The sequence below is a fragment of the Macaca thibetana genome, chromosome 1 (genome assembly GCF_024542745.1).
Source record: "Macaca thibetana thibetana isolate TM-01 chromosome 1, ASM2454274v1, whole genome shotgun sequence".
NCBI lineage: Eukaryota > Metazoa > Chordata > Mammalia > Primates > Cercopithecidae > Macaca > Macaca thibetana.
The window spans coordinates 207019630-207129616 of NC_065578.1; the positions used below are offsets into that span (position 1 = coordinate 207019630).

General features: G+C 47.8%; 1 protein-coding gene across 1 annotated transcript; it reads right to left on the reverse strand.

The window, feature by feature from the left end:
* Positions 1–15074: 15074 nt before the first annotated feature.
* Positions 15075–109696, reverse strand: GNG4 (G protein subunit gamma 4). The gene is made up of 4 exons (XM_050770434.1): positions 109537–109696; positions 58426–58537; positions 47685–47793; positions 15075–19611 (listed from the first exon to the last, which is right to left on the reverse strand). Exons 3-4 carry the CDS (start codon positions 47769–47771, stop codon positions 19483–19485), a joined length of 216 nt encoding a protein of 71 aa, XP_050626391.1. The 5' UTR covers positions 47772–47793; positions 58426–58537; positions 109537–109696; the 3' UTR covers positions 15075–19482.
* Positions 109697–109987: the final 291 nt, after the last annotated feature.

Consider the following 109987-nt stretch of genomic DNA (forward strand, 5'->3'; position numbering starts at 1 on the left):
CGTGGTGAAACCCCATATCTACTAAAAATACAAAAATTAGTTGGGCATGGTGGCTTGCACCTGTAATTCCAGCTATTCAGGAGGCTGAGGAAGAGAATCACTTAAACCTGGGAGGCAGAGAATCACTTAAACCTGGGAGGCAGAGGTTGCAGTGAGCCAAGATCGTGCCACTGAGCTCCATCCTGGGCAACAGAGTGAGACTCCGTCTCAAAAAAAAAAAAAAAAAAAAAAAATGCTACTCAGTCTATGGCATTTGTTTTTTATAGCAGTGTATACCGGCTAAGACCATGCCCTTTTGACTGTCCATGGCTGGCCCCGCGATGGCTGTCTAGAGTGATTTCTCTCCAGCATTAGCCTGGGACAGCAACTGGACATCCTTCACCAGCCCCGCCAGAGTGACAGCAGTCGGCTCTCCCCCTCTTTCCCTTCTAGGTCCCTGCGTGACCTGGCCTTGTAGAGGAGGGGCCCAGCCTTTGGTATCTTGGTCCAGTGCTTACTCATTTAAAATTGGCAGAAGTGAAAACTGGAATATAGCAGAGAAATCAGCTCACCACAAAAAGACAGCACTACTTGTTACTATAGTTGAGGTTTAAACACAGGCTTGAACTGCATGGGTCCACTTACATGTGGATTTTTCTCCACTTCTGCCGCCCCGGAGACAGCAAAGCCAACCCCTCCTCTTCCTCCTCCTCCTCAGCCTACACAACATGAAGATGAAGATGAGGATGAAGACTTTTATGATGAGCCATTTTCACTTAATCAATAGTAAATATATTTTATCTTCTTTATGACCCACCTTCCTTCCTTCCTTCCTTCCTTCCTTCCTTCCTTCCTTCCTTCCTTCCTTCCTTCCCTCCCTCCCTCCCTCCCTCCCTCCCTCCTTCCTTCCTTCCTTCCTTCCTTCCTTCCTTCCCTCCCTGTTTCCCTCCCTCCCTCCCTCCCTCCCTCCCTCCCTCCCTCCCTCCCTCCTCCCTCCCTCCTCTCTCTCCCTCCCTTCCTCCTTCCTTCCTTCCTTCCTTTCCTTTCCCTTCCTTTCGTTTCTCTCTCCTTCCTTCCTTCCTTCCTTTCCTTCTCCTCTTCCTCCTCCTCTTCTTTCTTTCCCTCCCTCCCTCCCTCCCTCTCTCCCTCCCTCCCTCCCTTCCTCCTTCCTTCCTTCCTTCCTTCCTTTCCTTTCCCTTCCTTTCGTTTCTCTCTGCTTCCTTCCTTCCTTTCCTTCTCCTCTTCCTCCTCCTCTTCTTTCTTTCTTTCTTTCCCTCCCTCCCTCCCTCCCTCCCTCCCTTCCTTCCTTCCTTCCTTCCTTCCTTCCTTCCTTCCTTCCTTCCTTCCTTTCATTCTTTCTTCCTTTCCTCTGTCACCCAGACTGGAGTGCAGTGGTGCAACCTAGCTCACTGCAGCCTCCAACTCCTGAGCTCAAGCTATCCTCCCATCTCAACCTCCCAAAGTCCTAGGATTACAGGCATGAGCCACCATGCCTGGCTCTCTTTCTTACAGTTTTCTTAATAAAATTTTATTTTCTCTAGTTTATTTTATTTTAAGAATACAGTATATGATACACAGGACATAAAAAATTTGTGTTAATTGACTGTTTATATTCTTGGCGAGACGTCTGGTCAACACTAGGCTATCCATAGTTAAGTTTTTGGAGAGTCAAAAGTTATATGTGGCCGGGCGCGGTGGCTCATGCCTGTAATCCCAGGACTGTGAGGCCAAGGCAGGCGGATCACCTGATATCAGGAATTTGAGACCAGCCTGACCAACATGGCAAAACTCTGCCTCTACTAAAAATACAAAAATTAGCTGGGCATGGTGGTGTGTGCCTGTAATCCCAGCTGCTCGGGAGGCTGAGACAGGAGAATTGCTTGAGCCCAAGAGGCGGAGGTTGCAGTGAGCTGAGATTGAACCACTGCACTCCAGCCTGGGTGACAGAGCAAGACTCCATCTTGAAAAGAAAAAAAAAAGAAAGTTATAAGTGAATTTTTGACTGCTGGGAGGAGGGAAAGGGGCTGGTACTCCTAATCCCTGCATTGTTCAAGGGTCAATTGTGGTTAGAAACAAAGTCAAGTCCCAGCCACCAGAGAGATATTTAATGGTTAATACTGGATTAATACTGTGGCCCCTTCCTAGACCTTGAATGTTTTACCAAATAAGTGTTTCAACCTTCAAAATGACTTTTGCCCAGGCTGGAGTGCAGTGGCACGTTCTTGGCTCACTGCAACCTCTGCCTCCTGGTTCAAGTGATTCTCCTGCCTCAGCCTCCTGAGTAGCTGGGATCATAGGTGCACACCACCACGTCCAGCTAATTTTTGTATTTTTAGTAGAGAGTTTTGTCATGTTCGCCAGGCTGGTCTTGAACTCCTGACCTCCTCCTGCCTCAACTTCCCAAAGTGCTGGGATTACAGGTGTGCGTCATCATGCCCCGCCCTTCGAATGGCTTTTATCATCACCTCTTGAAATGGCAATTTTGAAGTTTGAGAGCTTTCATTACAGACTTGACCTGCTCTTCTGGTGCTGATTATGGGAAGGTGCTGTCTTCCCGGCATATCATGAGTTATCTTCATAATTCAGTTTCTGCAGCGAGGGGGTCTTAGCTTGTATTCCTGTATAAAAAGACTGTGATGTTGATGTGTTATGAAACTGAAGTGTGATGGGCACCCAGTTACTAGCTGGTAAGCGTTGCTATCTCTCCTTCCCTCCATGCATCTTTGGTAAATGACCAAGTCTTATCTGAAATTCTGAGTCTTTGTGTGGTCTCATTCCCACAATAATTACTATTTACTATTAATTAATATTTACCTACTTACTGAGCATGTGTTATGTCCCAGGCATATGTTAAATACTTATGTTATTTCATGAATCATCAAGAGCTGGCTGTGAAATAGGTGTTATTATCCTCATTTTACTAGATGAAGAAATGAAAGCTTTGGACAGTGGCAAAGCCAGTAGACGTCAGAGCCAGGATTTCAACCCAAGCATCTCTGATTCCAAAGCCCAGGCTCCTTGCCATACTGATTTTTGGTTTTTGGCCTTGTAAATGCCTCCTGGCTCAATTTCTATTTATCTATCAAGCAAGGTGTCTTCTTTCCTCTTGGATTTTCTTCTTCCTATGTAATTTTTTTTTTTTTTTTGAGACAAAGTCTCACTCTGTATCTTAGGCTGGAGTGCAGTGGCATGATCTTGGCTCACTGCAACCTCCGCCTCTGACGTTCAAGTGATTCTCCTGCCTCAGCCTCCCAAGTAGCTGGGACTACAAGTGTGCACCACCATGCACAGCTAATGTTTGTATTTTTAGTAGAGACAGGGTTTCACCATGTTGTCCAGGTTGGTCTCGAACTCCAGACCTCAGGTGATCCGCCTGCCTTGGCCTCCCAAAGTGCTGGGACTACAGGTGTGAGCCACTGCGCCAGGCCGTAATTTTTAACTAAAGGAAGCTGTGCCAGTGTGGATCTGCACTTCCAAATGTTACCTGTCAGTAAGGGCTAAGATGAAACAACTGATTATTTGATCAGGAGAAAGGTATTAGAAAAGCAGCATCAAAGGCCAGGCACAGTGTTTCATGCCTATAATCTTAGCACTTTGGGAGGCCAAGGCAGGAGGATCGCTTGAGCCCAGAAGTTTGAGACCAGGCTGGGCAACATCACGAGACCTTGTCTCTACAAAAAATAAAAAACTTAGCCATGGTGGCGTGTGCCTGTAGTCCCAGCTATTCGAGAAGCTGAGGTGGGAGGATTGCCTGAGACTAGGAGGTACAGGCCGCAGTGAGCCACGATCCTGCCACTGCATTCCAGCCTGGGTGACACAGCAAGACCCCATCTCAAAAACACAAAACAAAGCAAAAAGAAATAAATAAAGAAGAGTGACATCAGCTGCATAGCACTGGATTTATCCAAACCAATGAATTCCTTTATTTTGCCCCAGGGATTGGTTTATATGTAAAATCAAATTGAACGAAGTCTAATTTAACTGAAAAAGAAAAAATGAAATAAAACGCACTAAATGATAAGAATTTTACCAAATGATTTGGAAAGAACAGCTAGAGAGAGAATGAATACTTGTATGCACACCTGGCCATGGTAATAATAGGTCTCTTTTCTCATGGAAACACTTCAGATACTCCCTACTCTTAATAACAGGCCTTATGCGTGAACTAAACAGACCGCGTTACCTTCGTGTTTCATGGGACAATGTTTCTTTCCTCTTCAAGTTGTTCTTTCACTTCTTAGCAGCAGTGGCCCTCCCCTGGCCTCAATTACCACAATTAAACCAGTACACAGCTACACCGTGTGAAGGTGCACTTATAGAATGCAGGTGCTTTTTGATTTTTAAATGGCAAGAAAATATAACAATATTACGAAGTCAACAGTGTGCACATTCTAGCCTGGGAGACAGAGCAAGACCCTATCTCAAAAAAAAAAAATAGTGTGCTTTCATGGTTTACTAGTAGCTGCTTTTTTTCCCCCCTTTTCTTGAGACAGAGTCTCACTCTGTTGCCCAGGCTGGAGTGCACACTATGAGTAATTAGTGAGTAATTAATAATTTTTATTAACAAGTGTGTTTTGCGGGTATTGACCATTAGTGTTCTTCTAGTTGAAGTACAACGATGTTTTTTCATGTTATTTGTCATAGTCCGTGTGGGAATAGTGGCATATTCTATATTTCTGTTAAGTGTCCTTTTGGTTATAGGGTTTGTAGGTTTCTCTTCGAAACCTTCTCCTATTTATGGGGGCCTAGGGCTGATTGTTAGTGGTGCTGTAGGTTGTGGTATTGTGTTGACTTTTGGTGGGGCTTTTGTGGGGTAGATAGTCTTTTTGATTCACTTGGGTGGCTTGATGGTTGTTTTTGGCTATACCATGGCGATGGCTGCTGAGGAATATCCTGAAACGTGAGGGTCAAGTATTGACATCTGACGGGCTTTACTATTAGAACTATTAATGGGGTTGGTGTCGGTTTGGTGACTAGTTGAGCATGATAGGGTGGGGGTCATGATGAATTTTAATAGCGTAGAGAGTTGGATGATTTTGAGGGGGAGGGGGTGGGGTTGTTGTGTGAAGATTCTGTGGGTGTGGCTGCCTTATATAGTTACAGGTGTTGAATAGTGGTAGTTGCTGGTGGATCACTATTTGTTAGTATTTATGTTGCGATTGAAATTATTTGGGGTAATGTATTAGATAATTAGGAGTAGGGTTAAAAGGGATGGGATAAAAAAAGCAAGAAAGTAGAGTTTAATTAGGCCTTTTTGAGTAGAGATGGAACAGAGGCTGAAATTTGGGTTTGTGAAATGGTCTTTGTTATACACCTTTCTAGTCAAATTAGGTCTAATAGTAGTGAAGCCAGATTTTGGCTTGTGGATAGGTTTGAGCTGGGGGTTGTATGGTGAATTGTGACTGAATAAAATCCTAGTATATTGGAGAAGTTGAATGTCTGCAGTGGATATTTTAGTTTAAGGTTATTAGTTATGAGATTAAGCTCCATTGCTAGTAAGAAGCCTAAGGTGGTCACACCTAGGGCTGTGAGCTTCAAGTGGAGTGATATGGTTGTTTTGGGGCGATGAAGCAGGAATAATACTGTTGGTGATGAGGAATCCTGCGAAGATGCTGCTAATTGTTAGGTGTTTAATTGAGTTAATTAGGAAGGGGTTATTTTTGTTAATAATAACCAGAGTCATGAAGCAAGCTTGCCCTATTAGAGCGAAGAAAATAATACGGGTGCTGTAGACAGCTGTCAAGGACGTGGCAATAAGCATAACAGAAAGGGCTCAGGCATTGGTGTATGATGTATTTGTGGTTTCGATGATGAGGTCTTTGGAGTAAAAGCCTGTGAGGAAAGGCATACCTGTAAGTGCGAGGCTGCTGATAATAAGGGAGGAGGAAGTGAGGGGTAGAGCCTTGAATAGCCCTCCTATTTTTCGGATGTCTTGTTCATTACTGAGGTTATGGATGAGGGACCCTGAACATATAAATAATATAGGTTTGGAAAAGGCGTGGGTGCAGATGTGGAGGAATGCTAGATGCGGCTGATTAGTGCCAATCGTGACTATTATAAGTCCTAACTGGCTCGAGGTGGAGAATGCTATGATTTTTTTTGATGTCATTCTGTGTTACAGCACAGATTGCTGTGAATAAGGTAGCAATACCCCCCAGACATAATGTAAAGGCTTGGATTGATATGTTGTTTTCTACTAAAGGGTAGAAGCAGATGAGCAGGAATACTCCTGCTACAACTGCAGTGCTAGAGTGGAGTAGGGCTGGAACTGGGGCTGGGTCTTCTATGGCAGATGGGAGTCAGGGATGGAGGCTGAATTGAGCTAACTTTCCCGCTACTGCCAAGAGAAGGCTAATTAATGGAAGGGAGTTGGGGGTAGGGTGTAGAATAAATGTTTGTTGAAATTCTCATGTGTTGGAGGACAAGAGGAATCATGCTATAGCGGAAATAAAGCCAATATTGCCGACGCGGTTGTACAGAACTGCTTGGCTGCTGTATTAGCATCTGCTTGGCCGTACCATCGGCCGATTAGTAAGAAAGACATGATTCCTACGCCTTCTCATTCAATAAAGAGCTGAAAGAGGTTGTTGGCGGTAGCCAGAATTAATATTGTGATAAGGAAAATAAGTAAGTATTTGAATAATTGATTTAATGTTAGGGTCTGAGTTTATATGTCATATTGAGAATTCTATAATAGATCAGGTAACGAATAGTGTTACTGGGACAAATATTGTGGAGAATTAGTCTAGCCTGAAGCTTAGTGAGAGTTTGAGAGTTTGGATTATCATTCAGTGTCAGTCTGAGATAATGACTTCTTGGTCTGTGCATATCAACATTGTTGTAGGGATGAGGCTAACAATGAAGGCGCATGCGATAGATGTTTTTACGTAATTTGGGTATGAACCTTTTTGGCGGGGGGTTGGGTAAGGTAATGGGAATCCGTAAGATTAAGGGGATTAGGGATGTTATAGCAGTGGAAGAACACATGTTTGTTGCTTTTATTTGGAGTTGCACCAGTGTTTTGGGCTCCGAGGACCAACGGATGACTCGAATCCTTTAAAAGTTGAGAAGTCATGTTGTTAGGCATGGGGGCATGAGTCAGCAGTTCTTGCATCCTTTCTCGGTAGGTAAGAAGTTGCAGGCTTCTATTATTAGATCTACAATCTAATGTTTTGGTTGAACTATAGCTATAGCATGCAAACCCCATAATAATTTTAGGGTTTAAGGATAATAGGAAGATAGACACAAGATGTATAAGTATTAATGTATTTTCTCATGTAAAGGAAGGTTTAATACCGTTAATATAATATGCAAGTGTCCCTCGTTGTGTTGTGATTAGCATATTTAGGGAGTAAGGGGCTGTAACTAGTATATTAAGTCCTATAAGCATAATAGTGATATTAGATCAGGAGAATGAGGCCATAGTCACAAAGAGTTCTACTAGATTAATGGTACGGGGTAAGGTAAGGTTAGTAAGATTTGCTAGAAGTCATCAAAAGGCTATTAGTGGAAGCAGTGTTTGAAGGCCTTTGGTAAGTAATAGGGTTTGCCTATGGACCCACTCGCAGTTTGAATTTGCTAGGCAGAATGGTAAGGCTGAAGCGAGTCCATGAGCAATTAGGAGGGTGACTGCACCTGTTAAGCTTCAAGAGCTCTGAATGAGGATAGCCATGATAACAAGTGCTATGTGGCTTACAGAGAAGTAAGCAAAAAGTGATTTTAGATTAGTTTGTCATAGACAAATAGAGTTTGTCAACTATCCCTCATAGGGACAGTATGAGGAAAGGGTATGCTATATGTTCTGTTAGGGAATTGAGGATAAGAGTAAGTCATATTATACTGTAGCCACCTAGCTTTAGGAGTACTGCTCCAGGTACTATTGAGCCCGCAATAGGGGCTTCTATGTGGGCTTTGGGGAGTCATAGGTGAAATCTGTATAAAGGTATTTTTACTATAAAACCTATGATACAGGCTAGTCATATAGGATTGTCAGATCAGGAGGCTAAGAGCTCTTGGGTAGTAAGTATTATTACTAGCATGTTTAGTGAACCTGAGTTATTTTGAGTATAAACAAGTGTTACAAGTAGAGGAAGGGATCCTACTAGTGTGTAAAATAAGAACTATGAGCTTGCATTGAAGCGTTCTGGTTGGTTGCCTCAGTGGGTGATGATAATTAGGGTAGGAACTAGTGTGGCTTCAAAGGGGATATAAAATATAATTAGTTCTGTGGCTGTGAATGCTCTGATTAAAAAAGTCAGTAGGGAAATCAATATAGAAATATAGAGCTTTTTTCCTGGGGGTGATTCGTTGGACAGGTGATAGTGGCTTGCTAGAACTGTAAGAGGCGGTAGACAGGCTATTAAGATCAGAAGGGGTGACATCAGTGGGTCAGAAGAGAAAATTAATGAGAGGTTGTACAGGTTATCGTTGAATTGGTTAAAAAAAATAGTAGGCTGGGCTGGGCGCAGTGGCTCATGCCTGTAATCCCAGCACTTTGGGAGGCCAAGACGGGTGGATCACGAGGTCAGGAGATTGAGATGATCTTGGCTAACACGGTGAAACCCCGTCTCTACTAAAAATACAAAAAAATTAGCCGGGCGTGGTGGCGAACGCCTGTAGTCCCAGCTACTCAGGAGGCTGAGGCAGGAGAATGGCACTAACCTGGGAGGCTGAGCTTGCAGTGAGCCGAGATCACACCACTGCACTCCAGCCTGGGCAACTGAGCAAGACTCTGTCTCAAAAAAAAAAAAAAAAAATAGTAGGCTGATGAGGCTGATGAGCAGGCAGTGAATAACCATGTTGATTCAGATTACAGAATTTTTAGAGAATCATGTCATTGGTAACAGTATAATTGTTGGAATAATAATTTTTAGCATTGAAGTAAATTTAGATTTTGTATGTAATCCAGGCCCTATGTGTTGGAGATTGAAACTAGTAAGGCAAAGCCCACTGTGGCTTCGCAGGGAGCAAATACTAGGAGGACGACTGGTTTTATGGGTGCTAGAGTGAAATGTATGTTTAAAGCTATGAGAGTATTTATGATAACTATCGATAGCATTATGCCTTCTAGGCATAGCAGGGATGATACTAGGTGGGATCAATAGACTAATATCTCTGGCAGTGATATGGTGTATGCTAATAAGGGCATTTGGTAAATATGGTCTATCACAATCTAATGAGTAAAAATCATTTATTTTGACTTAAACTGTTTACTGATTCATCTCGGTCTAATCCTTTTTGGGCTCATTCGTAAGTCAAGCCTAGGATTAAAATGGTAACTAGTATAGGGACCGTGCTGATTATTAGTGTCAGGTTGGTTGTTTGAAGGGCTCATGACAGGGGTAGTAGGAGAGCGATCTGTGAGTCAAAAAGGAGGAATGCAATGGCTACTAGGAAGAATTTTACAGAAAAGAGGAGGCAGGCGGAGGCTACTGTGTCAAATCTGCATTCATAGGGACTGGATTTTTCTATATAAGTATTACGTTGTGGGAGCCAAAATGCGATTATTATTAGTAGTAGGGCCAGTAAGGTGTTGGTTGCTAGGGCTAGTGTCAGGTTGATTACTCTCTTTTGGATATTATTGAAACTAATTGATTGGAAGTCAATGGTACTGTTTACACTAAAAGAGTAGGATCCTCATCAGTAGACAGAGATGTGTAAGAATAGTTATTCTACGTCTACAAATCAGTCAATATCAGACGGCGGCTTCAAAGCCAAAGTGGTGGCTGGATGGAAAGTGGAATTTTAATTGACTGAGGGGGCGGATAGTGAGAAATGTTGATCCAATGATAACGTGAAGTCCATGAAAGCCTGCGGCTGTAAAGAACGTTGAGCCGTAGATTCTACTGGAACAGTAAAGAGGTTGTGCAGTGGTTCAATCTCAGCTCACTACAACCTCCGCCTCCCGGGTTCAGGCAATTCTCCTGCCTCAGCCTCCCAAGTAGCTGGGATTACAAGCACGCGCCACCATGCTGGCTAATTTTTGTATTTTTCTTAGAGACAGGGTTTCACCATATTGGCCAGGATGGTCTTGAACTCCTGAACTCAAGTGATCTGCCTGCCTTGGCCTCCCAAAGTGCTGGGATTACAGGCATGAGCCACTGTGCCTGACTTTGTATTTTTTCTTTAAATGAGATATGGAGGAGATGAGAGCCTTTTGGTTCTATTTTTTTTTTTCTTTTTTGAGACTTTTTTGAATTTCACTCTTGTTGCCCAGGCTGGAGGGCAATGGCGCGATCTCGGCTTACCGCAACCTCCGCCTTCTGGGTTCAAGCGATTCTCGTGCCTCAGTCTCCTGAGTAGCTGGGATTACAGGCACACGCCACCATGCCTAGGTAATTTCGTATTTTTAGTAGAAACGGGGTTTCTCCATGTTGGCCAGGCTGGTCTTGAATTCCCGACCTCAGGTAATCTGCCTTCCTCTGCCTCCCAAAGTGCTGGGATTACAGACGTGAGCCACTGTGCCTGGCCGAGACAACAGGCAGGGTAGTGGTGTTGTCAGGTGGACTGATTCAAATTCAAATTCAGTCACTTAGTAGTTGTCTAACATCTGGCAAGTTACTTAATTTGAATTCAGTTTCTTTTCTTTTCTCTGTTTCTCTTTCTTTGAGACAGCATCTCTCTCTGCTGCCCAGGCTGGAGTGCAGTGGCATGATCTCAGCTTACTGCAGCCTTGACCTCCTGATCCCATGTGATCCTCCTGCCTCAGCCTCCTGAGTTGCTATAACTACAGACATGCATTACCATGCCTGGCTAATTTTTAAATTTCTTGTAGAGATGGGGGTCTTGCTGTGTTGACCAGGCTGGTCTTGAACTTCTGAGCTCCAGCAATCTGCCCACCTCGGCTTTCCAGAGCACTGAGATTACAGGTGTGAGACACTGCACCCAGCCTAAACTCAGCTTCCTCATATTTATATGAGGAACATACATCTACCAAATGGGATAAAGAATATCATAATTCAATTTTGTAAGGATTAAAAAACTTAACTCCTGGCTGGGCACAGTGGCTCACGCCTGTAACCCTAGCACTTTGGGAGGCCGAGACAGGCAGATCATCTGAGGTCAGGAGTTCAAGACTGGCTTGGCCAACATGGTGAAACCCCATCTCTACTAAAAATACAAAAATTAGCCGGACATGGTGGTGCGCGCCTGTAATCCCAGCTACTTGAGAGGCTGAGGCAGGAGAATTGCTTGAACCTGGGGTGTGGAGGTTGCAATGAGCCGAGATTGTGCCACTGCACTCCAGCCTGGGTGACAGAGCGAGACTCCATCTCAGGGGGGAAAAAATAAGTTAACTCCTTTGCTCAAGACTTGGCACATGTTTGCCCTCAACAAATATTGGTTCCCCTGCCCCCTTTCCTTGGTTACTATTTCAGTCTTCTAAGGGTTCATTCACACCCCTAAGGAGAAGCACTTAGTGTCAAGAAAGGACTAGTAGTAACTTTCATGCCTTTATTCAGATAATACTTTCTGATTGCTATCATGTGCCAGATGATATGTTTGGTGCTGGGAATGAGTAAAACCTATAAACCAAATGGTATCCAAGACAGGTCTCAACCAATTTAGAAAGTTTATTTTGCCAGGGTTAAGAACACACCCATGACACAGCCTCAGGAGGTCCTGATGACATATGCCCAAGGTGGTCGGGGCACAGCTTGATTTTATACGTTTTAGGGAGACATGAGACATCAGTCAATATATGTAAGATATACATTGGTTCAGTCCAGAAAGGCAGGACAACTCAAAGTGGGGAGGGGGCTTCCAGCTCCTAGGTAGATAAGAGACAGACTGTTGCATGCTTTTGAGTTTCTGATTAGCCTTTCGCCGAATAAACAGTTTACAGCAGGGGTCTCCAACTCCCAGGCCACAGACCTGTATGGATCTGTGGCCTGTTAGGAAGCAGGAGGTGAGCGGCCAGTGAGCATTGCTGCCTGAGCTCTGCCTCCTGCCAGACCTGTGGCAGCATTAGATTCTAATAGGAGGGTGAACCCTATGTGAACAGTGCATGGGAGGGACCTAGGTTGCTCCTTATGAGACTCGAACGCCTGATGATCCAAGGTGGAACAGTTTCATCTGAAACCATGCCCCTCACCCCACATGCATGGAAGAATTGTCTTCCACAAAACCAGCCCCTGGTGCCAAAAAGGTTGGGGACTGCTGATTTACAGGAATAGTCACTTATGCCTACTCTGGCTTAGTGAAACAATAGGGCAGAGCAAGCAGATCGGATGTGCATTTGTCTCACACGAGTAAAGGGATGACTTTGACTTCTGCCTGTCCTTTGTCCGCAAGGAATTTCCTTGTGGGCAAATTGTGAGGGAGTGCGTGGGGGTTGGGGGACTGGTGGTGGGGGTGGTGGTGTGTATGTAACTATCTTATTTAGGAATAGAGTGGGAGACAGGTTTGCCCGAGGCAGTTCCCAGCTTGACCCTTCCCTCTGACTTAGTGATTTTGGGGAGATTTCTTTTCCTTTCACAGCCAGAACCCCGGGCCTCAGAGGGTTTATGGCATCGTGGGGGAGACAGATCTTCTTTGAGTCATCACTTACACAGATGTCAAACTGCAACCGTGACAAGGGCCTCAAAGGAGAGCCTCACAGTGAATAAGAACCTAGAGATAGATTGGACCTCGTCAGAGAGGTCAGAGAAGGCTTGAGTCTTCAGTGATGCTTGAGTCAAGATCTACCAAATCAGTCCATCTGGCAAAGAGAGGAGGGAAGAGTGTGCCAGGCAGAGGAAGCTGCAGGTGCAAAGGCCTTGTCCAGCAGGGAGCATGGCTAGTAGGTGGGCTTGAATCATGGCCGGTGGGGATGGAGCACAGGGTTCTCGGGGGAGTGAGGTGTGAAAGGGATGCTGGAGAGTAAGTAGGAGTCAGGGCAGGCAGGGCCTTGGAGGCCACCCTGGGTCACTAGGGAATCTTTGAAGTAAGTGGTTACAATACCAGCATGCGGTTAATGATCGTATGTGGGTTTGAACATTTACAAGTTAGTACATTATGTATAGCTGAAACGGAATCAAGTTGTGAGGGTTTGCCTAGAAACCAGATGGAGTGCAGGATGGTACTAATGTGTCGCTGGCTTGTCCACACATCAACAAAAGCATTAAAACTGGGCAGACGCCCAGCTCATCCTCTACCTTTGCTGCTCTGGGCCTACATCCTGAGGATGGCAGAGCACATCCTGTGCCACCCAGGAGATGCGGCTGGAAGCTGGGGGTTAGAGGGCATCCTCTGATCTTTCATGAAAACAGCCCATGGCAGGGCATGGTGGCTCCCACCTGTAATCCCAGTGCTTAGGAGGCAGAGGTGGGCCAGGAGTTCAAGACTAACCCAGGCAATATAGTGAGACCCTGTCTCTACAAAAAAATAAAAATAAAAATAAATTAGCCTGGCATGGTGGCGTGCACCTGTAGTCCCAGCTACTCAGGAGGCTGAGGCCGGAGGATCGCTTGAGCCCAGGGACTCGAGGCTGCAGTGAGCTGTGATGGCGTCACTGTACTCTGGCCTGCACAACAGAATGAGATCCCGTCTCAAGAAAAAAACAACAAAACAAAAAACCTCGCCCATGACCTGGTGTCTTACCCCCTGAAGAGCTGAGGAGAAGTAAGTGTGAATAATTCTGTCTAATGGATTGCTATCATCCATGTTCTTCTCAGTGTTACAGAACAGGGATCCTGATCCAGGCCTCGGGAGAGGGTTCTTGGATCTCACGCAAGAGAGAATTCAGGGCGAGTCTGCAGTGCAAAGAGAAAGCAAGTTTATTAAGAAAGTAAAGGAATAAGAGAATGGCTACTCCGTAGACAGAGCAGCCCCGCGGGCTGCTGGTTGCCCATTTTTATGGTTATTTCTTGATGATATGCCAAATAAGGGGTGGATTATTCATGCCTCCTCTTTTTAGGCCATATAGGGTAACTTCCTGATGTTGCCATGGCATTTGTAAACTGTCGTGGCGCTGATGGGAGTGTAGCAAGGAGGACAACCAGAGAGGTCACTCTTGTGGCCGTCTTGGTTTTGCTAGGATTTAGCCAGCTTCTTTACTGCAACCTGTTTTATCAGTAAGGTCTTTATGACCTGTATTTTGAGCCGACCTCCTATCTCATCCTGTGACTTAGAGTGCCTTAACCATCTGGGAATGCAGCCCAGTAGGGTTCAGCCTCATTTTACCCAGCTCCTGTTCAAGATGGAGTTGCTTTGGTTCACACACCTCTGACATCAGATCAGTGTTGCTTGTTATTACTCTTATTATTTTCATCTCAAATCTGAAGAGTCACCAGAACAAACTTCCTTCTGCCCTTTGGTTTGCTCGCTCCCCTGGCTCCCAGCAGCAGGGGGGCTGCTGACAATGGGCAGATTTGTGGTTGAGTTCCATGGGGGCTGGAGCTGAGGATCAGAGGCAAGCCCTTTTGACTCATGTCGTGGGGTCCCAGCGTGAAACTGCTCTGTGATTGCCCTGGAACTCAACACGCCAGAGCTGCCACAGGGAGATGGCAGAGGCTGCTTGGTAGCTGAGAACAAGAGAGATGCCCTAGGAGATGCTCAGAAACAATCCGAGGTTCAGAAACAGGGCCAGAGCCCCCAGGGATGTGAGCAGAGTGGCCATCGGTGTTCCAGCCCCAGTGTATTAACACCTATGGGCTGGGTGACCTGGGCATCTGAGCTTGCATTCAGAGGTGTCATAGATGAGCCCCCTGGGGCCTGTGCTGCAGCTCCCTCCTCAACGGTGGTGTCTGATGACAGGGTTTTGCAGCAGGCCATCTCCTCCATCCATTCCTGATGGTCAGAAGGCAGGAGAGCCTGAGAGGACAGCATCTCCATCATCACATGGGAACTCCCAGGGGGATCCCTCACTGTCTTCCCGAAAGACACAAATTCCACAGAGTTTGCGCATCTTGTTCACAGGGCCCCACCTGCGTGGTGCTGATGGCCTATTCTCCATCCAGATAGCTGAGGATCATAGTTTGTACTTTAAAATGATGTCAAGCATGCTCTTAAAATGCCCCACTAGCGATGCTAGTTATCATTAATGTAATGTTAATGGTATCTAAAGAGGAGTAAAAATTTGAGCAAAGTGCCAAAAAAAAAAAAGGTAGGATTCCTGATTGCAAGTCACAAAACCCAACTTTTTATTAAAGTATAACATACACACAGAAAAATGCCCAAATTAAAAGTGTACAGCTCCAAGAATGTTCACAAACGGAACGCACCCAGGTAACCGGCAACCAGATCAAGAAACAGAACATCCCAGAAGCACCCAGCACCTCATGTCCCTCTTCTGGTTACTCTCTTCTTAGGACTGATCTCTACTTGCAACCACAAGGATGAGTTTTGGGTTTTATACTTTATATAAATGGAATCCTATGGTGCATTTTTGCCTTATCTTGTTCACCACTAGGTTGGTGAATACACTCCAAGCTGGGGGTGGAGTTGCAGCTCATTCTCATTGCAGTCTGGGATTCCATTGTGTGAATATACCCTAATGTGCTTATCCAACCAACATGGGCATTTGGGTGCTTTCCCGTTTGGGGTTATTATGGAGAGAGTTTTTGTGAAGATTTAGGGCGTTTCTCTGGATGAACACATGTACGCACTTCTGTTGGGTATACACCTAGGGGTGGGATTGTTAGGTCATATATATTTACATCCAACTCAGGCTATTTCATGAAAGAATAAGGAATGTACTGGAAGGAGTTTGCTGGCTTAAAGAATTGACAGAAAACTAGAAGGGAGATCTGTAGGAAGATAGGTGGAGGCGGAGACAGCTCAGCAAGTCCAGTGAGTGGAGCAGAAATGACATTCCCAGGACCCTGCCATCCCTGGACATTGCTACCAGTGGACACACCATCCCTTCAGCCTGCCAGCCCTAGACACCTGCCTTACTGGATGACTACCAACCCCGGACCACGGTGACTTCCTTGAAATGAGTCTCAGCATCCCTTCATTTCTGTGTCACATTCTCCAGGCTCATAGCCCCAAGCAAGGGTCCAGGTAGTCCACCCCAGGTCAATGACCACTTCCCGACTGGTATGGGGCTGGAAGCAGGGTGTGCCTGAGAGACAGGGAATACCTCCCTTCTTCAGCTTCCACGGTGGGTACTACACACCACTAAGGTTATATCTAAGGCATGATGTCCCTGTTATAGGAAGGGAGGGGAGATGCTGGACGGTTAAGCTGAAAACACAAAAATGACAACTGTCCTCACAGCTACACTCCATAATGCAAGCAGGCTTTATTCCATTCATCTTCCACTGACAGAGTGGGGGAGCTCAGTGACATGTCTGTGGATCTCATAGCTCATGTGCAGAAATCTGCATCTAAGAAGAGGGAGCTAGGCCAGGTGCGGTGGCTCACGCCTGTAATCCCAGCACTTCGGGAGGCCAAGGCGGGCGGACCACTTGAGGTCAAGGGTTTGAGACGAGCGTGGCCAACATGGTGAAACTCTGTCTCTACTAAAAATACAAAAATTAGCCAGGTGTGGTGGTGGGTGCCTGTAATCCCAGCTCCTCGGGAGGCTGAGACACGAGAATCGCTTGAACCCAGGAGGTGGAGGTTGCAGTGAGCCGAGATGGCGCCACTGCACTCCAGCCTGGACGACAGAGCAAGACTGTCTCAAAAACAAAAAAAAGAAGTGGAAGCTGGGTTCACGACCACTCTAGGAAGGGTGACCCATCTCAAAATGACATAGGTCTGGAAGAGGTGCAATAAAAGGACAGAAAAGCATCTCATAGGGGGAGGTAAGGAAGAGAGGAGGAAAAGGAAAAGGAGAGAGAACAAAAGGGAGCCTGAATCTGGAGGGACGGGACATGTAAAAACAACGCAGAGAAAGTTTGGTGGAAGAGGAAAGCAGCAATTTTTTGACCTGATTTTGATGCTCTCTGTGCTGTCCCACTTTCTCAGCTTCTCTGATGTGCTTTTGTGACTTGTGCTTTGCTTCATCGGGTTAATGATGTTGGCGTGAACCACAGAATAAAGAGATCCTGGTCAGAAACTGCACTATCAAAGGATCTGAGGTCTTAGCGTCACATCCAGCATACAATTCTGCTCTAGTTTGAGCATCTTAACAACACTGATATTATCAGTGAGCTGATAATGAAACTCAGAATGGGTTTTAACAAAAGAAGCAAGGAATAAAAATGTCCTAAATCCATTTACGAGGGCAGCAAGTCATTAATTGATCTGAAAATTATATGTGCCTCTTTGCAGGCAATTTTATTCATCCAGCAGAACCATGGTCTCTTTGAAGTCATCCATTCTTCCCTATATTATACCATGGCATTTAGTACATTTATTTGTTTTAAATGATAATCAGAGCTTTCATCTATGTCGCATCTCTGTTTCCTCTCAGACAGAAAGGCAGGATAATTACCATTAAGCCCAATTTGCAGGTTAGAACATTTCAGGCACACAATGGCCTGCTCTGTATCACACAGCAAGTCTTGGTCAGAACTAGGGAGACAGGCAGTTTCCAAATAAACAGAATAGAACAAACTTAGGCAAAGAGCTCTGCTCCCACAGTGTATTCTCCTCTTTCATCGGGGTCATATGAGTTTGGTTTAGGTAGGGCCTTCAGGTTGATCTTAGACAATCCAAGAGCTAATTCATCAATGTCTAGCCTTTCCTTGGGGCATCCATGAATCACCTTCCTTAAACTGCCAGAATTCGGCCTCCTCCTGGTGAACGTGGGAAGTGAAGTGTGCCATGGGTTGGTGCAAAAAAGGTGTTTGCTTCACGGTGTGCAGTTAAGATAGTTTGCGGGTCTCCCTACCTGCAAACAGGTAGACCTGGAAGGTAGCACAGTTCAGGGGGCTAAGGGAACTCTGGGGCCGGACTGCCTGCCCTCAAACCCCAGTTTTTCTGCTTACCATGGGTAACCTTGGGCAAACTACATAAACTTTTTGTGCCTCAGTTTCCCCTCACTCTAAAACAGACATATGGCCGGGTGCACTGACTCACACCTATAATCCCAGCACTTTGGGAGGCCGAGGTGGGCAGATCACTTGAGGCCAGGAGTTGGAGACCAGCCTGGCCAACATGGTGAAAGCCCGTCTCTACTAAAAATACAAAAATGAGCCAGATGTGCTGGCCTGCGCTTGTCATCCCAGCTACTAGGGAGGCTGAGACATGAGGATCATTTGAACCTGGGAGTGGAGGTTGCAGTGAGCTGAGATTGTGCCATTGCATTCTAGCCTGGGCAACAGAGCAAGACTCTGTCTCAAAAAGATCAATAAAATAAAACAAAACAGACATGCACTTATGGTATTTATTGTTGGAAGATTAAGTACCTTAATGCACACCAATGCTCAGATGACTAGGGGGCACACAGGGGGCTGCTGTCACCATGACTCACTCCTGCAGAGGAGGGACTGCCCTAGTAAAACCCCAGCGGGACCAGCGCTGTGTCCAGAACAGGTGCTTATATTACTGCAGCCCACAATGGAACTACTAAGTAGGAGCCAAAAGAGGAGGGAGCAGGAAGAGGTGGCATTTGGAGAGGGGAGACCGCACCCACAGGTCTGCTACAGATATCAACGGCATGGGGTACTTTTACAGTCAAGTTAACTTCAGTGTCTGCCCACCATCTATCTTTGCAGGACCACTGAAACAAGGGACATCCACCATGGCCCCGGGAGGATACGTTAAGAAAACCATTCCACGGCTGGGCGCGGTGGCTCACGCCTGTAACCCCAGCGCTTTGGGAGGCTGAGGCGGGTGGATCACAAAGTCAGGCATTTGAGACCAGCCTGACCAACATGGTGAAACCCTGTCTCTATTAAAAATACAAAAAATTAGCTGGGCATGGTGGTGCATGCCTGTAATCCCAGCTACTCAGGAGGCTGAGGCAGGAGAATCGCTTGAACCCAGGAGGCGGAGGTCGCAGTGAGCTGAGGTCGCACCACTGCACTCCAGCCTGGGCAACGGAGCAAGACTCTGTCTCAACACCACCACCACCACCACCACCACAACAACAACAAACAAAAGAAAACCATTCCAATCCTGTGGGTTGTCTTTTCACTAGGATGATGGAAATGCAGGAACTAGAGAACCTCTGCAGCTGCTTTCTCCAGGAAAGGAGATGAGAACGTTATATGTTTCAGTTGGCCAAAATGCTCTAATTTGATACTGAATATTGCAAATAAAAGATATTTAGGCATGTTTTTTTTTTTTAAAATAAGTTATCCCCTGAAATGTATTCATATGATATAAACTTGGAAATTGATGTTTAAAAATTTTAAACTCTTAACTCCAGACTTATTTTTACATGGCACATTTGTTATTTGGCTATAAAAATTTTGATTTTCTTTGCCAATAATGAAAATAACATGAAAATGAAAAGGAAAAAAATGAAATTGAATGCCACGAAGTAAACAGGTGAAAACATAAGACAAGCCCCGGCCACCATTGGCTGGGCAGGGATGGGTGCTGGTCTCACTCCCTAAGGCTTAGAGCATGCATGGTCTCTACAGGGGACTTCGAAGGTCAGAAAAGGAGGCGTTTTCATCACACATGAAGTTAGAGAATGGTACAAAAGAACTTCTTCTCGCGAAAGGGGTTTTCTGACGCAGGCACTGGAATGATGAGAGGGTCTTCCCGCACGTGAGCTTCACAGTAGGCCAGGAGGTCCGCAGCTGCCTGGGAGACCTATGAGGGCACAGAGCACAGGCATTTGGTTAAAGGCCCCTTCGCAGAGTGGGTCCAGGGAAGAGGTGTCCACGTAGAGTGAGGATAAGCCCTAGGATAGGCCTTATAGTGCGCACAGCCTATGACAAGGTCATGCCCAGGCTGGAGGGAGGGTTTGTGCAAACCCAGGAGACTGGTTCGAAGTGTGCCTCCAAGAAAGGGAGGCTGCCCTTGCAAGGCAGGTCAGCATGGAGACAGGAATAAGGGATGGCAGGAGGCTCAAACAGCCTTGCTATACTTTTGAGTAGGTGAGGAGTGGAGGCTCCAGGACAGTAGTCTCACAATGACTTTGCTAAACCGTTTCTGGAAGAAGAAAGCAGAAGGCAGCCCCTGGCCAAGCCAGTGTGATCATATTTATTATCATTATTAGTGGTTTTATTGCAATCCACTCTTGTGACCAACACAGAGAGACACTTCATCCTCCTCAACAGAACTCATATTTAGCTATGTTTTAGAAGCATACATGTTTTATTTTTATTTATTTTTAATTTTTATTTATTTATTTTTTGAGGCAGAGTCTCACTCTGTTGCCCAGGCTAGAGTGCGGTGGCACGACCCCCGCTCACTGCAACCTCCATCTCCCAAGTTCAAGTGATTCTCCTGCCTCAGCCTCCCAAGTAGCTGAGATTACAGGCACCCACCATGCCCAGCTAATTTTTGTATTTTTTGTAGAGATGGGGTTTCACTATGTTGGCCAGGCTAGTCTCAAACTCCTGACCTCAGGTGATCTGCCCTCCTCAGCCTCCCAAAGTGCTGGGATTACAGGCGTGAACCACCGTGCCCGGCCAGCACACATGTTTTCACTTGGGGTGGCCGCTCCCCTGCGGCGAGAGGTTCTCCTGACCAGAAAGTTCTTTCCCCTGCATTTCTTTCCAGGCTCATCTGAAGCCTGCTGGTGCATGGCAGTTGTACATCAAACTGTCCCCAAGCTCAAGCCCAGAGGAAGAGCAGGTTGCGAGAGGGCGGAGTGCAGACAAGCATTTGCTAACAGGGAGAGGCAGTTACGAGCTTATTTTGTTCATGGTCTGTGTCATGTGCTTGGCAAATAAATGGCCTGTGCATTAACTCATCCTGCCAATTAGGCTGTTCTGCCTGCGAGTGTTTATTAGAGGATTACAGGCAGGGGTAAGTACATAGCAGTCAAATGAAATCCTTTTAGTACATTCGATGTCTACATCTTCCCTAGAATGATAAAAATGTTCCACAGATGAAGAAAAAAAATGTTTAGAAAACTCCAGCTACACAGGCCATACACATTCCCTTCTGGGTTTTAAAAAATTGGCTCATCTTTCAACATTTTACAGAGATTCTTCTGATTTTCAGCCCAGACCTAACCACTTTAGCAATGGCTAGGAATAATTTCAGAAGAGATATACAATGAATCAACTAAACACATCACTCAAATAAATCAACTTGAAATTTAGCAGATGAGTCAATGTAAATCCTTACAAAGCCTACATTTGTTAAGAATGTGGCATGGAGAAATGAGTTCCTATAAACATCAGGCTTCTAGTTCTACCCCCTCCCCTGAGCCAGCTGTGTGTCCTTGGGTAAGTAGCTCAACCTTTCTGAGCTTCACTTCCTTCATTTGTAAAATTCAGGAGCGTTGGAGAGCTCTAAGGTCCCAATTTACTCTAAAATGTCTATGATTCTACCTTTAATAGCATGGTCAGTATTTAAGATCCTAAAAATGTGTATGTTGGGTTTAATAGGAGTGTTTGAAGTTTGCAGTGGTTTATAGGACGCCCATATAGGAATTTCCCAGATGGGTGAGGCCCAGGGGAAAACTGAATCTGTGGGGGGGTCTGTGAAGCCATCACAAGGAGCTAGAGCACAGGCTTAGGGAAACAGACTCTGAGGCCCACAGGGCTGTGATGGACACAAGAGAATGGAATCACATGGTGAGTGTGCAAACTCAGAGCCGTTGGGCTTGGGAGATTGAGCCCTCCCTTGCTGCCACCTTCTAAGGAAAACCGAGTGCCCTCCCCAGCTGCTGGAGTCATGACCTTCTTAGTTTCCACTCCTGGCTTCTCACCATGCCCAGAGATGCAGAAGCTGCTGAGGTCTGGGGTCTCCCTCATGGCCACCATGTTAGGACAGCGACTAAATTCATCCAGTGGCCCTTCTGGCAACCCCTGGGCAGCACATACAAGGGCTGCAGTGTTGGAACAACCACATTGCTCCTCTAGGAGCCACTGTCCTCTTGGGTTTGCTAGGTCTGGACCCCTGACTCCAGTGAGCTCTTCTGGGAGCTCCATTTATGAATGGCTCGGCTGGACACAGTGGCTCACCTGTAATCCCGGCACTTTGGGAGGCCAAGGCGGGTGCATCGCCTGAAGTCAGGAGTTCAAGACCAGCCTGGCCAACATGGTGCAACCCCGTCTCTACTAAAAATACAAAAAATTAACTGGGCATGGTGGTGGGCACCTGTAATCCCAGCTACTCAGGAGGCTGAGGCAGGAGAATTGCTTGAACCTGGGAGTTGGAAGTTGCAATGAGCTGAGATTGCACCACTGCACTCCTGTCTGGGCAATAAGAATGAAACTCCATCTCAAAAAAAGAAAAAAATAAATAATGTCTTGCCTGACCATCATGCCCTCTCCAGTTTTCTAGTTTTCACTCTTCCCATTTACTTCATTTTTTCTGGGCATGCTCCAGTTTCATCTGAATTCTCTATAATCCTCTTTATGTCATTCAGGAAGGAAGTATTCACTATCTACCCTTTAGCTAATTGAAAGGATGCAAGGGAAAGCACAAGGTCCTCTAGAAGATCTCACTGTGATCTCAAACATGATGTAGTCACTATAATAATCCATGTGTGCTGAAATGTCACAAAAGAACACTTGCACGCCACTGTGGATCCATGATGAGAGGCCAGGAGACGGGCATCTGATAACCTGTCCAGTCCCACACAGTAGCGGACACCTTGGTGAATCTGCCCCCATTCTCCAGAGGGCAATCACTGGACTTCTGGGCCCAGAAACATGATTTCCTGGCACACTTAGAATGGATCATCTCTTGTGGCTGGCTCATATTAAACAAGCTCAGGAGGCAGCTGGATAAAACCATAATACAAATAGAAGCTAACATTTACATTTACTGATCGCTTCTCAGGTGCCAGCACTGTGTTACATGCAACAGATGTACTATGCCATTTAATTCTTCTGATAAGTACGATTCTAGCCTGGGCAACATAACAAGACTCTACCACAAAATGAAAAAAATAGCCAGCCACTCCAGCCTGGGTGGCAGAGCAAGATCCTGTCTCTAAAAAAAAAAAAAAAAAAAAAAAAAAGCACAATTCTTTATTTATAATTGACAAATAAAAATGGAATATATTTATGGTATACAACATGATGTTTTGATACATGTATACATTATAGAATGGTTAAATCAAGCTAACTGACACATCCATTACCTCATATACTTTTCTTTGTGGTTAAAAACATGTAAAATTTACTCTTTTAGCAATTTTCTTTTTTCTTTTGAGATGGAGTCTCTCTGTGTCATCCAGACTGGAGTGCAGTAAGGCTATCTCAGCTCACTGTAACCTCCACCTCCTGGGTTCAAAGAGTTTTCCTGCCTCAGCCTTCTGAGTAGCTGGGATTACAGGCTCCTGCTACCATGCCTGGCTAATTTTTTATTTTTGGTAGAGATGGGAGTTTCACCATGTTGCTCAGGCTGGTCTCAAACTCCTGACCTCAGGTGATCTGCCCGCCTCGGCCTCTCTATAATCTGTGCTGGGATTACAGGCATGAGCCACTGAGTCTGGCAAGCCATTTCAAGTATACATTAAGATAAGTATACTTAAAGTATACTTTAAGATAAGTACTATTCTTAAAGCCACTTTACAGATGAGGAGACTGAGGCACAAAGGTTAAGAAGGTCACCCATCTATTAAGAGAGGAAACCAGGGCCGGGCATGGTGGCTCATGACTGTAATCCCAGCAGTTTGGGAGGCCGAAGCGGGCAGATCACGAGGTCAGGAGCTTGAGATCATCCTGGCCAACATGGTGAAACCCCATCTCTACTAAAAATACAAAAATTAGCTGGGCGTAGTGGCCCATGCCTGTAATCCCAGCTACTCGGGAAGCTGAGGCAGGAGAATCGCTTGAACCAGGGAGTCAGAGGTTGCCGTGAGCCGAGATCACGCCACTGCACTCCAGCCTGGTGACAGAGAGAGACTCCATCTCAAAAAAAAAAAAAAAAAAAAAAAAAAAAAGAGACCGAGAGGGAGAAAGCAGCAGAATTTGAAGCTAAGCTATACTATACTACAGCCGTCCCCAACCTTTTTGGCACCAGGGAGTGGTTTCATGGAAGACAGTTTTTCCACTAACTGGGGATGGGGGGATGGTCTCAGGATGATTCAAGCGCATTACATTTATTGTACACTTTATTTCTATCACTATTACATTGTTATACATGATGAAATAATTATATACAATTCACCATAATGTAGAATCAATGGGAAACCTGAGCTTGTCTTCCTGCAACTAGATGGTCCCATTTGGAGGTGATGGGAGACAGTGACAGGTAGTCAGACACAGGATTCTCATAAGGAGCTTGCAACCTAGATCCCTCACACACACAGTTCACAATTGGGTTTGTGCTCCTGTAAGAATCTAATGCGGCTGCTGATCTGACAGGAGGCAGAGCTCAAGCGGTAATGCAAGCAATGGGAGCACCTGTAAATACAGATGAAGCTTTGCTTGCTCACCTGCTGCTCACCTGCTGCTGTGCGGCCCGGTTCCTAACAGGCCACAGACTAGTACTGGTCCATGGCCTGGGGGTTGGGGACCCCTTTTCTACTCCACAGAATCTACACTTGATACGGAATCTATAATCTACACTGTATGCAGAATCTATACTCAGCCGCCATACTACAGCGGTTGCTTTGTTAATTGACAATGAGACCCGTAATTCTCAAGTGGCCTGGAACGTTCTCACCTGCCCAGCCAGCGCACAAGAGGAGAGATCCTTGTGGAACAACTACCTGGGAGCTCACAGGACCAGAAGAAGGAGCGTCTTCCACCTAGAGTGTCTTAGGTCGTTTCATTTAACTTAGAGACAGGAAGTGTCTTCAGCTGGGACTCACCCACTGTCCCCGCACCCTGAGAAGTGCAGGATGGACACGGTCACTGTGGTCTCCAAGACACCCCTTCCTCTAGGCTGTGACCTGCCAATCCCCTTCTGTCTACACATACAATCCAGCTAATCAGAAGTTGGCTGGTTAAACTGTCACGACAGCTTTCTTCCCCTTGATCAGTTTACCTGTCCAGGTGGTTATCAACATCCAACATGGGCCAATTCGACTCTTTCAATTCTCTGGGAGCAACCTCAAGGGGGCGCCTCACTGTGGAAGCTGCATTATCAACCAGTACATCAAGTGCATCATGACCAAACATTAAAGGAGTGGGCTCAAAAAATGTTGGGGCTTTGGGGAACAGCTCAGTCAAGGGGAGGTCAGCTTGGGCCCACGTTCCACTCCACAGCGGAGTAACTTCTTCCCTTACAGCCCAGTGTCTGCAACACCCTAACAATTATGCTGTTAATAGTCTGGCCTTGCCAGGTCTAAGCAGGTCTAATCTAGGAATTTTTCTGTCACCTCCCAAAGGTGATGCTGTACTTGATGCCGCAATTTTTCTTGCAAGAAAATGAGTTGTTCTTAGGTTGCTTCCTTTTGTTGCTTTAAGATCACAGTTGCGTTTGCTGAGTTATAGCTACACTCCTCTGGCTTGCTGAATCCTGTCTGTGCATCCATGCAACAGAAATGCACACATGATGAAGCCAGTATTAGTGCTGATCAAGAAGTGCTCAGTTTAAGCCCGAATGTGTGGATCTGGGTTGGTTCCATGCAACATTAATTTCCTAGGTGCACACAGAATTACTGAAATGTAACACTATGAAGAATGGCCCACTTACGCACAGCTGCATCTAATAGAGCATAAGTCATCTTACAGCAAAATAGTCAAGGGAGTTTTCTGCCTTCATCACCCCCTCTTTTCACATAGTGTCCAGAGTCCTATATAACCTGTATAACCAAAGTATCTTGGGTAACCCCTGAAGTTTATTGTTAATGTGATCTGAAAAGATAAATATAGGTAATGACCATCTTAATGAGCCTGATACATGAAAGGTGGCGTCCCAACAAATAGCTCAGCATCCAGGTATTAATTAACCTAAGCCTGCTCCTTCCGCTGAGAGGGAGATTTTCTTAATCAGCCCTAGATTGATGTTTATGGTTGGAGGTTTCCTTCAACACGCACCAAATAGGGGTTGCAGACACCGCCAGATCCCATTAAACATCTGCCATCTTTGGAACATAAAGTAGACAATTTTCTTTCAAGGAGAAAATCTTATTCTGGTAGAAAATTGAAAATTCCTTTACTGTGTATGCTTTCTCATCAAGCCTGAATTCGGCTTTCCCTCAAGTTTGCTGTGATGAAATGCCTGGAGCATCTCCGTGCCTCCCCGTCTTAGTATTGAACTGTTAGAGTTACAAGACAACAGATGTTGAAAAGAATCGGTAGCTTGGGAACAACTGTGGAATTTTACCATCACATTTCAGAGTAAAAGAGGTGATTAAAGCAGCCCAAGTTAGCACATAATCCTGTTAGTTGCACTATAATTACAAGCTTCAATGGTGGGAGAAAATGCCGCAATTACCATAGTCACATTCCGTGACAAGACAGATGACATAATTATTATTCTGGCTGTGACACCCACTGCATTTATCCTTTGCATCTGAAGTAGACAGACCCACACCTATTTCTAAGCTGGTCTAGTTAACAGCACTACTGGGGATCAGTTAAAAGCACCTAGGTTGGCTTTGCCTGTTTCTCCTTCTACTCCAAAAAACAAAGCAGGATTACAGTTAATGGCACAGCCAGGTTGCAGCCAGCATGGTGTAATGGTATATTTTACAAGGTCAAATTTGGTGCACACACTACTAGAAGATATCATATACTGCTTATCCTCAGTGGGATCCTCGGGACATTACAGGTATATACCCCACCTCTAAATTCTCAGCAAGCACTGCCGGGTGAATTCTTGTGCTTTTTTTTTTTCCTCCTAACATTGGGAAATATTTGAGACCCACACACCAGTTCCTAAGGGCAATCTCTAGATACTTTCATATTATAGCTTTCAGTGGATCCCAGTAACTACTTCATACTATTCCTGCTCAACGTGGGCAATTCTTACTTGTTGGTGGATGCCTGTCTGGGGAGAGGCTTCCGCCCAGTGGTTGGGTCCTAGGCCACAGGCAACATCTAGTTGAGAGTGGGTTAGGTTATATCTGAAGGTGGAAACCAGAGAGGGGAGAGTGGGTGATATGTATGAATAAAAGAATAATTCAACAGAGTCCGTCTCTGAATCCTTAAGTCAAATGTCCGTAACAGTGGACTAGCCACTGTTAACTACTTTCAGCATAGGCTTTTTTTTCCACATCAAAAGTTGATTGCACATTGGGAGCTAAATCTAAGATGCTTGAAAGAGAGTTGTAATATTACCAAATTAACTTAAGTAAGAGTTGTTCTCACATGGCCTTCAGCACAGGAATATTAGAGTCAGAGGTTGCAGTGAGCTGAGATCACGCCATTGCACTCCAGCCTGGGCAATAGAGCAAGACTCTGTCTCAAAAAAAAAAAAAAAAAAAAAAAAAAAAAGAAAGAGAATTTGCTGGGATTTTGACTGGGATCACATTGAATCTATAGATCAAGTTGGGAAAAATTGCTGTTTTAACTATATTGAGTCTTCTTATCCATGAACATGGACTATCTCTCCATTTTATTTAGATGTTCGATTTTTTTCCCTCAGAGTTTTGTAGTTTTCCTCATACAGATCTTGTGCATATTGAATATATCTGGTATATTTTTGCTCATCTTTTTACATTCAACCTGAGTCACTTTATTTTAGGTCTATGTGTAATGTGAAATATATTATTTTTAAAGGTTAAATCTGATAATCTAAATTAGTTTTCCCACTTAACACTTATTATTAAGATAGACATATTTGGTGTTGTTTCTGCTGTCTTATTTTGTTTTTTGAAACTTTTACGTTCTCTTTTGTTTTCTAGTTTATGTGCCATGGTCTTTATTTCTTGTTCTCCAGTAATTAAGAAGTGTAGGCTGGGCACGATGGCTCACACCTGTAATCCCAGCACTTTGGGAGGCCGAGGTGGGCGGATCACTTGAGGTTGGGAGTTTGAGACCAGCCTGGCCAACATAGTGAAACCCCATCTCTACTAAAATTACAAAAAATAGCCGGGCATAGTGGTGCGCACCTGTAGTCCCAGCTACTTGGGATTGCTTGAACCCTGGAGGCAGAGGTTGCAGTGAGCAGAGATTGCTCCATGGCATTCCAGCCTGGGCGACAGAGTGAAACTCTATCTCAAAAAAAAAAAAAAAAAAGCATTTAATCTTTATAGCCTTAATATGTTTATAATGTTAATCAATTTCAGAAATGAAGTTATATTGATTGATTCACATCTATGAAATATGAAGAAATTGGCTATACTGGACAGTTATCATGCATGTTTTCCCCTAGCAACTGAACCCCTTCACTGGTTGGAGGAGTTATCTACTTTATGAGTCCTTGTGTGGGGAAACAATTCTTTCTCTTAATAGATCTGAAAATGTCAAATGCTCACCTTCCCAGAATCTCTTGCATCTTCGCACATATGACTCTGTTTCTATCTGACACACATGTGCCAGACTTCGACTTATGATCTGAGGGGGAAGACATTAGGAGCTTTTGTTCTGGTGGCAGTGGCACTGGCTAGAAGGTTGAGTTCCTGGCTCAGAGTGACAGTGGTACAAACTGTAGCATGTAGTGCTGGGTGGTGATTGCCGCAGTTCCCTCCTCAGACTGTTCTGCAGTGTGTTTTTGAGTGCTGTTCCCAGAAGATGAATCTTAAGCCCACTTCTCTAGACTTCCTAACAATTTTATAAGCTCTTCAAAATCCCTTTAATAAATTCCTTTTATAATCAACTTAGATGCTTATCAACAGTGGACTGGATAAAGAAAATGTAGCATATATACACCATGAAATACAATGCAGCTATAAAAATTAGTGGAATTGTGTCCTTACCAGCAATATGAATATAGCTGGCAGCCATTATCCTAATTGAATTAATGCAGGCACAGAAAACCAAATACCACATGTTCTCATTTATAATCGGGAGCTAAACATTGAGTACACATGGTCACAAAGATGGGAATGAGAGACACCAGGACCTACTTGAGGGGTGATTGAGGAGGAAGGTAAGGGCTGAGAAACTACCTATTGGGTACTATGCTCACTGCCTGGGGGATGAAATCACTTCTACACCAAACCCTACTGACATGCAATTTACCCACATAACAAACTTGCACATGTACCCCTTGAACCTAAAGTTAAAGTTGAAACTAACCAACTAACTAAATTCCTTTTATATTTACTCAGCCAGGGTAACCTTCTGTTATTTGTAATAAAGACCCTTGGACTGACAGGTGGCCATATTTACACTCTCCTCTCTTCTCCCTCCCCCATTTTAATGTAAGTATTTTCTAGGATTGTCATAGTCTACTGCCGACAAATGTTTATTTTTACATCGTATGGATTTCTGAGAAGAATGATAAAAATTACATTTTGTAAGAGCGGTCACCATAGTTATTATTATTTTTTTAAAACACAGTCTCGCTCTGTTGCCAGGCTGGAGTGTAGTGGCGCAATCTCAGCTCACTGTAACCTCTGCCTCCCGGGTTCAAGCGATTCTCCTGCTCAGCCCCCCGAGTAGCTGGGACCACAGGCGTGCACCACCATGCTCAGCTTATTTTTGTATTTTTAGTAGAGACCAGGTTTCACCGTGTTGGCCAGGATGGTCTTGATCTCTTGACCTATGATCTGCCTGCGTCGACCTCCCAAAGTGCTGGGATTACAGGCATGAGCCACCACGCCCGGCCAGTTATTCTTAATTCTAAGTTTACATTGATTGAATAACCCTGCAACTTCTTTCCTACCATGCCATCCCTGTGTGGAAGTTATTTCGATTCAGTCAGCTGGCTGGATCCCATGTTACACACATGTATGTGCAGAGTCCAGAGGAGGCAGGAGACCACCCGGGCCATGGTGCTGGCAAGAAACCTGAACAGAAGGTCATCTCTGAGCAAGTCAGAGTCTAAAGAAACAGTGTGGCAGTTGGCCCGGCACAGTGGTGTGCCTGTAATCCCAGCACTTTGGGAGGCCGAGGTGGGCAGATCACCTGAGGTCAGAAGTTCGAAACCAGCCTGGCCAATACGGTGAAACCCCATCTCTACTAAAAATACAAAAATTAGCCGGGCATGGTGGTGGCAGGCGCCTGTAATCCCAACTACTCAGGAGGTTGAGGCAGGAGAATCACTTGAACCCGGGAGGTGGAGGTTTCAGTGAGCTGAGATCGTGCCACTGCACTCCAGCCTGGGCTTGTGACAGAGTGAGACTCTGTTTCAAAAACAAACAAACAAGCAACAACAACAAAAAAACACTGTGGCAGTGACTAGAAGAACCCCAAAGGTCCTGGGAATAAAGAACAACCACAATGGGCTGGTGCAAGCTCTTCGTCAGGCTCCCAAGGTGAGAGAATTGATTGAGCTCAGGAGTTTGAGACCAGTCTGGGAAACATAGCGAGACCCCCATCTCTACTAAATTTTTTTTTAATTAGCTGGACATGGTGGTATATGCCTACTTAGGTTCGCTTAGGTTTGACAGCCTCTCAGGGTGGAACTTTTGAAATACGAGGCAGTACACTGCCTAGTCGTTCCTATGGAGTTCGACATCAGCCTCACTGGTGACCTAGTGTTCTTTTTGCTGCTGCTACTGATGTTTGTGCATTCCATAAGCTGACACAGATGGACAGAGGTCCCTTATTTGGTACCTTCAGTCCATGGAGTAAGAAAGTTGTCTGATACCCAGATCTGAAGGCTATTAAGAGTAAGAATTGAGAAGACTGACTCTATCACACTGATAAAGAATTAAACAGAATTCTGACCCAGAAACTATAACTTGGCAAAGACCATTTGGATCCCAGTGATGGATATTGGAGGCAGATCACCTTTGGGAGGTAGAGGCAGGTGGATCACTTGAGGTCAGGAGGTATCAGACTGATGTCTCCATGATGAGTGAAATCATGAGTGTTCTATCTTTCAACAGTGCTCTAAAACAGGGGTCCCTAACCCCCTGCCAGGGACCAGTACCAGTCCATGGCCTGTTAGGAAACGGGCTGCACAGCAGGAGGTGAGCGGCGAGCGAGCAAGTGAGCATTACCGCACGATCTCCGCCTCCTGTCAGATCAGCGGAGTCCTTAGATTCCCATAGGAGCGTGAACCCTATTGTCAACGGTGCATGCAAGGAATCTAGCTTGCATGCTCCTTATGAGAATCTAATGCCTGATGATCTGTCACTGTCTCCCAATACCTGTCCTGTCTAGTTGCAGGAAAACAAGCTTAGGGCTTCCACTGATTCTACATTATGGTGAGTATGTAATAATAATAGCAATAAAGTGCACAATAAATGTAATGCTTGAGTCATCCCCAAACCGTCCCCCACTGCCTGTGGAAAAACTGTCTCTGATGAAACCAGTTCCCAGTGCCGAAAAGATTGGGAACCGCTGCTCTAAAAGATAGGAGAGACTGGGGAAAATGGCTGTGCTATCTAACGAGAACGGGGATGCTACCAGTGCTGAAGATCTGGGCGTGAGTGGTGCCTTGACAATGCTATGAAGGATGCCTCAAGCCCAATCTCATACAGACTCAGAGGGAATGCTAATATTTATCTGATGGACATGAAGCCCTCCAGCACAGCAGGTCCAACAGCACGAAGACTTGTTGATTCTGAATGCTCTATAGTGATGGAAGCTGGATTTGGAGATAACTTTGTCTTGAAAGCGTTTTCTTAAAAGTATTATTATTATTATTATTACTGAAATAAAGTCTTGCTCTGTTGCCCTGGCTAGAGTGCAGTGGTGAGATCATAACTCAAAGCAGCCTCTGTCTTCTGGGCTCAAATGATCCTCCCGCCTCAGCCTCCTGAGTAGGCACATACCACCACGTCCAGTTAATTAACAAAAAAAAAAATTTGGTAGAGATGTGGTCTCGCTTTGTTTCCCAGACTTGTCTCAAACTCCTGAGTTCAAGCAATTCTCCCACCTTGGCCTCCCAAAGTGCCAGGATTACAGACGTGAGCCACTGCACCCAGCATAAAAAAATGTTTAATTGGCTGGGCGCGGTGGCTCAAGTCTGTAATCCCGGCACTTTGGGAGGCCGAGACGGGCGGATCACGAGGTCAGGAGATAGAGACCATCCTGGCTAACACGGTGAAACCCCGTCTCTACTAAAAAATACAAAAAACTAGCTGGGCGAGGTGGTGGGCGCCGCAGTCCCAGCTACTCGGGAGGCTGAGGCAGGAGAATGGCGTAAACCCGGGAGGCGGAGCTTGCAGTGAGCTGAGATCCGGCCACTGCACTCCAGCCTGGGCCACAGAGTGAGGCTCCGTCTCAAAAAAAAAAAAAAAAGTTTAATTATAGGACTATATGTTTATACAAATATATGTGTACATATATATACATATAGGTGTATTTCTATAAAACATATATGACATAAAATGCATCGTCTTAACTATTTTTAAGTATACAGTTCAGTAGTATTAAGTATATGCACATTCTTGTGCAACTATCAGTACCATCCCTCTCCAGAACTTGCAAAACTGAAACTCTGCTTCCATTAAACAACTCTCCATTCTCTCCTTCCCCCAGCCCCTGAGACCACCATTCTCCTATCTGTTTCTATGAATTTGACTACTCTAGGTACCTCTTATAGGTGGAATACAATATTTTGTCTTTTTGTGCCTGGCTTACTTCTGTTAGCACAGTGTCCTCAAGGTTCATTCATGTTGTCACATGTGTCTGAGTTTCCTTCCTGTTTAAGGCTGAACCATATTCTGTTTTAAGTATATACTACATTTTGTTTATCTATTCATCTATTGATAGACATTTAGGTAGCTTCTATGCCTTGGCTATCGTGAGTAAGCTGCTATTAATATGGATGTACAGATTTCTCTTCAAGACCCTACTTCCAATTCTTTTGAGTCTATTCGTAGGTGATACATGGATTGTCTCACCTGATCCCATTTCTATAACATTGATTTGGGCCCAGAAATCTTCATAAGTAGGCAACAATGAGGAAGGGGTCCCAGGTTGGGGAGAACAATTGTTCTGAGAGACGGCTAACCACAAACAGCCCCTTGCACAACATCCTGTTCCCTCACTTTGCACGTAGCCCCAGCAGCAGGACTGTAACTGCACGAAACCCCTCCAGCATGACCCTGTAAAGCCTCCTTCCAGCCCTTGCCTTTTTGAAGACAGTCCCTTTTCTGCTGTGCTGCCCGTTGATTCCTTGCAATGTACTTTCCCTCTAATAAATCTGCTATTTTTTTTTTTAAATCTATGACTGCCTTGGCAAATTCCTTTAGCACTCATGATCCTGACTGTAGTCATCACACCTGCAACAGGCCCTGCATCAAAACAGGTGACTGAGCTGTTCCAAGTACATCAAGCCCATCCTTCAGTGCCTCCTATGACTCAGATCGTGTGTGGATCCAGCCACGTGCAAGACCCTCAGCCCCTGCTCGGGAGGACCTTTTGACTGAGCAGGAATTTTCTCAGAAGCTTTCTTATGGTCTTAATGTATATTATCATGTGTAAATTAACATACTTATGCACATCTGTAATGTGCATAATTATCTCCTATAATGAAATATAGGAGATAGAAATATAGAAATAAAAATCTCCTATAATGAAATTCAATTGAATAAAATGAAATAAGTTTGCTAAAGAAAAGCAGCACGTATTTGCATTACATTTAAACTTCTGCATAATTGAGAATATATATATGTTGCCATGGACATAAATGGCCACTTGGTTGGGTAGAGAATTCACTGTAGATGCTGTTTCTCCTTGGGCTGACATCTTCAGAACTGTGGTGAAGTGTTGTCCAGACTGAGATTTTCCTCCTTTGTGGGTGAGGCACTGTAGTGTAGTGATAGCACCCAAGGTTCTGGGTTTGTATCCTTCCTTCATCAAATGGCAACTCTGGACCTCTTTTCTTTTCTTTTCTCTTTTCTCTTTTGTCTTTTCTCTTTTCTCTTCTCTTCTCTCTTCTTTTCTTTTCTTTTTTTCATTTCTCTTTTTTGAGATAGAGTCTTGCTCTGTTGTCCAGGCTGGAGTACAGTGACATGATCCTGGCTCACTGAAACCTTCTCCTCCTAAGTTCAAGCAATTCTCCTGCCTCAGACTCCCAAGTAGCTGGGACTACAGGTGCTCGCCATGACACCTGGCTAATTTTTGTATTTTTAGTAGAGATGGAGTTTCACCATGTTGGCCAGGCTGGTCTTAAACTTCTGACCTCAAGTGATCCTCCCTCCTTGGCTTTCCAAAGTGCTGGGACAACAGGCGTGAGCCACTGCACCTGGCCTGGGCCTGTTTTCTTGTCTGTGAAATGGGTATTCATAGCACCAACATCTCAGGGCTGGTGTGAAAATTCAAGCTCCTAACACATATTAAGAATGTACCCAGGTTGGGTGTGGTGGCTCACGCCTGTAATCCCAGCACTCTGGGAGGCCAAGGTGGGAGGATTGTTTGAGCTCAGGAGTTAGAGACCAGCCTGGGCAACATGGCAAAACCTAGTTCCAGCTACTTGGGAGGCTGAAGTGGGAGGATTGCTCGAGCTGGGGAGGCGGAGGCTGCAGTGAGCCAAGATCACGACACTGCACTCCAGCCTGGGTGACAGAGCGAGACCCTGTCTCAAAAAAAAAAAAAAAAAAAAAAAAAAAAAAAGAATGTAATCAAGGTTAGGGGTATTTGTCCTAACTGACTGCTTCTTCTGCCTATATTCTTTTCTTTTTTTTCTTTTTTTTAGATGGAGTTTTGCTCTTGTTGCCCAGGCTGGAGTGCAATGGCACGATCTTGGCTCATTAGATTCCTCATGACCTCCTTCCTTGTTTACTGAAGCAGTGTTTGAACGCCTCCCAGGTTCAAGCGATTCTCCCACCTCAGCCTCCCGAGTAGCTGGGATTACAGGCACCCGCCACTACGCCCAGCTTATTTTTGTATTTTCAGTAGAGACGGGGTTTCACCATGTTGGCCAGGCTGGTCTCGAACTCCTGACCTCCGGTGATCCGCCTCCCCCTCGGCCTCCCAAAGTGCTGGGATTACAGGTGTGAGCCACTGCGCCCTGGCCTCTTCTGCCTATATTCTTAACGGGCTCTTTATTAGTAGTATTGTTTTTGTTTTGCTTTTTGCTGTTGACTTATTTGTTGATGGGGAGATCACTCTTTCCTTTTGAGATTAAGACCCTCAGCAGTATTTGTGTCTCAGTGTCGATCATTTCTCTCACACTCTTTTCTGGAATATGGCAAGCAGTTCGGACCTGCAGATTCAGGTCTTCCTTTATTTAATGAAGTCGTTTCATGTTATATCCTTAAGAGTATTTTCTATTCCATTTACTCTCTCTGCCAGGAACATTCGCATACAAATGTGGGAATGCTGTTGTCAGTCTGGATTTCTATCAGCTTCTAATTGCTTCGATCTGACATTCCATCTGTTTCTTTTGTTTCCTGTGCACCTTTCTGAAGCCTGTCTCCAGGTCATCACTGCGGTTTTCCACAGTATGTGTGACACGCTCCGCTCTTTCCAGCGGTCCTCCTACCTCCCTCCAATTCTTTCCTTAGCTTTTCCACCTTCCTTTCCAACTCATTAGTTTCATCTCTTCTGTTTCTTTTTTTTTCTTTTTGAGATGGAGTTTTACTCTGTCACTTAGGCTGGAGTGCAATGGCGCAATCTTGGCTCACTGCAACCTCTGCCTCCTAGGTTCAAGCAATTCTCCTGCCTCAGCCTCCCGAGTAGCTGGGATTACAGGTGCCCGCCATCATGCCCAGCTAATTTTTGTATTTTTAGTAGAGACGGGGTTTCACCATGTTGGTCAGGCTGGTCTCGAACTCCTGACCTCAGGTGATCCGCCCGCCTCAGCCTCCCAAAGTGCTGGGATTACAAGTGTGAGCACCGTTCCCGGGCTAAATAAATTTTTAAAAGACAGGGTCTCACTCTGTGACCCAGGTTGGAGTGCAGTGGTGCAATCTTGGCTCTCTGCAACCTCGACCTCCCAGGTTTAGGTGATCCTACCACATTAGCCTCTAGCTAGGACTACAGGTACATGCCACCACACCCGGCTAATTTTATCTATATCTATATCTTTTATTTTTTTGTAGAGATGGGTTTTTGCCATGTTGCCTAGGCTGGTTTTGAGCTCCTGTGCTCAGGCAAACCTGCCTTGGCCTCCCGAAGTGCTGGAATTACAGGCGTGAGCCACTGTGCCAGCCTTAAAATACTATATAATACTACAATAGAAAATTGGGTAAAGGGTAGGAATAGCCAATTAGCAAAAGAAGAATTTAACATACAAAATTAGTTTAATTCCAGTAACAGTCAATGAAATGTATGTTAAAATAACGAGGCGTCAGCAATCAAGAGATGGTATGACATAAAGGTTAAGAGCGAAGGCTCTGGAGACGCACTCCCTAGTTTCCTATTCCTGGGCTCTCACCACTTGCCAGCTGCTGAATTTTAGGCTAGTTAATTAATCTTTATAGACCTCAGTTTCCTCCTTTATATAATGGAGTACCCACTTCATTGGACTGCTATGAGAATTGAGTGAATTTAATGTGACTTGTTCAGAACAGCACACAGTAAGCACTCAGTAAGTGTTGGCTACTATTATTATTATCTTTTAAATTGGTATGGCATAATGAATGGCGTTTTGGGCGAGAATGTGGGAAAACAGCCATACATGACTGATAAAAATATAAATTGGTATCCCTTTCCATAGGGAAATTTGATATTGATTCAAACACTTTCTTGTGTATACAGTCATGTGTTGCTTAATGACGGGGCTATGTTCTGAGAAACGCCTTGTTAGGTGATTTCATCATTGTAAGAACACCACAGAGTGTACTTCCGCAAACCTAGATGGTCTATCCGATTACACACTAGGGTATAGCCTATAGATTACAGGGTATAGCCTACTGCTCCTAAGCTACAAACTTTGGAAATGTTAATTAATTAATTATTTTGAGACAGGGTCTCACTCTCATCCAGGCTGGAGTGCAGTGGCATGATCAGGGCTCACTGCAGCCTCAAACTCCTGGGCTCAAGCGATCCTCCCGCCTCAGCCTCCCAAGCAGCTGGGACTACAGGTATGCACCACATCCAGCTTACTTTTTTGAATTTTTAGTAGAGACAGGGCCTCACTCTGTTGCCCACCCTGGTCTCAAACTCCTGAACTCAAGTGATCCTCCTGCCTTGGTCTCCCAAAGTGCTGGGATTACAGGAATGTGACTATACTGAATACTGTAGGCAACTGTCACACAATGGTAAGTATCTGTGTATCTAAACATATCTAAACATAGAAAAGGTACGGTAAAAATACAGTACTAGAATATCTTTTTTGTTTGTTTCTTTTGTTTTGAGACGGAGTCTTGCTCTGTCGCCCAGGCTGGAGTGCAGTGGCGCCATCTCGGCTCACTGTAACCTCTGCCTCCCTGGTTCAAGCAATTCTCCTGCCTCAGCCTCCCGAGTAGCTGGAATTACAAGCCTATGCCACCACGCCCGGCCAATTTTTGTATTTCTAGTAGAGACAGGGTTTCACCATGTTGTCCAGGCTAGCCTTGAACTCCTGACCTCAGGTGATCCTCCCATCTTGGCCTCTCAAAGTGTTAAGATTAGGTCCTTGCTTATTTTTTAAATTTTTGAAAAATGCTGACAAATATAAAGAGGATAATTGGAATGATCTATAACCACTACCTTTTGATGTTTTTCCATCTATATTTGTTTTACATTTATTATAAAACTGGGGCCATAATGTACATTTATTTTTTTTTATAACCTGGTTTATCACTGAACAGTATATTGTGATCATATATCCAGGCCAGGAAATATTCTCCTAAAATGTCATTTTTAATATCTATTTTCCCCCGATGTACAGTAATTTATTTAACCTGTCTCCTATCCTTAGACATTTCAGTTATTTCCAAGTGTGAGTCTTTTTTTATTTTTCCTTTTTTTTTTTTTGAGACGGAGTCTCAACCTGTGGGCGTGGGAGATCGCACCACTGCACTCTGGCCTGGGCAACAGAGAGAGAGAGAGACTCCATCTCAAAAAACAGCAAGAACAACAACAACAACAAAAACAAGTGCCATTGTAATGAACAGAGAAGTAGTAGTATTTTCAAAACAAGCATTAAAGGCCCCTGAAAAGGATATGACTTTTTTACATTCTCACTTCAACCCACCAGATGTCCTGCTTCTTTGTTGGAAGCGCTTTAAGTAAGCTGCATGCTTAGAGATGTGCTCAGCTCACTCTCGTTAATTTATGGTTTGAAAGAAATTATCAACAGAATAAGGAGAGTATATACAAGAAATATCTTGAAGACTTGTAAATTCAACTTTTGTGTCCTTGCATTTCCTGACGATTTTTTTGATTATTTGTTCTCCTTTCTTTTAAGCATCAGATGATACCCTTTTTAAAAATAGCTCTTTCTCTTCTTCTGTTTTCTCCAAATTTCTCTTAGTTTTTATGAAGGAAGATTGTTAATAACTGCCAGTATCTGTCACGACACAATCCTTTCTTTCTTTTCTTTTTTGAGATGGAGTCTCACGCTGTTGCCCAGGCTGGAGTGCAGTGGTGCGATCTCAGCTTACTGCAACCTCCACCTCCTGGGTTCCAGTGATTCTCCTGCCTCAGCTTCCCGAGTAGCTGGGATTACAGGTGCCCACCACCATACTTGGCTAATTTTTGTATTTTTAGTAGAGATGGGATTTCACCACGTTGACCAAGCTGGTCTCAGACTCCCAAAGTGGTGGAATTACAGGCTTGAGCCACTGCGCCCCGCCACAATCTCTTTTCTTTGATGTCAGTATCTTTCTGCACTATTTCACTCTAAATGCAGAGGGTCCCTGACGTCCGATGGTCTGGCTGAATGATTTTTTCAAATTGACAGTGGCAGAAAGCAATATGCATTCAGTACGCTCCTCCACTTACCAGGGGAGATCACATCCACATAAACCCATCGCTAAGTTGAAAATATCATAAGTTGAACTTTCAATTTATAATAGGTTTATTGAGAGGTAGCCCCATTGTAAGTCAAGGGCCATCTGTAGCCAGTTCTCCTGCATTTCTTGGGCTTCAACTTTGAGTGCATCCATCGCCTGAAATTCCTCTCTTCTTGCACTCATGTTTTCACTAGTCTATAGAACACAGGCCCAACAATATACTGATCTGTCAACACTCAGCAAATAAAGCTTGCGCTTGCAAAGTTAATCTCAGCTTAAGGGCAGCCCTTGTAGGAATTGTGAGCACACCCACCCCATGGATGTTGAAATTATCTGCCAGGGCAAACGAGACTGGGTAGAATGTTCCTTGGCCAGTTTTCCTTGGCCATTCCATCAGTTCCTCCCAGTCCCTGGCTGAGAGTTGGGCTTGCTCGAGGGTGTCTGTCCACCCCAGAGCCGCTTGAGTCACAGACGTAGGATTGACCCAATGTCAGCAACTTCCCTTTCCTCTGGGGCAGGAGAATCAGGGCACCCTGAGGGATGGCACGTGGAAGGCAGCGTGGAAGCCCGCCTGGGAGCCTGTGTCCCGGCTCTGCCTGGGAGCGCTGCGCTTCACCCTTGGGAGAACGACTTCTCAGTGGCTGAACTCTGCATTGTGGCTGTGCAGGCTGGCTTCAGGAACTGTTTTCTCCAGCGAGGCCTCTTACACTCTGCTCAGCTCTGACCTGCCACAATCACTCGTCAGATTTTCCCTATTTAGTGATCACTGTCATATATGTACTTTTTTTTTTTTTTGAGACGGAGTCTCACTCTGTTGCCAGGCTGGGGTGCAGTGGCATGATCTGGGCTCACTGAAACCTGTGCCTCCCGGGTTCAAGCGATTCCCCTGCCTCAGCCTCCCAAGTAGCTGGGACTACAGACGTGTGCCACCAAGCCTGGCTAATGTTTTTTTGTATTTTAGTAGAGAGAGGTTTCACCATGTTGGCCAGGCTGGTCTCGATCTCCTGACCTCATGATCTGCCCGCCTCGGCCTCCCAAAGTGCTGGGATTACAGGCGTGAGCCACTGTGCCCGACCATATACGTACTTTTCTAATAGAGTTTTAGATTGTTTGAACTTCTGATGGGTGAGAAAAAGAATAAGGCTCTGATGGTATTCTTTCCCTGGGAACCCATATAGTTTCCAAAATTCATCTTTCATGTGCTCTTTCTTTTTTAGAAACCTGGGTATTATTTTCCAAGCTTTGTGCTTTTTGTGAGGCAATACAGGTTCCATGGTGAATCCTCCTCATGCTGGTGACAACCTGGAGAACATTACTTGTTTTTAGCTGCTGCTAAGAGTTTGCAAAGAACACACATGTTTGTTGAGAAATGCTTTGATGTGCTTCTAGGCAAGATGGAGAAGAGTCCCACGGATTGGGGGTGGTAATTTGGGAGAAGGGCCAAGCAGCAGGGGGTTCTCGATAAACATTAAATGAATGGAGGCAGGGAGGAGGTCTCTGAACCACACTGTGTGTGGGTTTAAGGTCTTGCTATGGGCTTTGTGGTGTAAAGCCTCAATCTATATCCCCTACTAAAAAAAAAGTCTATATTTGCACTTGAGCTTTTGTGCAAATGGGGACAAAGAGAACTTCAAGACGATAATGAATATTTCAGCTACGTTTTTCCTCCACGAATCGTGCAGACCTCTCTGAATTGGCACTATTACTCTTTCTTTCTTTTGCAACCCCAGAACTGCTTAATGCAGTTATATTTTCCTTTCTCTTCCCAATGACAGATCTCCCCTTTATTTTCCTAGGCGGCAAATGCCTTCTTTTCCTTCCTTCCTCCTTAGAAACTCTTCTGAGCACAGTAAGCTACAGAGCCTGGCGATGGGCCCTACGGTTGGCTACACACTGTGCCATCCCGGGGGCTCACTTTTGGTTTCCTGCTGGTACCTGCCCTTGCCTGGGATGTCCTCTCTGGGTTCCCATCTGCCGTGCTCTCACCTGGGAGCCAGCTCTGTGGGCCTAGGCGTTGCCATGATTCCTCCCATGGACCCTCCAGCTGGTTCCCATGCAGCCTGCCCCCCCATCGTGTGCACATTCACCCACTCCGCATTCTCACCGTGCGGTCAGTATGGGCCTAGCCTTCTCTTCTTCCCTGGAAAATCCATCTCAGTGTTTTCTTTCTTTTTTTTTTTTTTAGATGCAGTCTTGCTGTCTTGCCCAGGCTGGAGTGCAGTGGTGCAATCTCGGCTCACTGCAACGTCCGCCTCCCGGATTCGAGCAATTCTCCTGCCTCAGCCTCCCGAGTAGCTGGGGCTACAGGCGCGTGCCAGCACGCCCGGTTAAGTTTTGTATTTTCAGTAGAGATGGGGTTTCCCTATGTTGGTCAGGCTGGTCTCAAACACCAGCTGGGTGTGGTGGCTCACGCCTGTAATCCAGCACTTTGGGATGCCAGGGCGGGTGGATCATGAGGTCAGGAGTTTGAGACCAGCCTGACCAACATAGTGAAACCCCATCTCAGTGTTGTCATCTGTCCCTGGTATTTCTGACATGTGTGTGCAAATTCAGTGGATTCTAAAAACTGCTCCTCTCCTCCTTCCCCAGGGTTGCCTTCTGTCATTTCCTGTCCAGGCTCCCTCTTTCCTTCCTCCTCTCTGGCAGTTAACCTTGCACCCATCCCAGAAAGGCCACTGCCTTTCCCTGGTGACTTCCTCTTTCTTCCCTCCTCAAGGCCCTTGACAGCTCCCCTTTCTTTCCATATTCTTATAGTCTGGCTGATACCAAGATGCACCTTTTTTTTTTTTTTTTTTTTTTTTTGTCAAGCGTTGCATCACATAGATTTTTCTGCAAAGTCACACTGTGCCCGGAAACCAGGGATGTCTAGGGCTGAAAACCATGTGTGAGCTTCACACTCATTAGGGTGACTATTAATAAAAAAACAGACATCACTAGATCATCAGGGAAATACAAATTAAAGCTACAGCAAGATATCATGTCAAACCTGTTAGGATGGCCATTATCAAAAATACACAAGATAACAAGTGTTGCTGAGTTTGGAGAAAAGGGAACGCTGGTATGCCATTGGTGGGAATTAAATTAGTACAGCCATTTTGGAAAACAGTGTGGATGTTTTTCAAAAATTAAAAATAGAACTACCATACGATCCAGCAATCCCACTAGTAGGTATATAACCCGAGGATATGAAATCAGTATGTCAAAGAAAGATCTGTGCTTCTGTGTTCATTGCAGCATTAGTCAAAACAACCAAGTTATGGAATCAGCCTGTCTAACAACGAGTGAATGGATAAAGAAAATGTGGTATATTTACACAATGGAATACTACTGAGCCCCAAAAAAGGAGGAAATCTTGTTATTTGAGAAAATATGGGTAACCCTGAAGGATATTATATTAAATGAAATAAGCCATGCACAGGACAAATCCTGCATGATTTCACTTATATGTGGAGTGTAAAAGAGTCAACCTTATAGAAATAGAGAGTACAATGGTGGCTACCTGAGGCTGTGGAGCAGTGAGATTAGAGAGACGTTGGTCAAAGGACACAAAGTTTCAGGGCTGGCTGCTGTGGCTTAGGCCTGTAATCCCAGCACTTTGGGAGGCTGAGGCGGGAGGATCACCCGAGAGGAGGAGTTTGAGACCAGCCTGGCCAACATGGCGAAACCCCGTCTCTACTAATAATACAACAATTAGCTGGATGTGGTGGTGCACACTTGTAATCCCAGCTACTCAGGAGGCTGAGGCAGGAGAATTGCTTGAACCCGGGATGCAGGGCTTGCAGTGAGCCGAGATTGCGCCATTGCACTCCAGCCTGGGTGACAGAGCAAGACTCCATCACAAAAAAAAAAAAAAAAAAAAAAAAAGGAAAATTCAGCCAGAAGAAATAAATTAAAGAGATTTATTGCACATCGTGGTGACTACAATTAATAACAAGGTATTGTACACTTGAAAATTGCTAAGAGAATAGGTTTGAAGGGTCCTCACCACAAAAAACTAAGTATGTGAGAGAATACATATGTTAAATGGCTTGACTTAGCCATTCCACAATGTATGCCTATGTCAAAAACTTCATGTTGTACACCATAAATATCCACCATCCCCCTTGGTACTGTCGTTGTGATAGTGAGTGACTTTAATTTTTACTTGTCAATTAAAGTAAATACATTAATTTAAAAAAAAAACAAAAAACAAGTACTGGTCAGGACGTGGAGAAGCTGGAATTCCTATGCATTGCTGGTAATGATGTGAAGTGATGAAGCCTCTGTGCAAACAGTGTGACAGTTCCTCCAAAGGTTGAACATAAGGCCGGGCGCAGTTGCTCACGCCTGTAATCCCAGCACTTTGGAAGGCCAAGGCAGGCGGATCACCTGAGGTCAGGAGTTCGAGACCAGCCTGGCCAACATTTGGTAAAACCCTGTCTCTACTAAAAACAAAAATTAGCTGGGTGTAGTGGTGCACGCCTGTAATCCCAGCTACTCGGGAGGCTGAGGGAGGAGAACCGCTTGAACTCAGGAGGCAAAGGTTGCAGTGAGCTGAAATCATGCCGCTGCACTCCAGCCTAGGCGACGGAGTGAGACTCTGTCTCTCAAAAAAAAAAAAAAAAAAAAAAAAGTAAAAAGGTTGAACATAGAGTTACCATATGATCCAGCAATTCCACTTATGGGTACCCACAAGAACCAAAGTAAAGACTCCAGGCCGGGAGTGGTGGCTCACGCCTGTAATCCCAGCATTTTGGGAGGCCGAGGTGGGTGGATCACAAGGTGAGGAGATCGAGACCACCATCCTGGCTAACACGGGGAAACTTCGTCTCTACTAAAAATACAAAAACAAAATTAGTCAGGTGTGGTGGCGGGTGCCTGTAGTCCCAGCTACTGGGAAGGCTGAGGCAGGAGAATGGTGTGAACCTGGGAGGCGGAGCTTGCAGTGAACCGAGATCACGCCACTGCACTCCAGCCTGGGTGAAAGAGTGAGACTCCATCTCAAACAACAACAACAACAACAACAACAATAAACAAAGACTCCAACAGATACTTGCATACCCATGTTCATAACAGCATTATTTACAATAGTCCAAAGGTGGAGATAACCCAAGTGTCCATCAATGGATGAATGGATAAACAAAATGTGGTCTATCCATGCAGTGGAATACAACTCAGCCCTGAAAAGGAATGATGTTCTGATACAGGCTACAACATAGATGGATCTTGAGGACAATAAGTTGAGTGAAATAAGACAGGAACAAAAGGACAAATGATCCCACTTATATGAGATACCTAGCGCAGTCAAATTCATAGAGGAAAAAAGTAGAATGGTGGTCACCAGGGATGGGCAGGGCAAATGGGGAGTTGGCACTGAATGGGTACAGAGTTTCTGTGTGGGAACATGAGAAGGTGCTGGAGATGGATGGTGGTGATGGTTGCACAATATTGTGAATGCACCTAATACTGCTGAATTGAATTGTACATTTAAAAATGGTTAAAATGATAAATTGTATGTTATATATTATTGTTCAAGGTTGTCCAAGCAAGAAAAACAACAACAACAACAAAAACCACCCATATGTGCTCATGCATCTCTGGCACAGATGCAGTTCCTAGGTTCAGCTCTCTCCTCAGGTGGCCATGGCATTCTCTCTTCAATGACAACATTCTGTTTCCACCAACTCTGCTTCTGAACCGAATCTGACACAGCTGTCATTGGCCTACTCCCTGGAATTACCACAGGATCTGAATTAGCCTCTGGCAGGCCCTCTGAGGAATCTTGCATCCATGCTTCCATTACAGTCAGCACAGCAATACGGTGACCTATCCCGTTTTTTTTTTTTTTTTTTTTTTTTTTTTTTGAGATGGGGTCTTGCTCTGTTGCCCAGGCTGAAGTGCAGTGGCACAATCTTGGCTCACTTCAACCTCCACCTCCTGGGTTTAAGTGATTCTTCTGCCTCAGCCTCCTGAGTAGCTGGGATTATAGGTACGTGCCACCACACCTGGCTAATTTTTGTATTTTTTAGTAGAGATGTGGTTTCACCATGTTGGCTAGGCTAGTCTCGAATTTCTGACCTCAGGTGATTCGCCTGCCTCGACCTTCCAAAGTGCTGGGATTACAGGCGTGAGCCACCGTGTCTGGGCTGCCTATCCCTTTGATTGAATACCACCTGAGTAACTGATACGGTTTGGATCGTGTCCCTGCCCAAATCTTAAGTCGAATTGTAATCCCCAGTGTTGAAGGTAGGGCGTGGTGGGAAGTGATTGGACACGGGGGTGGTTCCTCATGAAGGGTTTAAAACCATCCCCCTTGGTACTGTTGTCATAATAGTGAGTGAGTTCTCAAGAGATCTGGTTGTTTAAAAGTGTGTAGCACTTTGGGAGGCCGAGGCGGGCGGATCACGAGGACAGGAGATCAAGACCATCCTGGCTAACATGGTGAAACCCCGTCTCTACCAAAAATACAAAAAATTGGCCGGGCGTGGTGGCAGGTGCCTGTAGGCCCAGCTACTGGGGAGGCTGAGGCAGGAGAATGGCATGAACCCGGGAGGTGGAGGTTGCAGTGAGCTGAGATCGCGCCACTGCACTCCAGCCTGGGCGACAGAGCGAGACTCCGTCTCAGAAAAAAAAAAGAAAGAAAGAAAGAAAGAAAGAAAGAAAGAAAGAAAAGTGTGTAGCGCCCCCCGCTTCTCTCTCTTTCTCCTGCTATGTAAGATGTGCCTGCTCACCCTTCACCTTCTGCTATGATTGTAAGTTTCCTGAGGCCTCCCCGCCCTCCGCCCCAAGAAGCCAAGCAGATGCCGGCATCGTGCCTGCTGGACCACCTGTGGAACCACGGGCCAGTCACACTTCTTCATAAATCCCCCAGTCTCAGGTATGTCTTCACGGCAATGTGAGAATGAACTCATACAGTAGTAACTCATTTGTCTTTAACTTTCCTCCGTCTTTCAGTGACAGCGTGTGTGCCTAAGTGACTCTTGAAGAAGCGTTCATTCGTGAGGACACCCGGTCCCCACAGGGGCTCCTGGGGTGGTGTTTGTGGCAGGTGAAGATGCTATTGCAGAATTTATCTTCCTTGCCGGAAGAGAACGCCCGGGCAAAACAGAATTGCCTTATAGCCCAAACTGGGACCCACGGTCTTTTCAGGCCTCTGGCCGTGGGGCTTGACAGTTGGATTCTAACTTCTCTCTCCCTAGTGCCTCCCACGTTTACTCTCCATGTTCTGTTGCTTTTCTTGGTGTGTTTGCCTCCCTGATCCCATCTTTGCTGTCTGCTCCACACTGTACCCGATTTCTGCCCCTCCTTGCCTCTCCTGATTACTCAGAGCTTCAACTACCTCCTCGCCTCTGACAACTCCGTCTATTGCTGACAGGTTGGTGCACCTCAAACACCTGTCACCTCATGGCTCCGGCTTCTGCACCTGTGTGCATGGCACCCTCCTCCCATAGCTCTCTTCCCAGCACAACCTGCAGCTCTTCCAGCTGCCCAGCTGCTCCACACGAACCGTGATTAGCTCACACTGGCCTTTCCTCCTCCACTATCAGCTCAGAGCCAGCCACAGCTCACAACTCCGAGAAGTCTTCCCTGATCCACACGGAGGAGACTGTCGCCTTCACATGTCTCTCCCAGGACCCTGCAAGTATAGATTAGGTGCCCAGCAATGGCTTTCACCACAGTCCTCATCCTTTTCCTGTCTGCACTGCTGGAGCACGGGATGCCTGCAACATTCATTTGAAACCTCTTTCTACACTATTGGGACCTGCTCTGTCTTAGAATTGTTTCTGGGTGCTAACCTTGCTCCCTCCTCTAGCCTGGAGACCAAGGACTGACATCTAATTTGCAGTTGGTATCGGTATGTATGAGATGTAGATGCTCTAGTAACATGGGTCCAGTGATACCGACTTACATCACGCTGGATTCCTTCCTTGCTTCATATACCCTCATGTCACTTTCTGTGCATATTTTCTGCCTCCTTAGAGAGGTTGTACCCCCAGAGCTCCAGGGGAAAAAATAACTGTCCATACAGAGGCTCGTGTGTCTGTGGCCTTGGGGAACACAAATCAGGGGTCTCAGTTGGGCATCTGGGATTCAAAAAACACAGAATCCATGGCAACGGGCGACTCCTGAGGGCGGGGTCAGGGAGGCTGGGCCGATAGAAGGCTTCAGGAGTCGCCCATTGCCAAATATTCTGTGTTTTTTGAATCCCAGATGCCCAAGTGAGACCCCTGATTTGTGTTCCCCAAGACCACAGACACAGGGAGCCTCCTGGCATCAGGCTCCTGACACCAGAGTTGGGGTTCCTTTCAACTCTATTACAGTGAATGAGCGCCATGCTCACGCACTCATTCAGAGCCACATGCTTTGCCTGGCCTCCTGCTCACCTCTGAGTGGCATCTGGAGAAGACGTGGCCTCATCTTGCTTCAATCCTCCGAGCGTGAAGAGACCTGCACTCATCAGTGAAATGAATACAACAGGAGGTGTCTGGAGCCTTTCTTCACTTTCCCCAAAGGAGTATTTGACAAACCCAGGCAAGGTTCAGAGCTCCACCCTCAACAATAATCCTGTCAAAATATCCGATGTTGTTGAACCTCAGAGGCACTGTATCACAGCAGAAAAGCGATTGATCTCATGGCTAAACTCTCTTTCTTGCTTATTGGCACGACAACAGAGCTAAATAGAGCCGAGATGAATTATGAGTCTATTTTTGGTGACTCCTTGTGGAATTCATGCGCACTGTGTGTTTTGCATCCTTTGAATCCTTGGGCACACTTAGAACTCTGAAGCAAACACTCATTTGTAAATGTTACAGCTGCCAAGGTTGGCTGGATGCTGTGCTGGGTGACGTGTTAACTCTCACAGGGCTGCTGTGGAAGCAGGAAGAATGTTTTGAGCTGAGCTTCGGGCAGAGGGTGGGGCTGACGCACGCATGCTTACCTTGACCCTGTCCATACAGGCTTCCATCTTTAGCTGTTCCACAGCTTTCCTGGCTTGGGAGATGCTAGTGGTGCTGTTATTAGACATGCCCTCTTTTATTCTACTGCCCCTAGAAGTAACCAAATAGAAGGGTTAGAAGAGCTGCTTTTCCAAGGGTAGGGGACCCACCTCCCACCACCTACAGCTTCTCTGTCCAAGCCGGGGGGCATCTGGGAGCACGGGCAGCATTCGGTAGAAAACCCTCCTGGGACAAGAGAAAGGAATGCCTCATTCGAGTAAGAGGAGCAAGACATGATGCTTTTGTTTGGAAAAACTTTCTCAGTCCCGGGGAGAGTAAGAACAGAAGGTTCCAGAACAACTTCTCCATCACCCCCACCGCTGCCACCACCATCACCCCCATGACCATAAGTAATGCTTGACATTTGTGTAGTGCTTTGTGAATCATCAATCACTTTCACACACATTTGGTCATTCATTCCTCTAGCGGCCCATAGAGTTGGTAGGACGATATTAATTTCTGTTTTGCAAAGGAACAAAGTGCAAAAATCAGAGAAATTAAACCAATAGCCAAAGGTCCTACAGCCAACATTTGTGGATCCAGAACCCGGACTTAAAGCTTCGAAGCCTAGCTGAGTGTCTCAAATGGCCTCTTCTAACAATCTATGACTCAAAACACACATTTCTAATGAATAAAATTGCTTTATTAATTTTAATTTGTTGTCCTTCCAAAAAGTTTACAGACTTTGTGTTGGGAGTTTGTTTGCAACAATAAACACACACACACACGCACACACACACACACACACACTCTTTCTCTCTGTCACCCCTATCCCAAGCATGTATTTGTTTTCTAGAGGGAGGCGGAAGAAATTCTCCCTAACCCAACACACATGGATGCCCGTGACTAAGACCACCGTAGTGCTACCTGTTTCACAGAAAGCATGTGCTACACACATCACAGTTGCCCCGTCTAATAAGAATCTGCTTCAAAGGAAGCCTAACAACTAAAGCCTGAGAGCTGGGGGACAGGTCACTGTGAGCAGAAACACAAGTGACACTGGTTCCCAAAGGTACAGATGAGGTGGGAGGAGGCCCTGGCCATCATCTTTTGTTTCTGTTTATATTTTATTTCGGTTTTAGGTTTTTTTTCCCACCTCACAATTGTTGGACTTTATTGTATTAATTTACTTCAGTATGTAAACCATCAATCATACTTTCAAAGTTAAAATGATGCTAATTGATATTCTCACAGGCATCACTTTCACTGCCCATTCCAATCCTTTTCTCCCCTCCCACCTACCTCTTATGGGCAACCAATCATATTGGACTCCGGTCTATTCTTTCCTATGCTTCTTTTTTCCTTCCTTCCTTCCTTCCTTCCTTCCTTCCTTCCTTCCTTCCTTCCTTCCTTCCTTCCTTCCTTCCTTCCGTCTCTCTTTCTTCTCTCTCTCTCTCTTTCTTTCTGTCTTTCTCTCTCTCTCTTTCTTTCTTTTTTTCTTTTTTTCTTTCTTTCTTTCTGATGGGGTCTCACTCTGTCACCCAAGCTGTAATGCAGTGGCGCAATCACAGCTCACTGCAGCCTCAAACTCCTGCCTCAGCCTCCTGAGTAGCTGAGACTACAGGTGTGTGCCGCCATGCCTGGCTAATTAAAAACAATTTTTTTTTTTTTTTTTTTTTGTAGACTGGGCCTCACTATGTTTCCCAGGCTGGTCCTGTGTTTATTTTCATAGAAAGTAAGCAGTTACATGTGTATTTTATTCTTTCTCCTTTCTTACACAAAAAGATAACGTGTGTGTGTGCTTTTAAACTTTGTTTTTATATTTAACAACACATTTTAGAAAGCACCACATATTAGTTCATTGATATGCAAAAAAGATCTTTCTTATAACTACATAGTACTCATTCTTTCTTATAACTACATAGTACAGTACAGTACTCCATCGTGTGGATATCCTGTGTATTTTTCAATCCATATATTTATGGGCATTTACATATTCTCATATTGTTGTGGGTGTGTCTTCAAGGTACATTTCTGGAATTACTGGGTCAAAGGTAAATGCATATTTACTTTTGTGATATATTGCCAAATTCTTTTTTTTTTTTTGAAACAGAGTCTCGCTCTGTCACCCAGGCTGGAGTGCACTGGCCCAGTCTCGGGGAGGGCTCTGCACCGTGTGTGAGGGAGTGTGTTGGTGAGTAGGAGTGTGTGAGTGTGGGGTGGGGGTGAGTGTGTGTGAGAGTGTGTGGGGTGTGAGTGTGGGACAAAGTATGTGTGAGGGTGTGGGTGAGTGTGGGTAAGTGTGACTGTGTGAGGGTGTGGGGTGGGGTGCGTGTGATGACAGAGTGTGTGTTAGCGCGTGTGAGGGTGTGAGTTGGGGTGAGTGTGTGTGTGAGGGTGAGGGGTGGGGGTGTGTGTGTGTGAGACAGTGTGTGTGTGAGCATGTATGAGGGAGAGAGGTGGGGGTGAGTGTGTGTGTGAGGGTGGGTGAGCGTGAGGGTATAGGGTGGGGGTGAGTGTGAGTCTGTGTGAGAAAGTGTGTGGGTGAGGGGGTGGGGGTGTGTGAATGTGAGGGGTATGTGTGTGGGTGTCAGGGTGTGGGGTGGGGGTGTGAGTGTGGGAGGGTGTGGGGTGGGGTGAGCGTGAGCGTAGGACGGTGTGGGGTGGGGGTGAGCGTGAGTGTGGGAAGGCATGGGGTCGGGTGTGTGAATGTGGGGTGGGTGTGTGTGAGTGTGCATGTATGTGTGAGAGTGTGGGTGTGTGTGGGTGTGTGTCAGGGTGTGGGGTGGGGTGAGCATGAGTGTGGGAGGGTGTGGGATGGAGCGAGCATAAGTGTGGGAGGGTGTGGGGTGGGGGTGAGCGTGAGTGTGGGAGGGGTGTGGGGTGTGGGTGAGCGTGTGTGGGAGGCTGTGGGGTGGGGGTGAGCGTGTGAGTGTGGGAGGGTGTGTGGGGGTGGGGGTGAGCGTGTGGGAGGGTGTGGGGTGGGGGTGAGCGTGCATGTGGGAGGGTGTGGGGTGGGGGTGAGCGTGAGTGTGGGAGGGTGTGGGGGGGGGGGTGAGCGTGAGTGTGAGAGGGTGTGGGGTGGGGGTGAGAGTGTGAGAGGGTGTGGGGGGTGGGGGTGAGAGTGTGGGAGGGTGTGGGGTGGGGGTGAGTGTGTGGGAGGGTGTGGGGTGGTGTGAGAGTGTGGGAGGGTGTGGGGTGGTGTGAGAGTGTGGGAGGGTGTGGGGTAGGGGTGAGCGTGTGGGAGGGTGTGGGGTGGGGGTGAGCGTGAGTGTGGGAGGGTGTGGGGTGGGGGTGAGCGTGAGTGTGGGAGGGTGTGGGGTAGGGGTGAGCAGGTGGGAGGGTGTGGGGTGGGGGTGAGCGTGAGTGTGGGAGGGTGTGGGGTGGGGGTGAGCGTGTGGGAGGGTGTGGGGTGGGGGTGAGCGTGAGTGTGGGAGGGTGTAGGGTGGGGGTGAGCATGAGTGTGAGAGGGTGTGGGGTGGGGGGTGAGAGTGTGAGAGGGTGTGGGGTGGGGGTGAGTGTGTGGGAGGGTGTGGGGTGGGGGTGAGTGTGGGAGGGTGTGGGGTGGTGTGAGAGTGTGGGAGGGTGTGGGGTAGGGGTGAGTGTGTGGGAGGGTGTGGGGTGGGGGTGAGCGTGAGTGTGGGAGGGTGTGGGGTGGGGGTTAGCGTGTGGGAGGGTGTGGGGTGGGGGTAAGCGTGAGTGTGGGAGGGTGTGGGGTGGGGGGTGAGCGTGAGTGTGGGAGGGTGTAGGGTGGGGGTGAGCATGAGTGTGAGAGGGTGTGGGGTGGGGGTGAGCGTGAGTGTGGGAGGGTGTGGGGTGGGGGTGAGCGTGTGGGAGGGTGTGGGGTGGGGGTGAGCGTGAGTGTGGGAGGGTGTGGGGTGGGGGTGAGCGTGAGTGTGGGAGGGTGTAGGGTGGGGGTGAGCGTGAGTGTGAGAGGGTGTGGGTGGGGTGAGCATGAGTGTGGGAGGTTGTAGGGTGGGGGTGTGAGTGTGGGAGGGTGTGAGGTAGGGGTGAGTGTGGGAGGGTGTGAGGTGGGTTGTGTGAATGTGTGCATTGGATGTGTGCTGTGAGTGTGGGTGTGTGGGTGTGTGTCAGGGTTTGTGGTGGGGGTGTGAGTGTGGGAGGGTGTGGGGTGGGTGTGACTGTGGGGTGTGTGTAAGAGTGGTGGGTATCTGTGTGTGTGAGGGTGTGTGTCAGGGTTTGGGGTGGGGTGAGGGTGAGTGTGGGAGAGTGTGGGGTGGCGGGGTGTGTGTGTGTAAGGGTTAGGGTGTGTGTGAATACAGGCATATCTGAGAGCATGTGGGATGAATGTGTGTGTGAGTGTATGGAGTGTGAGTGTGAGAGTGTGTGGGTGAGTGTGTGTGTGTGTCTGGAGTGTGTGTGGGTATAAGTGTGAATGTGTGAGTCCTTGAGGACGTGTGCGCGGGTGCACAGGTGGGGCATGTGGCAGGGAGGGTACAGCTAATGTTACCAGCGAAGCAGCAGAGCCGACCCTCAGCCCCGTCAGGCCCCTGCAGCTGCCGTCGCCTCTCTCCCTCCCAGGCACTGTCAAGATGGCCCTGATCCCCCAGCCCTTCCTCATTCTTCCGCTGTTCAACAAGAAGGGCTCGTTTTCTACAGGCCCTACCCTCTCCGCCCAGGAGACTTCTGGCTGGAGGCTTCCTGTGGGAAGGTCCCGCCAGCGCGCTATGCTTTCCTTGTTGTGTCCAGGAGATGAAATAAGAGGGTGGGGGACCCTCTGGGGGTTCCATCCCTCCATGGCCTCCCTCTCAGGCCCTCCCTCTGAGGCCACCCTCCAACCCGTGTCTGCCACCCACAGCCCGGGCCCCTGGACCTGGCCCCCAGCGGGGGCTGTGCTCTCGGACTCCAGCCTCTCCCTTGGCCCCTTCTCTGCTGCTTCCTCCTCCCCTGGCTCCATATTTAGCCTCAATAGCATGATCCAACGCCTCCACCACTGTCTCCCAAGAGCTGTCTGCTTATCTGGCCCTTCCCTCTGTCCCTAAAACCTGCTTCGGTGTGGACCCAACTCCTCCCCTCTCCACACTCACTGAGGGGCTGCTCGGCACTGCTGGAGAGACCCCCACTAAAGTCTGCCCTTCAGACAGCCACACTCCAGCCTTTGCGAGGCCCTCAGAGCTACCTGGCAATAGGACCCCTTGCTCCAAATCATCTCCCCTCTCTTCATCCTCCTCTTCCAGTCTTCATAACTTCCTCATCACTTCTGACCTTTGCTCCTCAGCAGAGGACCTCAGCCCCTCTGTCTACACAGAATGGCCATTAGGACAGGACCCTCCTTAATGTTCCCCACCCCACCTACTCCACTCCACACCCACATCCATCTTTGTTTCCACTCAGGGCAGCAGCTCTTCCTCCACAGCAGGGGCTGTAGGACACCACCCACAGTTGCCCCCAGTGGCTGCCCTGCCGGCAGGGCCGTCTTTCCTCTCCAGGGGCTAACAATGGCAGACTCACTTTCTCGTCTCCCTTGCTGTCGGGCCAGAGCACGTGTGTCAGGAACATGGCTGTGCTTTGGTCAAGGATAGGCTGAGGTAAACATCCAGAGTGACTCAGCAAGTTTAGAGCGCAGGCGTATAACTCCACTTGTTATCACAGCCATATTGCCGTTACATGGGAAGGCCCATCATTTGGCTGTAAGCCACTATTGTTTGTAAAAGGTATTACTGCCCTGCTGACATTGTACAGGCATGCTGGTGCCCAGAGAAAGAGAGCCAAAGCTGTCCATTTTGCAGCAGACGGGGGGAGCCAGGGCATAGCACAGCTCAGCTCGTGCCCAGAGAGAGAAAGAGTTAAGCTGCTGACCCTGAAGGCAGGGGAGAGCCGGCCATGCAGCTGTGTGTGGGAGCTGGCTGCTGAGAGGAGCCACAGAGCCAGAACAGACAGCCGAGTCAAGGTGGACAGTGTGAGAGAGCTAGTGTGAGTCAGCTGCTGATGAGACACCTGCTGGATAAAACTACATTTCGCCTGCTTATGGCCCCACGAGTGTTCTTTCAGCTGTCTGCCCATCTGCCCACTCTCCTCGAACCTCAGCATGGGCTGGAACCTGACCCCAAGCAGGGCATTTGGTATAGTCGTGAGCCTGACAATGTGACCTTGTCCTCAGTGGGACACTAGGGGAAATCTGCAGGGACTCATAGGGAGGGTTCTCCTCCCTGATGGAGGGACAAGGGGAGAAAGCTCTGTGTTTGACCACCTTGACTGAGTTGTGTTTGCAGCTGCCAGAGCCATATAACCACTGGGGAATCAACCAAGGACAGGGTCAGGAGGCTAGTGGAGAAAATGACCTGGATCCTTGAGCTGGGTGGTCCTCGGAGGTCTATTCCTGATCCTTGAAATGAGAAAACGTACTCCTCATGGTTCAGGCCATATTTGTTGGGTCATCTGTCATTTGCATCTTCTCAGCCAAGGCTAACACTTCACAGGGGGGTAGACCAACCCCTCCCTGAGGGATCTGCCCTACACTCACCCCTCCGTCCTGTAATGTCCACGTCTCTGGGCTCTTCCTCCTCGGAATATGCAAATATATTTATGCAGTTTGCACCTGACCATCTTAAAACAAGCAACAACATCAACAGTCTTACCTCCCTGCGATCTTCTGCATTCTTGCCTAAGAAGGTGGAGAGGCCGGGCACAGTGGCTCACGCCTGTAATTCCAGCACTTTGGGAGGCAGAGGCAGGGTGGATCACTTGAGGTTAGGAGTTTGAGACCAGCCTGACCAATATGGTGAAACCCCCTGTCTACTAAAAATACAAAAATTAGTCAGGCATGGTGGTGGGTGCCTGTAGTCCCAGCTACTTGGGAGGTTGAGACAGGAGAATTGCTTGAACCTAGAAGGCAGAGGTTGCAGTGATCCGAGATTGCAGCACTGCACTCCAGCCTGGGTGACAGAGTGAGACTCTGTCTCAAAAAAAAAAAAGAAGAAGAAGGTGGAGAGGTAACAACAGATTCCCATGAGAGGCCCCTCAGTAACTAAAGGAAGAGATTCTAATGTAAGGATGAAAAGCCCTCTTTTGAGAGCACTGAATAAATAGGCCTGCTCCACAGTCTGCTCTGCTGCCCTCAGCTCACCCTGATACTGTTTCTAGGACAGTCACTCTTGTTGCCCTCAGTGATCCTTAAGTGATTTCGTGTGTGGGTGTTTGTGTTTTCTCTTCCCAAGGGGCTGCTCTGGCTTCTCCCAGCACTGTGGCCCTGCACGCCTGGATGTCCGTATTTTACAATCTCCCAGGCTGATTCTGGCCTGTACCGAAGGTGGAGCACCCCTGCTGGCCGTGAGCCGCTTCCACTTCGTGATTCTTTGGTATCCACCAAATTACCTTGCACGAGACACGCAGGGTGTCTCATGTACCTTAGGGGCTATCTCAACCAGTCCTTTTTGAATTTTAATGTGCATATGTATCGCCTGAGGATTTTCAAATGCAGATTTTGATCAAGGGGCTCTGGGGTAGGGGCTGAGATCCTGCGTTTCTAACGAGCTTCGTGAGGCTGTGGTCCACGGACCACACTTTGAGTAGCAAGGCTCCGAATCACCGACTGTTGGTATTGCAGGGGAACATGGAGGTCCATTTCCAGTCCTCTTATTTTTCAGATGAGGAAACATATTCAAGGAGGTTAGATAACATAGTTTCCCAGAGCTCCTCAGCAGGAGAGGAAGGAAGCACTGCTCCGCCACTGCTCCCGGCTCATTACACCTTGGCCTAGTGGCGCTTAGGATTTCATTCCCCACACTTGGTCTGTCCTGCTGTCCTGGAACAGACTCATCCCCTGGGTGATCCTAACCTTGCTTAATCTGGGAGTGAGATGGCAGGAAGGAGCCCCTTCCCTGAGGTGGGCAAAAAACTGAGGAAATCCCTGGTGGGGGAGAAGGAAATGGCTTTTGCCAATGGCGCTCAAGACAACCACATGCTTTAAAGATAGAGCCCTGTGAGAAGGTTTCGGAGGCCCTGCTTCTCCTACCTGGCCAGGTGCCCTTGAGGCTTGACCTGAATAACACCCCTGCCTTTCTGAGACTGTCTGGACGCCGTACTTCCATGGGGACTCAGGTACGTCTCCCTGCACAGACATTCATGAGCTTGCACATCTCACCTGGACCCAAGAAGAAAAATGGAAGTAGGGACAGAGAAGAGCTGCAACAAATCTCCACAGGCACACTGGCTACTGGCGACACTGACTACCGGCGACGCGGGCTGCCGGCGACACGGGCTGCTGGGGACGCTGACTACCAGGGACGCTGACTACCGGAGACGCTGACTACTGGCGACATTGACTACCGGCCACACTAGCTACTGGCCACACTGACTACCGGAGACAATGACTACCGGCCACACTGTCTACCGGTGATGCTGGCTACCGGTGACACTGGCTACTGGAGACACTGACTACCAGAGACACTGACTACCGGCGACACTGACTACCAGCCACACTAGCTACTGGCCACACTGACTACCGGAGACACTGACTACCGGCGACACTGACTGCTGGCCACACTGGCTACCGGCCACACTGACTGGGCTTTTGCTTTCTAGAAGATGAGGCAAGGGGGAAAAGGGACCACTTGCTTAGGGTTGGCCCCTGGGGCCACGTGCTCACACAGCTCTTTCTTTCCAGGTACACAGGAATGTGCTTATGCACACAGGTTGCACCAGGGGTTTCTTGAGATGCAGCAGGGAACCTGTTGTAGGGGTCTGTGGTACCCCCACCAGGGAAATAAAGGAAAATCTTGAGTTCCTTCAAGGGAAATTCCAAGCTAGCCATGAGAAGTACATAAATGACTTGATAAGCAAGAAGGTAATAGTAGCTTAAAACAATAGCCAAAAAGCTAGAATTACGAGATGTTTGGTTTCCCTATGGAAACTAAAGATAACATCTTAACATATGTCTCTGAGTTGTTTTTCAGAAACCTGGCCCCCTACTGAATGAATCTGCTGGCACAGATACCTCAGATGAGGGGGAACTGAGGACTCAACTCTGACCGCCGCTCTTGGTTCTAAATTTCTTCGTGGGCCAGGTGCGGTGACTCACGCTTGTAATCCCAGCACTTTGGGAGGCAGAGGTGGGTGGATCACTTGAGATCAGGAGTTCGAGGCCAGCCTGGCCAACATGGTGAAACCCCATCTCTACTAAAAATGCAAAAAAAATTAGCCGGGTGGGATGGCGTGCGCCTGTAATCCCAGCTACTCAGGAGGCTGAGGCAGGAGAATTGCTTGAACCCGGGAGGCACAGGTTGCAGTGAGCCGAGATCATGCCACTGCACTCCAGCCTGGGTGACAGAATGAGACGCTATCTCTAAATTAATTAATTAATTAATTAATTAATTTCTTCCTGAGGGGCCTGGAGGGAGTCCTGCCCACAAACCAGAGCTAACATTGTTTTTTGCTGACTCCAACATTTAAAACAAAGCTTCTTTTCCTTAACTAATTGCAAATCAGAAGATCTTTAAATCTATCCATGACCTCTATGCCCTGGCTTCAAGATACCCGCCCTTTTCAGCCAAAATCAGTGTGTAACCGCCATGTGTTGATTTTACAATCTTACTTGTAACTTCTGCTTTCCTGAAATGTACCCCCGACTTAAAAAACCCTTACCTGCAAGCCACTGGTCAGGATTTGAGCATGAGCCGCCGAGTCCTCCTTGCTTGGTGCCCAGCAATTAAACACCCTCCTTTCTTCCACTGCAAAACCTCGGTGGTCTTACCACACTGGGCAAGCAGACCCCGGTTTGCTCTGTAACATTCTTTTTTTTTGAGATGGAGTCTTGCTCTTTTACCCAGGCTGCGAGTGCAGTGGTGCGATCTGGGCTCACTACAACCTCCACCTCCTGGGTTCAAGCGATTCTCCTGCCTCAGCCTCCCGAGTAGCTGGGATTACAGGTGCGTACCACCATGCCTGGCTAATTTTTGTATTTTTAGTAGAGACGGGTTTCACCATGTTGGCCAGGCTGGTCTCAAACTCCTGACCTCAGGTGATCCACCCGTCTTGGCCGCCCAAAATGCTGGGATTACAGGTGTGAACCCCTGCGTACGATCATGCCCTGTAATATTCTGATGGGCTGCATCTTGCAGCACACAACTCAGTAAATGCAAAGTTGGGGCTGGGAGACCAATGAAAGGTGGTTCCATCCCCAGTGCTTCTGATCTGACTTGACTTGGGGCACAGTATTTAGAATTTCTGGAAGACGGATGGCATTGTGCCTCTGCAGCCATCTCCCTAACTATGACTTCTGTCCATGAGCAGTTGATAAGTATCTGTCAGTAGAATACTGCAGCCAGCCTACAGCTATCCCTGAGCCTGAAGGGACCCAGCAGCTTAAACTGAGGATGGGGAGGGAGTGAGTGGTCGACCTCCTTTCATCCTTGCTCAACAAGGAGGCTCACCACGATAGCGTCTCTTTTCCCACAGGGAAGCATACAGCACAGTTCCCCAGCCAAGGCCCAGCAGCCCTCGGCGATGGCTCGGTTCTCCTCCTCTGCTCCCCCAACAGGGGCGCATCCACTCACATAGGGGATAACAGGAGGTGGTAAAAGGTTTCTAAGGGCTCCATGTCTGCCATGGAGGGTGGGAGAAGGGGACAGGACAGTGATGACTGCTAGAAGAAAATGACGCTGTGAGGACCTGGCCACCATCAAGGATCCTGAGAACTGAGTCTCACCCTGGCCCCCACACACGCTCCTGGCGAAGACACCTGCTGTCCCCCTGCCCCTGCACAGGGTAAGTCACTCTCCTTACCTGCTGAGAGGCAGCCGTGTGACAGGCCCGGGAAGGGGACAGAGGCTGGCGGCGGCAGCAGCGGTCAGTCGTCAGATGAGAGGCGAATTCAGAGCTGCTGCTTTGAGGTCACCTGAAAGCACAACCAGAGATGTGTCTAGAGGTGTGGGGACCCCCTGACATTGTTCCCAGCGTCCCCATCCACCCCATCCCATGGTTCCCCTCTCCTCAAGCTCAGCAGCCTTCCCCCAAAGCCTGGGGACTCCATATCAGACCTTGGGGAGATGGGGAGCTCAAGGCAGACAGAGAGCCCTCAGATCTGACCCAGAGCAGACTGGAAACACAACTTTGGGGCCACAGGCCACCCCAGGCCTCACCAGACTGCTCCCCTGGCCCCCGCAAACCTGCATGCCCAGTCCCTCTGCCACCCCCAACACGAGCAGCCCCAGCTCCAGCCAAACCTCTGTCAAATGTGTTTTCTTCTTATAAAAATATACACCTGGCCGGGCACAGCGGCTCATGCCTGTAATCTCAGCATTTTGGGAGGCCCAGGTGGGCAAATCAATGAGTTCATTCCCCAAGGGTTTACCGAGTGCTCTGCCCTACAGCATCCATCTCCAAGGGATCCTAATGAACTTGGAGCAAAGCTAAAAGCCCGGCAAGAATAAGCTGACAGACCTGTTTGCTCCCCTGGCTAAAATGGAATCCAAATTCATTTTGGCTTCAACTTCAGGGGAGATGGTTTGAAGTTATGTTTGGTGCATTTTTCTCAGCCTGTGCTATGGTCTGAATGTTTCTGTCCCCCCACCCCCCAGATTCCTATTTTGAAATCCAAAGCCCCAAAGTGATGCTATTAGGAGGTGGGACCTCTGAGAGGTGGTTAAGTCATGAGGACGGAGCTCTTATGAATGGGACTTGTGACCTTGTAAAGAGCTCTGACAGAGATCCAGGAATGCTTCATGTTTTAGTTTAGTTTTTTTTTTTTTTTAATTTGTTTGATTTGTGTGTGTGTGTGTGTGTGTGTGTGTGTGTGTGTATATATATATATATATTATTTTTTTTTTTTCTGTTGCCCAGGCTGGAGTGCAGTGGTGTGATCTCAGCTCACTGCAACTTCCGCCTCCCAGATTCAAGTGATTCTCCTGTCTCAGCCTCCCAAGTAGGTGGGATTACAGGTGCCCGCCAACACGCCTGGCTAATGTTTTTTTTCTGTTTTTGTAGAGACAGGGTTTCACCATGTTGGCCAGGCTAACCTTGAACTCCTGACCTCAGGTGGTGATCCACCCACCTCCCAAAGTGCTGGGACTACAGGCGTGAACCACCGCACCCGGCCTTTGTTTTGTATTTTAATATAACAGTGCTTCTTATACTTTTCCACCACATTCTGGGGAAAACAGACCCACTGAGGCAACTGGCTCCACTGACTCTGGCTACCCAAGGCCCCACCCAGAGGGCTGAGGTGCTGGCTCCAGGCAGAGCACCTGTAGGCTGCACCCACACTCCCCAGCCCATTGTGGGGAAGCCGTTCTCTACCATCGTTTCCCCAAATTTGGTTGGGATCAGAATCCTCTGGGAACGTAATGAGACTAAGGCCCTGCTCTACCCACCTCCATGACCTTAGAGTGCTGTCTTAGCTCTCTTGGGGATTCTGATAAAACCACTGCTCTATCGGCAACCAGAGCTTCTCAGACTTTGCTGTACATCTGAACCACTGTGGGGGACTTTCAAGGATCCTGATTCCAGCTGGATGGAGTGACTCATGCCTGTAAGCCCAGTGCTTTGGGAGGCTGCAGCAGAAGGATTGTTTGAGCCCAGGAGTTCAAGACCAGCCTGGGCAACACAGTCAGACCCCATCTTTACAAAAAATTAAAAAATTATCTGGGTGTGGTGGCACATGCCTGTGATCCCAGCTATTGAGGAGGCTGAGGCAGGAGGATTGCCTGAGCCTGGAAGTTTGAGGCTGCAGTGAGCTATAATCATGCTACTGCATTCCAGCCTGGGCAACAGAGACCCTGTCTCAAAAAATCCCAAAAATATAAAATTAAAAAAATAAAGATCTTGATGCTCAAGTCAAACCCCAGGCCTTTTAAGCCACAATCTCTGGGGGAGGACTGAGGAATCAGTGGATGTTGAAGCTTCCCAGGTGAGTTTTTTATTTTTATTTTTTGAGACAGGCTCACTCTGTTGCCCAGGCTGGAGTGCAGTGGTGTGATCTCGGCTCACTGCAACCTCCGACTCCCAGGTTCAAGTGACTCTCCTGCCTTAGCCTCCCAAGTACCTGGGATTACAGGTGCACGCCACCATGCCTAGCTTAATTTTTGTATTTTTAGTAGAAATGGGGTTTCACCATGTTGGTCAGGCTGCTCTTGAACCCCTGACCTCAAGTGATCCCCTCGCCTTGGCCTCCCGAAGTTCTGGGATTACAGGAGTGAGCCACCACACTCGGCCTTCCCAGGTGATTTTAATGTGCAGCCGTGTTTGAGACACGCTGCTCAAGTGTGCATCTAGCTGGAGCGTCCCACACTTTGGTGTCCCATCAGATGTCGTGTCACCCGGATCTCAGGCTCTCACTCAACAGGACTGGCTGGGGGAGGCTGGGGAGGTTGGGTGCTGCTACTCACAGCCTGGTGGGAGGCATCAGCTGCAGTATCCCCGGGAGCTCATTAGCAATGCAGAATCTCAGGTCCTACCCAAACCTATGAAGTCAAATCTACAGGTTTGCTGTTGTTGTTGTTGTTGTTTTTGAGACAGAGTTTCCCTCTGTTGCCCAGGCTGGAGTGCAGTGACGCCATCTTGGTTCACTGCAAGCTCCATCTCCCAGGTTCAAGTGATTCTCCTGCCTCAGCCTCCCGAGTAGCTGGGATCACAGGCGTGAGCCAACATGCTCGGCTAATTTTTGTATTTTTAGTAGAGACGGGGTTTCACCATGTTGGCCAGGCTAATGACACACTCCTGACCTCAAGGGATCCACCCGCCTTGGCCTCCCAAAGCGCTGGGATTACATGTGTGAGGCATTGCACCCGGCCGAATCTGCATTTTAACCCAGGTGATTCAGGTTTGCGTTAGAGTTTGAGAAGTTCTGAGCTAGACCAGCAGGGCCCAGTCCTACCTTATGCAGTGTCCAAGATGAAGAGCCTGGCTGAAGACACGTGAGTCAGTCGTAACAGTGGTGGGCAGCAGAGTTGCTGTTCTCCTGACCCTTAGTGTTATTCACAGCCCCATCAGCTTTTTAGATTCCTCTTTTAGATGATTTACTAACTCTAGAAGCTCTTTGAGAGGCCACACATCAGAAAAGACACTATCAATAATCCTTGTCCTTCTGGCATTTGCATAGCATCTTCCATCCAAAGCTTGAAACGTATTTCAGATGTCAACCCACCAGCCTACCCCGGGAAGTGGTTGTAGACACCTTCCCTGTATCATTGCTAGTTCTCAAAATAACACAGGTTGTTGGAGTTGATGGGAATTTAGCTCTTGACTGGATTCCTTTGTCCGGTTGCGGGAGAAAGCTGTTTTTTTGTTTTGTTTTGTTTTTGTTTTTGTTTTTTTTTTTTTGAGACAGGCAGAGTCTCACTCTGTCACACAGGCTGGAGCGCAGTGGCACGATCTTGGCACACCACAACCTCCACCTCCTGGGTTCAAGAAATTGTCCTGCCTCAGCCACTCAAATAGCTGAGATTACAGGCATGTGCCACCATACCTAGCTAATCTTTATATTTTTAGTAGATATGGAGTTTCAACATGTTGGCTAGGCTGGTCTTGAACTCCTGACCTCAAGTGATCTGCCCACCTTGGCCACCCAAAGTGTTGGGATTACAGGCATGAGCCATGGCGCCTGGCTTTTGTGTGTGTGTGTGTGTGTGTGTGTGTGTGTGTGTGTGTGTGTAAGAAAGAGAGAGGGTCTTGCTCTGTCACCCAGGCTGGAGTGCAGTGGTACAATCACAGCTCACTGCAGCCTTAATCTCCTGGGCTCAAGTGATCCTCCAACCTCAGCGTCTGGAGTAGTTAGGACTACACTCAGCTAATTTTAAAACTTTTTGTAGAGACAGGATCTCACTTTATTGCCCAGGCTGGTTTTGAACTCCTGGTTCAAAGGATCCTCCCACCTTGGCATCCCAAAGCACTGGGATTACAGGCATGAGCCACCTCTCCTGGCTGAAAGCTGCTTTTTAATAGCACTAAATTTTACCGTGATGTTTTCAAAAGCTTTTCTTCCCTCTCAAAAGAAGAAAACATATTCGTCTTTGAATAAATTGCTGTGTTTCATTGTGAGGTGGTGGGAAGACCCACTGGCTGGCCGTGAGCGAACTGGGAGCCCTCAAGGCCAGAGGCCTTGTTTTTTTGGCTTCTGTGCCCCAATTGCCAAGATAGGGCAGGCATGCCGTAGCCAGTCCATACAAACGTGACTCTCATAGGCATGAAAGAATAAACTGAGGCTTCAACAGTGACTTTAATTCCCCATGGCTGCTGCTGTTTCAGTTCTTAAATGGAGCGAAATTAGCTCTGGGTTGTGACGGGTAATGACCCAGAGTCACACAGATGTACTGATGGCTCCAACAACTTCCTTATTTTGAGAAATAGTGATGATACAGGGAAGGTGTCTAAAACCCCTTCTTAGGGTATGGGATAGGTTGGTGGTCTGACATCTGAAATCCATTCCAAGCAATGGATGAAAGATGGAGCTACTAGAATTAATTAAATCATCTAAAAGAGGAGCCCCCTAGTGGTGCTCGGCTTTGAGGCACAGGTGTGAGGTCTCTGCTCTCACAGAGCTTACTGTCTGGTGAGGGGTGCCATGGACTACTGGAATCACCATGCTGACTGATGAAAATTCTTATGAGGGAGGCGCCCGGCTCTCAGTGTATAACCAAAGCACTTGACCTGGACCGTAGCATCTACGTTGCTTTCTATGATAGATTCTGAAGCCGTAAGATGGAATGAGACTTGCCTGCCCTCAAAGAGCTCAGGTGCTGAGGGGGAGATGTATAAATAAGCAATGATCGTATTGTCATGGGTGTATGTGGGCTGGCTGTCCACAGAATCCGTGCTCCTCTTCCTCTCACAAGAATGTCATGGTGGCAGGGCAGGTGGCCCCTGGCTAGATTTTCCCCAGGGTCGCTTGCAGCTATGTGTGGCTTTGTGACTCACGTCTTGCCAGTGGAGATGCCGATGACGAATGAGTGGAAATGATGGGTGCGACTTCCAGGCCTGGGCTTTCACATCCTATTTGGGGACTTCTGAGCTCTTTCCCATCACACGTGGATGTGTCTGCAGCTTAACTTCAACAAGGGCAGGCAAGGACAGTGGCCTGAGTGGTGCCTCCAGGTGTGGTCTCTGGACTGGAGGCATCAATGTCCCCTGGGAGCATGTCAGAAATGCAAATGCTTGGGCCCACTCAGACCTACTGAATAGAAGCTCTGGGGCTGGGCGCGGTGGCTCATGCCTGTAATCCTAACACTTTGGGAGGCCAAGGTAGGTGGATCACCTGAGGTCAGGAGTTTGAGACCAGCCTGGCCAACATGGTAAAACCGCTTCTCTACTAAAAATACAAAAGTTAGCCGGGCGTGGTAGCAGGTGCCTGTAATCCCAGCTACTTGGGAGGCAGAGGCAGGAGAATTGCTTGAACCTGGGAGGCGGAGGTTGCAGTGAGCTGAGATGGCGCCATTGCACTTCAGCCTAGGCAGCAGAGCGAGACTCTGTCTCAACAACAAAAAAGGAGCTCTGGGCGTGGGAAGGGGCTTAACAAGGCCTCCAGGTGGTTCCGATGCTCAAGAGAATCTGAGAAGCACAGTCCTGGGAGATGAGAGAGAAACAAAACGGAAGGAGCCCGTGTCCCCAAATCTCCCCTGGAGCTGAGCGGCCCCGTTAGCCTGGCTTCTTACTTCTGGGCTTGTATGAGAAAGTGAAATACGTTTCCCCACTCTTTAAGTCACTATGCTTCTGGGTTTCTTTGTCACAGCAGCTTTACATCTCACTAACCGATACAGTATTTCAACAGACGTTAGTATACTGGATGACCGCCTTGAAAATGCTTTTAAACCTGAGACAGAAGTACTCATTTAAGAGCTTCTATTTGGGAAACTCAATACAACGAGGCACTCAGGTCTAACAAGGATTCCACCTAGTGAAACTGTGTTTATTTCTAGGGTCTAACATTTTACCCTAAAATTCTGTTAGATACCAGGCCCACAAGATAGCACTGCTTTTGCTCCAATGTTCAGGCTGGGTTCTCCTAGCATTCAGCGTGAGCACTGATAAGATTCCACCCTTTCAGCTGTAAGATAAATTGGCTTTGACTTGTCACAAGAATTTCACTAACTGAGTTGACATCTTGGCGTTCCTCCAAGAATGGAGGTCACGTTCGCTTCCACACCGGGATCTAAAAGGGAGGGGAGGGCCGGGCGCGGTGGCTCACGACTGTAATCCCAGCACTTTGGGAGACGGGTGACTCGTTTGAGGTCAGGAGTTCCAGATTAGCCTGGCCAACATAGTGAAACCTTGTCTCTACTGAAAATACAAAAATTGGCCAGGTGTGGTGGCAGGTGCCTGTAGTCCCAGCTACTTAGGAGGCTGAGGCAGGAGAATTGCTTGAGTCCAGGAGGTGGAGGTTGCAGTGAGCTGAGATCGCTCCGCTTGCACTCCAGCCTGGGCAACAGAGCGAGACTCTGTCTTAGTAGTAGTAATAATAATAATAATAATAGGCAGGGGAAGTCCTAATTCACCTGGACGTGATAATCGCTGCGTCAGCAAAGGGCACAGGCTTTCTCTCTGTGCACATGGATGTGTAAGGTGGCATTTTAGCACCACATGACCAATTCTGCTGTTTCTCAGTCATCCTAGGCTGGAGCTGAATGTCCTGACCCCTGAAGGGAGTGCCCTCCCACCCAGACATCCAGGGCTCTATGTCTGCAGTAGGAACACGGTCCCCCTCGCAGGGGGATGACTCTTCCCCACTCCGACTTCAACCGCTTTGCAAATTAAATACTGTGATAGGCAAGCTTGATGCATTTTACAGTATGGATCTCAATTACTTAATTTACATCTTGAGTGCCTGATAGCATCCAGCTGATCTAATAACACCTAATCACACAGATGCTAAACACATCCAGGGATTGGAAGCTTTGGGCATGGCACGGGTTGTAATGGACTTGAGAGACAACCACAGTTTCTTAGGAAGAGAATGTGGGATCTGAACGACGCTGGGGCCTGCTGGACACCTGTCACCTTATCTGGTTCTTTTTAAGGTCAAGAGAATTAGAGAAGGTTGGCAGACCGCGGTTATACTTAAGGGACATTTGACAAATTAGTGCAGAATAAACAGCAGAAAGAGAAACTAGATCCACCTTCCGTGGGACCGTTCACGCCACCCACTCCCTCACCCAGCTGGCCCCCCAGACACTCCCTGACCATTGCTTCGGCCTTGCAGGTAGAAAACAAAAATCTTAATCGATAGAAGATGTTAGAAGTCTACTCATGGCCTGAGGCTTTTAATCAGCCCTCACTGACTGCGATGTTAATTCTTTCTGACTTTGGGGTTATTCAGGTTACTTAAACTGGACCACGGTGTTGACCGGCATGTACGGAGGAACATAAATCCATGTCCTGTGTGTTTGTACAGTCTGTAAACCTTACAGTCTAGAATGAATTCATTTTCATTCGAGTCTTATCGCAGCTCTACCGAAGTGGACAGTTCACTGCAAGGGGGCCGAAAAGGCAGTTGAGAGATGGCGTGGCTGGGCCATGTCTCAGCTTCCTAGAGCTGCAGGAACAAATTACTATAAACCGTGTGGTTCTAAGCAACAAAAATGTATTCTCTCACAGCTCTGGAGGCTGGAAGTCCAAAATCAAGGTGTTGGCAGGGTCATGCTCCCTCTGAAGGCTCTAGGGGAAAATCCTTCTTCCTCATCTTTTCCTATCAACTGGTAACCTCTGATAGCACTTGGCATTTATTCCTTGATTTGTTGACATCATTCCAATCTCTGCCCCCATCTTCACATAACCCACTTCTCTGTGTCTCACTGTGTCACCTTTGCTTCTTTTTTTTTTTTTTTTTTTTTTTGAGACGGAGTCTCGCTCTGTCACCCAGGCTGGAGTGCAATGGTGCAATCTCGGCTTACTGCAAGCTCCACCTCCTGGGTTCACGCCATTCTCCTGCCTCAGCCTCCCAAGTAGCTGGGACTATAGGTGCCTGCCACCACGCCCAGCTAATTTTTTGTATTTTTAGTAGAGACGGGGTTTCACCATGTTAACTAGGATGGTCTCGATCTCCTGACCTCGTGATCTGCCACCTTGGCCTCCCAAAGTGCTGGGATTACAGGCGTGAGCCACCACGCCCGGCCCCATCTTCACTTCTTATAAAGATACCAGCCATTGGTCTTAGGTCCCACTCTAATCTAATCCAGTATGACCTCAACTTAATCATATCTGCAAAGACCCACTTTCCAAATAAAGTCATATTCCAAAGTTCTGGGTATATATGAATTCTGGGGGCAAACTCTGAACTCAGTATAGTCAGGAACCCAGAAATGTGGCTACAGGTCTGTGCTCACTGCTACAAAGAATCGGATTTTGTTGTTGTTGTTCTTTGTAATACCTACAAGAAATGCCTCTCTGAGAATTGTATGGTGTTTCATGGCTGTGGGAGAGGAATATCTTACAGTGATGGGTGCATGAACTGAGAAGCAGAATTTACAACCTATACTCACCTCAATTTTTTTATTTATAAAATGAGAAAATTGATATCCAGCCAGCTAAGTCATTTGTCCAGAGCCATTAAATAGCTAATAAGTATGAAAATAAGATGAGAACCCCATATCATTCATTCATTCATTCATTCAACACATACTATGTCAGGCATCACACTGAAGAAATGAGGAAGTGGGTGGAGCTGGAATATGATTCCTGCTTTTTATTTATTTGTTTTTGAGATGGAGTCTGGCTATATCACCCAGGCTGGAGTACGGTGGCATGATCCTGGTTCACCACAACCTCTGCCTCCCAGGTTCAAGCGATTCTCCTGCCTCAGCCTCCCCAGTAGCTGGGATTATAGGCATGCGCCACCACACCCAGCTAATATTTGTATTTTTAGTTGAGATAGTGTTTCACTATGTTGGCCAGGCTGATCTCAAACTCCTGACCTCACGATCTGCCCGCCTCAGCCTCCCAAAGTGCTGAGATTACAGGCGTGAGCGTCTGAGCCCGGCCCGTGATTCCTGCCTTCTATTTATTTGGAGATAAAACTAACAGCAGCAAACTCAACGATCAAATCAAGGTGCCACCACGGACGTCGGTAAAGGGTAGAGGAGCCAAGAAGGAGAAGATGATCAATTCTTCTTGGGGAGGGAGGTAAGGATAAGGTTAGGAAGGGCTTTATACTTAATTTGAGCCTGGGAAGATGAATGGGACCCACTAGGCGCTGTCAGCAGAGAGGGCGAGTTCGAGGCAGAACTCCCACGCAAGTGTGGTGGTACAGAATGGGCAAAGACGGAGCAACTGAAAACCAGGCTGGCACTTTCTGGAAACCCTGGGTGGTTCCTTATTCCTGGAGCCCAGGAGGACAGGGAGCAGACCAGGAAGGGCCTTGAGTGCTACAAGAGTGTGGGGCTAGTATCATGTAGGCAGGTGTCATCAAATGAAGGGTTATTTAACAGAGAAGTAAAAAGATTGCTGTTACATTTTATTTTTTTGATTGACAGTTAGGGGTGGGGGGGGGTCTCACTATGTTGCCTGGGCTGGTCTTGAACTCCTGGGCTTAAGCGATCCTCTGGCCTCAGCCTTCCAAGTAGCTGGGATTGTAGGTGCGCCACCACGCTCTGCTGTTACATTCTAGAAAGATCACTTCAACCTAGTGTGGAGAATGGATCAGAGGTGAACAAAATAAGCAGACCAAGGTGGGAGGATCATGAAGTCAGGAGTTCGAGACCAGCCTGGCCTGAATATAGTGAAACTGCGTCTCTACTAAAAAATACAAAAAGTTAGTCAGGCCTGGTGGCATGTGCCTATAACCCCAGCTACTCCGGAGGCTGAGGAAGAGGAATCGCTTGAACATGGGAGGCAGAGGTTGCAGTGAGCTGCGATTGTGCCACTGAACTTCAGCCTGGATGACAGAGTGAGACTCCGTCTGAAAAATAAAAAGTAAAAAATTAATAAAAATCAAGCAGACCAATGAGGGAACCACGGGAGTCTAGATGCTGACGCTCTGGTAGGGAGACGGGGTGGAGGGCCAGGTGGTGAGGAGGGTGGAAGAGCCAGGGGATGTGGTTACGATCTGGATGCTGGGGAGGTGGGAAAGGAAGGCACACCTGGGCTGACCACCAGGGAGATGGTGCTGTGCTGTTCAGCACACTTAGAAAAAAGCAAGTGGAATGGGGTGACCGTGAGTTCACATGGGGCCAGGCTGAACTTAGGAGGCCTTTAGGAAACTGAGAAGCACATGACCAGCAGACGGGAGGACTGATAGAGATGGAGTTCACAGGGAGTTAGAGCAACTCATGACTTGCAGGGGTAGCGGAAGTCCTGGCTGTGGGAGGCTCATGGGCAAGGGGGAGCATGGGTCAGAAGGCTGGGCCCTGTGCAGACCCTTGGCCCAAAGCAGCATGCGGGGGCAGGGCGGGCAGAGGAAGGAAGCCCCATGCTCATCCGTTCTTCCTTCCCTCCTTCCCTCCTTCTTTCCTTTCTTTTCTTTCTTTCCTTTTTTTTTTTTTTTTTTGAAACGGAGTCTCACTCCATCACCCAGGCTGGAGTGCAGTGGCATGATCTTGGCTCACTGCAAGCTCCACCTTCCAGGTTGAAGCAATTCTCCTGCCTCAGCCTCCTGAGTAGCTGGGATTACAGGTGCGTACCACCACGCCCAGCTATTTTTTTTTTTTTTTTGTATTTTTAGTAGAAATGGGTTTCACGATGTTGGCCAGGCTGGTCTTGAACTCTTGACCTCAAATGATCTGTGCACCTCGGCCTCCCACAGTGCTGGGATGACAGGCGTGAGTCACCATGCCTGGCCCTGAAGGTTTCTTTCTATGTTCTTCAATCTGCACTTTTCAGATTTTAGTGCCAATAAAACTAATAAATTATTCTTTCTAGACCAAATAGTGAAATGGTGCTAAATGGAGAAGTGACAGATGAGCTATGGTGTCACCACCGACATCAGATTACGCAGCACGGATGGACAGTGTGGTGTTCAATGAGGTTGGCCATCGCTGCTGGGTGCAACATGGGGCCTACTCTCGGGAGGCAGCCGTCTACAGCGGAAACCATGCAGACAAGCGGTTCTGTGAATTATCTGAAGCAAATGCATTGTACTTCGCAGACTCTGTAGTAGAAAACCACCAGCACGAATTTAGTGGGTCACGCGCTTTGATCAGGGAGAATGAGTTCTCGGCAGTTCATCCATTCACTCCTCCCAGCCTGACTCTCTTTCATGCCATCCCATCAGCATGGTTTTTCAGTCATCTTGCTAGGGTTAGGGTGCCGCCTCCAACTTCAGAGCAGAGCCACACGAGCAGCTGTCATGAGGCCAGCCTCCCTGCCTGGGTCCTGGAGGCTTTCTCCTGCCCAGCACAGGGCCCAGCCCCCTCCCCTCACTTTGGTCCATTCTGATGTGGGACTTCAAGACTGTCCAAGAAAGATAAGGCGACTCCATCCTCTAGGACCAGCTATAGGAAATACTGTTTCTTTCTTTCTTTTTCTTTTCTTTTTTTTTTTTTTTTGAGGCAGAGTCTCGCTCTGTCACCCAGGCTGGAGTGCAGTGGTACGATCTCGGCTCACTGCAACCTCTGCCTCCTGGGTTCAAGCGATTCTCCTGCCTCAGCCTCCTGAGTTGCACCCACCACCATGCCCAACTAATTTTTGTATTTTTAGTAGAGACAGGGTTTGACCATGTCAGGATGGTCTCGAACTCCTGACCTCGTGATCTGTCCACCTTGGCCTCCCAAAGTGCTGGGATTACAGGTGTGAGCCACCGCGCCCGGCTAGGAAATGCTGTTTCTAAAGGCTGCTGCCAGCTGCTACCAACTATGTTTTATCACTTCCCATTTCCTTTTTAAAAAATACCAAATTCACATCAAAATGCTTGAATTAAAAAAGTATTGAGGTTAAATTCACTTACAATAAAATTAATCATTTTTAAATGAACAACTCAGTGACATTTAGTACATTCACAATGTTTTGCAAACACCACCACTATTTAGTTCCAAAGCACTTCCACACCTTCAGAATAAAACCTCATTCCATTAAGCAGTTCTGTCCACTTACCGTTCCTCCCAGATCCTAGCAACCAACAGTCTGCTTTCTGTCTCTACAGATTTACCTATTCTGGACATTTCACACAAATAAAATCACAAAATATGCAGTCTTTTGTGACTAGATCCTTCCTTTGTTTTATTTTTCACTTGATTTTTTTTTTTTTTTTTTTGAGATGGAGTCTTGCTCTGTTGCCCAGGCTGGAGTGCAGTGGTGCCATCTCAGCTCACTACAACCTCCGCCTCCCAGGTTCAAGTGATTCTCCTGCCTCAGCCTCTCGAGTAGCTGGGATTACAGGCACCTGCCACCCCACCTAGCTAATTTTGGTATTTTTAGTAGAAATGGGGGTTTTGCCATGTTGACCAGGCTGATCTCGAACTCCTGACCTCAGATGATCCAATCACCTCGGCCTCTGAAAGTGCTGGGATTACAGGTGTGAGTCACTGTGTCTGGCCTCTCAATTTTTTGTTGTTGTTCTTGTTAAATAGAGACAGGAATCTCACATTGCTGTCTAGGCTTGTCTCAAACACCTGGCTCCAAGCGATCTTCTTACCTTGGCCTCCCAAAGTGCTGGGATTATAGGCATGAACCACCATGCCTGGCCAGCTTTTTTCACTCAGCGTAATGTTTTCAGAATTCATGCATGTTGTAGCATGTATCAGTATTTCATTCCCTTTTATGGCTGAAGAGTATTCTGTGATGCAGGTGCACCACATTTAGTTTATCCGCCCATCTGCTGATAGACACTTGGGCCGTTTCCATCTTTTGGCTATTGTGAATAACGCCACCATGAACATGTATTTGAGTACCTGTTTGGAACCATTTTACATTCTCATCAGCAATAGCTCCAATTTCTTCACATCCTTGCCAGCATTTGTTATTTTCCACTTTTTGGGTTATAGCCGTCCTCGTGGGTGTGAAGCGGTACCCTCTTTTAGTTGTGATTTGCATTTGCCAAATGACTAATGATGTGGAGCATCTTTTCATATGCTTGTTGGCATCATTTACTTTAAAAAAAGAGTCTTAACATTAAATGTTTTGAATTTTGTAACAATTCAAGTTTTCAGAAAGGTTGCAAGTACGGCATAAAGAAAAGTTTCCTGGCCAGGCGCAGTGGCTCACACCTGTAATCCCAGCACTCTGAGAGGCCAACGCAGGCAGATCACTTGAGCTCAGGAGTTTGAGACTAGCCTGGACAACATGGTGAAACCCCATCTCTAGAAAAAAATTAGCCGGGCGTGGTGGCACACACTTGTAGTCCCGGCTACTCGGGAGGCTGAGGCATGAGAATTGCTTGAACCAGGAGGCGGAGGCGACAGTGAGCCGAGATCACGCCATTGCACTCCAGCCTGAATGACAGAGCGAGACCCTGTCTCAAAAAAAGGAAAAAAAAAGTTTCTTGAACCACTTGAATTGGAGATGTCAACCTAACTCCCTGTCAGCCCTGAATACTTTTTATTTCCTACACAGAAAGACATTCTCTTACGTAACCATGATACAGCCATCAAAGTCAGGAAACTATTATTGATACGTTACCATCATCTAACCCTCTAACCCTATTCAGGTTTCATCAAATGTACCAGTAATGCCCTTCATAGCAGTAGAAGTCAGCTGAGAATCACACGCCACATGTAGTTCTTATGTCTCTTTAGTTCCCTCCAGCCCTTCCTTGACTTTGATGACCCACAGCACCTTCCAAGATGGCGGCCGTTATTTTGTAGAACACCCCTCAATTTGGGCTTCTTTTCTGTCTCCTCATTAGATGCAGGTATTATCTTTTGGCAGGAATATCACAGAAGACAAACTGCATTCTTCTCATTGCATCCTATCCAGTAGCCCAAGATGTCACCTTGTCCCATTAATGATGTTCATTGTCATCACGTGATTAAGGTGGTGTCTACCAAGTTTCTTCACTGTAGAGTTACTTTTTATTTTTGTGGTGAATAAGAATTTGTGGAAAGGTACCTTGAAACTGTCTAAACTTGTTCCTTATCAAACTTTCAATATATCCAATTATTGGCTGCTATTAGGACGCCCTCAGGGTTTTCTGGTTTATTCAGTAGGCTACAATTCATTACTATCAGTATTTATTTTGATGCATAAATTGTCCTGGATTTGGCCAGTGGGAGCCCCTTCAAGCTGGTTCCTGTGTCTTTCTCGAATGTCTTTATCATCTTTGACTAATTTCTGGCTTTCCTACTGTTGCCTATTCAAGGTGCTAGAATAAGCCTCCTGTTTCAAATTCCTACCAAACTGCTGGTTTCCTCTTTCTCTCCCCCTGGCCATGTGTCTCTGTCAAGATAAAAAAGCACTGCCAGAGGCCGGGTGCGGTGGCTCATGCCTGTAATCCCAATGCTTTGGGAGGCTGAGGAGGGCAGGTCACCTGAGGTCAGGAGTTCAAGACTAGCCTGGTTAACATGGTGAAACCCCATCTCTACTAAAAAAAAATACAAAAATTAGCTGGGTGTGGTGGCCCATCCTGTAGTCCCAGCTACTCGGGAGGCTGAGGCAGGAGAATCACTTGAACCTGGAAGGTGTAGTTTGCAGTGAGCTGAAATAGCGCCACTACACTCCAGCCTGGGTGGCAGAGTGAGAATTTGTCTCACAAAAAAAAAAAGAAGAACTGCAAGAGAGATAAAATGTAGTTACCCACAGGGCAGAGATTCTCTCTCTCTCTCTCTCTCTCTTTTTTAAAACAGGGTTTCACTGTGTCACCCAGGCTAGAGTGAAGTGGCACCATCACACCATCATGGCTCGCTGCAGCCTCCGACTTCCTGGGCTTAAGTGATCCTCCCACCTCAGCCTCCTGAGTAGCTGGGACTACAGGTGTGTGCCACCATGCTGGACTAATTTTTATTATTTTTTATTTTTTTGTAGGACAGGGTCTTGCTATGTTGCCCTGGGTGGTCTGGAACTCCTGGGCTCAAGTAGTCCTCCCACTTGGCCTACCAATGTGCTGGGATTATAGGTGTGAGCCATTGCGTCCTCCCTGGACAGAGATTCTTGAATATGTAGTGCCCAGCACCAGCAGGAAGTCAGTGAGTAGATTTGTTCATTGGTTGGATGTATATCTGTGACTTAGGGTCCATAAAGATCTTTTGAAGAACTGGGCACTAATCCCAACTTCGCATTAGACAATGTTGCCAAGCAGGTGGGTTGTTTTTTAGCATATTTGAGAAGGGGGAAGAGCCCACTAACTTCCTGGGCAAATGTGGGCAAATTACCAACCATTCTGGGTCTCAGTTTCAACTGAGGTTGCCTGAGCATTGCCAGTATATATGAAGAGGTGATAACAAGATGAAGTATTGGCCAGGTGTGGTGGCTCTTGCCTGTAATCCCAGCACTTTGGGAGGTTGAGGTGGGAGGATCGCTTGAGTCCAGGAGTTCAAGAGCAACCTAGGCAACATAGTATGACCTCGTCTCTATAAAAAATAAATAAAATTAGTCAGGTATGGTGGTGCATGCCTGTAGTCCCAGATACTCAGGAAGCTGAGGCATGAGAATCGCTTGAGCCTGGCAGGTTGAGGTTACAATGAGGTGAGATTGTGCCACTTGACTCCAGCCTGGGCGACAGAGTGAGACTTCGTCTCAAAAAAAAAAAAAAAAAAAAAAAAAAAAAAAGGAGAGAGAGAGATAGAAAAAGAAAATGAAGTATTTACAAATATAAGGGTTGGCGCCTCATTGGTTATTAGATGGAAGACAGCCCCTCTTTAGCCCAGGACGATGTCGAAGATTGACTAGACATTCAGACACACAAGACGATGACAGAATGTGCTCTGATCTCTTCAGAAGGACAGGGACAGAGGCCCCGGCTTGCCAGCAGAACAGTGCCAGGCTGCCTTGTGTGAGGAGTCCTGGAGAAGTTCTCACAACAGAGTATGTAGCATCCAGGAGTTATCTTAGCCCTATGTGACGGTCACGGTGCAAGCAGATGGGGCCTTCACAGGGAGGGGCAGGGTCCGTGTGGGAAGATGCCCACCACAGGGGCAGTATCTCTTGTAACAGTTCGCAGGGGATGTGCCTTTCACAAGCATCACTGTCTTGGTTCGCCTGGGCTGCTACAACAAAATACCATAAATTGGGTAGGTTTTTTTTGAGACGGGGTCTCACTGTCACCCAGGCTGGAGTGCAGTGGCACAATCGTGACTCACTGCAGCCTTGACCTCCCAGGCTCAAGTGATCCTCCTGCCCCAGCCTCCCAAGTATCTGGAACTACAGGTGCACACCACTGCACCTGGCTAATTTTTGTATTTTTAGTAAAGGTGGGGTTTTGTTGTGTTACCCAGCCTGGTCTTGAACCCCTGGGCTCAAGTGATCCACCCACCTTGGCCTCTCAAAGTGCTGGGATCACAGACGTGAGCCATCATGCCTGTCCTGGGTAGCTTTTAAACCACAAAAATGTATTCTCACAGTTCCCTGAGCTTAGAAATTCAGGCTCAGGGTGCCAGCATGGTCAGCTTGTGATGACGGTCCTTTTCTGGGTGGCAGACTGTTCACCTCTCACTGTGTCCTCACCTGGGGGAAGGGGTAAAAAAGCTCCTCAGGCTTCTTTTATAAGGGCACAAATCCCATTCGTGAGGGCTCTGCCCCCATGATCTAATCACCTCCTAAAGCCCCAGTACTACTGCACTGGGGATTAGGTTTCAACACAGAATTTTTTGGGGGGCAGGTCACAAACATTCAGACCATAGCAGTCACCAAAATGCTGAGAAGTTCAAAGCATGGTGTCTACATCAGATATTTAAATTCCATTCCTAGCTACTCCCAGTCCATATGTAATTCACCAGTCAGGGGCCATTTTTACCGTAAGCAACGTTGCCTGGCAATGTAGTTGACATGTAGCATCTTAACTGGTTTACAAGGTGAGGCAGGCAGAATAACGGCTTCCCAAAGTTATCTGTGTCCTACTCCCCAGAACCTGTGAACATGTTATGTTACATGATAATGGGGGTTTTCGGTTGCAGATGCAATTAATTAAAGTTGCTAACTAGCTGGCCTTAAGACAGGCAGGTTATCATGGATTATCCTAGTGGACCCTATGCAATCGCAAGGGGCCTTGTAAGTGAAAGAGGGAGGCAGGACAGTTGGTGTCAGTCAGAGAGAGAGATGAAGATGCTACACTGCTGGCTTTGAAGGTGGAACGGGGCCACAAGTGAAGGGAAGTGTCCAGCCTCTAGAAGCTGGAAAAGGCAAGAAGGATTTTCTCCTGGTGTTTCCTGAAGGAACACAGCTCTGCCAATATCTTGGTTTTAGCCCACTGAGATCCATTTTGGACTTCTGACCTCTAGAACTATAATATAATAAACTGGTGTTAAGTCACTAAGTATGTGGTAATTTGTTACAGCAGCAATACATGGTAACAGAGCTAGGTGGTTGCCAAGGTTGGGTTCTCATGCAGTAGAGGAAAAAGGTTTGTGAACCTTTCAAGCAGTCCTGACATACAAGGCTGGCCTCTTGCTCCTCCTCCAGCCTCATGTCTGGCTCTCCCCATCTTTCATCCTGTTTCATGCACATAGAACTCCTGTAGCTCCCCAAACTCATGTGCCCCCTATTTCCTCGCCTTTCTTTTGTAAGATAAACCCCCATGTTGTCACAATGTACCTTTTTACACACAACTGAGTCCAGTTAACATTTTTTGAGGATTTCTGTGTCTGTGTTCATGAGGAACATTGATCTGCAGTTTTCTTACCATGCTGGGATTGCAGGCACCCACCACCATGCCTGGCTAATTTTTGTAATTTTTTTTTTTTTTTAGTAGAGATGGGGTTTCACCATGTTGGCCAGGCTGGTCTTGAACTCCTGACCTCAGGTGATACGTCTGTCTCAGCCTCCAAAGTGCTGCCATTACAGGCATGAGCCACTGCACCCTGCCCAGTGCCGAAAGATTTTTGAATCCTTTACCTGACAATGCAAAAAATAGAGCCAGTGGTTATAACTTGGTTAGAAATATCGAGAGGTGAATCCATAGTTCGGGGCTCATGACTCTGGCTGGACATCCTGGACCTCCGACTGGCCAGTTTTGAAACAGGTTCACCTCTTCTTACAGAGAAGATGCAGGAATCCTTCCCATTTTTTCGAAGTCTGCTCAGTTGCCTATTACCTCTCTCAGAGAGAACCGGAAGTGAGAACAGATAACAGGGTGAGAGGGGCGGCAGGGCTCATCTGGAGTGGGAGAGGAAGTGGAACGGATGCTGTGTCTTGTCATGATGCTCATCTGCTCCTAGTGGACTGCTGGGTATTAATTTGGAGGCAGTGCCTGGTGTTTCCTGGCTGTCCAGGTGAGATAATATGGAGGTTATGTAGCTGCCTGGACCTCCTCTTTCAGATCAACACTGACAGAATCGAGGGTCAGAGAGTCTACGAGGAAACAATATGTTTTGCTTGGATTCCCACTTCCCTTCCCAACTCCTATCTTCTAAGAGACTTGCAGGCCGGGTGCAGTGGTTCATGCCTGTTATCCCAGCACTTTGGGAGGCTGAGGTGTGCGGATCACCTGAGGCCAGGAGTTCAAGACCAGCCTGACCAACATGGTGAAACTCCGTCTCTACTAAAAATACAAAAATTAGCCAGGTGTGTTGGTGTGCACCTGTAGTTACAGGTATTTGGGAGGCTGAGGCATGAGAATCTTTTGAATCCGTGAGGTGGAGGTTGCAGTGAGCTGAGATCATGCCACCACACTCCACCCTGGGCGACAGAGTGAGACTCTGTCTCTGTCTAAAAAAAAGAAAAAAAAGAAAAAGACTTGAGAGCTGCCTCCCTACAAACACATTCTGAGCATATCTCAGACGTCTCTGTTAGAAGGGAGGCCACACAACTATCCTCCCCTAGTGGAGACGTCTGCACAGTGGCAAGTTGACTGGTAGAACTGGAATGCAGTTTATGCTCTGCTTGAACAAGGGTAATCAGAAATGGAATCAGTGCAAGCAAAATTTAGGATTCGCTACTTCCGTAAATAAAAGCATGAATAACAGGGGTCTCTGAAATGTAAGGTCACAAACTTAGTTTGGGGCACTGCAGGTGTTTGCAGAATGGCAGCCCTAATGATTATGCTACAAATGGGCTTTCAACTACCTGTCTGGGTTACCGCTTCCTCCCTTGCAAAAAAAAAAAAAAGTTGAATCCTATGTTGAATTGAATATGAATATGAATTGCTCTAATTCTGCGCAGAAAATGGACGGATATACTTGTCTGTAAAATTGTGGGCCAGCCTCAGGTACTCTGGAGCCCTTGCCTCAGAACCCTGACTTCAAGGAAAGCTAATCTGCAGGGTTCACTGGGTGAATTGATTTATTACTATCATATGGATAATGTGAGATTCTTTAGCCACTTTGGGGAGCCAGCCTCTCCAGAAGCCTTTCTCAGTGGTGCCCACAGTTACAGCCCAAGGGCTGTGTTCACAAACTGATTCGTGTGCATAAGAGTACTGCTTCATTGCCATTGCCTAACTTTTTAATCTTTTTTTTTCTTTTTGACAGAGTCTCACTCTGTCACCCAGGCTGGAGTGTAGTGGCGTGATCTCGGCTCACTGCAACCTCTGCCTCCTGGGTTCAAGCAATTCTTCTGCCTCAACCTCACGAGTAGCTAGGATTACAGGCATGTGCCACCACACCTGGCTGATTTTTGTATTTTTAGGAGAGACGGTGGTTCACCATGTTGGCCAGTCTGGTCTCGAACTCCCGAGTCCAAGTGATCCTCCCACCTTGGCTTCCCAAACTGTTGGGATTACAGGCGTGAGCCACTGCGCGCCACCAGTGAGTTTTTAATCTTCTTAGACAGAAAAACTGTCCACTCTTAGTCATTAAAAGCAGCATCAGCTGGGTGTGGTGACTCACACCTGTAATCCCAGCGCTTTGGGAGGCTGAGGTGGGAGGATCACTTGGGCTCAGGAGTTCAAGACTACCCTGGGAAACATGGCAAAACACGGTACCCCCCCCAAAAAATATGCTGGGTGTGGTGGTGTGCGCCTGTAGTCCCAGCTACTTGGGGGGCTGAGGTGGGAGGATCACTTGAGCCTGGGAGGTCGAGGCTGCAGTGAGCCAAGATAGCGCCACTGTACTCCAGCCTAGGTGATAGAGCAAGACTCTCTCAGAAAAAAACAAAAAAGCAAAAGTTTTGTTTTCCCTTCTTGGGAGACATCTCTCAAACCAGGGATATTCTTGAAAAGAGCATGAGCAAGGAAACTGCTGGTGATACAAGTTTCTCTCTTATCTTGCCTGTTAACTTCAATAGATTTGAGAACAGGCTGAAGAGGGAGGAAAACTTCAGTGATTGGGATTCTAGATGAAATATCAGGACTGACTCCTGATAGGATTATGGTCCAGGTTAACCAAAGAACCAATTCCTTGAATGTTGGAATCTAACTTTTTATATTATCTTTATTATTGTTGTTATAAAACAATTCTTCATCTTTTCTGTTGTATTTTTCTCAGATTGCTTTCAGGAGCTGCCAGAAAATAACACTCAAAGTTTAAGACTCTGGAAGATTTTGCTTTCCCTAACTCACATTGATGCATTAAGTGCGTAATTTTAGCATTCCCTATAGATCTTGTTATACCTTTAAAATAATACCCTTTGTTTTGGAGAACACTAAGTTAGAGTTAGCAGGTTTCTTGTTTAGGAGAGGAGTTCAAAAATATAACCTTTAACAAGTTGAAAAATAAAATATGAAATAATAGGTGCTTTCTCTTTTTGTGCACACCTATATTAAGAAATTTCCTTTCACAGACAGCTACCTTAATCCTTTTAAAACTCTTGTTGAAGGTCGGGCGTGGTGGCTCACGCCTGTAATCCCAACACTTTGGGAGGCTGAGGTGAGTCACCTGAGGTCGCGAGTTCGAGACCAGCCTGACCGACATGGAGAAACCCTGTCTCTACTAAAAATATAAGCAATTATCCGGGTGTGGTGATGCATGCCTGTAATCCCAGCTACTTGGGTGGCTGAGGCAGGAGAATCGCTTGAAGCTGGGAGGTGGAAGTTGTGGTGAGCTGAGATCATGCCATTGCATTCCAGCCTGGGCAACAAGAGTGAAACTCCATCTCAACAAAACAAAACAAAACAAAACAAAACTCTTTTGGTGCAGAGGTCGGTCCTAGTCGGAACTTAGTGGGGCTGGAGACAGTTATCATCTGCTGATGGTAAGCTGCCGTTGGCAACAGCTTTGCCTCGTGAGCTGGACTTCTGGGTGCTGAATGTGCTGTTTTAAGCATTTGTACATGTAGAAGTCTAAGGAGTTGCCGGTTGTTCTAAAGACTTTTCACCCCTGGCATTAGTAGCTTCAACCTCTTTCTGGATGGACCAGCCCCAGTTAATGTTAGCAAGGAAAGTACACGTCACACGCAGGAGTAGTAAGCCAGTACCAGGTGTCTGCTCCTTCTCACCTAGTCACTGGCAGGCAGGCTGCCCCTGTCCTTGCTCCTACAGGTATTTTGTGTCTAGTGTTAATTTGGGGGGCTATTCCTCATTGGTCCATCACCTTGGGTTTAAAAAAGGAGGCTCTGTTTGGGTCACCTAAGACCTGGTCTTAGTAAGTCCCCTTCTGACAAGATGGTAATATGCTGAGGATTAGCTAAAAAAAACAAGTCTATATATGCATATTTTTTCTTTTTTTCGAGACAGAGTCTTGCGCTGTCACCCAGGCTGGAGTACAGTGGTGCATTCTTGGCTCACTGCAACCTTTGCCTCGTGGGTTTAAGTGATCCTTTCACCTCAGCTTCCTGAGTATCTGGGACTACAGGTGTGTGCCACCATACCTCGCTAATTTTTTTTTGTATTTCTAGTAGAGATGGAGTTTCATCATTTTGGCCAGGCTGGTCTCAAACTCCTGACCTCAAGTGATCTGCCTGCCTCAGTCTCCCAACGTACTGGGATTACAGGTGTGAGCCACTGCACCCGGCAAAAAAAAGTTGTCTGATATTTGTGTGAGAAGTTAGGATTTTATTGTTCTTATTTCCCTTTGCAGTTCTGCAATTCCACTGCAGTATTTTTTTTCTTTCTTTTTTTTTTTTTTTTTTTGGAGACAGGGTTTGCTCTGTCACCCAGGCTGGAGTGCAGAGGCATGATCACGGCTCACTGCAGCCTCAACCTCCGGGGCTTAAGTGTGCCTCCTGCCTCAGCCTCCTGAATAGCTGGGACTACAGGCATGCACCATCGCATCTGGCTAATTTTTGTATTTTTAGTAGAGATGGGGTTTTGCCATGTTGCCCAGGCTGGTCTCGAACTCCAAGGCTCAAGCGATCCTCCCACCTTGGCCTCCCAGAGTGCTGGGATTACAGACATGAGCCACTGCACTTGGCCTCCAGCACATTGTTTTAAAAAAATAACTCAGCTGTTATGAAAAGAAATTAGAAAATAAAATGAACTTATGTGGCCTGTAAATGATGTGTAAGATTCTATAAATAAAGCTATATTCTATAAAAAATAAAATGAAATAAAATCAGCATTTAATGGTACGAATTTCCCTTTAATCACTGAGTCCCATCCATTTTTACATAAATTCAAAATATTTTGTAATTTCTCTTTTGATTTCCTTTTTGACCCACGGGCTATTTAGAAGTGTGTTGTTAGATTAGGTGAGGTTAGATTCTGATCTCAGCTTAATTTTTAGTCTTTGCAACTCCAAGAGACGTGAGCAGTGGTATGAATCCTAATTCTGTTCTCAAAGCTTTTGCTATGTTATTTTCATGCTGTCCTAAGCATGTGCAGTTAAGGGGTGAGGCCGGAACTTCTGTGGTTCATAGAAAGAGTTAGATGAGGCTGGGCACGGTGGCTCGCGCCTGTAATCCCAGCATTTTGGGAGGCTGAGGTGGGCAGATCACTTGAGGCCGGGAGTTTGAGACCAGCTGGGCCAACATGGTAAAACCCCGTCTCTACTAAAAATGCAAAAATTCGGCCAGGCGCTGTGGCTCACCTGAGGTCAGGTGGCTCACCCAGCACTTTGGGAAGCGGTGGCTGGTGGATCACTTGAGGTCAGCAGTTCGAGACCAGCCTGGCCAACATGGTGAAACCCTATCTCTACTAAAAATACAAAAATTAGCCAGGCGTGGTGGCTGGTGCCTGTAATCCCAGCTACTCAGGAGGCTGAGGCAGAAGAATCGCTTGAACCTAGGAGGCAGAGGTGGCAGTGAGCCAAGATCGCACCATTGTACTCCAGACTGGTAACAGAGTGAAACTCCATCTCAAAAAAAAAAAAAAAAAAAAAAAGAAAAAACAATTAGCTGGGCGTGGTGGCGGGTGCCTGTAATCCCAGCTACTCGGGAGGTTGAGGCAGGAGAATCACTTGAACCCGGGAGGCGGAGGTTGCAGTGAGCCGAGATTGCGCCACTGCACTCCATCCTGGGCAACAGAGCGAGGCTCCGTCTCAAGAAAAAAAAAAAAAGAATGAGATGATCCACTTCTCCCACTCTCTCCTCTCCAGGGTTTCTGCCACACCCTCCAGTTCAAAAGGGCACCTTTTCCTGTTTCCCTGACCAGAAAGACAGCGTTTATCTTGGAGATTCAGCCTGTATGCAGCCACCACTGCACAACTCTGAATTGGGGCCCGTTCTTGGGGCAAAGCTGTGAGAGAAAGGAGAAAAAGAAAAAAAAAGGATCACAGGGTTCCCTTTCCCCAGTTCCTCTGGCCAGCCATGTGGGGTTTCCATCAGAACATTCGCTACCGGCCTGGCCACCACTGCAGCCCCGCTCCTGGGCCCACTCAGGGCAAAGTCGAAAGAATAAGGAGTAAACAAATGTAAGGGACATTCCCATCCACACAGGTCACTTCGTGGCTTCTGCCTGTCCTCCGCAATCCACATGCTCTTGTGTGATTCTTGAGTCCTCAGGGAGTTGCTTTTTATGTTTTTTCCAGTGTTTTTGCTGCAGTCTGCAGGAGAGACGGACTGTTGTGGGCTTGCTCCATCCTAGGCTCTCTGTGTGCTACTCCCTCTGCTGAGAACGCTCTTCGTTTCTTGTCTGGTGAGCACCCATTCCACTCCCATACCTTGCATCAGCTGTCCTGACCTCCAGGGCTTCTTTCCTGACCACTTTCTCCTTTTAAATTCAGAGCGGAGGATGCCTCCGCCACAGCAGCCCCCCTCATGGTGCTGTCTGTCTGTCTGCCCAGCAACTAGCAGCTGGGGTAGGAGAAAGACCTCCTCTTCCATGCACATCTCTGTATTCCCAGCTTGCAAAAAGCTGATGGAACAATGATTATTTCTATTATCTATCTGATTCTCTACTAAAGAGACAGAATGGACATCTAAAAATAATAATCACAATAACACAAAAACTCCACAATGTTTAAAATCTGTGAGCCGAAGACAGAGGGCCCTCCAAGCCTTTGCCTGGCCAGAGTACAGGTGAAAAGAACGTGCCTGAAAAGCGTGGCTCTAGCAGTCCCTTTGAAGATCATCTAGTAGTTCAGTCTGTGTGGCCAATTCATTTTTTTTTTTTTTTTTTTTTGAGACGGAGTCTCGCTCTGTCACCCAGGCTGGAGTGCAGTGGCATGATCTTGGCTCACTGCAACCTCTGCCTCCTGGATTCAAGCGATTCTCCTGCCTCAGCCTCCCAAGTAGCTAGGATTACAGGTATACACCACCATGCCTGGCTAATTTTTGTATATATATATATATTTTTTTTTAGTAGAGACAGGGTTTCACCATGTTGGCTAGGCTAGTCTCAAACACTTGACCTCAAGTGACCCATCCGCCTCAACCTCCCAAAGTGTTGAGACTGTAGACGTGAGCCCCCGCGCCCGGCTGCCGGTTCCATTTTGACATGATGTTGTTTCAATAGAAAGGCTATTTTTACAAAGTAGAAAGTGACAGAGGAAAATTATACTTTTCAGTTTTCCATTTCATTTTTTAACTGAAGAAAAGACAAAAGCTGTCACATTCCAGCTTCTAGCATTATTCAAGAAGAATGAACTTTCTATAAACATTCCTCAGGCAAACCATTCATTTTCACATTCCTGAAGAATTAACTTTTTTAAGAAACAGGATGACTTTGTTCCAAAGTATCAAGGTTTTGCTTTACATAGTGTGTAATTTTACTTCTCATTTCATTTGCTTCTATGAGATTTTTTTAGCACCAAGACAGATCAAAGAAGGTTTCCTTGTTGTCTTTGGCTCCACTACCATTTCCTCTCCCAGCTCCTCGGCCAACTGGTTATTTGCTTGACCAGGAGTGCTATTTGCAAACAGGCTCCTGAATGCTGGGAGAAGATGGTTGCTGGTAAATTGCAGCTTGTGGGAAAATCTGCAACACACAGCTGACTCTCTGGAATGTGGGGAACAGCTGACCTGTAGGTCCAAGGAGGAACCAAAGCCTGCTGAGGACCCCCACTGAGGTGCTGGTGGATGCGGGCAGCTGCCAAGCTGAGGAGGAAGGGGTTTGCAAGAAGCAGGTCGGAGCCCCAGCATGGCAAAGGGGCTCTGACCCCTTAGGGGAGGGAACGAAGATTGATGTCTTTTGCAGGCTGACCCTGTGACAAAGCCACAAGAATGATACCCCTTTCTCTTGCTTTCCCCGTTTGCCCTGGAACAGTACTTTTCTTCCCCATTTTCCCAGCCTTCTTTTGCAAACTTCCCGGCATTAAAAAACAACAACCACCACCAAAAAAACTTTATTTTTTAGAGCAGTTTTAGGTTCATAGCAAAGGTGAGCAGAAAGTACAGAGTTCCCATATAACTCCTGTCCCCAAACAGGCACAGCCTCCCCCCATGAACATCCTGCACCAGAGTGGTCCGTTTGTGACCATCAATGACCCAACGCTGACACATCATTATCCCCTAAAGTCCATAGTTTACGACAGGGCTCACTCTTGGCCCTGTACATTCTACGGGCTTTGACAGATGTCTAATGACATGTGCTCACTATTATGGTGTTACACAGAGGAGTTTCCTGCTCCACCTACTCATCCCTCCCCGACTCCAAATTCAGAGCGGGGGTTGCCTCCGCCACAGCAACCACTGACCTTTATTCCGTCTCCATACTTCTGCCTTTTCCGGGATGTCATATAGTACGTAACCTTTTCAGGCTGATTTCTTTCACTCAGCAATACATACGTAAGTCTCCTCTATGTGTGTCATGACTGGATAGCTCATTTCTTTTTTAGTACTGAATACTATTCCATTGTCTGGACGTTTCACTGCTTATTTATCCATTCACCTACTGAAACACATCTTGGTTGCTTCCGAGTTTGGGCAATTATGAATAAAGCTGCTATAAACATCTGTGTGCAGGTTTTCGTGTGAACATAAGTTTTCAACTCAGGAAAATTCCAAGGAGTGCAGTTGCTGGAGCATATGGGAAGAGGAGGTGTCGTTTTGTAAGAAACTGCCAAACTGTCTTCCAAAGTGGCTGTTGCATTTTGCATTCCCCACAGCAATGAACAAGAGTGTCTCTTTCTCCAGGTCCTGGCCCGCTTTGTGTATTCTCAGGGTTGTGGATTTTGGCCATTCTAAATGGTGTGTAGTGGTTTCTCCTCCTTTTTATTTGCATTTCCCTAATGACATGTGATGTTGAGTTTCTCTTCAAACGCCATCTTTGTATCTTTGGTGAGGTGTCTTTTCAAAACTTTTGCTCATCTTTAATAGGATTTTGTTTTGTTTTGTTTTCTGTTGAGTTTTAAGAGTTCTTTTGTATTCTGAGTAACAGCATTTATCAGATATGTCTTGCAAATGTTTTCTCCCTATCTGTGGCTTGTCTGCTCATTTTCTTGACTTTCCCAAGCTTTTCAAAGCTCATAGGCAGGGCCTGGACTAGAGGGAGGCTAGTGAGGGACCCAGAACACAGAATTTAAAGAGGTGATCTATCTCAGGGCCTTGCAAGTGTGATGCGAAACGGCCGAGTGCCTCTTTACATTCTCACCTAATTCTGGCCCTGCCAATGTGGTCAGACCTCAGCAGCACTAATGTCCAGCCCCACCGTCTACTGAGCAAACTCGTCACTCTCTGATAGGACCTTTTCCTTGACCATTGCTGCCAAGACAGCAGCTTCATAAAGAACAGCAGGCCAGGTGCAGTGGCTCATGCCTGTAATCCCAGCACTTTGAGAGGCCAAGGCAGTTGGATCACTTGAGGTCAGGAGTTAGCGACCAGCCTGGCCAACATGGTAAAACCCTGTCTCTACTAAAAATACAAAATACAAAAATTAGCTGGGTATGGTGGCGCACGCTTGTAATCCTAGCTACTGGGGAGGCTGAGGCAGGAGAATAGCTTGAACCCAGGAGGTGGAGGTTGCACCATTGCGCTCCAGCCTGGGTAACAGAGTGAGACTCTATCTCAAAAAGAAAGAACTTAGAACCCAAATTAGAGACTGTCTTTGGGACTGGGAGACTTTCTCATGACAAGAGGAGGAGAAATGCACCATCACTACGCACAGACCTGAGGGAGGCTCTGTCACTTTGCAGCATGACTTTCTGAAAGCTGCCTTCTCTCTCCTAGCCTGGAGTTTTCACACCGTGGAATAGGTAAAATGCGCTTATCCCATGATATAGTTTTTTCGTTTTGGGGTTTTTTTTTTGTTTTGTTTTTTTTGAGACAGAGTCTCGCTCTGTCTCCCAGGCTGGAGTGCAGTGGCGCGATCTCGGCTCACTACAACTTCCGCCTCCTGGGTTCAAGCAATTCTCCTGCCTCAGCCTCCCGAGTAGCAGGACTACAGGCGTCCACCACCATGCCTGGCTAATTTTTGTATTTTTAGTAGAGACAGGGTTTCACCATATAGGTCAGGCTGGTCTCGAACTTCTGACCCTGTGATCCATTCGCCTTGGCCTCCCAAAGTGTTGGGATTACAGGCGTGAGCCACTGAGCCCGGCTGACATAGTTTGAGATGAAATGAGATCATATGAGTGAAGGGTTTGGAAAACTGTCTAGTACGGCTCAGGGGCCATAAGGAAGTGGCAGCTCTGACCACCACGGATGCCAGCTGCCGCAGTGAATCTGCGCTTTAGACTTGTGCTAAGACCGTTTACAACAGCCTCTCCCCAGGACACTGTTGGAAACTGCAAGTCTTCTGGGGATGTTAACTTCATCAGAGAGGAAGACTAGAGTATACTGAACTCTTTGAAAGGAAAACCAAGTTCCTTAGTTTCAACCATGAGACTGGATAGTATTTTGTGATATCAACCAATATTTCCCCATTCAAGGAAGGGATGGGTGTGATGGGTTAAAAAAACAGACATGGGGTCGGGCGCGGTGGCTCACGCCTGGAATCCCAGCACTTTGGGAGGCTGAGGTGGGCAGATCACCTGAGGTCGGGAGTTCGAGACCAGCCTGATGAACATGGAGAAACCCCGACTCTACTACAAATACAAAATTAGCCGGGTGTGGTGGCGGGTGCCTGTAGTCCCAGCTACTCGGGAGGCTGAGGTAGGAGAATGGCTTGAACCCTGGAGGTGGAGGTTGCAGTGAGCTGAGATCGCGCCACTGCACTCCAGCCTGGGCGACAAGAGCGAAACTCTGTCTCAACAACAACAACAAAAACAGACATGGCCCAAGGGTCTTTCCGGTTTTTGTTTCCAAAAGCCTAAACCCCAGAGATGAGAAAGAATTCAGAGAATAGGAGGACAATGTCTTGGCCAGAAGCAGGAGGAAGAAGAGCGTTGCCCCCAGGACCCGAGAGTGACCCTCTCTGCAAGCTGGGGTGGTTGGGGGCCACAAAGCCTTGTTAGGAGATGGGGGAGGGGGGTTACAAGACCCTAGAACAAAATGGCCATTGGGTGCCCTGAAGTGGAGGAGGTCATGGGCAGTCTCGTGGAGAGTTTTGTGCCCCCAGGCAGGACCCGAGACCACCAACAGCAACCAGCCTGAAGAGTCCACACCCAGATGATGGTGGCCTAGGGGTCACTCAGCAGACAGATACCTGGTCCTGTGAAAGTTCTGGGGAAACGCTGAGGCAACCCCAAGCAAGCCAACCAGGCAGAATGCATGCTTCCATTTGAGTTTTTAAAAATGTAGAAAAGTCACTTTTCCCACATATCCGAATGTGTGGATTGAGACTCGCATCAGCCCTATTCACTTTGATCCATGGGTGCTAGCTGTGGCCCTTTTTAACCGCAGCGTCCCTGCAGCAAGTCCAGCCTCCTTTCTCTGCGTGGCTCCTCTCTCGGTTTGCCATTCCCTTCACTTTTGTATTTGTAGAGTCTTTAGCTTCCTTCGGTTCTGAGCACGACCCAGGAGACGGACACGCATTTCCTCTCCGACAAAACTGGCACTTGTTCTCCTTGGAAGCGATAAAGTCAAACACTTGCTTGATTTTTTTTTTTTTTTTTTTTTTGCTTTTTTGTTTGTTTTTAGAGATGGGGTCTCACTCTGTTGCCTAGGATGGAGTGCAATGGTGCAATCACAGCTCACTACAGTCTCAAACTCTTGGGTTCAAGAGATCCTCCCGCTTCAGTCTCCTGGGTAGATGAGACCCTAGAAGCGTGCCACCATGCCCCTCCAATTAAATTTTTTTTTTTTTTTTTTAAGACAGGGACTTGCTTTGTTGCCCAGGCTGGTCTTAAACACCTGGCTTCAAGCCATCCTCCCACCTTGACCTCCCAAAGTGCTGGGATTACAGGTGTGAGCCACCACACCAAGTTGGGATAATTTTTCTGAAATGTCAAATGCAATTACAAGAAACAAAAAAATTGGTCCCAACTTCTCCTGTATGGTGTGAAAAATTAAAGAATTTCAATGCAGTTGCCTTTACTCTCAGGGACCTAGGCCTCTTCCACTTGTATGCTTTTGCTTCCCCTATTTTATTTACTCTACGCCTCCTTGACTCAGCACCCACATCTTCTTGTGAAAAGCCATCTCTGCCTATCTTCAAGGGTTCATTCTGAGGCTACCAGCCTCTCAAAGCCTTCTTTCTTTCTTTCTTTCTTTCTTTCTTTCTTTCTTTCTTTCTTTCTTTCTTTCTTTCTTTCTTTCTTTTTTTCTTTCTTTCTTTCTTTTCTTTCTTTCTTAGATGGAGTCTTGCTCTGTTGCCCAGGCTGGAGTGCAATGGCACAATCTCGGCTCACTGCAAACTCCACCTCCCAGGTTCCAGCGATTCTTCTGCCTCGGTGTCCTGAGTAGCTAGGACTAGCATGCCCACATACCCGGCTGATTTTCATATTTTTAGTAGAGACAGGGTTTCACCATATCGGCCAGGCTGATCTCGAACTCCTGACCTCAGGTCATCTGCCCGCCTAGGCCTCCCAAAGTGCTGGGATTACAGGCATGAGCCACCGTGCCCAGCTCAAAGCTTTCTTGAGCTGGTTAGCCACCTTGGCCCGTAGACTTGAGCACTTCCCTTCATTTCTATGACACTTCTGGGTTTTTATTGTCCTCATCACATTATTCACCTCTACTTATCCTTTCTCATGTTGGCTGAAATGAGTTATTTCCAATATTTTGTCTTGTACAATGATGTTATGAGCATGTCTCTTGCACGAGAATTGTTCCAGGGTAGATACTACAATAGGATTAGAGTTGGTGAGTAGAGATGCCACACATCTTCACTTTTACCCTTCCCTGTCTGTTAAAATAGAATGAGAGTAGCCTCCATTCCCCATAACTTCACACACACTAAACACACACTCACGAAAGAGGCTGGTCATCTTTACTCAAGATATTCAAGAATTCTCTTGTGGGGCTGTTTCAGAAAGATCCCCAAATTGTCAGCACCTTAAAACTGCCAGATACACATCTTCAAATGCCGTAAGTACTTAATGTTTGCTGCTGAAAGCAGCAGTCTGTGATTCAACTACTTGAATAATCAAGACCAACAGCCTGATGATGCCACGCTCTCATCGCTTATCAGATGCTGTCATCAAGGCCGAGCAGCCAAAGCCGGGTGTTTTGTTTGTCCTGGGAATTCTGATGAGAGCCCACAGTTTGCAAAGCGCCAGCCAGCACAGCCTGAGACAGCAATTCAAGGAGGCCCCTGGAGCAGGCTCGCCTGTCATACACGAGGCCTGTCCAATGGCTCAGGCTGCCCCAGGAATGACCAGAAAGTCACCATGGGAGTGTGGACGCAGCTCAGAATGACCGAGACAAGGGCCTGTAGGCTCGAGGGACACGGGCTGTGGGAGAGGAACTCTGAAATACTACTGTAGCTGGTGTTAGAAAAAAATTAATTGGGTGGCCAGAGGCTGAGAGGGCTGTTTTGCCTAGGATTCTGACCTAAGCAGACTAAACCCAACTCAGTGTCAACGGTAAAATGAAACGTAAGTCTAACCAATCACAAACCACCGGCTAACTTCTAATGAGAGACTCTCCTTTTTTTTTTTTTTTTTTTTTTGAGACAGAGTCTTGCTCTGTCACCCTGGCTGGAATGCAGTGGTGTGATCTCAGCTCACTGCAAGTTCCGCCTCCCAGGTTCAAGCGATTCTCCTGCCTCAGCCGCCTAAGTAGCTGGAATTACAGGAACACACCACCACACCCAGCTAATTTTTGTATGTTTAGTAGAGATGGGGTTTCACCATGTTGGTCAGGTCTCCAGCTCCTGACCTCAGCAAAGGAAGTATTTATTTTTTTTTGTTTTGTTTTTTGTTTTTTGAGATGGAGTTTCGCTCTTGTTGCCCAGGCTGGAGTGCAATGGCACCATCTTGGCTCACTGCAACCTCTGCCTCCTGAGTTCAAGCTATTCTCCTGCCTCAGCCTCCAGCGTAGCTGGGATTACAGGAATGTGCCACCACGCCTGGCTAATTTTCTATTTTTCAGTAGAAATGGGGTTTCTCCATGTTGGTCAGGCTGATCTCAAACTCCCAACCTCAGGTGATCCACCCTCCTCGGCCTCCCGAAGTGCTGGGATTACAGGTGTGAGCCACTGTGCCCAGCCGAGACTCTCCACTTTAACTGATCAAATATTTTTCCTTTGTCTCGCTTCCAAGAAAACCTTATAAATGTTTACGCCTCACACCCCCTTAGTGGAGCCCTGAACCTCTTACAGTTCGATGCTCTCCAATTAATGAATCACCCTCTGCTTGGATAAATTCTCTAAAATTGTAATGTGTCTAGGTTGATCTTTCCACACCGGTTACACACTGTTCCACCAGCTGAGAACCTCTGGGAAGCGCCGCCCTGGAGCATGCAGCCCTGAGGGCTGATGGGCATCGAAGCCTTGAGAGGAGGCCCGGTGCCTGGACCCCAAAGTGACTTCTGTATTAACACTGTTTGCATGCCCAGTATAGCTTACTTTTTTCTTTTCTTTCTTTTTTCTTTTTCTTTTCTTTTTTTTTTTTCAGATGGAGTCTCACTGTGTCACCCAGGCTGCAGTGCAGTGGTGCTATCTTGGCTCGCTGCAATCTCCTCCTGGGTTCAGCGATTCTCCTGCCTCAGCCTCCCAAGTAGCTGGGATTGCAGGTGTACGCCACCACACCTGGCCAATTTTTGTATTTTTAGTAGAGATGGGGTTTCACCATGTTGGCCAGGCTGGTCTCGAACTCGGGTGATCCACCCGCCTCGGCCTCCCAAAGTGCTGGGATTACAGGTGTGAGCCACCACTCCTGGCCACTTTTTTCTAATTCCTATGAGTGGCAATACGTGGATGAGTTCTCAGTTAGCCAAAAGATGGCAAGAATACTTCCTTATGTGCACACCTCAAACAGCAGAGTTTAAGTGAAGCCTGGGAGGGCCTGGAGGTCACCAGCAGAGGGCGGTGTGCCGAGGCTTGCTGCTTCCCAGCTGAACAGCACCTCATACAGAGAGAGGCTTAGTTGACATGCCTGCCTCCCTCCCTCCCTCCCTCCCTCCCTCCCTCCCTCCCCTCCCTCCCTCCCTCCCTCCCTCCCTCCCTCCCTCCCTCCCTTCCTTCCTTCCTTCCTTCCTTCCTTCCTTCCTTCCTTCCTTCCTTCCTTCCTTCCTTCCTTCCTTCCTTTCTCTCTTTGACAGGGTCTTGCTCTGTCAACCAGGCTGGGGTGCAGTGGCACCATCATGGCTCATTGCAACCTTAAAATCCTCCTGGGCTCAAGTCATCCTCCTGGCTCCTTCCCGAGGAGCTGGGATTACAGGCGCACACCACCATGCCCAGCTAGTTATTTTATTTTTTGTAGAGACAGGGTCTCGCTAGATTGCTTAGGCTGGTCTCCAACTCCTGGGCTCAAGTGATCTTCCCACCCTGGCCTCCCAAAGTGCTAGGATTACAGGCATGAGCCACTGCACCCAGCCACTGCACCCAGCCACTGCAACTAGCCACTGCACCCAGCCACTGCACCCAGCCAACATGTTTTTCATCTGTGTGCAAAGACTGAATACCCAGGCTGCAAAATGAGCTCCCAGAATTGAATTAGAAAATTCTGCCTTACAAGTACAAACAGAGAAGTGGTTCTGGAGATGTGGTTTAACCGACTGGAAAAAGTATTTTTCAGACTGGAAGAGTGGATGAGGAGCCGCGAGACTTGCTTTTAATCATATTTCTATTTAAAAGAATTATTTTTATGACTTTGAACAAGGTTTTTTCTCTCTGCGTTTTAGTGTTCCCTTTTGTAACTGTCTGTCATCTTCCTGCTCTAAAACGATTAGAATTAAGTAAAATGCCTCAGCTGCGAATAAAACCAAGATGACAACTTGGTACATTCATAGAATATTAGAGATTGTCATCGGCCTTTGTTGAGATTAAGTAACAACTTAATGGCTCGATTCTGAAAAAAACAAAAGAAAAAAGAAAAAGAAAAAACGTAGTTATGTAGTTTTCATTCCAGATTAGAAGCATGGATGAGACCGACTAACTATTCAAAGACAATTGTTTTTAAAAGAGGAAGGAAGAACTGATCTTGAAGGCTGTCACCCACAGACACTGCTGACCATTCAAAGGATCTCTCTACGGTGGTTATTCAGACTTTGCAGACAGGCTGATGTCTGTGGCTCAAGTACGCCATGCATGGAAGAGAGTATTTTGGCAGCAGTGGGAAAAAAAAAAAAAAAAAAAAAAAAAAAAAAAAAAAAAAAAAAAAAAAAGGGCTCATTTAAAAAGCCTGGAAATAATCTGGATACTTTCCAGGAAAAATGACACAGAGTCTGACGCAGTTGCTGTTGTTGTTTTAATGAGTGACAGCCTGCTGCTGGTCCCTGCGATATGGTTGTTCATGGAGACTTGTCCCTGAGCAGCAGAGCTGGCAGTATGAATGGCAGGCCGGGGATGGAGACAAGCAGGAATAAGTTCCACTTCTTCCCAGCAGCCAAAAAAAGCCACAGATGACAAGATCTGCCCTCCGTGCCAGCACCCCTTCACCTGAAATGATAGAACTTCTCATGTACCATATGGCGGGACAGTGCTGGCAACCCTCTGAGCAAGACAGTCTGCCAGGGAGGCTGGCTCTGGTTATTTCTCTTTTTATTTTACTTTAAAACTTAAAATTTTTTTAATTTTTGAGATAGGGTCTTGCTCTGTTGCCCAGGCTGGAGTGCAGTGGTGCAATCATAGCTCACTGCACCCTTGAACTCCTGGGCTCAGCGATCTCAGCCTCTCAAGCAGCTGGGACTACAGGTGCATGCCACTGTGCCCAGCTAATTTTTAAAATTTTTTGTAGAGACAGAAGTTCACTTTGTTGCCCAGGCTGGCCTCAAACCCTTGGCATCTTGCAATCCTCTCACCTCGGCCTCCCAGAGTGCTGGGATTATAGGTATAAGCCACTGCGTTTAGCCTGTTTCTCCTCTCAACCAGAAGTCACCCGGTGGTGGGTGAAGAAGCACCTGGATGGGAAAACTCCAACCAGGATAAGGCCATAAAAAGCAAGAAAAATGTACACCTGGCCCAGCTCATGGACAGTCTTTATAAGCAAATAGGGAAGGATAAAAAGACCAGTATCTAAATGTAAGAAGCAGAAAAATAAAGCTCTGGTCCTAGGAAAGGTTCGTGGTGGGAGATGGGAGGATTCAGGGTGGCATAGTTAGTCCCACTGGTCACTAACTAGTCCCCACTCCTCCAGGGAGGGTGAGGGATCAACCAGTCTCAAAATTACCCTCCACCCCTGCACCAGGAAGACTCACCCACTCTAAAGCTTCCCAGTCAATGCCCTTGTGTCACAGGTGGTTACTGTCTGGGGCCAGTGGCATGGGCAGTAAAAAGAATTTACCAAGACAGTCACAGGTAAAGAAATGCAGATTTATTAGCAAAAGCATGGAAATATGTTGCAAGAAAGCAACAGGCAAGTCAGCAAGAGAGGAGCTGACTGGAGGAGACAAAGGCTTGCTGGGGATTTATAGGACGGAACTTGTTCTGTGTGCTGGAGAGGGCTAAGTGCAGTACTGATGATGTCAAAGCGGCAGTGAACTAATTTGCATTTTGCTATCAGCCGAGGGTCTGGTGATATCTGGGTACAGGAAGATCGTGAGTTATTTGCGCAGATGGGCTATGTGTCCTGGACCACGAAGAAATGCAGACTGATAGCTTATCTGTATTTTCTTTCTGCTTTCCCTTGCTCCCACCAGCCTGGCTCCTTGTTCCTAATTAGGACTGCATAGTAAGGCTGCCTTTCTTTGCTGGCTGGGTGCGGTGGCTCACGCCTGTAATCTCAGCACTTTAGGAGGCCGAGGCGGGTGGATCACCTGAGGTTGGGAGTTTGAGATAAGCCTGACCAACATGGAGAAACCCCATTTCTACTAAAAAATACAAAATTATCCAGGCGTGGTGGCACATGCCGTAGTCCCAGCTACTCGGGAGGCTGAGGCAGGAGAATAGCTCGAACCCAGGAGGCAGAGGTTGCAGTGAGCCGAGGTGGTGCCATTGCACTCCAGCCTGGGCAACAAGAGTGAAACTGTCTCAAAAAACAAACAACATCAACAACAACAACAACAACAACAAATAAATACTTCCTTTGCTGAAGTTAGCAGCTGATAGACGAAGGCAATACAAAGCAAGGTATAGACGGTGAATAAATTTAGAAAATGTAGCAGAACATGGCATTGTTAATGAATCATGGAGTACCAGAAATGGAAGGATTTTGCAAACCATGGTTCCAACGGTTTTAAAGCACAAAATTTAAACATTTAGAAGTCAGGTCCCTTCTAAAGTCAGTCAGACAAATGCAGTCTCCTACAGCCTCGTATGGTTTGGATATTTGTCCCCTCCAAATCTCATATTAAAATGTGATTCCTTTGGGAGGCTGAGGGAGGGGGATCACCTGAGGTCAGGAGTTCAAGACCAGCCTGACCAACATGAAGAAACCCTGTCTCTACTAAAAATACAAAATCAGCCAGGCATGGTGGTATGCACCTGTACTCTCAGCTACTTGGGGGGCTGAGGCAGGAGAATCGCTTAAGCCTGGGAGGTGGAGGCTGCGGTGAGCAGAGATCATGCCACTGCACACCAGCCTGGGCAACAAGAGCAAAACTTCGTCTCGGAGGGAAAATGTGATTCCCAGTGTATGGAGGTGAGGCCTGGTGGGGGGCATTTTTCATGGGGTGGATCCCCCATGAATGATTTGGTGCCCTCCCATGGTAACAAATGAGTTTTCCCTTTATTAGTTCACAGGAGAGCTGGTTGTTTAAAAAGAGCCCGATACCTCTTCCCAAATCTCTTGCTCCCTCTCACCATGTGAGATGTCTGCTCCCCCTTCACCTTCTGCCGTGAGTGAAACCTTCCTGAGGTCTCCCCAGAAGCAGATGCTGGTGCCACACTTCTTCAACCTGCAGAACTGTGAGCTAAATAAACCTCTTTTCTTTATCAATCACTGAGCCTCACGTATTTCTTTATAGCAACACAAAACTGACTAATACACGGCTGTATTTTCAGTATCTGTTGCCTCAGAAGATACATAATGACGAAGCTGTGATTAATTCAGTAACACACTTAAATTCATTTTTATTAATCCCAAAGGCGTCTATGCACACTTGCAAATTAATTAGCAGGACACAAACACGTGGCAGTCTGCAGTTACTCTACACAGGTTTGTGCACCTGTATTCAGAGACCCCTTGCAGTGGCTCTGAAGCCCCAGCTTCCACCTTGAGGAAGCTGAAGGGCAGAAGATGGAAGGCAACTTAACCTCTGTAACCAACCAGTTAGTGTTTGAGAACCTGGTATTGCTGCACTGCCAGCGGACACCCAGGTAGTGGCCAGGAACCTTCCTCTCGCTGGACAGGTGAGCCCAGACTAGTGTGGGGAGGAACTGGCTCTCTCTCTGCAGAGGGAGAATATCCTGAGAGACGGGGCTGGGCTGTTTTCACCGTGCTTCCTCGTGCCTGCCCCTCCTCTGACCAGCCAGAGTTATCCACACTGCCTCATGGGGAATGAGGATGATTAAATAGAAGTGCAAAGAGGAATTTTGCTTTTTACTTCCAAAGTGGGTTCTGAAAGCCTTCCTCAGGAACAAGTTTTAGATGCCAAAGCTTTTGATTTGTTTGAGGAAGGCTCTTTGGGGACTCAGAAAAAAGGAACCCCAAAGGCACCAGAGTCCTGCGGTGAGGCCTGGGGCAAGGTCTAGGGGAGCCCCGTGTAGAGGAGGGCAGCTGGCGCTGAGCAGCAGGCCTACATTCCCTCCTCTCTGTGACATGGGGAGCAGTGCCTGCAGGAAGCCATGGCCACGCAGGGGCATGGCGCCCACACTGAGGCCTCCCGTCAGAGACCTGCATATCTCCACGGGTCCTCCAGCAGGGCACTTGCCTGTGCCCTGAGATGTTGTTCAGCCTCAACCAAATTACTCCATACAACAATCTCATGTTAAGACCAGAGATCCGATGAACCCTCAAAGGAGGGTGGGGTCCCCAATACTGACAGGTGATGGTATGCAGATGCCCCAGCGTTGTGCTTCTGTACCTGGGAGGGACACATCGGAACTGGATTCTGGGACCCTATTTCCTTGTAAGTGCATTTTGGGTGTTTCCCTGCTAGCCCAGCCGTGCTTAAGAGGCAAGAGGATGCCCTAGGAATGGTGTGGAGTTCGAGTGGAAGCCCTGGGTGCCATCCTTGCTCTGCTAGGCACCTAGTCCTGATGGTGACTCTCCTTTGAACCACAGTCTCCTCATTCAAGAATGGGGATAAAGATCCCGCCTCCTGGCATTTCTGTAAAGATCAAGTGGACAGGGTACATGAATGCTTTTAGCCAACTGCAAAATGCTAATCAAATGCTAGTGATTACTCCTTTGAAAATCCAAGCACAGCCTGCAAAATACTTGGAATATAAATTGAGCAGACATATCGGGAGTAGTTTCAGGTTATGCTTACGTGTCCTTTATTTAAAAAAACAATACTTAAAACACCACCTAAAAATTCCTCTGACCACTTATTTCAGTCAAACGCTGGAAGATGGGGGATTCTTTACATTAAAGAATTAGAATGAGGCTGGGCACAGTGGCTCACACCTGTAATCCCAGCACTTTGGTAGGCCAAGGTGGGGGGATCACTTGAGGCCAGGAGTTCAAGACCAGCCTGGGCAACGTGGCGAAACCCCCTCTCTACAAAAAATGCAAAAATTAACTGGGCGCGTTGGCACGCGCCTGTAATACCAGCTACTAGGAAAGGCTGAAGCATGAGAACCTCTTGAACCTGTGCGGTGGAGGTTGCAGTGAGCCGAGATTGCGCCACTGCACTCCAGCCTGGGCGACATAGCAAGACCTTGTCTCAAAAAAAAAAAAAAAAAAAAAAAATCAGAATGAGGAAAACAATGGTGAGGTGGAAACAGATGTTTGAACCCAGGAGAATTTTCACTGCATAAGGATGCTGTGGGCACTTACACCAGATGTCTGCCCTTCACTGCCTGGCCAGGGTGGCACTTTTAAACCATCTGATAATGGAGAGAGGCGGCACAGTCTGTATGGGCACACAGCTCAGTCTGCAGCTGACGCCACGTGTGGGCGCACAGGGCCCGAGGAGCTGACCTCTGCTCTTGTGGCACTCCCAGTCTGGCACAGACTTGAAGAGACCACCGAAAAGGAGCCCAGGCCAATGGCCTGCAAAGCCACTTCCCTCCACTTGGCCAAGAAGAGCTTCCCGGAGCCTAGCTCCTGCCTGCTCATCTGGCCAGCTTCATCTTCCAATGCTCCTGTCTCCCCATAAGCCCCAGCTGCTGGACTGCTGTTTTTAAATCCCTCCCAGGCAGGAGGAACAGAACAGAGGTGAGTAGGCAGGTGCAGGCCCTGGAGCCCGAATCTGCTCCTTTCTAGCTCCCGAACTTTGGGCAATTCCCTTCACCTCCCGCTTTCCTCCCTTCAAAATAGAGGAATGGCTGTATTGGTTTCCTATTGCTGCTACAACACATTAAACTTATGGCTTAACACAATGCAGTTTTATTATGTTATAGTTCTGGAGTTCAAAAGTCTGAAATGGGTCTCAATGGACTAAAATCGAGGTGCCAAGAGAGTTGTGGGTGGAAGCTCTGGGGAGCATTTGTATTTCTGCCTTTTCCAGTGTCTATGGCCATCTGCAATCCTTAGCTTGTAGCTCCTCCTGCATTTTATTTTAAATTTTACTTTAAGTTCTGGGATACATGTGCAGAACGTGCAGGTTTGTTACACAGGTATACATGTGCCGTGGTGGTTTGCCACACTTATCAACCCGTCATCTAGGTTTTAAGACCTGCACGCATTAGGTATTGGTCCTAATGCTCTCCCTCCCCTTGCCCCCCACCCCCTGACAGGCCTCGGTGTGTGATGTTTCCCTCCCTGGGTCCATGTGTTCTCATTGTTCAGCTCCCACTTATGAGTGAGAATATGCAGTGTTTGGTTTTCTGTTCCTGTGTTAGTTTGCTGAGAATGATGGTTTCCAGCTTCATCCATGCAAAGGACAAGAACTCATTCTTTTTTATGGCTGCAGAGTATTCCATGGTGTATATGTGCCACATTTTTTTTTTTTATCCAGTCTATCATTGATGGGTCTTTGAGTTGGTTCCAAGTCTTTGCTATCATAAATAGTCCTGCAATAAACATACGCGTGCATGTGTCTTTATAGTAGAATCATTTATAATCCTTTGGGTATATACCCAGTAATGGGTCCTCCTGCATTTTTAAAGCCAGCCCAGCAGCATCCCCCATCTTTCTCTCAGACGCTCCTATCTTCCTCTTACGAGAACCTTTGTGATGACATTGGGCCCTCCAGGTGTTCCAGGATCACCTCCCCATCTCAGGATCTTTCCCTTAATCACGTTTGCAAAATCTTTTTTGCTGTGTAAGATTCACAGATTCACAAGTTCCAAGGATTAGAGGGTGACCATCTTTGGGGACCATGATTCTACCTACCACAGTAGTCTTCAGGAATAAGTAGTTCATACAACATAAGACACTTAGAGCCTGGTCTGCAGGAAGCACTTCATAAATGTGAGCCAGAATCATCCTCACTTGCTCAAACAGAGTCCCCAGCCTGGAAGGCTTTCGCTTTGCACTGGCTGTGCCCTGATGGTTCCATCTGGCCAAACCATGAGACCTCCTTCCAGAGGCCATCCCTGTCCTTCTGGGCCGGGCTTGGTGTCCTACTGTGTTGAGGTGGGAGCTGTTCTTAATTCCACGTTGTGTGCTTTTAACATTTTTATTTGAGAAAGGGTCTTACTCTGTTGCCCAGGCTGGAGTGCAGTGGCACGATCTTGGCTCACTGCAACCTCTGCCTCCTGGGTTCAAACGATTCTCCTGCCTCAGCCTCCTGAGTAGCTGGGATTACAGGCCTGCGCCACCATACCCAGTCAATTTTTGTATTTTCAGTAGAGACGGGGTTTCACCCATGTTGGCCAGGCTGGTCTTGAACTCACTATCTCAGGTGATCTGCCTGCCTTGGCCTCCCAAAGTGCTGGGATTACAGGCATGAGCCACCGTGCCCTGCCCCGTGTTGTGTCATAATCGTCTGTCTCCCTCACTGGATTGTAAATGCCTCAGGAGCAGGGATAACCTCTGACTTATCTTTGCATTCCTACCCCGAGGATATGGCACACAGTCGCTGTCAAATGTCTCCTGGATGGTTCACGGGTGAAGGTAGGTCTGTGTCCTTTGGGGATGCCCAGAACCTCAGAGCTGCCATTGCTGCCTGTGGGAGGGGAGCAGTGGGGGGGAGCAGTGGGGGGGAGCAGTGGGAGGGGAGCAGTGGGGGGGGAGCAGTGGGAGGGGAGAAGTGGGGGGGAGCAGTGGGGGGGGAGCAGTGGGGGGGGAGCAGTGGGAGGGGAGCAGTGGGAGGGGAGCAGTGGGGGGGGAGCAGTTGGGGGGAGCAGTGGGGGGGGAGCAGTGGGGGGGAGCAGTGGGAGGGGAGCAGTGGGGGGGGAGCAGTGGGGGGGAGCAGTGGGGGGGGAGCAGTGGGGGGGGAGCAGTGGGAGGGGAGCAGTGGGAGGGGAGCAGTCGGGGGTAGTCTCTAGGTGGGGGTCTTGTGCTCCGGCAGAGGCAGCTCTTCAGGGTTGTAGCTGGTTTTCCCACAGAGAAAGCTGTCTCTCATCCCAAGCAGGGGAGGACAGATCCACGCGTTCAGCCTGGGGGGAGACCTGGTGTTGCAGGCACATCGTGCTTACGATGGTCAAACCCTCACAGCCCCACGAGGAGAGGGAGAGGGGGCACAGGACACAGGAGCCTGGGGATGCTTAGGCAGGTTGGGGGGAATCAGATACCAGGAAGAAGGACCCACAGAAATCACCTGGTTCAATGTCTCTCAGATCTGGTGGCTGCAAAACTCAAAGACTCATTCCCGGACCCTAGCCCAGACCCACTACGTCAGAATGTCCAGGGGGTGACGCCCAAAGGGGGTATCTTAAGAACTGCCCAAAATGTATGCAGCCAGGTGTGGGAACCACTGCCGCATCTACCTTAGACTGTATACACAGACTGTGCTACAAGTAAATGGTTCTCAAAGCAGGTGTGTAAAACAGAAGGAAGGATACACACATCATTCAATAGACTCATTGTGAAGCTGCCAGACCACACATCAAGGCGAATACATAAGACAGTCCTTGCCAAGCTGAGACTTCGAGCCTGCCTGAATCCCCGCAGGGTGGAGTTGAGGGCGGCCTCTCTACTTCGTCAGCCCCCAGGCCTTCGGACCTGAGGGTCTCTGATCCAGTCTCTTGGGGCCACCACACGCTGTAGGGCTCCAGGAAGGGTCAAACTGCCCGGGGGGTCAGAGCTCTCCCTCCCTTTTGTTGCTGTTTGGTGCCTGGCGGGTCGGAGGTCACTGGGCCCAGAAGCCCTAGTCCCTGGATGGGTGGAGCACCCACAAAACAGCCAGGCTGTGAAGAGGCCCACTTTGGAGTGAGAAGGGGATACCGCTCGTGTGTCATTTTGCAAAAAGAATCTCTGTCTCTTCCTCTACCTTGAGTTACACTAGCTCCTTTTGGTTAATGTAGCTTTCTTATATGCCAGGGGTGAGGGGAGGGGAGAGCCAAAAACTTATTCTGTCAGGAAGGCAGTTGGGCATAAATTAATCTATAGGCTGAGTGCAGTGGCTCATGCCTGTAATTACAGCACTTTGGGAGGCTGAAGTGGGAGGATCACTTGAGGCCAGGAGTTCCAGACCAGCCTGGGCAACATAGTGAGACCCCATCTCTACAAAACAATTTTAAAAGAATTTAGCTGGGCATGGTGGTGGGCAACAGTCGTCCCAGCTACTTAGGAGACTGAAGTGGAAGTTTCACTTGAGCTGGGGAGCTGAAGATTGCAACGAAATACCATCACATCACTGCACTCCACCTGGGCAACAGAGAGACCCTGCCTCTAAAAGTAAACAAATAAATAATTGGCCTGGCGTGGTGGCTCACGCCTGTAATCCCAGCACTTTGGGAGGCCAAGGTGGGTGGATCACCTGAGGTCAGGAGTTCTAGACCAGCTTCGCCAACATGGCGAAACCCTGTCTCCACTACAGATACAAAAAATTAGCTGGTGTGGTGGTGGGCACCTGTAATCCCAGCCACTAGGGAGGCTGAGATGGTGCCACTGCATTCCAACCTGGGTAACAGAGCAAGACTCCACCTAAAAATATAAATAAATAATCTGTGACTCCACCAACACGCTCACCTGCTGGCTCCACGTGCATCAGATGAGCTCATTTGGGAGGTCACCTTAACCTCGAATCAACACAGCAGGTCCTCCCACAAGCAGCCTATTTAAAGTGCGAGCCACCCCTTTCCCGGAATTCCCTACCTCCCAGCCTTGTTTTATTTTTCTGTCATGCACTTACTATATCTTAAATGCGTATTTATTCATGTACTTGTTTAAACTACTTTTGATTTTCTGACTTCTTATCTTTGGTCTGATTCCTCCACCAGAACTTCTACGAGGGCGGGGATTTTTCACTCCCCCCGCCCCGCCCGCAACTGCCTGCGTTTTCGTAGCCCTAGAGCTTCGAAAGTACGGTGCGGAAAAGCAACGAAACACAGCAAGAACTGTGCGGAAAAGGAGAGAAAACCAGACCGCAGGGGGATTTCACAGCTAACCACAGAGGTCCGAGGAGAACGCGGGGTGGAAGAACCCAAGGGAGGCCGGGCAGGGGCGGGGTGAGCCCTGGCCCCCTTCCCGTGCAGGTGTCGTGGGTAAGCTGTCACAGTTAGTTACTGTGAAGCAGGGCCAGGGCCAGCCCTCCTGCCTCGAGGCCACTGTCATTTGGGGGTGGGAAAAAAGTGACCGGGGGCAACTGAGCAAAGCGCAGAACAGAAACTCCCTCTCAATAGAGACCCATGCACGGAAGGATGATACCCTGCGATTCCCCGACGTGGGCCTGCAGCGAGAGACGGTGCTAACAGCATCCCAGCCAATCTGTAAGCATCAGGGGGACGAAGGAATCGTCAACAAGAGGCAGAACCGCAACTGCTCCAATGCAGAAAGAATGAGTCATCCAGGAAGGCAAGGTGGTGGCGGGTTGGCTGTGGTTTTGCAGACGCTGGCAGGAGGGGCAGGGGGCCGGGGAGAAGGCAGGGTGGGGGAGGGGTCTCCTTTAAGGAAATCAGTGCATGAAAGTCTGTGTAAAAAAGGGTGTGCCTCTTACAGAAGGATATTTGTTTTGTCCTAAACTTGCTGTGTGTTCTTTGAGGCGCAGGCCTCCCTGCTTTGTCATCACACCTTGGATCACTCCGGGCAATCTCACCCGTGTGGCTTCGCCTGGGTCCAGCCAGACCTCTGCTCAGCTCTGCACGTACACGCCCCCTGGATGTCACCTCCTGACTTGGCAAGTCACACACCCTCTCTCTACTTGCCTAGCTTCATTCACAAAACCAGGTTACATTACCCCTCGTCCATCCATGCTCAGTCTGGAAACCCTGGGATCCCAGACACCAGCCTCTCCCTGCCCCTCCATTTCTGATCAGACAGCCGCCCCTACTGACACTAGGGCAGGGGCACCCTCGGATGTTAGCCAGCCTCCCTGTCCTTCCCCTCCTGCCCCACGCCTCCGGCCTTCCCCACACAGCAGTCACAGCCAGAGGGCCGAGGCGGGCCTGCTGCCTACTGCTTCTGCCAGACAAAGGCCCTGGATTCCCCATTCTTCATGGTCAGTCCCACCTTCACACCCGGGCTCTGATCAACCTTTCTGCTCTCTCCACTCCTCTTTCATGACCCTGGGCCCCTGCTGGGTCCCCCCCGCCCCGGAAAGCCCTTTCTCATTTGCCTGGCTTGAAAACCCCGCCTCAGCTCACCAGGGCCAGCTCAAGACACCCTCTGTTGTCACACCCTTTCTGCACTGCTCTCGGGAAGAACTAACGCTCTCCCTGTCTGTGCACTAACCCAGGGTAGGTGGGCTGTTTTCACACACGCACCGCCTCTGGGTTCTGACTTCTCTGGAGTGTGTGACATATCTTATTTGTTTCTCTGTCGCCAGTGCCTAAACCACCTGATGCATGTATTTATTGCGGGTGCTTATCACACATGCAGTCAACGAACGCCTCACAAATGTATGGTTTACATAGTCTTTGATGAACGCATCTATTGCTGGATGTTTCACATACAGTCTTTGATGAACACATCTATCGCATCCAGCAGCATATCTGTATTGAAAAAGTCCTTCCATAGCATCCAGTAATGAAAAGGAAGGTGGCAGGGAGCAGTAATGGACAGTAAAACTAAAAACACCAGGAAGATCCACAGTGAGATCAGCAGAACCCTAGGATGGCAAATCCACGACAAAATTTCTGTTGAATAAAAACGTGCTTGGGTCCAGCCAGCCATCAGCTTCTTTCAGACACTATTGACTGCAACAAACTCTAGCACAAGGAGAGAGTCTAAAGAGAAACTTGTTCAGAGGATGCTGGACCATCCATCAGTGAGCACAGCAAACCCGAAAAGGCGGGGACATGGCAGAGCAGGGGCTGCAGGTACACTTGCTGCGTTGTTGATGGAGCACACACAGAAAGGTCTGCCCAAGACAGTCCCAAAAGGCACAATTCTACAGAATCAACCAAGTGGAGGGGAATGGCAGTGAAATGCCAAACTCCTGCTGAAAGGTTGACGGGTACAGCCTTCCAGAGACAGCGGTGGGTGACGGGGACCCGGGCACCCAGAGGTCCAGATCAGCAAAAGAGGCCAGTGACTCTGTCTCCATCAGATAAATTCAGCCACAGTGGGAGGGAGCGTGTGAGACCGACGAAGGCCTCGCCCTGGATCTGCACCTCACCCTGGTCCAGAGAGAATTCAGTGGCCAGCAACACTGCCAGTTCACCTTTATTTCCCTTGAGGTCAACATGTTGGAATTCTCTACTCACATCCACCAAGACACCCTCCTCGGCCACCTCCACACTCACACTCCAGGCCCACCACTGCCCTTGGGCATGAGCAAGCCTGACGGTGTCTGTACGTCCTGGTAACACCTTCTTCCCCCGCACACCCCGTCAAACACATGCACGTTGTAGACTGAAGTCATCGGGTCTCCTTAACCAGGCTGCAGCCCCCTAGCACCCTGCCATGTGGCCTCACAGCTGACGGGGGAACAAACAAGCACCTTCAGACTGGGGCAGCTTCTGAGTGATATGCAGAGTTAACTGGGGCACAGAGAAAACAGAATTTTCCCAAGATTGCTGAAGGAAAACTAAAACCAAATAAGGACTGACTCATGCTGGTTTAGTCGGCCACAGGCTAGGGGCAGCGGAAAGGCCCTGCTGGAAATTTCCATGCAGGGTCTGTGCAGGGCGGGTACCCCAGCGCCACAGGGCAGGGCAGATGGCTCCCCAGATAGGGTTGGAGAGACATCCAGGAGCCTCCTCACCCAGTTGTTGGGTGTAGCTGGACCTTCCTATGGACAGGGAGCTGTGGGAAGACAGAGACCACTGATGAGGACGACCCTGCCAGAGACCCCAGGGCCCACGTGGACGTGTGGGTGTGGAAGGGTAACACATGGCCCTTTCCAAGGTGTGTTGATGACTTGGCTCAGCCTGCAAAGCCAGGATGCCTGTCCTGCTGCCCGACCTCTGGCCTCTGGCCTCCGAGAGCCTGACCCTCTGGGAAGACAGAGTCCCAGCATGGGGCATGACCACCCCATCTGCTCTTCCTGTTCATCAGTGTCTGGACCTGAGCCACAGAGTCCTACTGGACCATCGTGGAGAAGAGCCTGCTTTCAGCCCTCAGCAGCCTTCATGCCCTGCCCTGCCTCCCACCCCAATCTCAACAGTCTCTTGCTGTTTTCTTCCTGCCACCTAAGCTCATTTCTCCTCTTTAGCTTTCATACATGGGCACTGCTTTGCTAGAAATCTCTCAATTTTACCTCTTTGTGTGGTGGGACACCAGAAGAAACAAGGTTGAGTTTGGGTGCTGGAATTTGGGGGAACATGTGAACAGTTTTTCTGCTGTAGTTGTGGAGGTGCTTGAATAAGAATGTTTAGGCTGGGTGCGGTGACTCACGCCTGTAATCCCAGCACTCTGGGAGGCTGAGGCGGGCAGATCACCTGAGGTCAGGAGTTCGAGACCAGCCTGACCAACATGGAGAAACCCAGTCTCTACTAAAAATACAAAATTAGCCAGGCGTGGTGGCACATGCCTGGAATCCCAGCTACTTGGGAGACTGAGGCAGAAGAATCGCGTGAGCCTAGGAGGCAGAGGTTGGAGTGAGCCAAGATCATGCCATTGCTCTTCAGCCTGGATGACAAGAGTGAAACTCCATCTCAAAAAAAAGAAAAAAGAATGTTCAAAAGAGTTAAAAATGTTTTCCTTCTTCCTATTTCATTGCCCTGCCTCTCTTTCTTTGTTGGAGCCCAAAGGGAGGGCACAGAAGACAAGGCCTTACAGCTGTCCATTAGGCAGGGGCAGGGAGGAGGTCCAGGCACTGATGAGAAAGGCATAAAGGCACAGTTAGTGCCAGCTCATATGATCCAGCGTGGCTGTTGCCCCGCCTCGTGCACAGAGGGTGTCGGTGGAAAAACAATCTATCTGGCCCAGAGGGATATTTAAAGTGCTTCCTCTATCTCTAGGGCCTTCCGTGGCCTCAGAGCACACGTGTCACACCACAGACAGCCAGCCCAGCAACTCCAAGAGAAATGGTTTTAGAAATCTAAGAAGCAAGAGAAACAAATCCTCCTGGGAAAGGAGCCCGTGTGCAGTGCCTGAGTGAGGGTCTCTCCACATTTCCTGAGTGTGGGTCTCTCCACATTTCCTGAGTGTGAGTCTCTCGACATTTCTCTGCCTTCTTCTCTTCCACACATCTCTGTCGCTTTCACTTGTCATTTGTGCATACTTTTCCTCCATTAGTTAAAAAAGGTTCCCATCACCCACCACACCCGCTGCCAGGACACTCCTGGACGGAGAGGATACAAGAACAGAACACTCCTGGATGGAGAGGACACAAGCCGTCACTGCTGTTGTTTTGCAAATTAGAAACTTGGCAGGTAGCCTGTGACTATCAAAGGAGATCATCCACATGACACATCCAGCCCAAGCATCACCCTTCTTTCCCCTTGTTGCCCACTAACTTGGGCTCCTTGCCCTATCTGATCCTTGGAGACTGGGCCTTTGGTGGCCCACAAACCTCAGGGCCGTGGAGATGAACAGTTCCTCCATAGCTCCCTATACTTCCTCACTCCTTCTGGGCACCCAGGGCTCATTCCACAATGAGCACCGCGTCTTCCACACAGCCGGCTTTCCCTTACCTGCATGGCACCTGTCATTCTGTCTACCAAGTTCCGGCAGGGAACCTGATTGCCCACCAGCCACCCTTCAGGCTAACAAAAACTCCTTGGCAATTAGGGGAAATTGGAACGCTCCAGCAACCTCACTGAACTGATCTCTTTTTAAGCATCCATTGTTTTCTCTGCAGTAATTTTTTCTTTCAGCAGCTTTTCTCGCCTCTATTTCTTAACATTTCCTAAAATGAAAATTTCATTTGTGTTTTTACTTTTGATCATTTATTAACTGTCTTTGGCTTATTCTTAGAGGTTTTTAACCAGCTTCTTTCAATCTTTCAGTAGTATTACCCTGCAATCTCCTTTTCTTTCCTGATACTCATTTAGCTCTTCTGACTTTCAATTAAAATATGCTTGCCATCCACTGTTGATAAGATATTTATCTAGTACTTACACTGTATTCAAGGAGTTAAATTTTGGTTTCTGGTTTTAAAAAAGAAACAAATAATCTCTCTACCTTGAATAATACAAATCTGTATGCCTGAGTATATCTAGAATGAATAAAAATACCAAATTTTAAAAAACGAAACCCAGCAAGATTAGATAGCAGTATATCCTCAAAAGGTGCTTCAAGAACAAAAATCAGGTAATATTGTAAAGTAACCGCTTCAAAATTCCATGAAGAAAGGGGCAATCTTCTGACATACATTATTAGGCATTCTCCCCCGTCCATGAAGAAACTGAGACCAACTAAGAAAAATGTGATAGTGACATAGTGAGATGCAGCTATATATAAAGGAACAAATTGTTGGTTACAGACCTTAGTCTTTGCTTTCTGCATAAGCAGTAGTTTTGTGGCAAGGGTGGGTATGGGCGTGTAGGTCTGGGGGGGAAGGGGCATTGTACACATTTTACAGTGTTCCTGCCCTCCCGAGACAGCTGTGGCTCTTGCTTCCCCAGGGGTCAGAGTCCAGGTTCCCACCTCATGTTGTTTATTTATTTTGAGACAGAGTCTCGCTCTGCCACTCAGGCTGGAGCGCAGTGGCACGATCTCAGCTCACTGCAACCTCTGCCTCCTGGGTTCAAGCGATTCTCGTGCTTCAGCCTCCCAAGTAGCTGGGATTACAGGCATGCACCACCACACCCGCCTAATTTTTTGCATTTTTAGTAGATACGGGGTTTCACCATGCTGGCCAGGACTGTATTGGACTCCTGACCTCAAGCGATCCGCCCGCCTCGGCCTCTCAAAGTGCTGGGCTTACAGGCGATGTTCCTACCTGATGTTCTACCATTTCAAAGAATGCACTGACTATTGGGGGACTTCAGGGACTGTCGCTTTTGCTTTAAAAACTGTAAAGTGAATCTAGGAAAAGCTTTTTTTTTTTTTTTCTTTCTGGTTTCTCCACCATCAGTTTGCATGAGAAATGCCAACCACGGGACTGCTGGGAATGACCCCTTTGCTGTGCTGTTTCTGAGCCAGCCCTACATCCTCCACTGGCTTCCTTGGGCAATTTTATTTTAAGGCGCATATGAGGACCGGAGTTGTGCATGGGGATGGGTGCCAACAGGAAGTCCATTGTCCTAAATAATCATTTCAGCCTAACTAACCCCATGGCGAGGCTGCTCATTAACAAGCAAGGCATCACAGTAAACCTTGCATTTGCATTAACACCTACCATTTATTAAGTGCTACAGTCATCTCTTATGATGACTGGTCACTGAGCAAACCCTACATTTAAAAAACAATCCAGTTTTCAGGTACTCTGTCTGTTTCTCTGGGCTGGAAAAGGCTTTCCACTTATCAACTTAAGTGGTCTCCCCAGTCGCCTTTTGCAGGGAACAGGGCCAGATCAGATGGCGGCTGGTTCCCCTCCCCCGCCTCATACAAAAATCAGGAAAAGGAGTTGCGGGAGGAATCCAGAAGCCGGGCGCAGAGCCCAGGTCTCCCATGGCTACTGTGAGGCATTCGCCGCTGCGAATTTCCCGTCCACTGTGGGAAGCGGCACACCTCACTCATGAGCAGACGACAGGACTGGCACGTTTTAATGGAGAACACCGGCGCAGCCTAGGCGGCCTTTTGCTCCAACTGAGAGGCACGGGCCTGGTGCCAGCATTTGACAGTCCTGGGAGGCGACGGGCAGAGGAGAGACGCGGCAGCCGCGGGAGCCAGGGAGACGGTGGGAGGCCCGGCGTCCATCATCCACTTTATCACTTGATCAAACTTTAACATTTTTGGGTTTCCTAACCTTAGCCCCAAATACTCGAAATGAAGCAAATCTTACATTAAGGAGTCTTTCCCGACCACGCTCTGTCCTCCTTCTCACCTCACCCTGCCGCCGTTTCGCGTTATTTCCAAGGCAATTTTAAAAATCAAGCCAAACAAAGCTCCCCGGGTGCTGCCGGGCGCGCGCGGCGAGCGAAGCACATTTCAGCACCAGCCTCGGGGACAGACGCCATCAAGGAGGGGAGGAAAACCACCTCGGCTGCGGTGGCTCCACCGTCACCCCGAGTGCTCCCGAGGCGGCGTCCGGGCTGCTGGGGAGCCGGGAGGGCTTCCTCAGGCACTCGCCAGAAACATTTCCCCAAAGAAAACGCCCAACCGGCCACGCCATCTCCTGCCACTGTGGTCCTTTTCCCCGGGGGACGTCCCCGCTGGGAGAACAACAAACGCTCTGTGACCTACAAATGGAAGAGGGGACCTCCGAGCCCCCGCCTGCCTCATGCCGGAGGGACTGGGCGCCCCCAGTCCGGGGAGCCCCAGGACGCGCTCCGAGGGGCTGTCCACACCCACGCGCGGGCTTCCCCGGGGCCCAGCGGGAGGTCCCGGGAGAGGAGGCCGAGGGAACCACAGGTCTTTGTGTCGCGTGCAGCAGCTGGTGGCGTGAGGACCCCACCGGGCCAGAGCCGTCTCCCTGGCCGGAGACTTTCTCCCCGAGTTTCCCTTCCGCGTCTGGCTGCACCGGGGCTGGGCTCTCCCCGCGGACACCCGGGGCTCCGGCCGGGCGCCCACTTACCCGGAGCGGGGTCACGCGCGGGCTTCGTCTCCAGCGCGGTGCTCGCGGGGGGCTGCCAGGCCGAGGGGCATCGCTCCGCAGCGGGGCGCGGGCCGGGCTCGGGTGCAAACGCGCGCCTCGCGCCCCTCCCGCCGCCCGCGGGGTCTCCGCGTCCCGTCACCGGCCCCGCCCCGCGCCGCGCCTCCCGCCCTGCAGGGCCGGACCACGCGGGCCCGGGGGTGCAGGCGGACCCTCCCCCGGCCCTGGACGCTGGGGGCTTCTGTTCGGCCCCCTGTGCCGTGGGGGCCCGGCGGGGGAAGGGGGAGCCGTCGACCCTGCGACCCTCGTCGCCCCCGTTCCACGCTGGCCGCGCCCACTCCGCCGCGGGGTCTCGCCCGGGAAATCCCGCCCGCTGCCACCAACGTCACTGCTGCGTCACCGGGGCTCCCGCGCTCCCCGCCCCCGCCCCAGC

Excerpts from the sequence above, each read along its gene's own strand:
- GNG4 (XM_050770434.1), bottom strand. The coding sequence starts at position 47,771 with ATGTCTAATAACAGCACCACTAGCATCTCCCAAGCCAGGAAAGCTGTG. Across the intron at positions 19,612-47,684 it reads CCTGTATGGACAGGGTCAAG|GTCTCCCAGGCAGCTGCGGA; the intron begins GTAAGCATGCGT and ends GTGCCCTCATAG.